Genomic DNA, 118918 nt, shown 5'->3' on the forward strand with positions numbered 1-118918 from the left:
GTTCTGTCACTCCACACCTTGTAACTACACACTTGTAATTGTCTCTCCATCTTCCTGGTAGGCTCCCTTCAGGTTCTGGCAGGCCACAATTAGATCACCCAAAAGCCTTCTCTTTTCCAGGCTGAAGAAACCCAGTTCTCTTGGATTTCCTCACAGGAGAGGAGCTCCATCCCTCTGATCATCTTGGTGGCCTCCTCTGGGCTACAGTAAACCAAAGTAGAAGTTCAAGCTCAAGCACAGCCTTGAGTTTAGAATGTAGATATACACTAAATGATTTCTTTTTGCTTCTTGTGTGTGTATGAAACACCCAGATTGTGCTGAAGTCAAGTGAATTGCATGAGCAGAAATGAGAGAAACCCTTAAATCAGACCCTCCCCAGGAACACTCACTGCACATGAAGTTAATGAGTGTGAGTAAAAGACACTCCAATACAGACTTATGGAGGAGATTCTGCCATGTTTGGTTTTTTTTGGGTTGTGGGTGGTATTTTTTTTGTTTGGTTGGTTTTTTTGTTTGTTTGTTTGTTTGCTTTTTGGTTTTGGTTTTTTTTTTTGTTATTGTTTGTTTGGGTTTTTTTTGTTTTTTTTTTTTTTTTGTGGAATTTAAACTGCTTTCCTCTTTGTAGGAAAAAGTAGTAAAAAGACAATTGTAAGATGGATTTAGTTACGCTGGGGATATGAACAGTAGACAAAATTATTAATGAGATAAATAAACTCTAGAAGTTTTCTCTGAAAGTTAGCAAATTGAACTGCAATTCCAAGACTCTGATACAAGGGAAAAAGAGGAACAAAGTATTTTGAACCATTTTGGATGACAGGTGGGTGAAATTGAGCTAGGAAAAACACCTGTGACAACGTTCAGTCATTAGTCACTTAGGAACCATGACTGCTGCATTCCAAAGGGATTGCAAAAGCAGCTGCTGGTGCTTTGCTGTGGTGAAGGTGAGACTGGCAGGTGCCAGTTTGGGATGTAGGCCACTCTGAGAGAGGTTCTGGTGGCTCGGTGAGCACCACTGTGGGCGTGCCTTGCAGAGGTAAAGCAGGTGGTTGCAGCCAAGACAGAAAAAGTGTTCTGAGACTTAATTACGTGTGTGAGCAGCAAGGAAGAAGAAAGGAAACAGTCAAATGCCAGTGGGAGCAATGTGTAACATCTGAGGCAATCACTGTAAGTACTGAACGCCTGAACTTAAGAACTGGTCGATGCGGTTTGTCACTGGGGCCGTGTGTGAAGACCGGGTAACATCAGAGGCTTGTGGCTCTTATGGTTTCCAAGGAATATGAATTAAGGAAAAGAGAAAAAGACCAACTGAAGTAGCTCTGGACAGCAATCAAAACCATTTGAGGTGATTCCCGGAACAAGCCTTGACAGCTGAACATCCTGGAAACTTCCAAGGGAAGGAAGAACCGCTGAATTACAATGTAAGTGGAGATGTGCTGTGCCAGGTGTACTGCTGCCCAGTGCGAAAAGCTTTAGTGTTTTGGGATAGGGCTAGCATGACTGTCATATTAATAAGTGCTCATAGTCTTTGTAATAGGAAAGCAAAGTTTCTCAAAAAGGTACAAAGAAGCCTGACTTGTAAAATCAACCTTAGAAACAGCTGCTGAAGCTTAACTTTTGATATTTCAGTTGGTTTTTCTTTCTCTGTAACTTAAAATTCAGACTAATTTATTTTTAAGTCTTTACTGAGTGCTAAAACATGATCAGTGGGGCTGCAGAATCTTAAGCAGATAATCCTCTTCAAAACTAATTTTATTACTCGTACATAATTTTATTACTCATACTCTTTTACCAAGTGATGGTACAAAATCAAAAAGAAATATATTTATAAACCCAAAAAGAAATATAGTCATGATTGTTAAAATAGACAAGCTTAAATTTTGTGCTGACAAAAAGTAATCAAGTTTATTAGTTTGTGAGTTCTTTTTGAAATAAAACTTTTGGGAAATACTAATATATGGAGCTAACTTAACAGGTAAACAGATACTTGTTTCTAGTGGGAATTCATAATTTTATTTGTCAGAGGGCATTTGAGATAATATTAGACCAAAAAAAAACCCTCTGAAACCAACCCACAGCTATTGGACAAACCCAGAAGGGATATTAACCCACTTGGAAGTTAAGTCATCAGGAAATGCTCCTTTTTCCTTCAGACAGCTTTTACGTCCCACCACGTTCCCCATTTCCTCATCCTTAAAGATAACTTATTCATGGCACACCTATTATCTTTGTAGGAAGCTCTTCTTGTCTTGGGATTCAAGAGCATGCATTTCCTCTGAGTAAATAATTTTGGTATCTCCTCCCATAATTACACCCACGTTGAGTAGGAACTCTGGCATTAGACAGACATATATTATGGGAACCAGTTAATTCGTTTGACAACTTTACAGGTATTAATAACAACTGCTAAGTACCTCTCCCTTCTCTCAAATTTCAGCTGATAGCACGAAAAGATTGCTGTGTTTTTTCTTTTTATGATTGATGTGACTTGGACATCCTTGAAGAACAAAGTAGAAGTTGTATGCAATTCTCATAAGCTGAGGGAATGGCAGGTGAGTTCTGCAAGTCATTTGCTTCCCTTCAGCAGATATTTACTCAGGGCTGTTTCCTCAGGATTCATGCCCTGTAGGTATCTGCTCAGATTTCTTATCTGAAGGTAATTTCATACTGTAATTTGTTCTTGCACTTCAAGTTTTCAAAGTTTTAATGTTGTTATTATTAAGACTTGTTTGAGAATATTTTTTGAGCTAAACAGAGGATATTGGGACAGGGAGGAGAAAAGAAATTTTCATTACATCAAAAGGCACCATTTTTTAAATACTTTGTCAGAGATGTGTTGTGCTTGGTATTAACAAAATTTGTGTAATCCATTCTAATGAAGCTGTGAGCATGGAACCTGTAGACAGGAATTCAAAGATACATTAAAACCTTACCAAAGGAAAATAGTAATTGAGAGCATCTCTGCTTGTTCAAGTTTAAAATGAAGATGATTATTGAGCTGGGCAATTGCAAAGCAGGGTTCTTTCTCATTTAATGCTGGAAAAAGCATTTACAAATCAGCTTTGCAGGGAGAGCAGCAGCTAACTGCAGCTTGCTGTTGTCCTGTATATTCATGCTAATAATTCTCCTTTTCAGCCCATCAATACTTTCTCACATTATCTCTTTGTTGTCTTAAACTACCAGAAAAAAAATTCTTCCTTGAATTTAAATATAACACTTTTTTTGCAAAATTAGTCTTACTTTTACCTCTTGTTCAAGGATTAGATGTAAATCGTAGTTTAATATGCAGCTGTATTGTCTCTGATCTGACTTAGTATTTCACTGATAAGCTCTGTGGTCTACACCTAGAAGCTTGTTTGAAGATCCCTACAATAATATTGCATAGGCATTAATCCATCCTTTCCATCCTATTCTTTTTGTTGTTGTTATTGTTTTCTTTTGATTTCCCTTTAAAATGGTGGTGGTCATGTGTCCCCATCCTGTCCCCACTCCCCCCACCCCCAACCTCATTGCACTTATGACACTGACCTTAATAAAAATGGCTTAGAAGAGCCTTCACCAAGGTACTTCCCCTGAGCATTTGTCAAAACTTGAAGCACAATGCTCCAGGTGTATTTTGTAAAGTCTCCCAGGGCAGGTAAAAACACAGAAGGTGCTTCTCAGCATTCCCAAAGACAGCGTAACTGCTCAGGTTTGAGCATGGCAAGGAAACAGGGAAGGGAAAACAATCTTTCAAGGGATATCATATTCATATTTGCTTGCCAACAAGGCAGTTTAGCATTTGAGGTGTCAGAAACCACTTTATGGGGTTTAAACCACAGACCATAATAACAGCATATGTGCAGGAGGTCACAATATCAGAGCACTCCAAGCATTCTGCAAGAATTCTTCTATGACATGAAGTTATTGCCTACTAGAAGAGGAACTCCAGTGGTCCAGCTGCCACTTTGAACAGAGCTAGATTCAGACAGATGGACTGATTCGTCAAAGGCTTCAGCATGTCCTCAAATACCTCTTGTTCATCCATATAAGACAGATGATCTCCCACTACGCATTTTTCCTTGCATCTAGGCCAAATGGCATCAGGATCTAAGCAGGAGAAGTAAGATATCCTAATTGCCATTCCTGTGACCCTAAAAATATGTATGTTGAAAACATAAAGGGGCTACAGGACACCTTCTTTGGTGCTGATTATGAAATGACACCAATTTGCCCCTGTAAATTTCTTTTTAAGTCCAGTGGTAAAAGAGCGTCCAACCCTGTAGAGGAAGTACATAAGTGCTCTGCATGAGGGCTCTTTAATAAAACCCACGGACAGATTTCCATTATTGACCAATAGACTTAATTTAATGGGGCATTTGCTTTTTGGTTGTACTTCCTCCCACAAAAGGTAATTGCTCTTAGTAACCTCATCACGCCACTAAACAGCAAATGACCTCATGCCAGTTGCTTCTTCATGACTTTTCTTGTGTTTTATAGACCTGACCCCAACACACATCAGCTGGCAGCCATCAGTGAATGCAGCCAACCACCACACGGACAGATATGCCAACACCGAGCTGACTGTGAGGCGAGGACAAGCCTTCAATATCACCCTGTACTTCAACAGACCGAGGCAGAATGGGGAGAGCCTAGGATTTGTCACTGAAATAGGTAACACTCCCATAGCTAATCCATGTGCTCATAGAATTGTAATCTTTACTCCTCGTAGTTCTCTCCTTATTTTGTTTAGACATATGATTTTTCTGCCTGTGTTTTTAGTGCTTCCCGCACCCCAGTGTGCTCAGTTTCAAGTGTGAGGTTAATGTTGAAACCACTCTCTGGAATGGAAACCAGTGACTCCTTCTTTCTGGCAGGGCCATCCCCCTCGGAGTCTCACCGCACAAGGGCAGCGTTCAACCTCTCTGAGGCGGGGGGCAGTGGCTGGAGTGCTGCCCAAGGACCCAGCGACTCTGGAGCCATGACCTTCACAATTTCCAGCCCAGCCAACGCTGTCATTGGGCGATACAACCTCACCCTCCGCGTCACCTCAGGGAACAAGATCTTCTCCAGATACCTGGGCCAGTTTGTGTTGCTCTTCAACCCCTGGTGCCCAGGTAGGTGCCAATGCCTTTGCTCTTGAACACAGCTGACCTTGTTGCTTTCCCACCTGCACAGAGCTGCTCCCTCAGGCTGTCTCTCTTTGTGTCGCCAGAGGCTGCAATCTCAGCTCTGTGATCAGAGGTCTGGTTTCACTACATTAAAAAAGCTGCTGCCACCCCCTTTGTACCCTAACACAATGTGCTATATGGGGTTATACCACAGCCTCTTCAGAACTAACAGATCACTTTTTCTGTAGACAAGGGCTTCTCTGGGCAAACTCTTCCAGGACATCACTGCCCTCTGGTAAAGAATTTCTTCCTAACAGCTAATCTGAATCTCTCCCTTTTTAGGTTATAACAGCTCCCCCTTGTCCTGTCACTCTCAGTCCATGTAAAGCGTTGCTCTCCCTCCTTTTTATAAGCCCCTTTAGGCACTGGAAGGCCACAATGAGCTCTTCCTGGAGCCTTCCCTTCCCCAGGATGAACACGCCCAGCTTTCCCAGCCTGGCTCCAGAGCAGAGGGCTCCAGACCTCAGAGCAGCTCTGTGGCCTCCTCTGGAGGCTCTAACGGCTCCACATCTTCCTTGTGCTGAGAAGCTCAGAACTGGATGCAGTGTTCCAGGTGTTGTCTCACAAAGGCAGAGTCAAGGGGGAGAATCCCCTCCCTCAACCTGCTGCCCACCCCTCTGTTGGTGCAGCCCAGGATGTGCTTGGCATTCTGGGTGACAAGCACACACTGCTGGCTCCTGTCCAGTTCCCATATTTTTCTTTTGGGTTGAAAATGGACACCTCTTGTTGCTCCAGCTTTTCTTGCATTTCTCCTGCAACATGCTGAGGCTGCAAATTTCTAACCTCATATTTTGCAACTATGCAATAGGCTAGAAACCTGGATTAGCCTGAAAACATGACACCCTGGTGTTAAGAGAACTCTTAGCCATCCCAGTGAGTAAACAGCTTATAAGAGAAAAGTAGCCACAATCATCCACTATTTTTTTCCATGACCATATGTTAGTCAAGAGCCAATAAGAAATGCGTCAATAGCCAAGATGAAAAAAGCTGCTAATTAGCTCAGCAAGTCCTGGAAGACAGAAATAATTATACAAATATGTTCAGGAAACTCAGACCATCTCTGCACAGACCTGAGGGGAAAAACCTGCCCAGAAATCCCTGAAAAATAATTTGTGTGTTACTTGTAATTGATGGAAACCACACTGCAGGGACAGCAATATGTGACAGCTCCTGGACTGGAACACCAGCGTGGCAGCGGTACTCAAGAGACCAAACTCTTCTCAGCTGAAAACAGAAAAATTAAGCTGTGCCCATTACAATTTTAAACTCATGTTTTTGTGGAAGAGTCCTCCAGATTTACCAGATGATGCCTTGGCTACTGACAGATAAAAGGGAGTATCCTTAATGCTGAATGAAGGATGCTGCTGAATAAGTTCTGCGGAGTGCAATAGCTCCCTGATCCTGAAAAACAGGAACAGATTCAGTTTGAGGGTATGTTACCACTATTGTGTCAGAGCAGAAGGGAAATGGGAAATTTATTTTCTTGGCAAAGGATAAATGGCAAATCTGGTCTGTAGATATGGTTCCAGGTGGGAGATTAGTCCTTAAGCTGAGGAATACAGAAATTAATTCATTAACTGGAATATCAATAAAGAATTACTTATAAGAAAACAGTCAGGACTAGAGATGAAAGAAAAAATGCTGGATTGGAGAAAAGCTACTAGAGAGTGAATCCTTAAGTGTCATCTGAAAAAACACTCAGATCAAGTAGTTCATCACTGACTTTGGCACAATGACATTAAACAGCATTGTCCATGCCCAGATGGGCTGGGACAACACACAGAAATAACTGACTGACCTTAGAGAGTGGAGAAGGTGAGAAGAAATAAGATATAATATTAGGAAATAAAAGACCACACCTCTAGGGAGAAATAACAACGATTTCAGTGACAGACTTATCACCTGGAAATCATGAAGAATGTGAAAGCCCTTATTAATCAAAGAAAAAGAATGAAAGTGAAATGGCCCTGAAAAAGAAAAATGCAATCTTAAGCTGTATAAGAGAAAACAGTTAGTCAGACTTAAATGTTAAAGTCATTGGATGAGATTACAAGAATTAAACCATGTTCAGTGAAGGGTTACTAGGATAAATTAATACATGAGAAATCTTCTGGACCAAAAAAAAAAGAAAAAAATCTAGTTTAGTAAGCTATAAAAGTTTATTGAGAGCACCTTAGGAAAAAGGTGCTCCTTATAAACCTTGGGAAAAAAAAAATATGTTCTTCAAGTGATTATACAAGGACATTTAGATTGCTCAGAATAATAAACTCACAGGGCTAGAAGGATCTTAGAAAGTCATCTCATCCCACACCAGGGCTCTAAGGCAGGTTCAGTTCAGCACTTAGGTCATTCCTGAGAGGTCTTGAATTCCTTCTCAATGACCAGCCATTAGGGAAGCTCCAGCACCTCCCCTGGCAATTCCCTCCAATAAATCACAAGCCTTTCTATTAAATCTTTATCCTATTAACTAACCAAATCTTTCTTGCTGTGACTTCAGTATTTAATTTCTCCTACATATGACAGACACCAAGAGTAGACTTTACTTCCCCCTGCCCCATCCTCTTCACAAGAATTTCTGGAATTTATTACAATGCTTGCCCCATTCCTTGCCCCCATTTGTTAATAATTCTGAGTTAATTCATACTTCAGATTTTCAGGAATGCTGAGCATTCTTATTGCTCCTCCCTCTTTTTCAAACTGGTCCACACCTTGAAGTGCAAACCTGAAACTGCACACAGGTCTCCATGTCCATGCTACCCCAAAACTTCAGGAATCAACAGTGATGATATTATTTTTGAAAAGTGTGGACAAAAACCACAAAAATAGATTTATATCATATGATACAATTTTTAAAATAAACTGCAATTTTTTTATTTGCAGGAAGGGAAGGATGGGAAGTTCCTATAGGAAGGTAAAGAAGTTGATTCAATAAAATAGAAAAGCTGATATTTTTGTATGTATTTCCTGCAATCCTGAACCTTTCAGAAAATATCTTTAAACATTATGGAATTAAAAGCATAGCTAAATAGATATTGCTACCTAAAGAGTAACTAAAACAACCTAAACCTCTGTGGGAAACAATGCTTTCATGGCAGCTAAATACTGTGCCATAAACTTGGAAAAACAATGAGGAAAAACGAGCGCCAAGTGAATGGCTGAGCAGCTTATCCTAATAACATTCCTGATAGGACTTTGGATCAGGCAAGCAAAGGTCTTCATTTAGAAATCTCAAAACAAGAAAATACATCTGGAAAAAAGAGAAAAATGTCATCTGTGCCATTCTTTTCAAATCTTTTTCAATCTGTTCCACTTCTAACTACCTTGAGAAGACAGAAAAATGTGGTGAACTAGCCTGGACTTTTGTCTGTCTTCCTCACAAAAACACAGAGTGCAGACAGGGGACATTTAGGTAATACACAAGGCTACACTAAAAGTAGGGGGAAAAGGTTAAGTAATAAAATATGGATCCTTCTTTTACCCCCCCTACCCCCCACCTTCCCTGGCCATATATAATAACAGACATTACCACTGAACTGCACCTGTTCATGGAGCTGTAACATTTCTATTTTGCAAGTAGAAGTTTTCTCCTTGCTAAATCAGGACAAAAATGTTTCTGAAAGGTTGCTGGTATTCTCAGCTTTAAGCCTGCCCAACTTGGTTTTCAGGTGATGATGTCTACATGTCCAATGAAAATGAGAGACAAGAATATGTTCTAAATGAAAATGGAATAATCTTTGTGGGCAATGCAAGGTACATTGAAGCAAGAGGGTGGTTTTATGGACAGGTAAGTCACAAGGAATTTGTTTGGACTCTCATTCTGTCTCCAATAGCATTTATTTTATCATTATTTTCTGTTTATATAATAACTGCACAAACCTGGGTAGCCTTACTTGTGGTTTGCTCACAGTGTGCCCCACTGTCCCTATCACTTTTGGGCTGGGATATCTCAGAAAGGGGGAACTGCAGTAAAATCTCCTTTAATTCTGCTTGTGAAACCATCAATTTTCTTTAAATTGTATCTTATCTGATCACAGTTTCAAGACCTCCTAAACATCTGCCTCACCATGCTTGATCTGAGCCTGTACTACCGTCAGGACCCAGCCATGGATGTGTCCCGAAGAGGAGATCCCAAATATGTGGGCCGAGTAATCAGCTCTATGGTAAGAAATGGACAGCTTAACCCCAGCCCCACACGAGTGAGCAGAAAGCACCACTGAGACTCAGCCATAAGCCACACAATGAGCTAAATACAGTGCACTGCAGACAATTCATTTTGTGCGTTCTGTCCACTGGCCTCCCTTTAGATCAATGGAAATGATAACGATAATGGAGTTCTCCTGGGGAAGTGGCAAGGAAGTTTCCACTCGCATGAGAACCCGTCCAGATGGGATGGCAGCGTGGTCATCCTCAAGAAATGGCGCCAGGACAACTACAGACCTGTTCAGTACGGCCAGTGCTGGGTTTTTGCAGGTGTGATGTGCACAGGTAAGCTGTCAGGATAGAGGGCTGGGGTGAAATGGAGGCATCTGGGAGCTCTGGTTTTATCAAAACTACAAAGCAATAATTTCTACCAAAGGAATAGTGCTGTGAAGACCACTAATGCTGAAGAATCACAAAATATTTAGACACTTTGTTTCTCAGATATTTGTAATCATTGAACTAAAGCTGTGTGGGTTCTGTTGCATTTCTTGCTTGTTTGTTTTTTTATGAAATGTATTTCAGTTTTGAGGTGCTTGGGGATTCCAACTCGTTTGGTTTCAAATTTTAACTCTGCCCATGACGTGGATAGAAACCTGAGTATCGATAAGTACTATGACAGCTCTGGAAGGAGTCTTAATATCAGCAAGGATTCCACATGGTAAATATAATTTCTTCCATCTCATCAGCAACAATAGAGAGGATTTAGGAGACCTAAAACATGAACACTAGTAGTACAAAAGCAATTGAGTAGGCAAAATGTAATACAACCATCTAAATTAATACTGCGGACATCCATTTGGAAAACAAACAAATAACATACTTTATGATTTTCTCCCTCCCTGCCCTGAGGTCTATACCTCAAAAGCAGGCAGTAAATCTGTCCTTTGAAAGAGGTACTGTAACTTGACACTTCATGTCTCAGTTTAGAGTTTAGATTTTTTTTTTTTTTTTAAATTCACTACTCCTCTCCAACTGGAAGTTTGCATGACTACTCTATATTATCGTTCTTTTTAGACATTGTTCTTTGTCTCCAGGGATTATCATGTGTGGAACGAAAGCTGGTTCATTCGCCCAGACCTGGGAAGGTCATACAATGGGTGGCAAGTTTTAGATGCAACTCCACAAGAACAAAGCAGAGGTAAGAGCCTAAGCTTTCAGCCTGACTTAAGAGTCCTTCTCCAAACTGAGCACAACTAATAAAGTTTACACAGTTTAACCTTTTTTTTGTTTGTTTTTTTTTTCTTTTTTTTTTTTTTTACATTTTAGGAATTTTTCAGTGTGGCCCTGCATCTGTCTTAGCCATCAAAGAAGGTGAAGTAGACCTGGATTATGACACCTTGTTTGTGTACTCAGAGGTGAACGCCGACTGCAACAGATGGATTGTGTACAACGATGGAACCAAGAAAAGAGTTTATTGTGATACTGAAATCATTGGCAGGTCCATCAGCACCAAAGCTGTGGGCAGCAATGGCCGTGTGGATGTCACTGCTAACTACAAATATCCAGAAGGTAGAGGAATTAGCACAAGTGATCTCCTGTTATTGCCTACTGAATCCTTGGTGCTGGGAAGCTGCAATGGATAACCTGCTTGGTTTAAACATCTCTCCCCTGCCTTCAGAAAATATTTCTGCCAGTGTGCTCAGATTGCTTTCTTAATACAATGGGTGTTATATTTCTGGGTTTGTGTATTCAGTAGCTTCCTTATTAAGGGACAATACAAAATATACTTTAGTCCCTTCCACATAAGCATAAAATTTAATGCATACACAAAACAGGGCTATAAAATACATTTTACTACCCAAGGCAAACAAACCCTCGGGGTTTCACTCCTCAGTGTTTTAGTGCAACCATATTTAATAGAGAGGCTGGCTGCCATCAGATTAGCAGAGTATCACTTAGCACATTACTGCATGTTCTGACCAGAGAAAAAGAAATCTCACTTTTAAACAAATACAAATGCATCATATTTCATTTTAGTGATTTATTCACCCTGTCATGGTATATCCCCTGTGAAAAACCTGAATGGAGGCTTAATGAAGACACAGGGAGCTTTTGGGTTTTGCATATTTTGAGTGATGCTGATAGCCTGTGTTGGTCTGAAAACCTTTACACAGAAGGAGTGCATTTGCAACAAAAGTAGAATTTTACTTCGTTCTCTGCTTCCACCAGGTTCTTCTGAGGAAAGACGAGTCTACAGAAAGGCCTTGGGTAAGATACTGGGAATAAGTGTCACGGAAGGACACACAGACTCTCCCGGGGGAAGATCTTCAGAGACAATGAGAAACCCTGGTATTGCTGGGAAATTCAAGCTGGCTGAACCTCCAGTTTTTGGCAAAGACATTAACCTGGTCCTGGTCCTCAGCAACCTCTCCTCTGACCGCAAGAGCATCAGGGTGGACATGAGTGCCTCCACCATCCTGTACACAAGGAGAGCAGTGGCAGAGATCCTGAAGGCAGCCACTTCTGTGGAGCTTGGTCCTAAACAAGGTAACTTTTAATGTCCCTAAGGAGCCAATAGAGCTCTGCTCCTAGCCACAGCAAGGCAACTGGAAGGAGGAAGCATCAGTATCACACCTGTATCAGCTTTGTAGTGCAGTCACTCATTGTTTATGAGAACATTTTACATTATTTTTTTCCCTCTGCAAATTTTCACTAGTTCAAGCATTAAGTGGATGTCTCATGAAATGTTACATAGAAGGCTACACTTATGTTATAGCTCCAGAAGCAGCACTATGTGTGTGTGCCATGGTTTCTATATGTATACATACATGCATGTGTGTGTGGTGATTATTACATAGGAACACATCTTACTCTTAACAAGTAAAAAAAGTCTGATGTGTGCCTTCTGGCACCCAACAGGCAACACATGAAAAGAAATCATCTAGGAAAAAGGTTAAAAGTTACAGTGAAACTCTGTCTCTCTTTTGAAGAGTAAAGACTATTTAAATTATTATAGAGATATTTTTCATCCCCAGGAGCAACAAAGATAAACATTTTTCCCATACACAGCAGAAAAGTTGTAGGACTACAGTGAGCAGCTGACCAGGTCACTTGAAAAGGATCTCTGTGAAACTTGACCCGAACTTTCTTCATGACTGAGGTAAAATAGAGAGGATTCTAGGAGGGAATAGATTAAAGTGGTTATTCCTCTAATCATAAGAAATACAAAGGGCCAGGAATCCAATGAAATGCAGATAAGCAGACTCCCTCAGTTTCAGGTCAAAATCCTCTATTCAAAACTGAAAGGGTCAAATGAGTTAAAGGAGACAAGGATCACCCAGAAGAGGGAAATACACAATGAGTCTCACAAGAAGGAAATATAAACAAACTCCACTGCCATCTTTTTTCTCTTCAGTAATTAATAAAACCCCTCACTATAACTCTTTTCTCTTTAGCTTGCTTTGAAAATGTAAAATGTAATGGTTCCTAAATATATGTCTGAATTCCAGGGAAGCATATCCGGGTGAAGATCCCTTATACTCATTATGGAAGATATCTGACCACTGACAAAAGGATCCAAGTTACTGCTTTGTGTAAAGTCATGCGCTCGCACGGGCTGAAGCTGCTGGTGGAGAAGACAATCATTTTAGAGGATACAAACATCATCATTAAGGTGAACAATTTTCTCCCTGATGTTCTGAACAGATGCTAAAAGGTCCTTCTGGAGCTCAGATATTATGATGAGAATCTGGGGATAAAGGTATTAAATTTAGGCCGCATTTCAGATGTTGTTCCAAAATTCTGCCTGCTTGAATTGAGAATGCCAGGATGTGAGAGGCCAGTTCTGAACCTTGGCCTGAATCTGCCCCGTTTTTTAGAACAGCTCTGTTACCTTCTTTTTTTCCCAGTCACAAGCCTTCTGTTCCACAGTACATGCATTCATTTCATGTATTGGCAAGTGCTTGTGTTGTCCTCAAAGAACTTTGCCAAAATACAGATTTAAACCCTTAATTCTAACCAGTGCTTATTGTTTTAGCACTTTAATCCTAATCAATAATATGCCAACAAAGCCATTCAGCAACCAAAAGATCAGACAGGTTTCATGGGACGTGTCTGTGTAGCCAGGGCTCTATTTCACTGAAATTATGCACAAAATATTGCAGACAGCTGGACAGCCCTATTGAGCTAAGCCCCATCCAGCTTCAAACACGAGGAAAGCTAATGTTTGTCAGCTAAATGACACTTGCAGCTCCACTGAATTCTGACTCAGGAAAGCATAAACCTGGGAATGATCAGGAACGTGTTTTGTCCTTCAGGTGCCCCAGAGGGTTGTGGTGAACAAAGCTGTGTCCCTGGAGATCTCCTACGCCAACCCCCTCCCGGAGCCCGTCAGCCGCTGCGTGCTGCTGGTCACTCTGATGAACCAACAGGTCAAGATCAAGTAAGTGCAAGCTGCTTCCAGTATCACCAACAGCACCTCTAATTCCTCAAACAGAAAGAAGAAAAAAAACACCCACACTTGATTCGTCTTTTTTATATTTTCTATCTCTGAAAACAAAAATGCCACCAAATATATATAGATATGATTCCTTAATTATGTGGTGTTTTTTCCACATAGAGTTTCTTTAACAACCCAAACCTGCTAACATTCTTTTTTCCTGGGAAAGCAAATGCACATTTGAAATTCTTTTGTCTCTCTGCAGCTTATTCTACAGTTTGGTGTTCTGTTTTTATTTTCATATATAATACCCTGATACTGCAAAAATAATTAGGCTAAAGCAAACAAGTCAGACACTCCCTTTGGTTCAGCCTAAACAAAACGTTGCTCTGTTCTCCTTTAAAGTAGGAAAAAACTTGCCTTTTCAAAACAAAAAAGCAAATTGTTCCTGTTTTGTATTTTCTTTTCCTCTGGACTCTGCTGCTTTATACATCAGCTCAGTGTTGACTAATAGTTTGTATTTCCTAAAGCTTCTTCTTTTGTAAAACAGCCTGACTTGCTTTGGCTGTGGAACAATTTGGACTTAATAATCCATAAAAAATAGGAAAACATTATTCCAGTAAAAGAGTAAGCCAATTTAGGCCAAAAGGAGATACAAACCAAAGCACAATGGTCATTAGAAAAATCATTATTGCCAAAATGGATATGAACCAAGCAGGCATTGGACAGAGCACTGATCTTTGCCATCAAAGTTTTTCTATTCTGAGTTTGTGCTGACTATCCAAATCTGCATCCAGCCCTAAGATGAAGCTGTGACATTGCACCTCTCTTTTCCATATTCCTCTTGAGAGTAAAGGAAGATGGTACTGTCCTTTCTCATTTCTTAGTCTACACATGGCCTCAAACCCTAAGTAATTTTCAAAACCCAAGGTCAGGTTCCAAGTAATTACAGTTCTGTTTCTTGGGAATCTCCTAAAAGACAATGCAAGCCTGAACTAATTTTTTTTTTTTCTTTTTTTCTATTCTTTTATTTTTCAGTTTGTCACGACTGGCACCGAGGGAGAGATCAAAAATTTATTTCGAGTTCACACCTCGGAGGGCTGGGCCCTTACAGCTGCAAGTAGACTTCTCTTGTGACAAATTTTCACATGTTAAGGGATTTGTAACAATTGCAGTAGCACCTGCATAATGTGATGGAATCAACCTTCCATTTCAGCATTAACACAGCAAGACACTCTCCTCTGTATAGGGACAGTGGTGACAGAAAGGAACTTTGCACGAAAACTGATGACCTCTTACATTGCAATAGAATCAAGTCTGCTTTCATGGTGCTTAACTATTTAGTCTCTAATTGTATTTCTCTTCCCTCCCACCCCCTGACAAAAGAAAAAAACTAAGCCCTTTCTTTGTAGAAATAGTTTCACTATTTTCAAATCTCATTCTGTCAATCTCCCAGTTTTGACTTTTCCCTCAAATAATTCATACAATCTCCTTTTGACCACATTCTAATTGTCAGCAATAAATAAAAATCATTCTCAACTGTATTGTTTTGTAATGATTTATACATTCTATGGGGGTATTACAAGAAATCACAAGACTGAGGAAAAGGGATCTTTTTCTTCATTTCACAAGCCCCACTAACCTAGAAGAGTGGAACATTTTCTCCATTGTTCACCTAATATCTGTATTTTTGACACCTATAGTTCCATGAATGGGGAGGAAAAGAGCCTAGGAAGGATGGCAAAAGTGATGCTTGGCAGTATTTGTGCAGCCTGTGGGCACAGGCTTGTCAGAGAGTAGAGAACACATGTACATATTCAAAACAGTAACTGAATTCTTATGCAGCCTGACAGAGTCCCAGGCACCACAAAGCATGGGCAGGGTTTTGCAATAGCGTGGCAGCCCAGCAACACAGGGTAAATAACTCCTCTTGCCCACCAGGGTAAGGTCACTGAGGACAAGGAACACGTTTGGCTTCAAACCCTCCCGTGGCTCACTCAGGGGCAGCCCTGGCCCCACACTTGTCGTGTCTGCAGACAGAAGCCTCTTTGTGGGTTCCCAGTCCCAGCATCTCCAGGTACCAGGTCTCCCCTGAAACCCACCTTTAAGTAGCTGTAAGGATTCCCTGCTCCTGCAGCCTCCCCAGGGCTGCTGGGACAGGTAATGACTGCCCAGGTGCAGGAGCTGCCAGGTCACCCTCAGAGCAGGATGTGGGGCAATCGTGGTGTGCAAACAGCTCTGCCAGGCCTGGAGAGTGGTATTTGCTGTGTGACTTACAAAAAGTTTAAAGCAGAATTAATAAGCCAAAAGAGAGCTGTCAGGAGTTATGGACATGGGCATTTTTGTCTGACAGTTGAGCATATTTCAGAGTCTGAGGGATCCAGATATAATCACAGATTTTTACAAAAAAAAAAAAAACCAAAAAAAAAAAAAAAAAAAAACAAAAACCAAAAAAACCAACACACACAAAAAAAAACATTAAAAGCTCCATTAGATTCCCTTTTTTAAAAATGTATTTTAACTGCAGGCCATTAATTTGCCTTTTTGGTTCCCAGCATTCTTGATATAAAAGTGGAAACAAAACAACAAACAGAACTGAAGAAAAGACACAAGGCAGAATGTAGAGGTAAGTAAAATAAGAGATCATCCCTTCTCCTGACACCCCTTGCTCCTCATTACAGTGCACTGGAAGTCCAGAGCAGTCTGCAACCTACTCTTGGGACAAATTGGCAGGGCATGTTTTCAGGTAAGCTGTCACACAGGATGAGGGTGGAAAGGGCAGGAGGGAGCTGCAGGAGCAGAGTGCCTGTAATTACAGTGGGCAGGGCTCACACCAGAAGAGCAGCTCTGCAGCTTCCTCCAGGGCCCAACCAACCTTGCCATGCCAAACAGCTACAGAGAAACGATGTGCATGTATGATGAACACCAGACTACAAAGAAAAATTATTAGAAGCAGAGGCAGCCATTAAACACTTCTCTTTACTTAACACAAGTCCCCAGTCACAGCTGGTGATCCCCCCAGTGCCCCCTCCCTGGGAAGGGGAGTGCTCTTACAGAAGAAATGCAGATTATAGGTAATCATGTCAGAAACAGGTAATGAGAAGGAAGCATTATTACAATAATGTTGTGGCAAAACCTGAACGAATTATATGCAGTTATGTGGAAGATCTTCAGATAGATGTCTTTGAAAAAAAGAAAAAATGGGGGGAAAAAACCTACTGGCAGGAACACTAATTACGATAAATCTACTTGGATTACTCCTTGTCCCACACAGCTGTGCTGTACCATACCAGGTATGTTCGTCTACACTTGCCCTCTGTACATACAGTCCCCAAAAACCTAAACTTACACAAACCAAAGCATCTAAAATTAAGTTGCTTTTGTCTACTTAAGGTAATATTTCCTTCATTAGACCCTATTTTGGACACTTTTCTCTGTAAAATGCCAGAATACTGATTATCATCTTTCCTCAGTCATTCACCAGTTTTACATAAGGATAATTGGATTCAAGACTGTGCAATTAAAGCAGTCATCAGTGGATGCTCACGTAGGATATCACTACAAAAACAGTAGCTACCAACCACAGGTCACACCCAGCTTGTATAAACTCCAGCCTATGTAGCCAAGTCCAGTCCTGAGCCTTCCATTACTGCTGCTGGTGGAAGAGGATTTAGAATGTTCTTGCACACTTTTGTAACCATAACCTGAGCTACGCACGAGTGTGGAAAAGAAGAAAGAATCCTTATGGCAGGTAAGTTCATCCAGCCTGATGGCTCCAGACATCCCTCTTCCAATCCAGATGAGCAATATTTGCTGAGAAAACAAGATAAATTACATCTAGCTGCTCTCTCAGGAACTTTGCTTTTTTTAGGTTAAGTGTATTTATTGGTTTTTCTACTAGAACTGATTTTCTTTTTTCTTCTATTATCATGGGTCTTGAACCATTTTTTTCCAGTAACACAGAAAAGTAGAGGAAGAAAATATTTTTCAATCATATCAATTAACTGCTCTATTCAGTGCTTTTGCAGACACCTAATTAAGTATTGGGTAGTGATTGGGGCATCAAACTGCTGCATGGAAACCCCAGGCTGCAAGATCAAATGGAGTCTGGCCTCAGCCAGGTCACTTGGGCTCCCAAGGGGGCCTCTGCCAGCCAGGTGCTGCTTGCCTGTCTGGGATTGCACTCGCTGTGCTCACTCTCATGCTGACTGTAAAGATCTCGAGTTAGACACATGCACCATGGAATTCTCACACAGAGACTCTACAGTTTAGCCTAAACATGTTTCCCTGTTAGAGCTTCAGATTTCAGTCAAAGGCAAAGAGAATTCTGTGTACACCATGATCAGCATCTCCAGCAGTGACCACCAGGCTGTTCCTTCTGAGCATGCTCCCAAAGTCTGTCCATTACAGGACGGACGCACAAACAAATTTTTGGCCAATTGTACACTGACAGAATTACAGAAAATAAGTTTTCCTCACAGGCACTGAAAGATGAAAAAGAAATTATAAGATTGAAATTGAAACTGGGGAGATCAAAACAAGGATAAATTTGAGATTCACGCGGACAAAAGACTGGCATCAAGCTTTACTGTGCTCTTGCCACAGATATGGAACTTTTCTTTCTGATCTCCTGCACATATTCTCTGGAAATGCCTGTGTAGCCATGAACTTCACAAGGCAAATCAAAGTATTGATGTAGTAAATTGTTAGAGCAAACCCATGCTAGCCACTGCCTTCTTTATCTTTCCTGCTTCTGCTCACTTCCCCTCTTCCTCTGATGGACATCTTGTCCTTGCCTGTGACATTCCACTCTGACAGTCTTTAGCAGCACTGTTTAGGTCCTTTAACATCAGAGCCTCACTAATATCATGGGTTGCCATTAAATCCTCTATGCATGACATTTTTATTTACAAATGTGCAAAATGCTCTCAGTTTCCTGCATCCCTGCACAGCTCAACACTTGGTGCTCCCTGCCCTGCAGAGCCTGGGCATTCGGGATACACATGGATAAAGTGCAGCAAGGCAAACTGACTCCTTTTCAAACCCTGACTCCCAAGTGCCCTTCAGAAACGCCTTCTAAGTCACCCTTAAATTAGAGGACTTGATATTAGGAATGATGCTTTCCATAGGTCCCGTTCAATTAAACATGTTTAGGGCAGGAAAATGAAGTGATGATGCAAGCAACATGCTTTCCAGACATTTCACACCATGTGACTCAAACATCACGCTCCTGCCAATGGAATTTTTGTCTCCAGGTGACATATCTGAAGCAAGACCCTTAACTCAAAACACTCACACACGCTTATGCACACAGACTACAGGAAAGTCACTTGCTCCAGGCCTTTACTGCCTGGACTATGCCTTGGAAATGCAAATTTCTTCCAAAAAGCTGAAAAATGAGGACAATTACACCTTATCAAGCCTTCATAGACTATAACTCCATGCTGCAAACACAGCAGAAAAACTGAAATCGCACCCTATTATTACAGTAGAATCCTATGGATTCTCTCAGACATGAGCCCCTTTCTTGGTTCAGTGAAATGATGGAAATGTTGCTTACAGCACCATTATTCTGCACAGGGTTAACAAGCTCTAGTCAGAGCAGGAGGTTTTCTTCACCTGAAACTCCTCTGGAATATCATACTGGGAAAGGCACTTTCCAAACACCTGTTTTCATAGGGGGAATCTGCATTTTCCTGCTATGTTCTTGTTTGTTGTTGTGGGAATTTTTTAATTTATCAAGGAAAAAGAAAGCTTGAAGCTTTTGTAATCTGAGCTTCAGTGTCCCATTTTCAACATTGGGCAACCTATCATGATACAATAGAGCAACCCATAGCACTGCCTCGAGATATGCCACTCCTCTGCTTGTAATCTTTTTCCAACAGAGTGTGAAATAACAACCAGCTTCCAGCTACAACACTGTAAATTAATTTAGATACAAGATACATGAGAAGATAACAAGCAAGTTCCATACTGAAGATACCAACCTCCTAGCCATCATTTGTCAGGCAGTGTTTCCAGAATCAGCCTTACATCTCCTGATGAGAGTTTTAATACTTCTTTCTGTAAATCTGTAAAACATTATGGGAACTAGATATGACCACAGAAAAAGAGCAGGAACATGAGGAATAGAACGGTCTCTTCAGACTTTAACAAAGTCTTATCTAAATACAGAAGATTTTGATTTTTTGTTTAAATCAAAGATGAATTCTCTGAATTTTGGATTTTGGAATGTTTTTTCTCTTTCTGAAAGAACCTTACAGAAAAGGGTTCATCTTTCAGCTGTTTGTCTAACTCCCTGGCCTGTTTTCAGTTTTTAATAACAATGGATTTTCCTTTGTTCCTATAGCACATAATGCCAGCTATATATAAATATAATAAAATTAGTACATTGGACACAATGAAAAGGTGTGCAAGTCTGAAGGAAAATGTTTTTAATTAGCATGTCTTGTGTCTTTCTAGCCCTAAAAATAGGAAAAGTCAACTGGCAATCCAAACTAAATAAAGCTGCACACCACACCTCTGATTACAGCAGCACAGAACTCATCTTGAGGAGAGGACAGCCCTTCAACATCTCTCTGAACCTCAAAACAACAGCACAATCTTGGGACAACCTCACCTTTATTGCAAGCACAGGTAATCTCCCCATGGCAGTCACCTCATACCCAGGTTATTCCAGCTCCAAAATACTTGTGCCTTACAGGTCTACATGGCACATCCTTGAAACATTAAGATTTGTCCTGTTTCACTCAGGAGTCCTTGTCCTTTTAGGCTCAGGAGTTCCAATGTTAAAGTTTGTCTCGTAAGGCAAGAGACAGTTAATAATTCAAAGGGAGGCAGGAGCCATCCTCATTTCAAAACCAAGGCTCTATCTCTGCTCCTAAGGACATCCCCAGAACACTGCATGTTATCCTCATAACACAGTTCACCCCTACCTCTCACAAACCACCATCCCCAGTTCATCCATTCCCTCTGGCAGGACCATCTCCAGCAGAATCCCAGCAGACCAAGGCCATATTTACCCTTTCTGAGGAGGGTGCCAGTGGCTGGAGTGCAACCCAAGAGCCCAGTGAGCCTCGCTGCCTGAACTTCACCATCCTCAGCCCAGCCGATGCCGTCATCGGACGATACAAACTCCAACTCCAGGTCCTTGCTGGGAACAAGGTCTCTTCCAAAGTCCTGGGCCAGTTTGTGCTGCTCTTCAATCCCTGGTGTCCAGGTATGCTCTGATGTATCACCTCCTTCAAATAACTCATTGTCTCAGCCAGGAGACCTGGGTGTCACAGTAAAGTCTGTACCCAACAGTCACAGCTACAGAAAGTTGGTCTTTTGCTTAACATCAAGGATCAGGCTTTTGTCCCTTCTTCAGTGTTGCAAGGCATCAAAGACCCAGACTCTTGCTTGTAGGATAAGAAATCAAAGGCAGTAAATATTCCAAATATTCATTCTAGAATTTTTTTTCCTCTGATTTTTGCATTCAGTTGTAAAACAAGTAACATGTACCAGTAAGACACATACTGTGCTTACTGAAGGGACAGGAACACAGTCAGTTCCCCTGAAAGGAATTTCATGCTTATTTTACTCAGTCTCTAAATGGCTACAGAGGTGTAGCAGGGAGTCCTAAGCCTGGATACATGGGCAGTCTCACCTGATCCCTAGAACTGCCCTCTATTTGAGATGTTCAGTTAGAGCAAAGCAATTTCCTTCCAGCCATCATGTCTCGTTCTGCTTGTAGATGATGATGTCTACATGGCTAATGAAAAGGAGCGGCAGGAGTATGTCCTGAACGACAGTGGAATCATATTTCAGGGAGTGGAGAAAGATATTCAAGAAGAAGCTTGGAACTATGGACAGGTAAACAGCATCACCTCTTCCAGAACTTTCAAAATAAGAGTAGTGGATAAATGGGGTCTTGAGGAGAAAAAGATCATTCTCTCATAGTATAAGAATTCAATATTCCTCACTTCAGATTTTCTTGCAAATATGTATCTCATTTATCATTACACTACAGAGAGCAGCATCAGGATCATTTCCCCTGTATGGCATGTGCTCATACAGAAATAAAAGAAACAAAGTATAATTTTAGTTTTCTTCTGCCTGTTACATAAACTGGTAACACTGTACTTGGTGGTGTTTTTTTTTTTTTGTGTGGTTTTTTTTGTTGTTGTTTTTTGGTTTTTGGTTTTTTTTGTTTGTTTGTTTTGTTTTGTTTTGTTTTGTTTTGTTTTGTTTTGTTTTTTTTGACCCTTGTAGAGAGCAAAGAAAGCCTCTGGGTACTGCAAAGCCAGTGCATGTAAATATTTATGCAATCTGTTCAGTAATGGGGCAGAAGACGCTAAAAGGATTCCCCAAATGTACTCAACTGAAACAACTTGTGCTGGAATTTTTGAAAAGCAGTTTAGCCCTCCAAGTGTAAGCACTGCAAGCACAGTCAGAACAACAGCCCATCTCCAGCCACCCAGCCATCCTGCAACTGCCCGTGCCAGCCAGAACCATCCCTGGCCACTTTGTGCCCTCCAGGTGCACCAGCATTTGCAGACAGCATTTCTATTGATCCTCCTGATCCCGTGGCTGCTTTTACACTGATAAATGAAACAAGGCCAGAGTTCCTTTCTGTCTCAGAGGTCAAGGGCCATCCTTGCCTGGCCACATCCATCCAGCCAAGCACTGGGCCATTCTCTGGGCCCAAGCAGTGTCTTGGTGACCCTAATCCACAATAATTATTTTTGTGGGTTTCTTTCAGTTCAGATCACCCGATAAGAGGTGGAGGCAGCCCATGAGAGTAAAGCTTTCATAACAGACAGGTGCCTGAAGGGGCACGGCAGGATGTGGGAGGGTGTGACCCCTGCTGAGCCCAACCCACAGTGGTCTTGTCTTTGCCACCAGGCCACATAATGTCCTTGTGAATGACAGTGGCCACAGCCTCACACTGTGCTCAGAGACATCTTTAAAATACTATGGAGAGTTGGAAGCTTAATGGTTTTCTTCTTGGCCCAATTTTCTTCAACAGTACAGAAAACTCCTCTATTTCCAACACCTTCCTCCCATGCTTGGAGAAGGAAACTAGGTGGGGAGTTTATCTTTAGGTTTTCTTATGAAATCAGACTTAATATATGGCTTGTTTTGATTCCAGTTTGAAGAAGACATCCTTGATATCTCTCTGGCTGTTCTGGACCGGAGCCTGAACCACCGTGAGGACCCAGCAATGGACGTCTCCAAGCGGAACAGCCCTGTCTATGTCAGCAGGGTTATCAGTGCCATGGTAAAGTGATCCAGCACTCACAGCTGGAAATGCACCTACCAACAAAACCCCAGCCCACACTCACACTTCAGCGTGAATTCCTCCATGTTTTACAGGCGTAGCCAAGCAACAAAATAGCTACAAAATAGGTAAAATGGAGATTGATTCTTCTTCTTGAGTCGTTTGCTCACGACTGAAGGAATGTTTCCAAGAACTTCTGAGGAACATTGAACCTCACATGTATTTTCCTGACAGATTTTCAGTCCATTAGATCTTTTCAGTAATTTGGAAAGCCTTTGTCTATTCTGAAATCACTTGCTAAGTTTTTCAAACACCAAGAGAAGCACAAAATATTTTGGAAAACTGATGCTGGTTCAGCTGCATTTTATGTCTGAATTTAGCATTCTTTACTTAAGGGATATTTGTTCAGTGAGGTTTTTAGCATTTCCTGCAACAAATAGTTACAACTCCTCAGCACACACCTATCCTCACAAACACATAAATGCACAACTAGGCAGTTGAAAAGTTTTCTGTTTTATAAATAATATATGCCTCACCACATTTCTTATCAGATTCCTCCTTTATAACTAATGTTTTTCAGCCTTTTGGACAGCACTCACTTTAGGCATTCTCAGCTTCAACATAAAGTAAATAACTCTACTCAGATGTACAAAATTACTATAACTACAAATAATTAAGGAAAAAAATATTTAAAATAACTTACTGTATCCTGTACCACTACACTTGATACTTAAACAGGGCTCTACAATAGATGTGTACAAATATATGCAACCACATCTAACAAGTCTGGGCAAGCTGTAAGTACTATCTGCACATATGCAACGAATGCACATTCAGAGAAAAGAAGGATTTCTCAAGGCTTCCATAAATCACTTGAGAATGTGAAGCAGCATGAATGCACAGTCTAGCAGAGTAATGACATACAAGGAGGTGAGATCAACGCATGAAACAGAGAAAACATAAACAGGTGTCAGTCAGTACATTTGGGACCACTTGTACTGAAAACAAGGCAGTTCTGAATCACCAGATTCTACAATCTGGTCTGGGTTTGGTCCAGTTGTGGCCTTTGAGCAGACAAAATTTATCTAAAATTCAAATATTCTGTCCCACCACCCCATCAACAGGAACAGTGCTACCCGCACAGGGTCACTTCTAACTATTTCCCTCTCTCTCTTTTCCTGTAAATACTTTAATTCTCTCATGAGAAGGACTCTTTCAGGTTAACAGCAACGATGAGAAGGGAGTAGTGGAAGGGAAGTGGAGTGGGAAGTTCCGCTCAGGAACAAACCCCCTGCGCTGGAGCGGGAGCGTGACCATCCTGCGGAGGTGGTACCGGGCCAGGTACAGACCCGTCCGCTACGGCCAGTGCTGGGTGTTTGCAGGAGTCACGTGCACAGGTACACTGGGAGAGGTGGAAATGACACCACAGAGGCAGCTCACCACGAGTTCTGCAGGCTGAACTTTGTGACAATTCTGTTCAAGCTGTTTCGACTTCGACAGGGAGAGTGAGGAGCCTCTGCTCTCCACGTGTGAAGGGTTAATCCTTCAGTTTTCAGGTGGAAATAATGCATGCCAGCTTTGTGGGTAAACACAAAGCTTTGTGAGTAAACAAAAACCAAAGGCGTTTTCCAGGCTGGGCTGGTGAAAAGAGCAAGGTTTCCTGTTTCAAAGCTAGGATTCAAAGAAAATCCATCTCTTAAGTCCATCTTTTCACACTGCCAGTTTTCTACTGCTGTATCTTACCTGCTGGGGACACAAGAGTAAGTCACAATTCTGAAGACCTGTAAAGGGATCTGCAAGTCAGGAAAATAATTTCATCCTAGCAGTATCCAGTCAGAGCTGCTCTGAGACATAAGAACCTCTTTGGGGAAAATACAAAGGAAAATTGAGAGGTCTATCTCCGTAAGTGGAAAAAGAAACAAGGAACAAACAGAGGGAAAATGGGAAAGAGAAGAGGATAAAGAATCAAAGATTAAAATAAATGGGTGAACCAAACTCTTATTAAAAAGGACATGACAGCTAAGAATGTCATGTCAGTGGAAGTGTCTTTTAAGCAATTTTGCACAATGACTGTGACTTGCATTATAGCTGGAGGGAAATTTCTGAGGGTTTGTTTCACCACTGAAAACATACACTAAACTGTGTGACCAAGAAAAAAACTTTCTATATGTCTGCAAAATAGGTTTACAGAGCTTTTATGGTATTCTATATTGCAGTACTGAGATGCTTGGGAATACCTACTCGTGTTATTACAAACTTCAACTCTGCCCATGACAAGAATCTAAATCTGAGTATTGATAAGTACATTGATGTGTCTGGAAACAACCTGCACTTGAGTGAAGACAGTGTGTGGTAAATATACATATCTCTTTAATATTTCTTCCACTATATTCCCCCCTAATTAAAATATCTGGAATCATGCTCCTGAAAAACCACCCCAACCTCATGCTCCCAGTGATACAAAACTCCACACCAGACCTTTGGCTTTTTGCTCAGGATTGTCCAATATTGAATTATTGACTCTGAATAGAAGTATTTTCCTTTTAATATTTCTTTTTCATAACATCCCAACATTTCTCAGAGGTATAACACAAAAAGCTGGCAAAAAAAAAAAAGGGGAAGGAGGTACTCATGTAAGGAGTACAGCAGCTGCTCTCTCCACAGAGTTTTCATTCACTCAATTAGGATTATTTCTTGCATTGTACAAATCTGATATTCTACATTCTACCTCCCTTGCAGGAATTTCCATGTCTGGAATGAAAGCTGGTTCATTAGAAGAGACCTCGGCTCTTTTTATGATGGATGGCAGGTTCTGGATGCAACGCCCCAGGAAAAAAGCAAAGGTAACATAGTTGTAAATATAAAAACCTATAGATAGTATTGCTCCTAAAGATTACCAGGAGTAAAAAATTGAAATTTGAAATTACCAAAAATTTCAGGACAATTCTCTTCTATATATTCCCTGTAGATGTAGCATTAATTCAGGTGCACAAGAAAGTGATAACCACATCAATCTCCAGTAAGGAGCTTTTCTGTCAGCTCTGGATTGCTGACCAGCATAACAATTCTTTCTTTTTAAATTTCAATTCTCTGCCTCCACAAAAGCCAGCACATCTTATGTTCACTTATCTCACCCTTGCTTGTCTTAGCTCCTCACATCACACAGTCCCATTCTTCACTACCAGGTTTAACAAATTCAGTTTCCTGGCTCTTCTCAATGCACACCCAGCACTGTTGATTCCCATCTCTTAGGTTTGACTGTACTTCTGACTCCTCTCCTTTCTCCTGACAGCTTTGCATGCAGCCTTGCAGCCTTTGGTGGGTGAGAACATTTCTCATGGCACACATCACCAGAAGCTTTAGCTCTCCCTACCAGCCCCCTCTGCAGCCCCACCTTCTGATACAAAGTGCATGTGGAATCTCTGGGCATGCTGTTACCACATTACACAGACATAAAAACACTGTACTTGACCCAAATGTGTCTTTGGAGTGTCTGCCTCTCCCTCTTGCTGTCAGCATGAGGATTTATGTTGTTTTACTTCTCCCAAATGTGTCTTTGGAGTGGCTGCCTCTCCCTCTTGCTGTCAGCATGAGGATTTATGTTGTTCAACTTCTCCCTCTCTAATACAGGCATCTATCAGTGTGGTCCTGCCTCCACCAGAGCCATTAAGGAAGGGGATGTGAACCTGGATTACGACAGCCCATTTGTGTTTGCAGCAGTGAATGCTGACTGTGTTACTTGGATTCGCTATAGCAAGAAAAGAAAAGAGAGAATTTATTCTGATACCAGGAAGATTGGAAAATTTATCAGCACCAAAGCAGTGGGCAGCAACTCCCGCGTGGATGTCACTGCTAATTACAAATATCCAGAAGGTAAATTCTTTACTACAATAGTTGTGCCACTGATGATCAGATGTGAAAAGAATTAAGGTCTTTGTTGGACTGAGTACTGACAATTTCTTTACGTCTAGAGCCAAGTAATTGTGAATCTTCAAAGTCTTAGGCTCCTTATCTGTTGATATTGATTCATTTCAATTCTCCAGCCATTCTGGAGAGGTGCTTTGGGAGAATTTCTGCAAAAGGGTTTTTTCACCCTTCTCAGTTTCAGAGGAGATGGCAACTGCCCCACCTTATGGGTAGAACTGAATCTCCCAGAATTATCTTTCTACTGCCCACAGCTTCTAAGAGGTGCCCATGAACAACTACCTGGAGCTGATGGGCAGGTTTTACTTTCCAGCCTTCATGGCCATGTACATTCATTTGCTTTTGTGCCAAAATTCACATTAGGGTTAGACCTCACTTTCTCCTCTTGAGTATCTTTGCCGTTCTCAGCTTCCCTAAATGTCTGAGATCAGCCATGGCTCCACTGCACTATACCCAGTACCTACATGAGATCTCTGAGCATGGTATCTTCCAATGCAGGATCCTTGAAAGAAAGGCAGGTGTACAAGAAAGCATTGAAGCTGCTTGGTGTGAGAAGACCTGGGAAAAGAAGCAAAATTCCAAGACCCAGAAGACGATTCTCAAGGGCACAGCCCGCTCAAACCCCCAGCATCTCAGGGAAGCTGCTCCTTGATGCACCTCCTGTGGTTGGCCAGGACATCCTCCTTACCTTGACACTCAGAAACTTGATCTCAGATTTTAAGACCATAAAGGTTAAACTGAAGGCTTCAGCCATTCTTTACACCAGAAAACCCAAGGCAGAGATTTTGCAGTTGCATAGGTCTGTTAAACTTGGATCTGAAGAAGGTAATTTTAATTTTATTACAGCTTTTATTACTGGACAAGACGTAGTTTTGGGTTGTGGTCAGATCACATGAAAATAAAGAATGGCTCATGAAGTGTATGACCTGCAAACAGTTGGAGGTCAAGGCTATTCAGGGGAAAAGAAACACACATATTTTCCCTGTCTTAAGCATTTACTTTCAGGCACTGACAAAAAGGAGACTGAGCAGGGTGACCTTTTGTCTAACCCAGCACAGCTACTGTTGGTGCTACATTATGACCTTTTTTGCTAACAGAGAACAACTAAGAGACATAGACTGGAGATTAGTGAGCTGCTGGTTCCCCACAAGCGAAGCAAAAGACAGATTAAAGGGGGAAAGACAAGCCTACAACCTTCACAGCAGCACAACAGCAACCACCAACTGCAGGAAGAGCTGTGCCACCTGCAGAGAGTGGTCTCTGCCCTGCTTTTAGAGGGACAGTGCTGAAAAGTGAGAGGCAGCACAGATGAACAGAACTACCCTCTCAAGCTAATACATAAAACGTTAGAACTCATTCCACAGTTCCAGAAGTAGAAGTCTTTTTCTCACTATACTGAGTTCCATTGCCTTCCTCACTGGCACAGAAACTCTGATTGTGCAAGGCAGAGGCTGAACAGCTGCGTTTGCAAGGGCATTAAACCAACCCACCTTCTGACCTCTGCCCTCTTTGCAAGGAAGGAACAATAAATCCCAGCTTCAGATAAATGAAAAAAGCAGCAGCAGGTATTGCCACATACATCCAGCCTCAGATCTGTCCAGGTACCAAACTATACCTGATCATTTAGTGCTTTATGTAAATGTAAGTAGAAGTCACCCATGAGCATCATTCCTGTCTGTTGGTGTCAACACTCACAAATGTGCAGCCCCAGGGTGATAAGAGTATTACTCCTTAAAACACAGGTATCTTACAGATAGCTGATACTCAGAAAAAAAGAAGAGGGGGAAATTTTGTTTCTGTTTGCATTATAGTGAAAGAGATTTCTTTCAAGATCTCCTACTCCCAGTACAAAAACTCTCTGGTGGATGACAGGAAGATCCTAGTGACTGCTGTGTGCCAGATCAAACAGGGAGCCTCACTTCTAGTTGAGAAGGATATTGTACTCCAGGATCCTTTTCTCACCATCAAGGTAAAAGATAGTCACCTCTGTGACCCTTGAGAGATGTGCTGAGAAGCAGCAACTGGAATTCCTACTCCACCTATTTCTCATGGGAAGGAGTGTGGGAAGTGAAATCATGTCTGAGGGTGATTGGATCTTGTTGCTGTAGTAATAGGCCATATGATACAAATGAAATGAAATACACTTAAAAAAGGAAAATCTTTCAATGGCAGAGCTTTGCTGGGATATTCTTGCCAGTGCTTGTTAATGTGGCACTGATAAAGTTCTCAGTGTTACAGTTACAAGGTAAGTTTACCTAAGGATGGACAGGCAGAATACAGACAAAGAAATCTCATCCATATTTAGACCTCCCCTTTTGTTAGAAAAGTATGATCAATATATTCCAGTTTATTTAGGAAGACTGGTTTTTACCAAAGACACCTTCACTGACCAGCTGATAATGCCTGGGGCTGTGAGTCTCTTTATTACCAATATTCAAAGAAAGTTCTTTAACTGTATCATGCTAAGTGTCACTTTTCACCTTCTGCAACACTTCCCAAGTGATTAATTAGAACTGGAGGCTTTCTCTTCTTTCCACTTTTAACTGACTTTTGACAAATGTTGTACAATGAATAAAAAGTGGTTCTTAGCCTACAGGAAAGATCCTGCACTATGTTTGCCCAGGGACAGTCCTGGCTTTGCATGGCCCATCACATCCACATAAACGAGCTGAACTGGTTTTGGACAGCAGATTTAAATGCTGCATAATTCATGGGATCAAATGCTATCTGCTCATCTTACTGTAAATAACATAGAGGGAATATGGTAATGTGCAGAGTCTTTCAAGGCCTCCAGACTAGATTAGTTGTCCCAACCCACTCTGTCAGTAGCATACAAGAAAAGCAAGGTCACACACAGGAGTAAAAAGTGTGGTTTTTTGCAGGTCTGGCAATTTCTGAATACCAAGTTCTAGTGAGACTTTTTACAAAATCTCTGTGTTGTGCCATGCAAATAACAGAGCCAGTTTATGTAAGGCAGGCACCTGGATTAAATTACTTCAATTCAGTGATTAAGTTTTAAGAAGCATTTATGTTTCTGTGATTGAAACTTCCCTATAAACATGGAGACAGTAACAGAGAAATGCAATTGGGCTGATGGACCTCTCAATCATGTTACCTAATATTAAATTATTTACAAATATATACCAGATATACCAATTCCACATTATCTCAGCCAAAATAAGGTAATGAATATGTTTATTTGCTAATTTGCATTCTTTTCCCTGAGACACCACAATTCACCTCTGTCTCACACCTCCCATGTTCTCCAATCCCAAACCTTTCATTTAGCCTAGTTAAAGCTAATTTAAGGTGCCTCCAGTAGTTCACCATATATGCCAATACTTGTATTCTCATTCTGTTCTCACTCTGATGAGTATCACGAGTATCATGTTATACATGAAACCTTGCACTGACCTAGTTATAAAAGGGACTAAATGGTGGATTCTACAGCAGTTTGCTGATTCTTAGCCACACTGAATGGCTCATTCAAGGCTGAACTCTGTTGTCCCAAACTGTTAGTGGCTCCTTCCTGCCCAGGTGACCCTAAGAGGGTAAGTGGTTTGCAATGGGAATGAAAGGAGCAAAGCATTATGGAGACATGAGACTGATGCTGTGGCTGAGCAGAATGTTTTCTCTCTGTAGGTCCTTGGTCCAGCTGTGGTACACAAGCCTGTCAATGTGGAGGTCACATTTACCAACCCTCTGTCTGATGAGGTGACAGACTGTGTCCTGAGAGCTGAAGGCAGTGGCCTGCTCAAAGAGCAACTCCGAATGCGGTACGTAAACACTTCTGGTTGGTCACTTGTTCATTTGGTGGGAAATCTGGGGTACCAGTGGGTATTTTTAAATGAGTCTGTCAAACTCATGACTTTCATCTGCACCAGCCCTGGACAAAATGCCACCATGTCAGTACTCTCCATACAGCAGATGGAGTTTTTTGCACCGCTTTTGCCAAGATTTGAATTACGGAATGCTCAGGGAGTGGAGAGATGGCATACAGTCTTAAATTTGGGTACTCAGAAGAATACATAGCAAGAAATTTTTGGCTGCTTTAACTTACAAATGCATTCTCTCTTTTAGTGTGGAAAGAATGGCCCCCATGGAGACTTCAACAGTGGAATTTGAAATCATTCCCTACAGGAGTGGCACCAGGCAGCTTCAGGTGGACTTGGTTTGCACCCGCTTTTCAGACATTAAGGGATTTGTGATGCTTCAGGTGGCTCCTGCTCAGTGATATAACCTGTACAACAGTTCAATTTTGCCTGTTTATGAGGCTGGTGCAGTGTTCATGCACTCTTATGACTGGAAGCACAGAAATGCAGATTACTCCGCGAAAATAAAGTGATGTAATATGAACGGAAACTAATAAAAAGGTACCAGAGAATATACTGCAAAGACAGTGTCACCTTTCTCATTCTCTAGCCTGTTTTATGGGCCTTCACACATACAATTACTAGTGGGAATCATTATATAATTAAACTTGAAGGAGAGGATCAAGTGTGATGGTTTCCAGCATGAGAGCCTGTAGCAATAACAGCTGGATTTCCAAGGAACCTAATTTAAAATCACTGGTTTTATAAGCTTCATGGAATGCAATTTAATTATCAAAGAATAATAAAATGGTTTGAGTTGGAAGGAGTCTTAGAGCTCATCTTGTTTCAGCTGCCTGCCGTGGGCAGGGACACCTTCCACTGTCCCAGGCTGCTCAGAGCCCCATCCAACCTGGCTTTGGACACTTCCAAGGATGGGGCAGCCACAGCTTCTCTGGGCAACCTGTGCCAGGCCCACACCACCCTCCCAGGGAAGAATTTCTTCCTAATATCCAATCTAAACCTACCCTCCTCCAGCTTAAGGCCAGTCCCTCATGTCCAATCCCCCTACACCCTTGTGAGAAGTCCCTCTCCAGCCTCCTTCTAAGCTCCTTTTAAGCACTGGAAGGAATTATAAGGTGTCCCTGAAACCTTCACTTCTCCAGGCTTACATCCACTAAATATGTTTTATTCAGTACTAGCCAAAGTGCTATCCAAGTAGCTGACATAATTAAATTCTAGAATTGAATTTATCATTTAATCTTATTGCTAGAATGAAAATACAGCAATAAGATATGGCAGCGATACAACAGAACTCTCTTCTTACGACTGGAAAAATGAGAAGCCACAAAAAGTAGAAAAGTAGGAAAAGGACATCAGAAAGATGTACGAAAACTCACAATTAACAGTCACTCTTCCTCACACCACAAAGCTGCTTAAAGCAGATCATCATTCATGAGGGAGGCATTGTGCCACCCATAGCTAAATCCCTAATGTGTCCAATCACTCCTTGCAAAGTTAACAAGCCAATATAGCAAAGATCTGAATGCTCCTAAGAGACAATTGGACTTTTTCCTCCTGCCAGTCAGTACTGTCCAGGAATGCAGGACATTCCCCCAGAATGTCCCATGCACACAAACTGACCCTGTGACACAGATTAAACTGAGGACTCATTTAAATATTTCTTTGATTTAAAGCCAACGAAATCTTCAAAACACGTAAAATCCCATTTTATTACATTAATTACAATATTTTGTCACCCACACATATACTTAGAGTGGATGTGGAAGCTTGGTAAAACTAGTCAGCCCAGAGAGACTGGAATGAAGGTTGAAAAGGACACATGCACACACACATACACAGGAATTCAGATTTCTCCAGGCAAAGGAGAGGAAAATAGGTAGCTTTGCACCTATCAATTAAGTCTTGCAGGATCTTGGAGAGTCAGGGTATACAATCCTCCATTAGCCTCAGAAAAGGCCTTGAGGTAGTGATGGTATTTCAGAAAATCTCATTAAATCTTACAAGAATGCAGACTGACATTACATTTAACACACAGTACAGCCAAAACATTCAAATTCCTGCAGTATTTGTTCTTAAACAAAATCCAGGCAATTATTTCAGACAGTGTTTGTCACACGAGCTTGGAATGACCTCATCCTAATTAACTACCTGTAAAGGAAGGCTGCAGTTCAAAGGGAAACCAGCGCTGTAGAGCCTGTGCCAAGTGCCAAGCTTTGCAACACTCGCTGGGTTTTCACAGTGTCAGCGTTTCCATCTGCCCTCAGCAACCACACCCAGCTCAGTTTGAGTGTCAAAATGCAGATCTGGCCAGTGCCATGCAGGAGAAACACATTCTTCCTGCATGAGACATGAGACAACTGTTCAATTATGCTAATGATTATTACAGAGAAAAACATGTAAGTGCCCGAGGAAGGATTTAAATTGCTTTTGTCAAACCTACAATCTTTACACAGCCCTTGGTCAGAAGTCAGTGGGAGTTGATGGAGTAAAATATGGCTAATTGTCAGTATTTTTCTTTATAAATATGCAGTTTAAATAAGAGCATGCCCAAGAGGCTGACCCAGCCAGCCCTCATTCCAGTCTGACTACTCCAAAAAAAATCCAGTGAGCACTCACTGATATGACACATTCACAACCATGAATTGGTCTTGAAACACACTGAAATCAGCCTCCAGGGTAGTGGATGTTTTCCCCCATCATTTGTTCTTCTAAGTCTCTAGATTCAGATAAAAAAAAAAAAATCAATCCCAAATAGCCAAAGTTGCTGGTTTCAAATCACATTGTTCTGCCACCAAAGCCTCACTGCTTTGCCTCTTGGTCTGTCACTCTCCTGCACTGAATGTGGAGGGCACTGCTCGCTGTAAAACGCAAAACCAAAGGCACAGCATAAGCTTTTCTGCTTGCTCTAAAGCAACAAGAAATTCCCCTCAAAATAAAAATTCCTATCTAATTCATGGGTATGCCACATCAAAGCTGGAAATGTGGACACAATAAAAGGGTGTATATAATTTTTGATCACTGCATTCAGAGGGAGACACAGTTATTAAAGATGCTCACAAAACACTTTAAGCTTCTATTTTTAAAGGTAGTAAAGTTTTTATGGATTTATGCTTGGACCTGTAAAACAAGTATCCCTACACACCACAAGATAATAAAGTAATATATCCAGGCAGGATGGACACTTTCAAGCATCTATGGATTACTTTTCCTCAAGATTTCTAGGAGCATGTCAGGAACGCAGTGGATAGAGAAGCACCAACTGAGTTTAAAAACAAAACCAGCTAAGTTTAACAAAAGCAAGTGCTGGATTCTACACCTGGGATGGGGCAGCTCTGGATGTAGGGACAGCCTGGGGACAGGGGGCCCATTCTCACCAGATGGAATGCCAGTACAAACACTCGAGTACTACGTGCAGAAGTCTCTTTTGGGTGCTAACCTTCTCCATGGGCTTTTTTAGCCCATTTTAGTGTCAAGGAAGACACAAAGGGATGATAAGTAGGTCCCTTTTCAGAGTTGAAGTGCAGGAAATCCTGTGCAGGAAATCCTACTTGCAGTTGCCAATTTGACCAAGAGATGGTACTGTGTGTATACACAGTCATTACAAGGCAGTGATGATGGGATAAATACCTCCTTGTATCTAAACCACTCTGATTTAGAGGTTCAAAACTCATAGTATACTGCAAAGGTGCATTTAAGAACATTGGTCATGCAAAGAAAGTCAGAAGTTTGAGCACAATCACTTGGTTTAAAATTTGCTTAGACTAAAAGAGCACAAATCAGCCATCACATACTGTGTTTAGCTCCTTATGTAAGAAACAAGTTCAAGACACATACAAAAATCACATATAATTAACATTGAGCAATGTATGCTGACAAAAAATACAGAATTTTCTGGAAGATCTTCCCAATATTCTTCTTAGTGTTCCCAATTTCTGCAAATCTGGTGACCTCCAGGCTTTGTAATAAAGGCAGAGCAGTCAAAGCTCACGTACAGCAGGAGCGTGGCCGTGTCACCAAGAAGGGAACGATATCCTGGGCTGCCTCAGGTAAAGAACTGCCAGCAGGTCAAGGGAGGTGGTTCCTGCCTTTATGCAGCACTGGTGAGGCCACACCTGGAGAGCTGTGCCAGAGCTGGGCTCATCACTACAAGAGGTGAGCTGCAACTCTTGGTGACCCTGCTTGAGCAGGAGCTTGGACAAGATGAACCTCTGAGGTCCCTCCCAGCCTCAAGCACTCTGCAATTACTCTGTGAAAGTGAATCTATACAATTAAAGCTATGCTGCAAAAGCCTAAAACTCAAGAGAGTTTGTTTCTAGCTTAAATGGTGCATATAAGCAAACAGTTGTAAAGTTTAATATAAAAATACTAAGAAAATCACCAAACTCACTGGACTATATTATGTAATCAACTTCTCAAATTATTTTTGAGTTTGTTGGAAATCATAAGTTTCTGCAAAACTACTGATGACTCACTCCAGAGTGAAAGCTGTTCATTTCTGATATCTTATTTCTTGTCTTTTGACCAATTATTATCAATCCAGAGATGTTCCTTTTATATTACAGCAACTTTAGGAATGTATTTAGTCCAAGTCTCCAGCACAGTATTTTTAAATAATCTGCATTAAGATACACAAATTTAGCTGTTTCTTTTAACACATTTTCTCATTTTTAAGTGTTTTCACTTTTCTGAATTAGGCACAAGAGCAACAGATGCACTGACTACATTTTTTAACTCCTTGAAGGGTTTAGGATCTAAGCAGCTTGGGGTCAATGCTGGAGAGCAGCTCTCCAACACTTACATTGGAAGTGCACTCTGTGCAGTGTTCAGAGCCATATTAAGATTTGCATTTCCTATTCTGGGGTCCTCGGTGCACAGCTCCTTGAAGGAATTGTCACTGGCTGTCTCTAAATGTTTCACATCCTGCTGTGGAACTTTACCTCATCTGTAGCCTGTCTTCAGTGTGGTCTGAGAGATAAAAGAGTCCTCAACATCTGCACACCAGATAAGCTGGAGAGGTGGCAACACCACGTCCCACCCTGTACAAAGAAATCAAGCAAACAACTTTGCAAGAGGACAGTTTTTAAGACAGCTGGAAGAAGGAGCCACTGCCCACCAGAGCAAGCAGAAGCTGAATATTTTCATGGTACCCAGAACCAGCCATGGGCCAAGGTAAGCAAAAATCACTTTTGTTAGTTCCAAGCATTTGCCAGCTGTGTGTCAGGAAGAGACAATTGGTCTTGCTCCAAGACAGTGTTCATGAGGCTTGTGGAAGAGCTGAGCTTGCAGGGCAGGAGCCAAGTGCTCTAAAGGCTTAGGGAGCTCAGTTTGCATGGCAGATTGCACAAAAAGGCACAGCAATCAAAAGCTGGTATTGATGCCTGAGAAGAGTCTGAGAAGCAGCAAGAAGCAGCTAAGGCAGACAGGTGAGGGTTTGGAAGCAAAGGTAAGTGAATCCTCAGCATAGGGAATGAGGGGGTGGGAGGAATTAAGGAGACTACACAACTGAAACAGAGAGATGACCAAGTGTTTGAGCTCCTGGAGCAGGGAAACAGTCCAGGTTCCAGGCAACCTTGAAGAAAGTGACAGTAAGATCCATGAAAAGTCATATGATGGAGAGGGAGCCACACTCCACATTACTCACTGTTCTACGAGACAGACAGAACAGACATCTTCATCACAGAGAAGAAAACAGATGAGGTCAGAGCTGGCTCCATAAGACCTGAACTGGTGCAGGGGTTTGAACTGGCTCAGCCATGATGGGATTTGAAAGCTGGACCAGAATCTTTCACTAAAAACATCACATGGAAAAAATTTATATGGGGAAAAGAGAAACAAAGCACACAATCCAGCAAGACTCCCCAACAAACACAGAAGGTACAACCACAATGGGAGAAGGTATCAATGCAGAGGACAAGACAGGACAAGACATTAGGAGAGAGCAGAGCAGTGAAATCTGCAAAGAGAGCAGTTATGGCTTTAGCACAGGAGCAATCAATTTAGATAGCAGAGAAATGCTCTGTGGATTTCAATTTTTTTTAGGCTGCAACAGAGGGAGAAGCACGGGTCAGCAAGGGGAGGTAGGTGACAGCATGTGTCACATAAGGGGAAACAGCTACAACCCACAGGGGCAAGGACCTTAGTGATGAGCTACAAGCCAGTGAGGTAAATAAGGATGGTCCCAAGGCTGAGATAAAACAGGGAGTAACTGAGTGCTTGAAATTGCGACCATTTTTTTTTTCTGTCTTCTGGTGCTGGACAGAAGCACATATGATGTGTATAAAGCCTTTGTAGGAGACAGGAGGAGGATCTTTCCTGTCTCCTGCATGGCATTGTCAACTGGTGTGGTACAAAGTAGGAAAACTGGTGTTTGACACAGCTGTGCACTTGAACCAGCAGCAATGTTTGCACCAGTGCAGTTAATGATGTCAGGTATAAGCAAAGGCAGCTCAACAGTCACTCAACACCAGAACAACCAAGCTCAGAGTGATGGTCCCTACCATTACTGGATAGAAAGTCTCAAAGGCAGGGAGAGAATATCTGAGTGGAGAAACACCTAATCAGCTGTTTGTGTGTCCCAGAATGTGGCTCAGGGCCTGACTGCAGGCAGCTCACAGCCCCAAACTCATTCTCTATCTTCTACAGGTCTGAGCATCCAAAAATGTGATTTCATGATCCCAGAGAATAACAAAAGCCACCACACAGAAGAAATCAGCACTAAAAGGCTCATAGTGAGGCGGGGGCAGCCATTCACCATCACTGTGAGCTTCTCAGTTCCAATACACAACTACCTGAAGCAGATGAAGAGGACCTTCCTCGTTGTACAGACAGGTAATGCCATTACAAACCTACCAGAGCTCTGCTCCTCCACCCACCTGAAGAACAGAGCTGGGGGTAAAAGCCATCTCCAGAGCTGGGCAGGGGTGCCAAATTTAAATGTGAGGCCAGTGAACTGTTTATGTAAGGCCAAGTAGAGTCTCCAGCTGCTGCAGGGTCACAACCAGATCCCTTCCAGAAGAGACAGTGCACACAATAACCAATACAGCTTCACTATTCCATGACTGCAAAATACTCATGAGATCTCTTCTGGCTTCTGGGGTCAGTAACATTCAAACCTGGTTGGCCTGTCACAGGTTTTTCTGTTAGAGTGTTTTCTAGTGAGACCCCTGAGAAAGGCAGCAGCTTTCAGCCCCAGCTTGTTTTACCATATTGTGAGCACTGGGCTGTGACTTTTGTTACAAGTCACTAAATTCCACAGGAACAGCAGGGCTGCACCATTCTGGCCATTCCTGGTTTCTACAAATCTATGGAAATCACATCTCACTTTCAAGCATGGAGACCTGAGTGCATTACTGACCTTAGCAATGTTCAGTGGGCATTAAGCTGCTAAAGGTCATGACCCTCTCACAAGGAGAGCTATGGCTCCAGAGATAGACAAGGTCCCTGCAGTCTGCACAGGTGAGGAATTAACACAATGTTTGGAATAAACACAACCAGATTTCTTTGTCTGCAGGACCACATTCTTCCAAAGCAGATGAAATCCAGGCTGAATTTCCCATCTCCAGCCTGGGAGACCAGAAGCAGTGGAGTGCAGCAGTGGAGGAACAGGACCCAAACTCCTGGACCCTGTGTGTGAACACACCTGCCAATGCCCCCATTGGCCAGTACACTCTGCTTTTACGTGCCTCCAAATCCCCTCAGCTCCTGGGCAACTTCACCCTCCTCTTTAATCCCTGGTGCCGAGGTAGGTGGTCAGAAACAGAAAGGCAGGCTGGGATCAGTCACTTCACAAAAACAACTTTGGAGCTGTGGCACTGCCTCCCTGGAGGGAGGCTGGGGCTGACTCACCCAGTGCTCCTTCCACTCTGCTCCTCACAGCACCTCAGGAGAGGGGTAGGGGCTCATAAAGCCCAAAGTTTCCTGCCTCAGCACTTCTGTCTCTTCCCTGGAGTACTCCACTGCAAGAACCCTGTCCTTCTGCTTAGAGAAAAATGTTTGATTAAGTGTTTCCTATAATAGAGATTTTAGGATGAGTCAAGATTGTAATTGGTCTGGTTAAGGCCATTGCATCTTTCTTAGTATTAGAACTTCCCAGCCAGGAGAGTAGAAGAGCCAGCAAGTGCAACAGCCTGGGTCCAGAGGAACTTTTCAGACAAGGAAACAGAGATGACAATGAAATTCTTCTTTCCTGTCTGATTCACAACCTGGGGTATTTTTCAGGGCAGAATGCCAGGGACTGCCAAACTGCAGTGGAATCTGCTGATTCATGAGAGAATCAAGTGCATCTGAGACCAGCAATGCTTTCTCCTGATGCTTTTTTCTCTAATCTAGATGATGAGGTGTTCTTGGCTAATGAGGCACAGCGACAGGAGTACATTTTAAACCAAGAGGGCATCATCTACCAGGGGACTGAAAATGCAATCCTAGCCCAACCCTGGGACTTCAGTCAGGTAAGCAAGAGGTCCAGTATGTCTGTGCTCTCTTCCAAGCAGAGGAAAGGTGCATATATCTGGTGTGTACAGGATGCTCTGATAAAAGAGTTCTATTCATCTCCATGTTCTCTGCACCCACTACCTCCTGTGCAGGAGAAAAGGGACCTGTGTATGAAGTCCTATAACCCAGCACATGTAATTTTAGCTTCCTTCTCAGACTGTCCTCTATAAAGGAATGCATTGATCTGTATCTGAGCTTTATGTGCTTTCCTTTCATCAACAGGTATAAAAGTATTTAACAGAGCTCAGTAATACTGCCTCTACATAACAGGCAAAGTGAGGACAAGAAGATCTTTCTGTTTGTCTACGGCCATCTGACAAAGCCAGTGATTATTTCACTTTCATGCCAGCAGATCATAAAAGTATCTCTGTGCCAACCTAGAGAGTGCTCCAGAAAAGCATCAATTTCCCTCAATCAGGGGACACACTATCATGCTGATACATTTCCCACCTTCAATAAAGTTGGAGGTCTGCCCTCAGCTCCCCCTGCAAATCTCTGCCTGGAGCCCTCCTTCACAGCCCACTTACCTAAAGCTACCTGCAGAAAGGGAGAAACAATCTGCACAGTCACAAACCCTTGTAGGGACTCAGAACAAAAAGTCATGGAAAATTTCCTGAAGTGATGTCTTCTTGTTTCAGTTTGAGGAGGATATGGTTGACATCTGCTTCATACTGCTGGCTCTAGGGGAGCACTTCCAAAGAGAAAAGGATCCTGCCCAACGCAAAAACCCTGTCCACGTCTGCCGAGCAGTTGCTGCCATGGTAAGGAGGGCAGAGAGCAGCCCTGACCTGAGCAGGGGGCACCTTCTCAACCCCAGGTCAGGCCAAACCACTGAGCAAAGAGGAAGCCTGTTCCAAACAACACCTCCTGCCCATCTCCAGCCTGTCCTGATACTCCCTCAGCAGACAAGTAGTGCTGCAGGAGGTTCTTAGCAGTGAAAGTGCACTTACTGAATAAATCTCAGAGCAGACTGCTGCCCCTGTTCTGCTCAGCCATGACCTTCATGCTTTGCACAAAAAAAAGTCCTCTTGGTTTCATCTGCTTTGGGAGTAGCTTCCACAAACAGGATCAGTGGACCTACCAAAGAGAGGCAATTCCTTAATACATCTTTCTCTCCTCCTTTTCTGCAGGTGAACTGCAATGAGTTTAGAAGCCTGACAGAATATGAGCCTGGGCAACATGATAATGGGACACCCCCTTCCAAGTGGCTGGGAAGCAACCCCATCCTCCAGCAGTGGATTGTGTCAAAATTCCAGCCCGTCCGCTACGGGAGGTGCTGGGTGTTTGCTGCAGTCCTGTGTTCAGGTACAGTGCTGCTACAACCTTTAATCTTCAGGTGAGAGGCAGATCTTTAGTTTCATCAACACTCAGCATCAATGCCTTCGAGATAAGAGCATCAGTACATCCATGCACATGAATGCACATGTGAAATCTCATTTCCTGAGGGAGGATTGCCTCTTGCAAAGTCCAAAGAGCAGACCTGGTGCCATTGCTGACAGGCATAGCACCAGAAGAGGCTCTACATGTATCAGCAGAGATACCCTTAGGGCAGGGTGCACAACTGATTCACAGCTCTCTCTTCTGCACAGTTCTGAGGTGCCTGGGAATTCCTACCAGGGTGGTCACTGGCTTTACATGGGCTCACAACACCAAGAGCAGCCTGAGTGTGGATGAGTACTATGATGAAGATGGGACACTGCTCACACAGGACAAGAGTGCTCGTGTCTGGTAAGAACACATGGCAGGGCCCAAGCAAGAATTTGAGACAATACTTGGATGTGGGAAATGAAACACGGGGGAAAGAGGTAAAACAGCTGCAAGGAGGTGACAGGAGACAGCTCAGCTGAGATCCTGTCTACAAGACCTGTTCTCGATAAACTGCTGCAACCCAAACTCTATTTCCAGAGCCCACAAAGGAAGAATGACAGCCCAGTCCAGCTGGAGAAACTCCACTTGTTTCTCCACACACAACTCTGCTCTTCTCAATATAAACTGAACTCTTTCAAGGGAGCATTAACCAGCTGTGGCTTGGCAAAAGCTTCACTGTACCTCAGGGCTCAGTCCCTTGATATAAGCTCATGGTGTTTCCTCTTGTAGGACCTTCCATGTTTGGAATGAATGCTGGATGGCTCGGACAGACTTGCTACCAGAGTACAGTGGGTGGCAGGCACTGGATGCCACCTGCCAGGAAAAAAGCAAAGGTAAGATACCAGAGATGGGCTTGAGCAAGAGCAGGGGGGAAGTGAAGCAGGGGCAAATAAAGCCGTTCAATATTCCTCCTTTCCCATTTTCCAGTGGAAAGATGCAAAAAGACAGGCATTCACTCACCCTGTTGACTTTAGGCACAAAATTGTCATTTATCTGTTTGGTTTGTGCAGTTCATGTAGCTCTATCACTGCTTCCTCATGGCCTCCTAAACTAGATACTTCACCAGTACAGGTCTAAACTAGGGATGGGTTTAGTTGGGAAAGCATCTGATTCCTAACTGGACCACATTTTCTCCTCAGGTCTGTCCTTCTGCGGGCCAGCCCCTGTTCATGCCATCAAGGAAGGGGACACACAAGTTGATTATGATGTCAGCTACTTCTTTGCTGCCATCAATGCCAAGTGTCATGTCTGGATACACAAAGCAGATGACACCCTCAAGCCAGCTTTTGGTGGCACGAAATACACTGGTAACAACATCAGCACCAAGAGCGTGGGCAGTGAGCGCTGTGAAGACATCACACAAAACTACAAGTACCCTGAAGGTATGGGACAGGCACGGGGCTGAGCACATTCCTTGTCACTATTACACATCAGGAGTAAAAGACTAGAGCAGAGCCAAACCAGAGCACCAGGGTCATCCACTTCTCACTACTTCCCTTTCTTCAGTGGCACTAGAACACCCGATTATCCCTGTCTACAGAGCCAAAGCAGAGGTCATCACCCAAACTTCACCCTGCTTAATGGCATTAAGGTGTCTGGAAGACCAGGTGTTTGTTCACCAAGCACTTTCATGTCTGGAATACCTTTTCTGATTTCTGTTATCTCTACACTCTGTACATCCACCTCCCATTACCTCTGTAATATAAATACGAATAGATATCTTTCAGACTCCAGCTTTCTGAAAAGGACTGTTGTGCTCTCAGATACTGCCTAAATCTCTCCCTCAACAATCTTCGGAATCTGAGTGCTGTTTCCCTGGCTCAACCATACCACCCCATCTTAACCTGTGGCTTGTTGTCTCCATGGCTGCAGGAGACAACTGCAGCTTTTCTACACATGAGAACATGGAACTGTGCCTTAGCTACAGCAACAAAAAAGCAGCTGCCTCCTCTACTCTGAGAGATGCTAGCACCAAGGTGTTTTAAAAACTATGACAACTATTCCCAAGTAGAATCTGTCAGGCACATCCAGTGAGTATCCTGACAGCTGAAGCTGTCAAACTGATCCAACCAGAAGCACAGAAAGATATCTCTCTATGCTCTTAGAAACAGTTATCTACAGTACTACCAGGAGAAATCAATGTCATTCTCCTGCTGCTTCTCACTAGTAAACAGGAAAGAGTACCAAAGTATGAGCTTCCCTTTTTTTTTTTGTGACAGGTTCTCTCCAGGAAAAAAAAGTACTTGATAAAGCCTACAGAAATATGAAGGAACTTGAGACAACCAGCAGCAGCACACAGTTTATCTTCATTCCTACTGCTCTGGAAGAGCCAGTCAACCTTTTCATCCACTTCCAGTCAAGTAGTTCTTTGCAACTGGGACAAGATATTACATTTTCCATTGAAGTGTTTAACAACAGTGATAGAGAAAAGGCTACTCATTTGGTAGCTGGGATCCAGGCTCTGCATTATAATGGTGTGCCCATTGCCCAACTTTGGAAGGAAGAGTTTCATTTTAACCTCCACAGCAATTCAGGTAAGGACTCTCCTGGGTGCATGGCTAGAAAAGTCCTCTAGTGCTCTCATTTCAGAAAAATTCTCCTAGCCCTAGGTTTACAAAAGGTTGGCTGAATAGTTGATTCTAGATTATTTCCCAGAGAGATGGTGGAGTCTCCCTAATGGGAGATAGTCCAGAATCAACTGGACACAATCCTGTGCCATGTGCCCTGGGATGACCCTGCTTGGGCAGGGAGGTTGGACCAGATGATCCATTATTATCCATTCCAACCTCACCCATTCTGTGAAATAAAACACTTTGACAACATCACCTTAGAGATTTTCAATCTGCAAATCCACTTGGGGTCGCTTAAGCATTTAAATGCTGCAGCATTTAGTACAATGTTGGGCACTGAACACTCCTAGGTGTCATCCAGGAAAAGACCAGACTGCACTCATCACCTGTTATTTCACCACTCTGTTCCAGTCAATAACCTGCAGGTCTCTGTGCCTTACATATGGTTTGGAAAAGAGCTGGGAGAGAACCACCTGCTCAGGCTGACTGCTGTGCTGAGAGACGAGGACTCCTCCTACATGTACCTGGCACAGGAAGAAATCAGCCTTTGTGATTCCCCTCTCACCATTGAGGTAAGATTGGACTGTCATTCTGCCACTGCAGTAGGGAGAAAACCACTTTTGTAGTCATAAGCAGCAAAACAATTCTGTTGGGTTCAGGGGCTTTCTGAGAAACCAGAGCGGAAGAAATTAAGCTGAACTTTGCCTCTTCTGGCAAACAGCAGCTCAGGCACTGAAAAAAAAAAATCACACCTCTCCCTTTAATCATAGAAGAATGTATCTTCTCTCAGTTTCAGCTCATTTGCTTCTTTCAACAGTTCCCAGAAAACATGGTCCAGTATGAGCCAAGCACAGCAAAGATCAGCCTCCAGAACCCCCTCATGGAACCCCTGGAGCAGTGTGTGATAGCAGTTGCAGGGCGAGGGCTCATTTACAGGCAAAGGAATTACAGGTAAGTGCAAACTGACTGATTCAAGAGCAGCAAATGGAAAAAGAGACACAATACTAGCAAGAGAAACCCTTGCACAGGAAAGGTTGTCCCAAAAATAACCAGGCAAGAACATGGCAGGAAGACATCACTATGGCATGAAAGCCCCAAGCATCCCATCCTTTATTTACAGAAAACACAGATGATTTTCACACTGAAAAGGAGAAAAGCCAGCTAAGAGAACTTTAAACAGATGTGTAATACCTAAGTTGAAGCCAATATGGCATCTATGAAAGCTTCAACATCCAAGGCATAGACAGCAAAATGAAAATCTCCTGCCAACAAAAAGGATAACCAGAGAAATGCCCCAAGACTTAGTCAGAAACACACATAAAATAAGACAAAGTTAGAAGTCACTGAAATGAGCTATGAAATTTAGAAATTATTTGCTCTTGAGAAATCAATTACTTTCTAGTGAGCAACTTGAACATCCTTAGGTGGAGTAAAACTGTACTGTTTATGACATCTTTCCATCAAACAATAGAGACAGTGGTGTCTTCCCCTTCTCTACTGAAGAACCAGGCAAATGTGACTTAGCCAAGAGCCACCAAAGGGGCATGCTCCCCCTCACATGACATTTGTCTCAAGAAGCTGCAGTAGGACAAAGTCTCCTTAGATGCCTCCATGGAGACTTTCAACTCTACTGTTAGATGACAATTTCACTGTGGTAGTTCACGTAACTGCCAGCTTTCTTCTATTTCTTTTTTTCCTTTCCTTTTTGGCACCACATTCCTGTCTAGCTAATGCATATCCCAGACACAGGAAACTAAAAACACAAAGAGGGGTGATTCCTGTATAATCCCTTCTCTCCTTTCAGGGTGGGCTCTGTGCAAGCTAAAAGCACTCAAGAGCTGCAAATCCCATTCACCCCCACTCGAGCAGGGTCCAGAAGACTCACTGCACGTCTTACCTGCCTCCAGCTCCAGAACCTGAAGAGCTACAGAACTATCAACATTGCAGCTGCCTGAGGCCCAACTCAGAACAGGTCCTTACAAAAGGCAAGCACAGATGTTAACAGTTTAATAAAAGTCATATTTAAAACCATGTCCGATTTTGATTATTTGCACAAACTCAACTCTCTCCCATCTGCCAGCACGTCCACTCTCCAGTTTTGGAAGCTGAACCTCACTGTGACAAAGATGGGCTGAACGCTGAAGTAGATATTGCAGTTCGCACCACACCTTGTGCTGAGCCCACCAGTGCTGAAGTCTTTAGCCCTACCTGTGATAGAGTAAAAGGTATCCTGGAACCTTAAAGTGATGACAGATGTAGCATGTCTCTAGGGATATATATAGGGGGACATCTCCCCCTGTAGATCCTTGACATTGGTAAGGTAGTAAACAATATTTTCTGCTGCTTTCTGAGAAAATAAAAAAGAGAAAGCTCGCTCACTGCTCTGTAAGGTTAGACAGGAAATAGCAGCAGTGCAGCATGATTTATAATTATTCACTGGGCTGCTTGCAAAAGAAGCAAGACCCTTTCACTCTGTATATACCCTTTGCCCTCTGAAGACAGATAAAAGCAACTAATGTAAATCTAGCAATATTTTATTTTTCTCTGAACCCCACAGTAGTTGTAATGTGTGAAGAATGGGGCATGTTAAGAAGCAGCACTGCATCACTCTAAGAATCCAAGCAAAATGACACCTTCTGCCATGGCAAAGGGCAACTTCCTGGAGAATTTCTTCCAAGTAGCAGTGAAGTTCTCTCCTACATTGTTCTCATCATTTTCCAAACAGCTGAAGAACAGCAAAGTTCACTGGAAATGCAGATGCCAGACCCAGTGGCAGCAACATTCGTAGGCACAGAAGAGTTAAAGTTGACCCTGTGTGAAGTTCTTGACTTTGTTCATGTTGTGATCCACTGCACCAGTTAGAAACTGCACCCAGCCTTCCTCTGATGGTGGACATACATGGCTTGTCCTGCAAAAGTGGAGGAAATTCATTAGGGAAGCCTCCCGGGGTGTTATGCATCCAGGCAACACAGGGGTATTGTGAAGCTCTGAATAACCACAGCAGTAAAAAGGGGTGCTCTAGCCCCAGAGGGCTTTGAGCAAGGAAGAACCCACACTCATGTCTGCAGTCCCAACCCCAAAACAAGGGAACCTAGCATCTTTTTCTTACTCCCATCCCTTTGTGATTAGATAACATCATCATTGTTCCAAAATGCCAGCATCTACTGTCTAGAAATGAGTCATCTTTGACACGAGGCAGAAAGGTATCAACCTTCACAGCAGGGAACACACAAAACTTGCTCATACTCACTTTGCAATCTCTAAGACTTTCTTTAATACTGAGGCCAACTTAGCAGCCTAGAAAGAAACAAAAGGGAAATGAGGTGAGCCAAATGTGAGGAAAAGGAGGGTCTGAAGAGTACTGGTAAATAAAGAGGACTATAGGGATGCACAAAAGCCAAGAATGAATAAAACTGCCATGGATCCTGATGCAGAATGAAGTTATCCATCACTGCCATGCTGGAAGTGCCTCCCAACCTACTCCTGGCTGTGACAGGTAAAAAAAAAAAACCTGGCTGTTTTTTAAAGCATACATTAAATGCCTTTTTTTAAAAAAAGACAAGCCTATTAGAAACCAGTAATTGATACTAAAGTACTAAGTTACAAGTGATTGATTTTAATGCAATTTGATATTAAGTAATATTTTTTTATTCCAAAAAAATCAAGCCACTGGCAAAAGGCATGAAACCAGGAATAAGAATAAAAGAAATCCCAGATACGAGGAGATTTGTACTTGATTTATGATGCAAAGGAAGTTTCAAAGTTCAGTCAGGTTGCCAGAGCGTTGCCCAGTCAAGTTTTGAGTGTTGCCAAACATGTAGACTCCACTGCTTCTCCAAGCAGCTTGTTTCAGTGCTTAAATACACTCACTGTAAGAGTTTTTCCTTTCATAGATAACATTATTTGAGCAAGACTGCACTACCCAAGGAAAGAAGTACATGTGCAGTACCTAGGCAGCCTTAGACTCACTTTCCTGAGGTTCTGTCACTAGAAATCTCTATGGATTATAGTTCAAAGCTGAAGTTTTAAGTGGCCATGCTCTTCCCTGAAGAGGTACAGATGAAGAATGTGTTTCCACAAGAAGGAAGTTAAGTGTACAAGAACAAAGGGCACTCTTCATCCCTAAGAAATTATTACTGAGGCAGTTACTAGCACCCATCTCTCCCTGAAGTCACATAACCCCTCCAATCTGATTTCTTCCCATTCCCTGCAGCCAGGCCACTGTCCCACAGGCAGATACTCAGATACTGAGGTATCAGTACTGCAGATACTCACGTTAAGTCGCACAGCCAACGGGTTCACAGGTGGGTACATGCTTAGTGCCAGCTCATCAACACTACAACAGGAAAGAGGGGAGCAAAGAAGAAATGTTCTGATAGCACAACTCGCAGATCCTAGTCAAAGCCTGCATCCATCCTGAATGCAAGTCAGGAACAACAGTGAGATGTCAGTTGTACCTACAGGATGCTTCCCACTGCCTTCTCTGTCACCTGAGTGTTCCCCTCACCGTGGAGTGAGATGTGGTCACAGCTCCACCCCCTATGCTTCTCTCCTGACCTACACAACTCTCAACAGCTTAAGAGCCTTCTCACCACATCTGTGTCCACCACCGGCTCACAGCTCCAGTATCACAGAGGTTCTTCCTACTCCTCACTCAAGACCTCAAAGAAAGACCAAGACTGCTCCAGAGGGAAAAGCAGCATGGGGAGAACCCTGCTTACCTTGGGCTGATCTCATTAGCAATGTCTGCCACGTCATCCAGCTGTGCAATGTGCTCTGGAGAATCAGCTTTGCCATGGGCCTTCACTGCAGCCAAGACCTTCTTCAGGCAAGCTTTAGAAGCCTTCATCAATCCCATGCAGGAGCTGAGCAGCTGCCGGTCAGCCTCTGACCAATACGTGTCTCTGTTGCCCCGAAAGCCCAGCTCTTCATCTTCCATGATGTCCCCATAGGGATCCTGCCCTTCCACCAGTGCCTGAGAACACAGAGGCACTGAAAACCCAGAGCCTAACATCAATTCCAGCGATACTCAGGAGGAAAGGGAAAGCATAATCTAGACATCACATAAATAATTAATGGAGAAATCCCAGTTGGCTAATCCCAAAATGGCTGGATTAAGAAAAACTAATCCACCACTCTAACAGTGCAAACAGCAAGAACCTGGTGAATTCTTACATGATCCTAAATTGTCTCCCCCGTCCCCAATTCAGGACATGGCTTTACAAAAATCTTATACAAAGTAAACCAGGCTTGAGAATAAAAACTCATTAAAATCCACGCATAAAACAATAATTTATGTCACATCGGAACAAATTTATATTAAAGCCTGTATGTAAAATAATTCCTGTGTTCCATCACTGAACCACCATAGAGGGTGGTTGGGCACTGGAACAGGCTCCCCAGAGAAGTGGTCACAGCCTCAAACCTGCCAGAGTTCAAGAAGCATTTGGACAACTCTCAGGCATGTGGTGGGATTGTTTAGGTTGTCCTGTGCAGGGCCAGGAGCTGTACTTGATGATCCTTGTGTATCCCTTCCAATTCAGAATATTCTATGAATCCACCACTGCAGGTTCCTCTAAGGCTTAGGGGCCTCCTTACATGTTCCATCTCCTCCACAGCATCCTTGACCACACCTAGACATGCAGCCAGAGCCGACACAACTGCTGCCTGGTTATCTGCAAAAGCAAAAGGACAAAAACTGGCACCTCACTGTTTCCAGTCATTTTGCAACAACCGCCATCTAGGCTTGCAATCACTGTAGGATCAAACTTCTTGCAGAGCTCAGAGCTGCACTGTTGTCAGGCAAAGAATCTGACCTGGTTTCCAAGCTTATACATTCCAAAACCAGTCAGGTTTTTGAGTTATTCTGCATTCAGCCTTCATTGTACCAGGTGGAATGCCCTTACAAAAGCTATTGATATTCCAAGACAGTAAGTCCTAGTGCTGTTGCTCTGCATTTACAGCACTCACCTCTTGGCAGGTTAGACACTTGCTCACAGGCCTCCCACACACCTCCAGTTGATATTAGCTGTTCCTGAGACAAGCTGAAATGAAACAAAACAAAACCCTCAAGGTTAGAGTCAATAACAGCACTGTGCTAGACTGTGGTTAAATTTTCTGCATCAAAGATGACAAACACCACCAAAAGTTCTGCTGCAAAGATGTCACCAACCAGCTTGTCACTAATATGGCATGTCTGGGTAAAGGCCTTGCTGCTTCCTAATGAGTATATTTGCAACTTTTTCTTGCCTTTTTTCCCCAAAAATTATCAAAAAATCACAGAACCGTGCAATTGAAAATTACAACCTCTCCACTGGGGCATTGAGAATTGTGTCTGTGAGTTGGATCATCCCTTCCACTACTTCAGTGGTAGCATCTCGAACCATCTTCCGAAGAGTAGTACCTGGTTGAGATTGAGAAAGAGCAAGAAAGTTGGCACAAAGTCAGCACTGACAGAAAATAAGTGCTGAAGATGAACACACAGACTGCTCTGTTTGTGTGGATACACTGTAGAAATGAAGTTACAAGTATTTTGAAGAAAGGAAAATGTTTCCCAGTTCCAAAAGAACTCCGGACAAGGATTTCAACACTTCATAAATTTCAGTGCTCAATCAACTACACAACGTCCTACATTATCACTCATGTTTTCCATCACACAGATGGAAAACTGCAGCAGCAGACAGACACTCATAAACATGTTCAAAGTCTACAGAGCAGCAGATAATGGGATACCATGCTAATGAAAACTTGCTGATTCCGGAACTCATTAGCTCTGAAACACTCAGTTTTTCTATACAGTGGTGGTGAAAGAACCATCATCCTATACAGCAGTGACTGCCTTGCTGTCATTATCCCACCTTGGCCCTTGGGTAGCCAGTAATACACTGTGGCAACTGCAAGGATGGCATTTTGGACATCCTCACTCAGCTTCCGGCAATTCTGAAAATGGAGAGGCAAAAGGATCACCCATGAGTAACACACATCTGCACCACATTTAGAAATCCTCACAAGCAATCACTGGCTTTCAGACTGCTCTGAGAAAAGGGAAGAATAGCAATGGCCAGTCTGCTTGAGAAACAAATACAGCACGAGAAGAAGGCACCACAAGCAAGCTGTATGCAGCTCAACCTGCCTCATGATTTAGTAACAAAACACCCCTGGTGTGGTGGTCATGCATCAGAGAAGAAAAAGTATCTTAGATCATTATTCTGAACTGAAGGTCTTTTTTTCTCTCTCCTCCAAATACTTGTATGGTAAACTTCTCTCAGCTGATAGCAAAAATATTGCATATTCTTTGTTAAACCTAAGGTCTGTATTCTCCAATCACCTGACTCTATCAGCAACGAGCTGTAGCTGTGAAAGAATATACAAACATTTTTATTTAGTATATCTCCCTACCTTAGAGAAATTTGTTCTCTGGGCAGTTCTTGGATTCTATCAATATACTCTACAGTACACAGCCCATTTAGTCAAATGAATCAAGAAATACCTGAAGCTTGCAAACACACTGCAGTTTCATAGTCTTTCAAGGCTTTCTCTCACCTCTGCAGAAGGTAGTGGAGGCCTTGAGAATGCCAGACTCAGCTTTGTAGCCTCTTGTGATGTTACTTGGAATGTCTGACCTAAAAAAATCCAATAGGAGCAAAAGAAGAGAAAGTAACTCAGGTAAAAGATAAAAGAACAGAGCAGCTTGATGAGCAGCACCTCTGATCCTACTACTTGCTTACCATTACACCCAAGCCATACAAACACATAAACTAAACCCCACCACAAAGAAAAATTCCCTGGTGCATTTGTGCCATGCATATTGCTTGTATCCTGTGTCTGCTTTTTCTCACTTGGCTGGTAGTGATAGCCAGAAGCGCAATCTGCATCCTGGTTCATGACCTCTTCACCAGGATGTGCCAGGAGGCTTTAACAGAGACCTTTATAAATCCTGTATGAACAGTTCAAAATATCGGCCTTTGCTTTGCCACACCTTGGAGTGCTTGGTGACCAGAGTTAGAGTGGTCAGGCACTGGAATAGGTTGGCCTCGCAGGCGGTGGAGTCACTAACCCTGGGGACGTTTAGCAGGCTGGACCTGGCCCTGACGTGGTTTAGGGTTTACAGAGACAGCGCTGGGTTAACGGTTGGACTTGATGATCCTAAAGATCTCTCTTCCAGCCTCGCCCATTCCGTGACTCCGTGAGTGGAGGGCACGCCCCACGGCTGGAGACCTGCCGGGGACAGCAGCCCCGCCGCGGGCCGGCCCCGCGGGTACCCGGCCCCGGCCCCACCGAATCCCGGCCCGGCCGCTCCCCGCCCGTACCTAGCGCGTCCCAGAAGCGCGGCAGCTCGAACGGCTCTCGGCCCTCGCCCGGCTCTCCCTCTGCAACGGCACAGACACAGCTCAGCCCACGGGGAGCCGGCCCGGCTCGGCCCGACCCCCGCCTGGCCCCGGCCCCGGCCCGCACCTCGCAGCCGCGCCAGCACCGCCCGCAGCGCCCCGCGCACGTCCCGCAGCGGCTCCCGCGCCTCCATCGCTGCGGGGCGGCCCCGGAGCGGCCCGCGCGTCACGTCCGCTCCGGGAGCGGCTGGAGCGGCCCCGCCCACAGGGACAGCCCCGCCCCAGAGGGACAGCCCCGCCCAGAGACAGCCCCACCCACAGACAGCCCCACCCAGAGACAGCCCCACCCAGAGACAGCCCCGCCCAGAGACAGCCCCACCCACAGAGACAGCCCCACCCAGAGACAGCCCCACCCAGAGACAGCCCCACCCAGAGATAGCCCCACCCACAGACAGCCCCACCCAGAGACAGCCCCGCCCACAGAGACAGCCCCACCCAGAGACAGCCCCGCCCACAGAGACAGCCCCACCCACAGACAGCCCCACCCAGAGACAGCCCCACCCACAGACAGCCCCACCCAGAGACAGCCCCACCCAGAGACAGCCCCACCCACAGACAGCCCCGCCCAGAGACAGCCCCACCCACAGACAGCCCCACCCAGAGACAGCCCCACCCAGAGACAGCACAGCCCAGTTCGCTGTGATACACACTTTATTAGTGAGCAAGCAAACGGGGAAAGCAGCGGGGCTGTGCCCCTGTGTGCGTGTCTGTGGTAAGCAGCGAGGCTCACACCACTCTACATCAGCCGGCGGAGGTCCTCGAAGTTGAGCATGTTGTTGGCCACATCGGACCAGGCCGCGTGGGTTGCCCCGTCCATCTCCGGGGCCAGGCTGTTGCTGCTCTCCAGAGTGTGGTTTGTTCCGCCGATGACTTCATGGCACTCAGGGCACGTACTCCTCTGCATTGCCCCCCCACACTCCCCAATTACATAGATATGGCCATTTTTGCACTTGAACCAGTGGCCACGGGGACAGCCAATAGCACTGACAATCTGCACCCTCTCAGCCTCAGAAATCCCCAGCCCTGCTGCAGGCAAGCTAGCATTGATCTTCTTCAGGTGAGCATTCACTGCAGCCTCATCCTCCTCTGTGAATTTCTTTGTCCCTTCCAGGATCTCACGTGCACTGTTAATCTCTGCTGCAATGTCTGTGGACATCACCCTACTTGCTTTGCACCTTGCCAAGAGGCTCAGCAAATAAGTCAGTCTCTGGATCTCAGACTGCAGGTCAGTGAGCTCCTGTCCTGTAAAACTGACACGCTGCCTATCCAACCATTTCTGCACTTCTGCCAGCCTCTTTATCAGCCCCTGCTTTTCATTCTCATCAATTTTGTTCATAGAATTAGTTAGTTCTGCTACACGTTTGTAGAAATTAAGCAGGTTCTCAATTAATCCGATACACTTTGCTGAGAGAGCAGAAGATTTTAGTTTATTTTCCAGCATGGCATACTTAGACGGTAGATTATGCTTCAGAAAAACATCCCGCGCCAGTGCAGCCTGCAGTCTCCGTCTGTTAGACTGAATTTCCTCTGTCGGGCCTTGGATTTTCTTTTTCACCCGTTCTATCTCCTCCACCTGCCTTTTCACACTGCTGCCATATCTCAGATTCTTTCTGATGGGTGTCTGACACAAAGGGCATACCTTCAGCTTGACGACATCATCATCTTCATCCATATAGTGGTCAAGGCCTACCGACTCGAAGACATGGCCACAGTCTTCAAGCTGTACAAATCGAGCATCTGGGTCATCCTCAAAGCCAAAAAAGATCTGAGTGAGTTCCTCATGGTCACAAACAAGGCACTTCTTTGGGCAGGGCTCTCCACAAAATCCAACACAGGGATGACCACAGCGAAGCATCTTAGCACAGGGAACGTTGCAGCGAGGCCTGTTGCACGGCTCAGAGCAAAGTTTGGTACACTGGTAGTGCTGGCACTGCCACTCACATGGCTCAGCACAAGGAACACAGCTTTCCCAACATTTCTTTTTGCACTTGCTGTGAATACAATAGTTCTGACATTCCTTCTGACAAGGAGGACATTCTGTAGTACAAGGCTCTTGACACTTGTGGGAACAGATCAAGACACGCTTGCATGGGTTGGCACATGCCTTATGAAATCTTCCTCCAAAGCAAGCATGACAGGAACCTGAACATACATGACCACATGCCAGTGTGACAGAACACTTACTCTCACATTCCACACTGTACTCACCAGTCATCATCCTCCTCATCCTAGTCATCCAGCAAGAAACTTCCTTCTTGTGGCCACATTTCAGTGTGGCAGTAACATTTTCAGAACACCACATTGTGCATTTCTTCCCACAGGAACTCTTGCATGCGTGTCCACAGTTTAACTTCTTCTGGCAAGGTTCTTGGCACTCTAATTCCCATGCTGGAATATGGCATGCCACCATCTGTATGTGGCCACACTTAGAAATCCTTCTCTCTACCTGCACCATACATTTTCCACAGGGTTCATAACATGACTTTGGGCAGTGGTGCCCATCTGCACAAAGTACCTTTTGACAAGGCTTCAGGCACTGGTACTCTTTGTGCTCCGGGTCATATGGGTGACATGCCCTTGTGCAAGCATGCCCACAATTCAACCTAAACTCACAGGGAAGAGTACAGCCTCCCTCCGGGACGCTGTTGAAGTCTTCACCTGTAGATACCTTTGTCTTGGTTCCAGGGTGATTTTGACAGCAAAGCTCCAATGACTGGCCAATGTGACCGTTCTTCTCAAGGGTTTCAATGATCTTGCTCCAGAGAGGAACCTTGCCAAGCATTCTCATGTTTCCAATACAATAGAGGCCTTTCTTAGCTCTGGATAATGCCACACATATCCGATTAGGGATCTGCAAGAACCCAGGTCTCCCCTCTTTGTTGCTCCGCACCAATGACAGCAGAATAATATCATTCTCCTCTCCCTGGTATTTATCTACCACATGAACCTTCACACCTTCAAAGATCTTCGCTGGCATGAGCTTACGCAGACAGAAGAACTGTCCAGTGTAAGTAGTGAGAATGGTGATCTGAGAAGGTTCATAGCCCTGACACAAGAAGTATTTGCACAGCTCCACTACAAAGTGGGCCTCATGTGGGTTCTGGTGGCTTTTCCCTTCCTGGATCTCTTGTTCAGGAACCTCATGTTCCACAAAGAAGACATTAGTTGAGACACCCTGAAACAAGAGGAAGGATGTCAGAGAGAGAATTCTAGTTTCTGTCACTCCAGCCTGTTTCCATGCTCCTGATTATCCACTGACAGGAGGACTTTTTAGGAGCTGACTACAGTATGCAGTTACTGTGTACTTAGGTAATTTCCTCTTAGATTTCCATAGGTTATTAATCAAATTCCCATTTCAGCTTATTGGTAATATTTTAGTATCCTAATGTGAAATCAGTTTCTGATTTTATTCCCTATCTTTCCAGAGATGTTTTTACTGTACATTTCCAGGTTATAGCAAAGAAAACATGAAGTGTAACTTCTCAAACCATACTCATGGTGCGAACAATGTCTTGTTTTGGCCCTGTGAGAAAAAGATACTAAGTTACCAGTGCACAGGGCTGAGCACTTGCCTAAAATATGCCTCCTCTGTTGCTGCAATAAAAACAAAGCAGCAAGGAAGATTTCTTCTTCAACAGAAAAAACTAGGAATGCTAGGACTCCAGTAGTCACCAACTCATGATGTGTAGAGTTGACTGCTCACCTGTTCAAAACCTCTATTTGCCCTGAGTTTGTAGGAGCTTTTATGTTTTACCTATTAACTGGAATTATTCTACCTGTAAGAAATTATTTTTCTGCCTGCCAAAACCCAGAGACTGATTTTAACAGGAAAGAACAGCTTTTGTAGATCAAATAGATCTCTGGTTTTCCAAGGTATCCATAATGGCAAAGTGTCCAGTGGAGTAGAATTTAATTCAGTCATCACCTACGTTGGTTATTGTACTAGCTGGAAAGATTCAATTTTGATGCCTTTTGGTATCTCAAGTTTGTTTTAAGGCCAGATAGAACCACAAGATTCTCTAGAATAGATTCTTGTAGGAGAATTGGGGTAAAATTTTGTAGTCTCCCAAGTTGTTGTGTCTTTTAGGTGGTATTTTTCTTCTCTGTTGGGTTTTGATTAGCTGGATTTTGGAGGGGGTTTATTTGGGTTCCTAATTTAGTTAACTAAATTGTCTTCTTCAAAGACTTGATCTGAATTTCAAGACACCAAAAGAGGATCTGCCACTTTCCCAGATAGCTTATTCTAATAATTAAATCTTCACTATTAATTTTCTCTTGTCTGACTTCAGCATTATGCTAGTTTTCAGAATGCTTCCTTCATCCAGTTAAAGAACTTATAACTAATTAGTACTGGGTTTTTTTATGAAGACAGATTTACATAGGCTAAGGTTCTGTAATGCTACTGCTGCAACTCCCTCCAATCTTTCTCAGGGTATTCAGTGGCTGGTGTTTCAGAGATCCAAGGCCATCCATGTAAAAGTGTAAGCTTGGTTCAGACTTCTGGGAAAATAGTTCAGTTGTGACAGAGTGCTGTGAGCGAGGTGCAGAAAAAGGCTATGCAAGATATGCAAGGGAAGATTACAGAGAGATGATTGCTAATAGTTCAAAGATGCAAGAAAAGCACCAACATGGAGATACATGAAGCCTCATTTCCTCATTTCATTGAGGAAATACAGATCAGAAAATAGGGAGTGAGTGTTAAGATGGAAACTCAGTACCATTAAGGAAGAAGCAAAGACTGACACTGACTGATACCCAAGGCAAGCACTCTAATAACTTACTGAATTATGGCTGTTTATTGTGCATGTTAGATAATAAGTGATGACTTTATACTTGTAAGCGGCATAGATTTCCTTTGCAGATGTTGTTTATTGGTAAAATGCCCAAATGGAGAAACCAAGGAAAAAGGGTTCTAGTAATCCTGTCACCTATTTTATGTTGGAGTTTCAATATTATCCATTAAGTCTTTCATTTAAGATTTCTTCCTAGCTTTCACAATCCTACAATTCGTTTGTTCCCCCTTTCATTTTTTACTGTTCTTTTAAGCCATTGGTATTGGATCTATTTCCACTGTCCACCATCACTAATACCAGAAGAACTACAAATTACTTACATAATTCTATATTGCACAATTCCTTGATTCAGGCATAAATTTCAATAACTGAATTTGACCTAAGAATTTGAAATCCTTGATCACTGTAGTTTACAGAAACTCATTTAGCCTGTAACAGGGGGCCAAAAGCAACCACTTGGATTGCTGAAAACTCACTTTTATATTCTCATATTCCAGGACAGAGGGATGGTTCTCCAGCTTCTGGTATATATGAGGACTGATAAGTTGGGCAATTTCAGGGCGCATGCGGTGCTGAAACACAAAACAGTTTTATTAGTCTTGAGAAAGGAGCATCATATTTCCCTGTCAATATTCTTTTGCTCCACTGTACAGACAGTGGCTGAATACAAGACAAGGGTGACTTTCCAATAAGACACAAGAAGGGAGCACTTCCCAATCCCTGCTCTCCCTCACCCTGTTGCTGACACCACTGACTACTGCAGGAGTGATAGCAGCAGAGCATCTTCAAGAAAACCTCTTGATAAGGTTGTTGCACAATAATGCTGGCTTCAGTGCAAATCTAAGCACCCTTATAGATAACAAAAGCCAGCATTTCACCCTAACTACTAAACGAGCTCTTTCATGTGCCTTTAATACATGACTACTGGTGGTAGAATTAACTTCCACAGGCACCAAGATAGATGACTATAGCAATTTAGCAGGAAGCATCCTGAGAAGAACTGTGCTGTCTCACTCTGCAAAGTTGTGGAAGTTTCAGTTGCCACAATAAACCGTGCTCTTCACACAAAAACATGAGAACCACAGTGCTGTGGACAGTATCACTAAATAACTGAAAATATGCTGGAACTCTGTATCAGTTTGACAGCTCCTACCACTCTTTTCAGAAGTTAGATAGTACATTCTTTTCTTTTAGGCTGCTCTTAATGTAGAAATATAAACTTAAGTGTATTACAAACTTAAAACAACCTAAATACAAATGCCATTAAGTTTTTTATAGCTCTTTCTTACTTGGTACTTCAGACAGACAAAGGGGAAATCCACTTTGATCAGACGTTCAAAGAGAGAGACTTCAAGGTTGAAGTTCTTGGCCAGGTCATATACATTTGCACTAGGCTGCAACTGAAAGAGAAGGGATAGGTGGTTTTGGCACTTTTCCTATGTGTAAGTAGGATTTTTCACTCTCATTTTCTGTGGCTGGTTGCCCTCTGAAAGGCCAGAGACTGGATTCTCGCAGGAGTGCTAAACATCAAAGCTAGATACAGTCACAATCAAAGCTCATGTAAAATTGCATCAGTTAAAGTAAAACACCAGTCCCACAGGAGCTCCACTCTAAAACTACAGGAGACAGGACCTGAGGTATCTGTGGAAGCCTTGGCAATTTTCCCACACAGCGTTTGGTTAGACAGTTCTTGTTCATTAACCCAGCAGACAGAGACGTTAGTCATGGAAGTTACCTGCTGGTGATCTCCAATGAGGATGAGGTGCTGGCATTCTCTACTCAGAGTAGTAATGGTGTGAGCCTCAAGCACCTCTGCTGCCTCTTCTACAATGACAATTCGCGGCTCTATGTACTGCAAGATCTTTCGGTATTTTGCAGCGCCTGAGCAAAGACAGAAGATAAACCTTAGGATATAACTGCATTCAAGCAGTAAGGCAAGATTTTCACAGAGGGGAGTAGGCTCTGTCTCAGAAAAATTGTGGTTCTTCTCAAGATTCCCCATTTCAACACTCAGTTTTTTGAATTTTAAAACAGCACCATACCAGGGATGGCTTCTATATGAAGAATTATTAAGGAAGGCAGGTGGGGATTAGTCCTATGACTGACTTGGTCCTTTTTTCAATGCTCTCTTCGGACAGAAGGTACACTCAATACATTGTTCTACATGCATAAATAAGCCTCAATTGTCTCTCCAAAGGGACATACTACAATGACTTTGAGACTACCATCTCCAGAAGGTGCTGTGGGAATAGCAATTACAGGTATTATCTGTGCCTTACTAAGTCACAAGTGGTGCAGTTCCATTAGAAGAATGCTACTCGAGAGAGGGGGAGTGCAGAACAGCAGAGAAGCTGCTCATGCCACTAATTAACAACTCTCACAACAGCCCCATTTGCAAAGGGAGTCACAGATTAAAAAGGTTCTAGACTAATGCAGAGCCTGACCCAGGCTGTGAAGCAACACATGATACTAATCTTTCAGCAAAACGGTTCTTTAAACATGATTACAAGCAATACAATACTGATTTGCTTCCCAACTGCTCTGCACCTGTAGTTGTCATCCCCACAATTCTGGCGTTACTGAGAATGAGGAGATCTTGCTCCAGCTTCAGTTTTTCCAGTCTTTTTGCTGCTGCCTGATACTGCTCTTCATACTCCCGAATGTTCTCTTTAATAAAATCCTGGTAAGTCTGCAGCCAAAGCCTGGGAAGAAAGCACCATTATCACACACTGCAAGGAAAATGGGATGGTGATCCACAGTTTCTGAGTGGCTTCAGTTCAAAACTTCCACCATGCCTTTTGGGAAACAGATTATTACCATCTGTACTTAGTCCTGAACAAGTACAAATGCAGGGCATGGCATTGCTTCCCATGCAGTACAAGGAAGGTAAGAACAAGAATGTTCAAACAAGGAGCTGAACAGGTACAGACAGAAACATCATGGCTTGACACAGTCGGTAAACTGGAATGATCCTAGGAAACACCTGCCTGACAAGCCCTGCAAAATAGCTTTGTCACCTGTAAAGCCTCCAGCGGGAGTTCAGGTCAAGTTGCCACACATCCTGAACGGCATTGGCCTCTAGCTCTGTCATTGTGTTCACTTTACGGAGTTCAACCTTCATCTTCTGCATAATTTTTCTCCTTTGGCCACGAGTTACCTGCAAAAAAAACCCCAAAAACCAGTGCCCAATAAGCAGTTACAGCACAAAGATTCTTTTTTGTTAGCATCCCCATGTTATTCTTTACACAGTCGTGCTAATGCATGCATTTACCTCCCATTGCGCGGTCTCCTGCCATGGCTGAGCTGCTCCTTCTTCCTGGTCCAGCTTCAGAGCCAACATGGCAAAGGCTAGTTCATGAACAGCACTGTCATCTTCCTTCTCCCTCCTCCAAGGGTATGCTATCTTTTCATCCTCAATCACTCTCTCAGCTTCAATCAGGTCAGCCATCTCTGGGATCGCCAAAAGCTCCTCTTCTTCCTGCTGACCACCTCTTCTTCCTGCTTCATCTTCCCTCTCCTCCTCTTCTTCCTGCTGACCACCTGTGAGAGTCACCAGTCACATGAAGTAAGCCACAGCCACTCTGCCAGTGCAGCAGTCAGATCACTACATTGAAATTAGGGTTAATCTTCTTTCCATTCCCTCACAGTATCACACATCATTCAGTGCCTGTTAAGTAGCAGTGTCTCTTTTCTGGCACATATACACTGCTTAGGTGAACACAATTGTAGAAAATGTGTGTGGGGTGGGTGTCTTTTTGGTGTTTCTTTTTTTTTGTTTTGTTTGTTTTACCTGCATTTTCAGCCCATATATTCTCTGCAGAATTCTGCTTGAAGGCAGATACACCAAGTCCCAGCCACTCCAGAATCAGTGAGTGTCGTGAACCAATGTAGTACAACTCAGGGTTCTCCTAATACAGGGAAAGTGAAATCAGCCCGGCCTATTGCACTTCAGAGTCTTAGGATGATACCAAAGCAGCACCATACAGCAGTTGCAACTAGGACAAGTTCCCCCAAGACACCCTCCACAACAAGAAAGTCCAAGCAGCCACAGATCTTCAGAAAGGGTACCCCTCCTCGCTTCAGTTTAAGAGGCTGTCCTTTGGGTACTTGCATTTTTATGCTGCTAAAGATCACTTAGAATCTCTGCAGTTTAAAGGAGCAAAATTCAAAGCCCGTGCTTGCCCTGCCTGTCTAGACTACTGTCATTTGGCACAGCTTGCTGTTCACTCCCTTACTTTCCCAGTAATCAAATGAATCTAAAAAGATGTATGCTAGGGGAACCTCAGGCCCATTAGCAGAAAGGATGGTAAGCATGCACTGGGATTGCTTGACTCAGAAGAAAGGGACCTCTCTTACCAGAGCCTTTCTCAGGCTGGCCCAGTGCTGGGGCGCCATGTGCGGTTTCAAGTAGCGCTCATGCAGAACTCCGTAGGTCGTGCACTCCAACCGCTTCGCTCCTTCATGGAGACCCTCCTCAGCCTCTTTCATCTCTCTCATTATCTACTCAAAACAAAGAGAAAGGAGGCAGTGTCACATTCAGAGAAACAAAGTTCACTAACAGCACGACAAAAAACTGACAGAAGAATTAAGAGGCCAAATTCAGTGTAAAACAAGGTGAAAGGGCAGGTGAGGGGAGGTTTATTGTCTCCTCCAATGCACAGGCAACCCAGTCCCAGCACCTCCCAGGAGGTCTGCACATACATATTCATAGTCTCTGAAGTCATCATCTAGGAAGTCATATCTGTTGGCATGCTTCCTCAGGTCCTTCAAATTGAATCTGTGCAGAGCTGCGCTGGTACTCCTGCCCCCAATACGCACTATCCCATCTAATACAAATGGGAATATTCCTGTGAATAAAAAAGAAATATTAGAACTAAAGGGCCAAGCTCATTTTTCATGAGTAGGACAAGAGGTAGGAAAAATACCCTTTGACTGCAAATCCTACAGTGGTTTGCGCTGAGTGAAGTTTGAGAATTTGTGGATGCACTATCGCTTGAAGTGTTCAAGGCCAGGCTGGACAGAGCTTGGAGCAACCTGGTCTAGTGGAAGGTATCCCTGTCCACGGCAGGTGGGTTGGAACTAGATGATCTCTAAGGTGTTTCCAACCCAAACCATTCTATGATTCTATGACTATACCACCATCCTGCTTGCAGGTACTCTTACCTTCTAAGAACTGATCCAGTGCATGGTTAGTGTAGCAGACTATGAGGATGGGACGCTTCTGGTAAGTGCTTTGCCACACATGATCATTAGTCAAGAGAGCCTGAACAATCTTCAAACCCACGTAAGTCTTCCCTGCAAGACAAACTCAGAATCAGAAAAGGGTAATCTGCCCTCTATGAGTGCTTTGAAACATAGAAATCATCAAAAATACATATAAGACTTCTTTCTAGGCTGCCAATCTGGTCAGTATGGAGAGAACTGACCCCAGTTCAGGGGGAACTAGCTTACAAAATGTAGACAAAGTAGCATGACACTGACATTCTGGCCTGTAGCTGAGCAAGGCCACGGTCTGCAAGAATGTTGGATAACACACCAGACCTGGACACAGGGTTTTCTCTCCCACTGCATCCCCCAGCCTACTCTGATACTGGCATCATAGATGACATTTGCTTGCACATGAAACATCCACATACTATTGGAATACAAGCACTGGTGCTTGTTAAATTCCGGTACAATTTAGAACAATTACAGTTCATCTTGTAATACTTTATTCACACAATGGCTCATGGCTGAATGTTCCTGAAGCCCTAACATGCCGTGAAGACAAGTAAGAGAGTGCTGCACAGCAAGAAGGACAAAGTTCTCAAAGGCCATTGTAAACTTCTTCCCCCAATATACAAGCACAGCCAACAGTGCAGTTGGTGTCTACTTGCATCTAGGTGGGCAAAGATCAGACGTGGCTATTTGAGGATATTTAACTGTCTCCACAGCTCACACTTAACTGGGTGACTCAAGCATCAATTATCCACAGGACTAAAGCTTTGGAGACAATACAGCTGGCTTTCTCTGAAGTTAATCTCCCTAGATGGGGAAATCAACTTCTTAAATTACAGAGCCTTTAAGCAAATATGTCTCACCAGTGCCAGGAGGTCCTTGAATGATAGCCAGCTCCTTGGTGAGTGCAAGATTCAGTGCCTGAATCTGAGACTCATCTAATTTCAAAGCTTCCATTGAAAGCCATTCATTGGGATCTAGAATGCAGACACTTTTCAAGATATCAGGGCACTTCTCTTTACGTGAAGTCTTCATCAAAGGTGCAAGGTTGTAGGCAGTATCCCGTGTCAGGTATGCCGGCTCCTTCACCTGTGCATCACATTCCACAATGTACTTCTGGAATGGGATATCTTCTTCCTGCACTTCCTGCAACCCTTCTAACACATGCCGATAGGCCTCAAAATAGGCAGTTGTCTCTACCATGAGGAAAGAGTCTGAGGGCTGAAACTCTCCCAGCAGTGGTTGGTTCTCTGCATCGAAACACAGCTCCACAATCCCGTTGACAAGTTCTGCAGCATTACGATTAGAAACAGTGGCAAAAAGGAATGTTTCAAAGTGATCTTGGGACATGCAGACAAGGGATCCATATAGCAATCGTTTAGAATTCTGCCACTGTACAAAACGCAGTGGTTTTGTGTCAAACTGGACCTTGTAAGCAATACCAGTTGGGGTACAAGATGGGGCAATAATCCGTGCATCAAAGTAGATCCTGATATCATCAAATTTTTTCTTTCTCAAATTTCTGTCCTGGAGGTTCTGCAAAACCTCCATGATACCTTCCCTTAAAGGCCTTACAAAGTCTTCTCTCAGAAGTCGGAAGTGGGTGTCAAGATAAATACTGGTGCTTTCGTATTTTCCAAAAACTAAATTGGGACGTAGAAAAGGTTTCTCATTACCGTGTATCTCATCATATGTCGGATAAATGCTCATGAAACGATAGCTTTGTTCTTGCCCATCTTGAGGCTGCATAAATGTACACTTATCAGCCCTCAGTGTGCCTTCACGTCTCTTCTCCTGCAGATGCTGCATGAGCATCTGGACTTTATTGAGATTCTTTTCTGTCTCTTCTGTGATGTTCACACCAAAAGTTTTCAGGGCATCTATGGATGCTGTCAAGACTGTCAAGAGAATGGAGACTTTCTGCACAGCACTGGCTGGGAAAGTACTTATCAGGTGCTGGAGAAGTAAAATGATGTTGCTGATATGCTCAGGGTACCCATGGCGTACAGAAGGAACTACTTCTGTTACCATGTCAGACACATACTGTGGCAGACAGATCTTGAGAAAGTTGGACTCCTTCACAACTCCAAGAATGTGTTGGACACTCTGTCTGTCCATTTGGGAACTGCACGCTTTCCGAAGCACTTGGCAAATGAGCTGAACGAAATTGTGGTTCATGGTTGTCTGGGAAAGAAGTTCCTTCAACCCCGAACTGGAAGCAAGTGTGGTGACAACTTCTGAGGGGTCTTTCTTGAGAAGACTTTCAAGGAATTTATAGCCAATCCTTCTGGCTTGCTGAGGCTGCTCACTGTGGTGGGCACCACCTGGGGTAGCATTCTGGTAGAAATGAGGATTCTCCCGAGGCTGCATCCTCCATGTGCTACCTTCCTTTTCCCAACCACTCCTCAGCCCTCTCCCTCTAGCTCCTCCTTGAACTTGTCCACCTTGATACTTCCTTCCCCTGCCTCCATTTTCTTGCTCATTCCAGGGTCCTCTGATCCTCTCACGGGCTGGTCCAAGCTGACACCTTCTTCCTCTAAATGCATTTTCTTGCTCATTCCAGGACCCTCTGCCCCTCTCATGTGTTTGCCCACCTTGATACCTCATTCTCCTCCCCTCATTCTCCTCTTTAGTCCAGAATCCTGTGGCTTCACTGTTGGCCTGTTCACCTTGGATTCTTGAATTCTTCTTACTTGACTGAGGAACCTTTGAAATCCAACCACCAAACCCCTCTTCTCTTTGCCCATGCAGAGGGGTATAATTACTGTCTTGGAGGTTTTCCCCTAACTTAGGTGCCTGGCCTGGTACATTATTTGTTCTATTTCTGCCTCTTCCTGTAAAGACGCTGTCCAAACGAAGTGCATGCCCTTTAAAAAGCAGGAAAAAAAGACACTCCTTAATTATAAATCAACCAAATTAACATGCCTCCCAACAAAGATGAATGAGCATATTGACCTGATAGTCAGCATATTTTGAACATTTGACATCAAGTTAAAAAATTATTACATTTGCACACAGATTTTCAAATTGGTGTCTCATTTGTACCCTTCTATGCAACTGCTAAAGAGAGTGCCATGCTTAGAGTTCACTTGAGCTACGAAGACACTAAAAAAACAAAACCTCTTTCCACAGAACTGAAAGCAGAAGGTGAAAGACTAAGTTTTCATCACAGGACAACATTTCCTCGGGAGTTAATCATCAGTGAAAAGATAGAGGACACCACAGCTGACTTGAACTGTACATAGCACGCACAAAACATGGAGCCTCTGTGGAAGTCCAGCCTCTCGGAGTAGCAGGAAGAACAGCCCATAGGGGCTTTGTCAGACTCCCCACAGGGCACTGAGGGAAAAATTGACTGCTAACAGGAACAAATAGCAAGAGGCTGTTGCAACACATCGTCACATCGTGGCCCCAAAGAGACTCCAAGGGCAAATAAGGAAGTGTTAAAAGTCAGCCTTGAGAGAAAATTTCGCTGTACACAGGCAGGGGAGTAGCGGATCCCCCTGGACCAGCACCACCCCATCACCACACCCAGCCCTCCTGCCCTGCAATCCCCGGGGGACCCTCACCTCTCGCTCCACCTCGGAGTTGTCGGGCGTGGGGCTCCTGCCCAGGACCCTCCATCGCCCGGCCGGGGACTGCTCCGGGTCTGCTCCAGCTCTCCGGGGCGAGGGCAGCGCTGGGCGCTGGGGACCGTGGCGCTCCTGCGGCCGAACACGGGCGATGCTGCGCTGCGCTGCCCGCACAGCCCGGGAGCCGCCGCGTCTGCCCCGGCACACACCAGCGCTCCCCCTTCCAATTCCCCGCAAAGTTTCACTTTCCAGTTCCCCGCAAGTCCCGCCCGGTGGGCAGAGCCCCCGCCCCTCGCCAGCGGCGGGCAGCGCCCCCGAAACGGAGCTTGTCTTTCTCTCTCCGGCTCCCGCGGCAAGGGGAAGCGAAGAGAAGGGGAAGCGAATTGAAGGAGTGGGGAACCGCAAAGGATGGAAAACACACCGCACCGCCACCTGTCCGGCCCCGGCACGGCTGCTTTCGGTTTCCTTTCCCGATGTTGCGGGGCGGAGGCAGCCGCGGCTCTGCCCACCCGCCCGGGCCCGGCCCCCGGCCCGGCCCAGCGCACGCGTGTCCCGCGGGGTTCCGGCTCGCGGCCATGGCCACGCTGGAGAGCCTGGGCCTGGTGGGCACCATCGCCGAGGGGGACGTGGTGCCCGTGGACTCGGAATCTGGCGACTCCGAGGATGAGGAGGTGGGGCCGGGCAGGCGGGGAGGCGCGGGCCGGGCGGTGCGGCGGGGCCGGGCCGCGGTCCTTGCTCACGGCTGTTACCGCAGGAGCTGCCGCGGGCGCCGGGCCCCAGGCGGCGGGGACCCTCCCGCGGGGACTTCAGCGCCGAGTTCGTGTTCGGGGAGGCGGAGGCCGGCGGGGAGGACGCCTGGACGGCGGCGCTGCGGCAGCTCCGCGGCAAGGTGAGGCCTGAGGCCGGGATGGAGCTGCGGTGCCAGAGGCCACAGCGCCCACTGCTCTCCTGGGCTCCTCTTACAGCTCTCCTGTTGTGATTTTCTGCCTAGAAAGCAGCTACGACGCTGGATGAGAAGATTGAGAAAGTGAGACAGAAAAGGAAGCTGCAGGTCAGGGTTTTTCTCATTGCTGAAAAGACTGGTATGTGCTTGGCCATTCCCTCAGCCACGGTGCTCTGGCTGCAGCTCATCACTTCGGCTCGGCTTGCTGCCACATGTGATGAGTTGCTGAATGGATGAGGTTGCAGAATTATTGGTGATTAAAGTTATGCAAAACCATGGATTTGTGAATGGGCTCATAATAAAAAACACAGACTCACAAAGGATTGAAGTTTCTTTTTCATCCTTTTAAAAACATTTTCATAGAATTTTATTTTCTTTTTTTAGGAAAGGGAAGCTAAACAAGCAAAAGTGAAAGATGAGGATGCAGAGGCTGAAGATGATCAAACCAAAAAGGAGCATGAGGATTGCAGTAGGGATGAAGAAGATGTGGAGTCTGAGTATTCACTGGATGATGAAAGTATCTTCACAAAAGCAGGTATCAGCAGTACACACAGAGACGGCTGTGAATCTGACACAGAGTTGGCTCACTGGAGAAAAGTCTGAAGTGAAGCCTTGCTGGGAGTGGGCAAGGAGCACCTTTTATATTTTGTTTGCCTTCTGCAACATTCCTTCTGATTTTAATCAAGTTTATTTTGAATGATAGCCATAATTGATCTCATCCTGGAACAAGGATATTTACTCATCAATTTTACCCCATTACATGTCTCTACTTGTTTCTGAGGCTTCTCCCTCAATATCTGAATTGAGAGCAAAGAGTATGAGATTATAAGGTGAAAATAGTTCATCTTGTTTTGGGTTTAGCTGTGCTTCCTAATTCCTGTCACATTTCTCTTTCTCTGCAGATAAGGTCAAAGTGAAGGAAAAGAAGAAATCAAAAAAGGGAGAAGTGGTAAGTGTTAAAAATGAGTCAAATTCCTCCAGAATTTCTTATTGAGGAATTTGCTTTGGTTAACAAATCGTAGCTCAAAAACCAGCCCAGAGCCCTTTGATAACATATTGTGTTGCTGTATGTGTTGTTCCAGTTTTGTTGTTGTTCCTGTTTCTAGGAAGCAGAGAGCTTTTTTGAAGATGCCTCTCAGTATGATGATAACTTGTCATTCCAGGACATGAATCTTTCACGACCTTTGCTGAAGGTATTTACCTAGCTGATCTATTACATGTTACTCTGAGAATGTTGTACAGCCTCCCTGCCACCAATTAGAACTGTCAAATTTCTCATTGCTTTGCAGCCTCTCTAACAAATCATTTGGGAGGTAGTGTGATAGTCCTTTAGAAGCTGTTATTATAGATTAATGGAAGCTATTCTTTGATTGTGTCAATCAAAGATTGAATGTGTTAGCACCATCTTGAGCAAGACTCGTCACAGAGTGGTTGGAAGGGACTTTGGAGATCATGTTGTCCAACTCCTGCTCAAGAAGGGCCACCTAGAGTTGCTGCTTAGGAATGTGTCCAGATGGCTTTGAATATCTCCAGAGCTGGAGACTGCAACCTCTGTGGGCCCCTTGTGCTGGTGCTTGGTCACCCTTGAGGTGAAAAAGTGGTTCTTGGTGTTTAGAGGGAACTAAACACATACATCACCATGTTCCAGTTTGTGCCCATTGCGTCTGTCTGTGGGCACCACTGAACAGAGCCTGGCTCCATCCTCTTTCCACCCTCCCCTCAGGTATTTATTGACATTGACAAGTTTCCCCCTGAGCCCTCTCCAGGCTCAGCAGTCCCAGCTCTGTCAGCCATTCCCCAGATGTGAGGTGCCCTTCATAATCTTCGTAGCCTGTTGCTTGTCTCTCTGCAGTATGTCTGTGTGTCTTGTAGTGATGAGCCCAGCTCTGGGCACAGCACTCCAGGTGTGGCCATACCAGGGACAGAGTTTAATTGCTCTCCCTCCTTTGTAGGCAATCACAGCTCTTGGCTTCAAGCAACCAACCCCGATTCAGAAGGCTTGTATCCCAGTGGGTCTTCTGGGAAAAGATATTTGTGCTTGTGCTGCCACTGGGACAGGTAGGGGTTGAGCAGAGCACTAGCTCTGAGAATTAGCTATTCACAATAATTGGTAACCCTTCTTAATTTTTTGTTTTTCAGGTAAAACAGCTGCCTTCATCTTGCCTGTCCTTGAGCGCCTGATTTACAAACCTCGTCAGGCTCCAATAACACGTGTACTGGTTCTGGTGCCAACACGAGAACTGGGTATTCAGGTGCACTCTGTCACAAAACAGCTGGCACAGTTCAGCAGTGTCACAACTTGCCTGGCAGTAGGTGAGTGTTAAGTCATTTATGTGAACTGTACAGCTCATTGTAAACCACTATACAGAACTGGGAATTCTGTGTTGTAAAACTGGAGGCTGTATGGTTATTATGCTTCTAGTAGATATATTGCAGTTTAAAATCTTGCTTTCCAGGGTTGTGCAGTACTTGTGTACCTGCTTCTGAGAAAGAAAATATGGGGTCATTTCTGTTTTTGAATGTAGTTTTATTATTCCTCAGGCAGTTTGCATCCCTGTACTCTGCAGCAGTGTGCTTGTGGGGTCAGCAGTCTGTATTCCCTCTCTTTAGGTGGCCTGGATGTGAAGACCCAGGAAGCTGCTCTGCGCTCAGGGCCAGACATTCTTATTGCCACTCCTGGGCGACTGATTGATCATCTCCACAACTGCCCTTCTTTCCACCTGAGCAGCGTTGAGGTGCTGATTTTGGATGAAGCAGACAGGTAGGGTAAGCAGGACAGCAATGAAAAACATGAGTTCTCTGTTTTCCTTTCTCCAGGCTATCGCTATCAGGCTGTCCTTGTTCTGCCTTATGTGATGTTTCTTGGCCAGGCCCAAGTGAAGCTGCCTTACCTTGCTCTTTTTCTCCTGTGTAGGATGCTGGATGAATACTTTGAGGAACAGATGAAGGAAATAATCAGGTTGTGTTCCCACCACCGTCAGACAATGCTTTTCTCTGCCACAATGACTGAGGAGGTAAGACAAGCTGCTGAGAAACATACCAAGGCAGGAAGTTGAATGGGAATTTGTCAGGTCTTTTTACCAGAAATCATGTGGATGTTTTTTCTTAACCTGTTTTTGTAGGTGAAAGATTTGGCTTCCGTTTCCCTGAAAAATCCCGTCCGAATTTTCGTGAACAGCAACACAGATGTTGCACCTTTCCTGCGGCAGGAATTTATCCGGATCAGACCCAACCGGGAGGGGGACCGGGAGGCCATTGTAACAGGTTAGTGATGAGCCAAGGCAAGCTGGAATCAGTGAGTCACTATGGAGCAGGCTTCTGAGAGGACTTTCTTTTAGCTCTGCTGACACGAACCTTCCAAGATCATGTGATGCTTTTCACCCAGACCAAGAAGCAAGCTCACCGCATGCACATCCTGCTGGGACTGATGGGCCTGCGGGTTGGGGAGCTTCATGGGAACCTCTCTCAGACACAGCGGCTGGAATCACTCAGGTATTAGCAGGCTTATTTAGCAAGCCTAGGCTAAAAAGAAGTTCCCAGCTGGAAGTTTAGGGTGGAAGTAGATGACTACATTCATTGCTAATGCATTTGCTCTCTCTGCTCAGGCGCTTTAAGGATGAGCAGATTGATATCCTGGTAGCTACAGATGTGGCTGCACGTGGACTTGATATTGAAGGTGTTAAAACTGTGAGTATTTGAAATGCTGAGCTTTTTAATGAGGCATTTCATGTTGATTCCCTACTAGCGCTGTTTCTGTTATAGGTAATCAATTTTACCATGCCTAACACCATCAAACACTATGTCCACCGTGTGGGTCGGACAGCCAGGGCAGGCAAGGCTGGTCGTTCAGTTTCACTTGTGGGTGAGGAAGAGCGCAAGATGCTGAAGGAGATTGTCAAGACTGCTAAAACACCAGTGAAAGCCAGAATCCTCCCCCAAGGTATGTGGTACCTTTACTGAGGTAAAGAGCTGGAGAGAATACACAGGGAATATCGTGGTACAGAGGGACACTAAAGGAGGTGCTGAAAAACAAGATGGACTTCCCATGAGCTGCCTCTCATATGGTATTGTTTTTAGATGTCATATTGAAATTTCGGGAGAAGATTGAGAATCTAGAGAAAGATATCTATGCAGTTCTCTGCTTGGAGCGTGAGGAACGTGAGATGCAGCAGTCAGAGGCCCAGGTAAGCAATTTTTTTAGTATCTGGTGTGATACAGTCCATTATGAGGTTACCCTAGGTGTACTTAACCTGCCTATTTTAGAAAAGGAAGAGAGGAGTAATTTTTAGCTACCATGAGCTCACATCTTGCCCGAATTATCACAGATCAACAAGGCAAAGAAGCAGCTGGAGACTGGAAAAAAAGAGACTGGGAGTGAGAGTTTGGAGCGGAGCTGGTTCCAGACCCGTGAGGAGAGGAAGAAAGAGAAATGTGAGTCATGACACCGTTGCCATGGTCAGTCCTATAGCCACAGCTGGCCTGTGCTCTGTGCTTTAAGAGATTCTTTATTCTGTTTTTCTTTCTTTTTCCAGTGGCTAAAGCCCTACAGGAATTTGACCTAGCATTACGAGGGAAAAAGAAAAGGAAGAAATTTGTACAGGACACACAGAAAAAAGCCCAAATGACAGTGAGTTCATTTGTGGACAAGTGGGACCTTGGGCAGACTATCATAGTTTTCCCTTAGCAAAACTTCACATCACCAAAACTTGTATTTTAACACTTTTCAGCCAGAGGAAAGGTCACAGTTTGAGATCTTGAAATCTCAAATGTATGCTGAGCGGCTGGCAAAGAGGAATCGCCGAGCAAAGAGAGCCAGAGCCTTGCCAGAAGAGGAACCAGCAGCAGCACCAGCAGGTAGAGACTTTTGTTTTACAGATAACTTACTTTATGTCACTTACTTTTACTAGAAATAGATACATTATTCTAGTTTGTATAGAGAGAGGCAGTGATCTTTGAAGGAATGACCACAAGTGCTGGCCCAGGGTCCATATTTTTAGTGTTTTGCCTCATGCTTAGGCTAATTGTTGTGTTCAGGAGTACTGTGATGATGCCGTGGCCTTCTGTTTACAACCAGTGTTCTTATTATTTGTTAGGTCCCAAGAAGAAGAAAAAAGTGTCTGTGTTTGATGAAGAGCTGACCAACACAAGCAGGAAGGCTCTGAAGCAGTACCGTGCCGGGTAAGGTCTGCGGTCTACGTTAGTGCAGACTGCAGTAATGAGAATTTGTTTGCATCTCTGTACTTCCTCAGGGGTAGTGATATTGGGGATAGAGGTTCTGAAATTGGGGCAGGGTTCTTTTGAGAAGTGCCTGTCCTGCTGATAAAATTCTGTGACATGTCTGACCTCTCCTCCCTCCCCTCTCTCTCAAAAGCCCATCATTTGAAGATCGAAAACGCTTGGGTATTGCCCAGCGCAGGAAAGGAGGAAATTTCAAATCCAAGTCCAGGTATAGTTCCCTTTACTTTCTTGTTCAAGTTTTGGGGATTTTTCTTTGCTTTCTTCTTCCTCTTGTCATTGTTGGAAGGCCCTTTCTAAAAGGTGTGCAGTACCCTCTTATTGCAGGTCTGATGCTGGGGGTAATCAAGGATAGTGCCTTTAATAACACAGTTTCCTAGGCTTCTACTTGGGAGACCATTTTGCCTAGAAAATGCTCAGTGCTGCTCCTCATCTGTCATTGCAAGTTGGGCTCATTGAGTAATATCATTTCTATTACCTTCTCTTGCAGGTATAAGAGAAAGTGAAGTAAGAACTGTTACCAAATGGGTAATCGCAGACACACTGTACAGGCCCTCGATTTTGTAGTACTGCAAGGAGACAACCTCAGTAAAATTGAAGTTTTTCTTCAAGTTGTGGAATAGCTCTGGGATGTTTGTCAGTTACCTGGTTGAAGACTGTGAAATCATGTGTAGCAACCCATGAAATAAAGGATTATTTTTCTTGTAAGATGTTGACTCTGTTTTATGGATGGCTAGAACAACTGAGAGCTGGAATATGTTACATCTTTCTAGTTCATGTACATAATAACTTTAAGGCAAAGACTGAATGAAGTTTTGCTCATATACTTCTGTGATCTCAAATAATTAAGAGCTGAAAAAATACTCTTGTGGTTTAGAACCTATTTCTATAATAGGAAAAGAAGTTTTTCAAACTACCTGTCACAAAGATGTTTTCTTTAATTTTTTACCATCTCCACTCTCCCAATCTGTTCTTTTTCCATCAGCCATGTTAAATTTCATTGCTATACTATAATTCCTATAAACAAAACAACTGTTAATTTCTATCTATACAAATTAAGCTTTTTTTCTTCAAGCCTGCTCTCCTGGGATGACCAGTGTGGAGCAGTAAAAAGCAATGGCTGCACCCTTGACACAAACAGACCAGTACAACAGTGACTCCTCCTAGTAGGTTTCCCAGCTTTATTAAAAAGGACAAACATTACCAGCAGTAGATATAAAATATATATAGCAAAGGTCTGAGGTGATACTGCTCAGTGTATCCCCTTCCTTCTTCTCCCTGTTCAGAGGTACATCACAGAACTCTCATGGCCTTGGGGGGCGCATGCCAGGTGGAGGGGGTCCTGGGAATAAAGGAAAGAGTTGAAGAGAAAAGCAACACTAAACTGAAAAGACATTTCCCCCATGCTCAAAGTAGCCATAGGACCCCTTTTTGGCACCAAAGAACTTATATGACAACTAGCAGAGCTAGGGAGACACGGAAATGCATCACCCTTCAAACATTATATTACAGCTTCTCAGAGCCCCGTGGCAGATGGGATAACCTCTGCTCACCTCTCATTCCTGGGGGTGGTGGTCTCATGCCTGGGGGGGGCATTCCCATCGGAGCCCCTCGGCCAGGTGGCATTCCCATGGGGGGGCCCATTGGTGGTCTCATGCCTGGAGGAGGTCCCATCATTCCTTTAGCCAGAGAAAAAAACAATCATGTAAATCCAGAAATCCAGCTGAATATTCAAGGCACTAGCTGGGTATCAGGATATCTCCCACAATACCAGATTTTCATCAGATTACCAATTTTGCAACAAAACATGAGCTCTACAGAGTAATTCCTACCTGGAGGAGGGGCTCCTCTGCTCATGGGTGGGGGAGGACCCCCACGCCCTGGTGTGTACTGAGTTGGGGCTCCTGCTATGCTGGCAGTGGCTGCTGCAGCAGCAGCTGCAACTGTTCCACGACCCTGGGGTGTCATCACCTGTAGACAAAACAAATAGACTCAGAAAAAACAGCACCTGCTTTATCATAGTAACTAAAAAGTAACATTGAAATTCCCCTTCAGAAAATTACACCAGTCTTCTCTTAACTTACCAAATAACACTACAACCTGTAATACAATTCAATGGATACCACTTGAATTATGTGTGAAAAGCTGCACTTTTCAACCCTCTTCTCCTGTCATACAGGACAATACCTAGAGAGATCTAATACCAAAAAAAGCCTTGCTAGACTCAAACTTGGTGAAACTAAGATTACAGTTCTTCCACTACACCAATTTCTTGCATCGCGCTGGTACCAAAAAATAAAAGCCACATGGGTCACAGTATCTCACCTGTTGGGATGGTCCTCCCACTCCTCTGACAGGGCCAGCTAATCCTGCAGGAGCTTGTGGCATGGGAGTACCAGCTGGTACTCCCCTCCCTGCTGCTCTCCCAACGCCAGGTCCTCCAGCAGCTCCAGCGAGGGGTACCCGGGCAATTCCAGTCTGAAAACACAACCCCCAAAAAGAAAGATTTATCAGAAGTCCTCAGAGCCTAGAGATGCCCACAGCCTTCCTTTGTCTAACGAAATGTCCAAGCCCACAAAGGAATTAGAGCTTCCTGCAGTGAAGTTTGTTGGACCTAGGCACAACAGCATTTGTAAGTCTACAACAATACAATAGTAGCGCTCCCCTAAGAAGCAAAGAAGCAAATCCATCAGATTTCCCTTCTTTTTTCCTTAGCTCTCTGCTCATTCTTACATCCTTTGGAGGTGGTCCTTCAACCGTCATGGACACCAGGTTTTCCCCTCGCAGCAACACAAGACCAAGGACTCGTTTCTCTTCCCGCTCTGGCTGTTTTGAATTTTTAGGTCTGGGGAGAAAAACAAATGGCAAAACAGAAGGAAAAACAGAATGAATGAATGAATGCTGCTCTTTGAGCTTACAACAGAATATATGACCTCCAGAGATGAGCACGTTTTTATATGCCTCAAACTAAATACACAGAGAAATCTAAATTGCTACAAATGGCATCACATATGTTGGTTATTAGGAAAGAAGTGAAACAAAGGGTCCTATAAGCTTTGGCAGTTTGGGGATTTGACAAAAGAGACTAAACCCATGGCTGTTTTTGCAGGAGCCGCCAGCACACGCTGTCCCACCGCTGTCCCGGCTCTCACCCCGAGCCCCCCACGCTGGGGAGCCGGGCTGGGGGCACCCCCCACCGCTCACTTGATCTTGCGGAACTCGTCGCAGTCGCAGAGGATGAGGTTCATGTGCTTATCGAAGGCCTTGAACGTGCCGATGAAGACGCGGCCATCCTGCAGGATGCACCGCATGCGGTAGTCGATGTGCTGCAGCATCTTGCTGCTCTTTCCCACCGTCTGAAAGAGAGCGCCGCGTTACCCGCGGCCCGGCCCGGCCCGGCCCGGCCCGGCGCGGAGCTCGCTGCACCGCCGGCCCCCCGCCCCGCGGGCCCGCCCGGCTCACCATGGTTGCGGCTTTCGGTGCTCCCCCCGCCGCCGCCGCTGCTCCCGCCGCGCTCCCTCGCTCCCCGCACCCCGCCCGCCCCGGCGGAAGCTGCTACGCGCGGCCTCCGCGACTTCCGCCCGCGCTGCGCGGGCCCCGCCCGTTCCGGCGCGCCGCGGCCGCGCTTCCCGGGGCGGGGCGCGCCCGGGGGCGGGGGCTGCGCAGAGCTCCGCGGCCCCGCGCTCGCTGTCGGGGCGGAGGGAGCCGAGCGCGGCCGCGGCGCCGCCGCAGAGCCCCGCGCCAGCCCGAGCGGCTGCCCTGCATGAGCTCCTGCGCGCCGGGCCCCCGGCGCTCGCAGCCGCTCCCGGAGGCGGGGCACCGTGGGCACGGGGAACTGACGTGAGCCCCGCCGCGGCGGCCCCGGAGGCGAGGAGGGGCGCAGGGACGAGGGACGCTCGGTTAGCGGCATTGGCTCGGCTGCCGAGGGGGTGCGGCGGGGCGGGCGGGTCGGGTGTCCGCGGTGCCCGCGGTCTCCATGGCAGCGCGGCGGGCGCATGACGCGCCCAGGGGCGGTGCCAGCGCCGGCAGCGCCTCGGCGGGGCCGCGGGAGCGCGGAGCGGCCGCGGTGGGGCCGGGGGAGCGCGGGCGAGCGAGGGCGTGGGCAGGGATAGGGATGAGGAGAAGGACGGGGAGCGCTGCCGTCGGCGGAGCGCCTCGGGTCTGCTGCCTCCCTGGGCGGGCCGCGGCGCCGCGCCCACCGCCCTCCCTGCCGGCGGCCCTGGCTCCGGCCTGGCTCCTCCGCCCGCCCCCGGAGCGGAGCAGCTCCCGGTGCCGCGCTCCCGGAGCATCGCCCCCGCTGCCCCGGAGGGGCCGCGCCCGCGCGGGGCAGCCACCGAGAGGGGCGAGGCCGGTGCTCCCTCGGGAGCCGAGGTACAGCGCGGACAGTGCTTAGCAGAAAAATTACTGTTTAATGCCTTTAACTGGGTTTTAAGCCAAGCTTCAGGGGTTGTCGCCTGGCTGGCGGCTTTGAAGTCACTTGACGGATTAAACATAATAAAGCAGTTCTCTTTTTGCTTGTTGCTATCAGTTTCTGTCTTTGCCAAGAGATGGTCTCTGCAGTACTGTGTTGAAATGTGCCCTTAGGTGTAGTGCTTTACAGCCAAGATGCAGCCATGGAAGGCCTTTGGAGGAATGCAGGATGCCAGAGGCAGGGAATCTGAGCCATTTGCTTCTCTGGTTTATCTAGAGAGGGATGTTTCTCATTGCTTGGTGTGTGAGGTAACAAAACTGCATAGCCTTCAGGTTGGACTCAACTAGCTCCTACCCTTTCATGCTACTTGGCCAAGGAATGTCTTCTCTGCCCACCTGTCCCATTAGTCCCTCTGCCAATGTCACTTCCAACTTTAGCTTGGCCAGTTGGTACCATCTGGGGACTTGCTGAGGACTGCTGAGGGTGTTTTGTCGCATCTACAGGTTTCAGAAGCTGCAGCTATTTGCTTGTTGACTGGGGGATTCTACCAGGCAGCTTTTCTTTTTCAGAGAATGTTCTTTCATCCTCCTCATTTTCATTCTGTGTGCAGCACACTTTGTTCTCTATCTGTAATGAAAAGAAGATTGAGTTTGTGAATAGGGAAATTCTGCTTAAAATACTGTAGTTGTTTGAGCTTGCAGCTTCTCAGAAGTCTTTTGAATAGTGCGTTTTTAGTGGCTCTGCTGATTTTTCCTTGCCCTGCAGCTACCCCTGCACCACTGCTTTATATGACAGATCTCACTCTGCAGAAGAAGACCAAATTAATTTTTGATGATTTTAGCTTGGCTTCTGTCTCTCTGTAGAAACTGTGAGAAATTGTTTACACATGGTTGAGAAGAATGTGCTGTGAGAGCATGCACATAAGTGACTGACTGATAAACACAATTACGCAACATCATGGTCTGTACTTCTTCACAAGAGCTTCTCAACAATTTTATCAGCTCTATCACTGTTGCACTGCAAAATATCCATTGTACAACCAAACATCTTGACAACCCTCTTGTCTGCAGATGCACAGTGAAATCTTTTCAAAGCATGCTTTGGCAGACAACCTTATGTTAAGAGGCTGACCTGAAGTACCCTTTGTATTCATGGTCCAGTCATGCTCTTCTGGAAAGCTGCTTCTACTGAACTATCGATCTGTGTTGGTCCTTCAAAGCATTGTTTGACCAAGACTGTTCTAAAAAGTTTCCTACCTTTTTAAATTTTTAATTCCTGCTTCTCTGGGTTCTCCTGAGCCAAGTCACTTTGGTGTTCAGATCTCTGCCTTGGTAGAGATACCTGTGATGTCTGTTCTGTGGTGCTGCTGTGCAAAACCAAAAAAATACCTTGAAGATATTTTTCAGAGTCTTGAATCTCTGATTCTTTCCCTGTGTATTTGCCGTGCCTTGAATACTGATTGGAATAGGGAGCATGGTTGCCAGTCTTTGAGTGGGTGCTCATTTATGGAAGAAATTTGGGGCAGAAATAAGTGTTAAATATCGTGGTGAGCTACTTTGCATTTGTATACAGCTGAGAGCTTTTTTTTGGAGATACCAAAGTAGTACAATACAACTTGGTTCATCCCTGGTTTAGGTGGTGAGGATATCAGAGGAGCTGCAGGTAGAGTGGATGACCTCTTGGTGCTGTATGCCTCTGCAGTACTTTTCTGAGGATGAAACAGGATATTTATTTGGTTATTAAGGACATGATTTAGTGGCTGACTTGGCAGTGTTATGTTTATGGTTGGACTTCACAACCTAAAGGGTATTTTCCAACCTAAATGTTCTATGATTTCTGCAGGATTTCCCCTGTATCAGCATTTCTGTTTTAATGGGCACTTCCCCTCTCTGAATGAGGCGTGTTCTTTGGGTGGGAAAAGACAAGTTAGAGATTTGTAAAGGCTTCTAGAAACAGAAATATGCTTTGTTTTGGCATATAAAGTGCTGTATTTCCTTGTACTTTTCAGTAGCAACTTGCCACTTGCAATACAAATAAAAGACTATGACTGTACTGCAAGAGGCTGAAGGGAAAAGTGGTAATTAGATGCTAACTACTCATGCATAATTACTCATGGGTAAATTAGTTTTAAAAGTTGCAAATTCAGTTCTTAATACTCAGGGACTAATCTTTGAGCCTTGTCTCTTCACTGTGTATTTGTTGTGTCTTGAACATTGAGTAGATTTAGATGTTTTCTGGTTGTGACTTGGCTTGCTCGTGGGAGAGGTAATTACCTGTTCAGTTATTACAGGCTGGGTACTGGGGATGTTGAGGGTGTGCTTCTGCACAGGACTGATGTTTCTCAGGCTTTCAGTTTAGGCCACCATAGCCTTTAATTGCTGGAGAGCAGTGAGTGGAAATCACACACCATTTGGGAGCTGCCTGTCTGTTTCTAGATTTAATAGATGGAAACCTGCAGGTCTGGGGTTGTCATACAAATTGGGCTCTTTGGGGAGTACTGGTTGGATACTGGTAATTGCCCTGATTTGGTGCCCTGAGTCTGCTGCTTTTCTAGGGTCAGTTAATGTCTGCTGCTTATCTGAAAGGCTGGAGATGTTACTTTGAACCTAACTTGACTGGCACTTTTCTGCATGAGGTGTGTTTAGTCTTACAGTCATTTTAATGAGTTTTAAGAAAATACAAGCCACTTGTGGTATTGGTGCTCAAACAGAAAGAGAAGGCCAAGAGAACTGATTTGTAGCCATCTCTGTGAATTGGGATAGGCTTTTCAGAATATAATGAAATTCTGAATCTGGCTTGCCAGATACTTCCCAGTTGGTGGGTGATAGTAGAGTGGACCAAGTCTGGCTGTCATAGGAGTGCAGGAGGTCATGTAGTCAAATTTTTGGGCAAAAACCACTGTGTCTGACAACTGACTGGGACCAAACCCTGAACACAAGCTTATGCTCTGAAAGGCAGATAAAGAAGTGAAAGGTAGACTTCCAGAGCAAATGCTGTTACCTTATTTTCTGTGATGGATGCTCATGTTTTGGATTTATGCTATTACAGGAAGGGAATAGGATAAAGCTAGCTTTGCCTAAGAGCTTGTTTGGGTACCCTGAGTGGATCAGGTTATCTAAGAAATTTGGATGGGGATGAGTAAACCCCAGCCTGTGGGAGGGAGGCTACCTGGACAGTCTGTTCCTGCTCTCACCTACAGACAGCAGCTGAGCTTAGGGAGCTGCTACTGTAGTAGTCCTGCAGCCTGAGCTCCCAGTACAGACAGTGGGTGGTAGATGGGGCTTTGCTGATCAGTGACTCTCCTTCTTGTGAGTGCCCCAACAAGCTCTCAGCAGTATTTCTCAGGTGATGAAGCTGGGCATGCAATTTCACAACATGCTGTTTGTGTGAGGCCTTGATCTCTGCTAATACTGGGTGTTTTGTCCCTGTCAGGCCCAGAAAACCGTAAGGCTTTTCTGGTGTTTCAAAGGTTTTCTTAGGTGTTTCAAAGCTTGGTGTAGATCCAGTGTAGCAAGTGAAACAGTTTTCAGAGAAGATGCTCACTGTCCTTTCTCTTAACAGGTGTGGAGGTGTATGCTGTTGTAAGGGCACCTGGAGGAGTCTGGAGCAATGCCACCACCTTCAGACATTGTGAAAGTGGCTGTTGAGTGGCCAGGTGCCAATGCCCAGCTGCTGGAAATAGATCAGGTGAGACCTGGTAACCAGATGGGGGAGGAAAAGCACCCCAGCATTGATACTAGAATGTGGGAAGCATAGAAATGGGCAGTATTCCTTTCTGATTGAGAGGAACACGGCTACTGAGGACTCTCTTTCTGTTCTAGAAAAGGCCTCTTGCATCCATCATCAAGGAGGTCTGTGATGGGTGAGTAGTTCTCTGGGAATCCTTGTGGAGAAAGTCTGTCCTGCTGACAAATCTTGCTGGGTTACTGTGGAAGTCTGCTGCTTGTTAATGTGCTGCTAGCACAGTCCATGCTGCCTGCTGCTGGTTTTGGTCATGGAATAGGCTGGGGTTTAAATTGTGAAGAAAAGGCTCTGCTGGAAAATCGGGGCCTTCCATTTTTATTCCAATTCTAAGTGTGTGCATTTGTATGCCTTAGGGTCAGTTTCTCTGAGGATTGGCCCATCCTGCTGTTCTTGAAGTGCAGGCCTGTTCAGGTGCTCCACAGAGTTGATTTAGAGTAGGCTTAAGTCCCACATTGTCCTCAAGAGGAGTTTTCTCCCCTCTTTGGGAGACCTAATTTCCCCTTCTAAAGCTTTGCTTGAAAGTTCTTTTGCAACTTCCTGGGTTCAAGCTCCATTTCCTAATTGACAGCCAGAAGAAAGAGGACAGAGGTGCTTAATGTATCCTTCTTCTTCCTTCCAGGTGGTCTTTGCCAAACCCAGAGTACTACACACTGCGTTATGCTGATGGTCCTCAGCTGTACATCACAGAGCAGGTCAGTGTGAGAGGCAGCAGTTTGCTGATACCCTGGGTGAGAGTCCAAAATGTCTTGGACTACAGTCATGGAACAATACTGGCACTAACCCTTGAGGAGCAGCATCTCTGCTGTCAGAGACATTCAGACTCAAATGGTGCCATTCAACAGAGGAGCTTTGCTCTGCTCCCTTTGCATGCCTGTAGGTGTGGGGACTCAGGCACTCAAATTCAGTACCCTCAGCAGGGTTGTGTGACATTACTGTGCATACAGATGTGCACTGGAGATCCAGCTGGGTTATTTCCCCCCACACTTTTCCGCAGTTTAAGTTTGGGTTTTCTTTCCAGACTCGCTGTGACATCAAGAATGGAACTATCCTACAGCTGGCAGTCTCCCCGGTAAATGCTTCCTCACCTCCCTGTTTCTCAGTAACTCTCCATGGTGGTGAGCTGTTTCTTACCTCTTGGCTTTTCTTTCTCCTTCTCCCCCAATTGCAGGGGGGGTACCTTTGTTGTGGGCCCTTCCATGCAGTGAGGCACGCACTCTTTGTTTTCCATCCTGCCTGTGGTGTATATCTTTCCTTTGGATGCTCTGCCCTTTTATAGGACTTCCTGTCCATAAATCCAGTCTGCAGTTTTAATGCATCTCCTGGATTAGGATGCAGTGAGACACCTGACAAATTCATGCTCAATATGAGTGCACATAGCATGGTCAGTTAGAAAGCAACAGTTCCAGTGACTGAATGATAAAAATTTAAATAGAGACGCATTTGATGAAGAGGAGGTTGTTCTTGCTGAATTATTGCTATTGTGCCCTCAAAAGTCATCTTTTGCAGCTTTCTTTTTATTTAAATTCTTAAACCTTTTTTTGTGCAAGTGTCTTGGCATAGAGCTGAGGGTGAGTAGGACTGGGAGAAGATACTTGGGCAGAAGGGAATTAAGAGGATATCAGTGATCTGTGTCTGAGAAATCTTACAGAATGTCTTGTGAATGCACAAAATGAGATCATGCTTCTCTTTGAATCTATGAGACTTTTTATCAATATTGTATTTCTTTAATGGTGTTGCTCCATATTTCTATACCCACCTCCACTCACCTCAGCGAGGAGAAAAACAGGCATTTGCTCTAACATGCAAAACAGCATTTTACTCACCTCCTGCTTGGCTGTAACTGTTGCTGAGAGAAGCCTTTTTTTAGTCTGTCTTAGACTTGCTGACTGCAGCTACTGAATGTGACTTTGCTGCTATCTCTACCCTGGCTCTGCTCTCCCTGCCCACCCATGGGCTTCTGACAGAATGCTGATGCTGGCAGGACTCAGCCTGCAGGTGCCTGGTCTGTAACTGGCACCATCCCTCTTTCCTGCCAGTCCAGGGCAGCTCGCCAGCTGATGGAGAGGATCCAGTCACACAGCATGGAAGCCCGGCTGGATGCCATGAAGGAACTGGCAAAACTTTCAGCAGATGTCACCTTTGCCACAGAGTTCATCAACATGGAAGGGATTACAGTGCTGACGCGGCTTGTGGAGAGTGGGACCAAGCTTCTATCCCAGTAAGTTTCCTTTATTCTAGGACTCTGGGAGAAGGCCTCAAATAAGGGACTTATTTTGCTTGCTGAAGTGGCATTAAGCAACTAACCTTATAGCAAATACTGGTCTGTGGAGACAAAGTCTTTCCAGTCATTGCTAAACCTCACGAGGCAGAAGAGGAGACAGTCATGATTGGCTCTGGAGGTTTTCTCAAGCACAGTCACAGTGAACTATGGTACAAATAATTCAGGTGGATTTTCTGTTGCAGTTGTTATATTGCATTGAAAGTAGTTTTAAAGTCTTGATGACTTACTGTAATAACATTTATAGTTCTTCTTATATATTAGCAGCTAATACATTTTTGGCGCTTTTTGCAATCTTTCCCTCAGTCTCTTTTATCTTTCTGTCTTGTGGTTATGTATTAAATTTTCCACAATTCATGCTGTGCCTTCATTTTATTTCAAGTCAGGTCCCAATATTTAGAGGACAATTAACTTCCCTTAGTTATTTTTTCTGATGTGAAAATGTGTTTGCTCCTTTGAGTAGCCAAGTACTGATCCTGGTGATTGTGAGTCTCTGGTGGCAGGACTAGGGACTTACTGCTGCTAATTTTAATTTGTGCTTGTAACCAGGAAAAATAAAATATCTTTCTACAAAACAGTAAAATTATCTGCGTGAATGCATGCACTTTATTGCTCCCCCAGGTGCCAAACTGTGTTATTAGGAGAATGTGGTGACATTTTTCTCTCATCCAGCTTGAACAGGCTTTTTTTCTTGCCAACAGATCTTTTATAACTGAATTCTTCAATTTCTCAGTTATAGTGAGATGTTGGCTTTCACCCTGACTGCCTTCTTGGAGCTCATGGACCACGGTATTGTCTCCTGGGACATGGTCTCCATAACCTTCATCAAACAGGTGAGTTTGGGTGGAGGGGGTTGCCTGGATATTATTTCTTTTCATGCTTTAGTGCATCTTCCAGGAAGGCCAAAAGACTCTGAGAAGCTGAGTACTGTCTGAGAGCACAGTGCACCCCCCCTTCTGATCCCTGGCTCACTCAGCACAAGGTGTCCTGGCTGGCAGCAGCTGACCTGCTGCTTGATGTCTTTTCAGATTGCAGGGTACGTGAGTCAGCCCATGGTGGACGTGTCCATCCTGCAGCGCTCCCTGGCCATCCTGGAGAGCATGGTGCTCAACAGCCAGACTCTGTACCAGAAGATTGCAGAGGAGATCACTGTGGGGCAGCTCATTTCCCACCTGCAAGTGTGAGTGTCCACCCAGCAGTGGTGGGATTTATACCAATTTTATGATTATTCGTTTATTTAAAAATACATCCTCTTACATTTGGAACACTTAAAGATTATATTTTTTTTAAGCATTACCAATATGACAACTTACTTGAACTTTTAAGATTGCTAATGGATTTTTTTAAAAAGTAGATCCTAGAAAAATATGTTCTGTGTTCTGGAAGAACTTGGGCACATGAGTGTTGAACAAAGATATTTAGCTTTAAATAACTGTCCAAGTGCGTTCAGTGCTAAGACCAAACCTGCGTTTCACTAGAACAACTTTCCAAAGGTTTTGCATCCAGCTGTCTGTCACTTTTACCCCTCTTTAAATTGTCTCCACTAGAATCTAAGAGCTCATCATCTTCTGGGTTTTGTCCTGCATACTAAGGAAGAAAACAATTGCTTTTCTTGCTTGAAGGGATTAAAAATTCCCTTCATTTCCTTCCTCTCTTTCCAAACAAACTGGCAAATTAATATCTGTCTCTTAGGGCTGTTTGTCTAGGTCAATTCTACTCTTCATTATAAAAAAGCTGCATGTAGTTGTTAGAGCTTTGCACAGGTTAGGTTTTTTCTCAAGCCTTTTAATTCTGAACGTATGGAAAAGCACTCTTTGTGGATGTGATTGATGCTCTTTAATCAGTGAACAGTAGTTTAACCAAATTATACTGCAAACAAAGTAGTGCATCAATGTCACTGTGTGCTTGGAATGCTTATACATTTGAATTTGGTTAACAGAAAAGCTAAACAAGTTCTCCTGAACACTCCAGCATCTTTATTCTGCAAAGAATATATGTTCTTTCAGCTTCATGATTTCTGGTTTAGTCAAACACAGATTTGCTCCTAACATTGAACACACTTGTGCAGATTTTTAAGCAAATTATCTTTGTTCAAGACATCAACTTGTGTGCTTAAGTGCTTCCAGAACACAAATGGTCACTTAAGAAAGCATTCATGCAGGGAATATTTTGGAAAGGGAGGTGGAGGGTGAGTCAGGCTTTGCTGGTGGTTTTCTTGGCAAGGCCATCAGGAGGGAACAGTTCATAACAGAGGATATGTTCTGGAAGAACATGACCATGGAAACAAGTCCAAAGGAGATGAGTTAGAAGAGGAGAAACTAACCTAAAAATTGTTCTGCTTTGTCAAAAAAAGCAAGCAGTGTGGTGAAAAGAGCAAGAAACCCTGAAAAGGAGAGGAAAAGTGAATGACAGACTTCAGAGACCTGTGCAGCTCGGAGGCCCAAGGAAAACCTAGGATGGTGCATGGAGATTTGCATGTTTGAAGTACAGCAGATTGACCAAAATGAAAAAGATTTGGAAGGGAGCAATAGAAGAAAGAATATGGTTGTTATCCAAACATATGTCAAAGTGAGGAAAATAGGTATTTAAGCTAAAAGAAGTATTGGCTTTAGATCTTTTATAAAAAGATCTTTTATTTCTACATGCATAGTTAAATAAATAAAAAATATGTTTAAAAAAGTATATTCATGCACACATATTCATTTAGGTGATACAGTGGACTTCTGTTCATGAGAAGAGCTTGATGCAGGAGTGCACTGGGTCAGGCTGAGATGGAGTTCACTTCCCCAGGGCAGCCCTCACAGAGCTGTGCTGTGCTCTGAGAGCTGAAAAGGTGTTGATAAAGAACTCAATGTTCTGGCTGCTGCTGAGCAGTGCTCCAGCATCAGAACTCTCTCTCCAATGTTTCCTCCCCTCATCCACTACCCTTGGGGCTGGGCAAGGTCTTGGGAGGGGCAGCTGACCCAAACTGACCATATGACATCTGCTCAACAGTAAAAGCTAAGAGAAGGGAGGGATGAGGGTTGTCTGCTATGACATTTGTCTTCCAAAGCAACTGAAGTCTGTGCTGAAGCCCTGCTTCCCAGGAAGTGGGTGGACATCACCTGCTAAAGGGAAGTAGAGAATAAATCTTTTGTTTTCCTTTGCTTCCATGCACAGCCTTTTTGCTTATGCTTTATTAAGCTGCCTTTATATCAAGTTTTTCCCATCCTGTTTTCTCCCCTGCCTTGTCCTGCTGAGGGAGGGAGGGATAGAGTGGCTTGGCAACCAAAGTCTACCCCCCCAGGAAGAGTTGTAGTATTGCAGGAAACAAACTTGCATTTGACAGAATATCAGGAGGAGGACAGAAGAATATCATTGGCATTTAGAAGCTTCGTTTTGTGCTGTTTTGAACATGGCAAGTGTAACCACATGCTCTGTGTAAGCTAGGAAGGGGCTAAGCACCTGAAAAAGTTCTGCAGTGAAGCATTTAGTTCCATTGGCTTTTGATGGCTTCCATTGGCATAGGGGAGAAAAATAACTTGCTCCATACCAGTTTCAGGCTGTATCCATGTAGCAGACTGTACCATAACCAGATTTTACAGAGATAGTTGCAGCATTGGAAATAAACTGTGCTGGTACTGGGCTGCAGTCTGTTCTATCTACTGGATAATGGACCTATCAGTCAGAAATCTGTTAGGTTTTTGCAAATCTTTTGAAGAGTTGGACATCATAAGCATAGGTTCCATGAGTCCTGCTTATCTGTTGAAAATGCAAGACAGCTGTAGTCAGTGTTCTCATGGTGCAGGTAAAACAACAAGCTGTAATGTTCTGTACTACCTGTTGCCTTAAAAGCCTCCCTTTTTTCTTTCTGCAGCTCTAACCAAGAGATTCAGACATATGCCATTGCCTTGATCAATGCCCTCTTCCTGAAGGCACCTGAGGACAAGAGACAGGTTTGTTCTTGCCTTTTGACTTTAAACCTGAGTGATGGTTGCTTCCTGGCTGTTTATGCCTCAGAAATCATATTGTCTGGGCAAGGTAGACCTCAGACCTTGCCAAGAACTTAAGTGGCTGTTTCAGTATGGCAACAGAGGAGAAAAAGTACCATCCCATTAATAATGTGTCCTGGAGCACACATCTATATTTAGGACATGCTCAGAAAGGATTCTGAAAGACCTTCAGAGACAGGAAGTAATCCTGCAGACAGCATGGGAAGTTTTTTTAAGTTAATTGTGTATGGGAGAGGTAGGCTGGCTAGACTCCTTGGGGCTGTATGTACTTAATAAAGAAACACCCACCTCCCTCTCCCCCAAAAAGTGACCTTTCTTAAGTCATAGAGGGATATTCCTGCTGGCAAACATGAGAAATGAAACACTGCCCTGCTCTGAGGAAACTCCCAAGATCTCAGCTACCTGCAAGACGTGCATATGTGTGTATTGTGTAGCTTTGCTGTGTTAAGCCTTTCTTCTCTAGTGCCCTGTTTGTGCCTTATTCCTGGACTCCAAGCTAAATCCTGTCTGCTTCTCTTTGTGCCTTTTTTTGCTTTCTGCCAGCAGGACAAGCTGCTTAACCCACTAGACCTGCCCATCACTGTAAGTAACTCAAGCCTGGGGGCTGGTCATGTAGGGGACCTGTAGGCATGTTAGCTTTTCTCTAGCTGTGCCTCCTTGTGTCCCAGGGATGATGCCCACAGCCTCAGAGAGTGGATGAACCTAGGGAGAAGGGCGGGAGGACTCCTGGGGATGCACTCAGACTGTGGAGGGGAGAAGGATCAGTAGCAGGAGAAACCCTGAATGGCACACAAGGTCATACAGATGGTCATAAAAGGAAACTGATACTGCAGGACTGATCAGGTGAACCAACTGTAAAACTGGAACAAGGCCTTTAGCAATCTGAATCTCCTTAAACTTACTGCAGCATGAGTTTATAGCCCAAATCTCACTTGTGTTAATGACAGATTCATATCCAGCTGCATCCTTCTAAAGATAGAGCTGTGAAGAGCAGTCATGAAACTTGATGCTGACTGAGGGCTAGAGCATAAATTCTGCCTAATTTGTGACTTCTCCCTTATGGTAATTGTAGTGTAAGAATGTTTTTTTGCCCTGTGCTAACTCCAAGGAAATCACCATTCTTGTTAATAGCTTGATTTGGAACCTTCTGTATTGAGATACTGGTAGGTTTTTTGGTTTTCTGCATGGCACAGAGAATGTTCCACTTTTTTTCAAGGATGCAGCACCTTCAGAATGGAAACTGCCATCTCAATAAATGTTACATAATTTCTAAAATTAATGGATATGCTTAATACATGAAAATAAGAAAAATCATATTCCTCTGTTGGTAATTCAGCAAAGACAGTAGACTTCATAGCAAACAAAATTCCAAGGGATTTTTCATGTTTTTCCCCTCCCTTGAATACAGTCCAAATAACCACAAAGAGCCATGGAGTTGTCTAAGGGATTTGGAGTGTCTTCCATATGAATAGAGCCTGAGAGATTTGGGACTGCTCAGCCTTAAGAAGAGAAGACTCAGGGAGGTCTTACGTGTTTAAATATCTGATGGAAGGGAATAAAAAAGAGGGAGCCTGACTCCTCTCAGTTGTGCCTACTGACAGCACAAGAGGCAGTGGGCCCTGCTTAAAACCCAGGAAATTCCACATGAAACGTGCACACCCACACGACATAAATATGAGAATGGTCAAACACTGGAACAGGTTACCCAGAGAGATTGAGTCTCCATCAATGGAGATACTAAAAACCTGACTGGACACAGTCCTGGGTAACCAAATCAGTCTGATATTGCTTGAACCAGTAGAGTTGGACTCTACTGGTCAAGACATCTAGAGTGTAGAGTCAAGACATCCCTTTCAGCATAAATCATTCTGTGTTTCTATGACCATCAAGCAGCAGAGTGGGCCTTACTGGACTCTCAGCAGAGCATAGATCCCTTAGCAGTGGTTTGACTGTATGTGTGCTCATGCTTCTTTTGCTGTTTAGAATTGTTTGATTGTCTTTGTCCTTCCCACTTTTTATCTGCTTCAGTCACCTGTTAACTCCATCCCACGTACAATCTAATTCCTTCAGAGAAAGGATTCTTTGTGTCACATGCATGAGCAAATCCTAACAACAGAGCCTTGTCCTATTCTCAGTACTACATCTCACAAATAGTAGTAGAAAATAATGACTCAGAGGGCAGCGTGTTCTCTCTGAAAGCACCTCCTACTTCATCTAGAGGCTCCTTAGATACCTTCCACTCAAGCACTGACTCACTTTGGTTGTAAGATGAGTGCTGCTGAACTTGCAGCCATTACGTCTTGGCTGTCAGTCATTCTCTTGGTTCAGGAGGTTTCTGTCTAGATCAAAAGTGGTAATAGGAACTCTGAACAAGGTTAATGCACACATTTTACCAGACTTCTTGCTCTGTCAAGAGTGATGTTGATATGAGCAGCTGGAAAGTCTTGGATTACTCAGAATGTACAGCTGATTGAGTGCAATTGTCTGAGACTCCACATCTGCTCCCAATTCTCAATCTGCACTGCACAGGAATGTGAAGAGAGATCTCAGACTGTCAGTTCTTTTGGACTTCTTCCAGATGATAAAATGCCCAACGCATTTTTCTTACCCAAAAGATTTTGCTTATGGCAGCAAATTAATGCTATTCACCTTGACATTAGCACTTGTGCCATTCTTCTAGCAGGGGTGATGAGGTCACTGGTATGTTACAAAGTGCGTCTTCACAATTCACAGAGAAAGTACAGGTTAGGTTTTTGCAGATGCATGTGTAACTGTTGCTGGAACTGAAGACATCTTGCATCTGCTGTGACTGTTTGTCATCATGACTTGATGTTTGGGAAGCCCTCCTCATCTAGAGAAGGAAGCCATGCAGTCAAGAGGGAAACTGGAAGCTTTCCTCTAAGCATGAAAATTATTAGCCTGTATTTTTGTAAATTGAAATACTTCTGCAAATTGTCCTCAAGCTGATTTGTGATCATCTCTTTAGAAACTGGACAAAGGAAATAAATTTCAGAGGGAGAGTTTTTGAGAGGGAGGAGACCTGAGTCCTGCATCCCATAGCTCTTGTTATCTTGGGTGTTTACCTTGGTATAAGAAGCTGTGAAATGCTAATTGGAGGAAGCTCCTGTGGATGGCAGATTTTTCCTGGGCAATGCACAATATGCTCCCTGCTGCCATATCTCCTAATAGTGAAGTACCATTTGATGTCCAGCATTAAGCTAAATTTGCTTCTGTGCTTTGACTCTGCTAGTGGCTTTCTCCACACTAGTGATGTTCTGTAGTGAAGCCATCTATGAGTTGTGGTGAGATGCTATGCTAAATTGATGGTCTGTAGAAAAGCACTTTGTTGTGTGCCAGTGCTATCTCCAATTCATAGGCTTCTTCCATTTTCTCCTTTCTGCACAGTGTGGGCTTTTTGTTTATATTTCACTCATGTTATTTCGTCTTTAAATTCCACAACAGGAAATGGCTAATGCATTTGCCCAGAAGCACCTGAGGTCTATAATCCTAAACGTAAGTATATCTGGAATGACAAAGTGCTTCCTAATGTCCTCTCAATGGAGGTTTCACTTACGCATAGTGTAAATTCTACTGCCCTCAGGGCACTTGCAGAAAAGTGACTCTTTCAAAGGTAAAACTTATTCAAAAGGGAGTTACCAGGATGCTGCTTTCTGCTCTTGCCGAGCATTATAATTATGCTTCTGGTGGAATATGAAGGTTAAACAACTGAATTTTCATATAGAGAGATGCACGGGGGCAGTCTGGCATATGCCTAGGGCTAATACCTCAGCTTTTATTTGCATTCTCTTAATTTCTACCCTCTCCTTTATTTTGCAGCATGTGATCAGAGGAAACCGCCCCATTAAAACAGAAATGGCACATCAGCTCTACGTCCTGCAGGTCCTGACCTTTAATCTCCTGGAAGAGAGAATGATGACCAAGATGGATCCCAATGATCAGGTCACTATTAGAGCTGACTAAGATCTCATAGAATAGCATGTACAAGGGGCCGTATTCCTGAGCTCCCTAGTGCTATGGAATTTGCAGTGGATGGTACATAAAGTTTCAGACTTGCCCTTCACATTGTCAACCTTGAGATTAGGGTATGCTCATGACCATCCTACTGCATTCTGTGGGACTTTGAGATGTAAGTGGGCACTGGAAGTCATATACTCCTTTCTTTACCAGTGTGATGCCAGCTGTCAAACTGGTTATTTACCTCTATGGCAGGCACATCATTTTATCCATTTGCTTGCAGTGTAGGAGGAAAACTGGGCATTTTTAAGGTGTCTGTTACTCTGCTGTATTACAGTTTTTAAGAAGTGCCACAGTATTACCTGAATGCCTAGAAATTGCCTGTAACTAAACTTGCAGTTAAAGAAAAATGCAAACAAATATTTCGAATTACCCACTGTACTGAAGCTTGCCATTTTGAAATGGGTTGCCTCTGTGCATAGTGTTAATGACCTTTGGCATCTGTGTTCATTGTGTGGAAATACTGTAGTGATTGATCACATCACCATTTCCCTGCCTTCTGTCCTTCAGGCACAGAGAGACATCATATTTGAGTTGAGAAGAATTGCATTTGATGCAGAGTCTGACAGCAACACCGTCCCTGGCAGCGGAACAGAGAAACGCAAAGCCATGTACACCAAGGACTACAAGATGCTGGGATTCACTGTATGCATCTCGACTGTAAACCTTGTCAAGGCAATCTGAGCAATCTCCATAGGAGCTGTGGGGAAATAAGGAACAGAAATAGCTGTTTCCTTTACCTTACTTTGGTATCTGAGTTCAGAGATTCAATTACATTCACACTCCTGGGGAAGATCGTTATGAACTTGTTGATGGGTTAAATGCAAGGGTTCATTAGGCATTCTCTGGAGGTATTTCCTTACCGTATGCACCTGTGCTATGAAGAACTTGGAACCAGCCTCTCCTCTAGAAAGTTCAGATAGCATTGTCAGCAGGTCTTCAGGGTTACCTCTTGGATAGATGTGAGGGAGTGCTTGATGGACAGGTGGTTTAAAATTCATTTGGAAAAGGTTCTCACACAATTCCTTTGAGCTAATTCATTTGGGTTCTTTCTACACACTCTTTTCACAGAATCACATCAATCCAGCTATGGATTTTACACAGACTCCTCCTGGGATGCTGGCATTGGACAACATGCTTTACTTGGCCAAATTTCATCAGGATACCTATATCAGGGTATGTGAAGCTGCTGATTTTTACAGATGCCAACACCTTAGCAGCTCTTCTTAGTGTGTGTGGCATCCTGTTCTTGTAGATTGTTCTGGAGAACAGCAGCCGAGAAGATAAACATGAGTGTCCCTTTGGGCGCAGTGCCATTGAGCTCACCAGGATGCTTTGTGAGATCCTGCAAGTTGGGGAACTCCGTAAGTGCCATTTATTACCCAGCTTTGCAGGCTGCTGGGCTGATGCTTCTAGAAACTGATATTCACAAGCATTTGTACCTTGATCTCACTTCTGCCATGTAAGGAAAGGGCAAGCTTGGAGTTAGCACAGTTGATGTCTGAGTGATAATACCATTATCAAAATAAAGTAATTTTGGTGTGTGCACTCTGGTTCTCCTGAAAAACTGATACAAGCAGAAAGCTTCAACTTCCCAGAGCTTCAGGAGGGCGCTGTATAAAAAAAATAGTCTTGAAACCATCATGAACTTGGGAAAAGTTTGTTAGCTCTGACAGTTTCAAAACAGCATTGTGAGAAAATTAACCACTGTAAGAAGTTCCACCAGAGGAAGGTGGGAAACACTGCAAGCAGTTATTTTAGGGGACCAGGATGAAAGGGGCATGAGTCATAGAGGTTTGCATGGCGAAGTGTGGGGAGAATTGCTGTTGTCAATAAACTATAGGGTGACAAAGTATTGAACTGTCTTAATCTCTTGGAGTAAGTACTGTTGCACACCATCAGTTGTCTGTCACTGTAGTGGACTTTAGTTACTCCTAGTACTTTTTGTCCAATATGCTCACATGGCTGTGGTTTGTTTCTTTCTGAAGCCAACGAAGGCCGGAATGACTATCACCCCATGTTTTTCACCCATGACCGTGCATTTGAGGAGCTGTTTGCCATCTGTATCCAGCTGTTGAACAAGACCTGGAAAGAAATGAGGGCGACAGCAGAAGATTTTAATAAGGTCAGGGTGGAGAAGAGATATTTTTATAAAATCTTTTGCTGATCAGCACATGTTCACTCAGCCTGTACATTTGGTTAAGGAGTAGGGCGCAGAAGCCTGATACTCCTGGCCCTGGTTATACCATGTCAGTTCTTTGCTGCCACTGGGCTGTGCCCTGATACCCTGCTGCCAACAAGAAAGTGACTTGTTTTTCTTCCTGTCCCACCTCTTTAGGTTATGCAGGTTGTTAGGGAACAGATCACAAGGGCTCTGCCCTCGAAACCAAACTCCTTGGACCAGTTCAAGAGCAAACTGCGCAGCCTGAGCTATTCTGAGATTCTGCGGCTACGCCAGTCTGAGAGAATGAGCCAAGATGACTTCCAGTCTCCACCTATTGTGTACGTGCCTAACAAAAACAGTTGCCTTCTATCCATGCCATTATCTCCATTTTCTGCTTACTCTTCTATATTTGATTGCCAGGGAGCTGAGAGAGAAAATCCAGCCTGAGATCTTGGAACTGATAAAGCAGCAGCGCCTGAACAGGCTTTGTGAGGGAAGTAGCTTTAGGAAAATTGGAAATCGCAGAAGACAAGGTAAGGTGACAGTGTCTACTGTATTTTTTCATGTGAAGAGCTGTAGCAAATAAGATCTAATTAATTAATCTGTCAGCAGGCATGTTGCCAGAAAGAAAAGCTGGTTACTTGGCTGTCCATTTCAGCTAGTAGTTTGGAATGGCCCAAAGTGCATTTCTAAGAATACAGCTATCCCCTCATGAATAAGAAGCTGTGCTGAGGAACTGGGCGAGCAGATGGATTGGGTGGAGAGGCTGTAACATAGTGGCTGTGAGACCTTATGTGAATGATCTTGCTCAGCTTACTCTACTTGTGTGTGTTCCAGAAAGATTCTGGTATTGTCGCCTGGCTCTGAATCACAAGGTGCTACATTATGGAGACCTGGAAGATAATGCCCAGGGGGAAGTGACCTTTGAATCTTTACAAGAAAAAAGTAAGTCCTGATTACAGGCTGTGCACTCTTCTGTGCTCTGCTGTCTAGAGGCTGAATATAATCCTAGATAAAGATGAAAGACACAAGGCTGAAGCCTTGACTAAGGGGATACCAACTTTTGGTCCTTGCCCAAATTCTTCAAAACTTGGAATTACTTGATAGTTCTTTTTTAAAAGCCAGCTGCAGGGATGTCTCACGGGCAATGTGTTTTGAAAAACTGCACTAACGAGCTAAAAAACCAAACAGTGTTCAGTTGCAAAGACAAAAAAAAGTTATGTATTTTTCTGGTTAGAATTGCCTGTTTGGGAGTTTTACTTTTTCCTTGTTAGTTCCAGTTGCAGACATCAAAGCCATTGTCACAGGGAAGGATTGTCCACACATGAAGGAGAAAAGTGCACTGAAACAGAATAAGGCAAGTGCTCCCTTTTCACAGTCATTAATATCTAATGCTGTAGTGTTTGAGATTGGAAACGAACAACAGGAGTGAATGATCTCCCCCACTGCAGGTGTGTTGTGTATAACCCCATCTCCTGTCTGAGCCCTTTCCTCGTGTTCCTTTGTGACTGTGAGCTGTAAGCATGATCGTGCTGTAGTCTCTTCAGAATTGCTCACCATACCAGTATGAGAGAGTGTACTGAGCTGCAGCAAGGCAGCTCTCTTGGGGTGGCAGACAGAAGGTGCTGTAATGTTCTGTTCAGTTGGTGAGTGAAAGATTCTTCTCCATTTAGGAAGTGTTAGAATTGGCCTTCTCCATATTGTACGATCCCGATGAGACCTTGAACTTCATTGCACCTAATAAATATGAGGTAAGAAGCGTAGTGGTTAAGCAGTAGAATATATAGCAATTAACTTCAGAGGTTAAGAAGGATCAGTTGCTTCTCATTAGAGACTCGAGCAGGCTGTCACTCACCAGGTTCATTCCTAGAATATGTTGCTGATGCTTAGTATGAACCATCTTTTTTTTCCCCTTAGTTATCCATTTCATTTAAAAAGAAAAAAAAATCCCACACTAATTTCCCCTAGTCTGGACTGCTACTTTTTTTCCTCCTATGATGCCTAGAATAGGTTTACTTTTTTCATTTGTTATGCCACAGTAGAAACTCTTGTCCTTCTAGTACAACCATGGGCTCACACTTTCCTCTAGGCTTTTAACATCTATTGGAAGTGGGCACTGTGTTAGAGCTGGGGGTGGGATTTTTTTCTCTATATATTAACTCACTCCAGCGTTTCCTGTCTTGAAGTTCTCCAATTTTTGCATGGACAGAAAGATTCGACATAAGGTATCATTTATGCCTGAGTCGTGAATGACCCCTTCTTTTCCACAGTACTGTATCTGGATTGATGGGCTTAATGCTCTCTTGGGGAAGGACATGTCCAGTGAGCTGACCAAGAGTGACCTGGACACGCTGCTGAGCATGGAAATGAAGCTGAGGCTCCTGGACTTGGAGAACATCCAGATCCCCGAAGCGCCGCCGCCGATCCCCAAGGAGCCGAGCAGCTACGACTTCGTGTACCACTACGGCTGAGGGCCCCGCGCTGCCGCCGGCGCCCGCACCGAGCCCGCCGGGCCGTGCGGCCGGGGCCGCCGCTTGCTGCCGTGCCGCGGGCTCGGGCCGGGGGCCCCGGCGCCGCCCGCCTTTTGTATCGGTTCCAATAATAACCAGTAGCGCTCCTCGCCGCCGCCGCCTCCGCCTCTTTCCGCCCTGCGCGGAGCGTCACCGCTGCGCGCCCGCCCCGCTCCGCCACCGTCGCTCGTTCCCCCGCCCCGCCGGGCAACGTCACCGGCGGCCCCGCTTTCCCCCGCCGCCACGGCCCGCTCAGCATCGCGGCCCCCCCGTCCCGCCCTGCCCTGCCCTGCCGCGGCCCCGTCGCCGGCATCCCCCCGTCCCCATCCCCGGTGCCTCCTGCTCCTCGCTGCCCCGGCGCGCTGCCGGGCGCATGGCGGCGGGGCCGTGCGGCGCGGCCCTGGGGCGGGCGGCGCTGGCGGCGCCGCTGGTGCTGCTCTACTACGGCTTCTCCATCGGCATCACCTTCTACAACAAGTGGCTCATGAAGGTGCGGGGTGGCGGGGCGGTGCGGGGTGGCGGCGGCGGAGGGCGGCGGCGGTGACAGCGGCTGTCGGTCCCGCAGAGCTTCCCGTTCCCGCTGTTGGTCACGCTGCTGCACCTGCTGCTCATCTTCGCTCTGGCGGCGCTCGCCCGTGCCCTGGCGCGCTGCCGCTCCGGGCGGCCGCGGGCAGCGCTGTCCTGGGCCGACTGCCTCCGCCGGGCCGCCCCCGCAGGTACGGCCGGGCACGGGAGGGGACGGGAGCGGGCCACGAGTCTGGGACACAACAATATGTGAAAGACATTGAGGTGTTGGAGAGCATCCAGAGGAGAGCCACGAGGATGGTGATGGGAGTGGAGGGGAAGCCTTATGAGGAGCGGCTGAGGTCACTTGGTGTGTTCAGCTTGGAGAAGTAGAGACTTAGGGGAGATCTTATTGTGGTCTTCAGAGTCTTCACGAGAGGAAGCAGAGGGGCAGGCACTGATTTCATCACTCTGGTAACCGGTGACAGGATCCAAGAAAACATAAGAAGCTGAATCGGGGGAGGTTTAGGTTGGAGATTAGAAAAAGGTTTTCACACAGAGGGTAGTTGAGCACTAGAACAGGCTCCCCAGAGGGGTGGTCATGGAACCAAGACTGACAGAGTCCAAGAAGTAATTGGACAATGCTTTCGGGCACAGGGTGGGATTCTTGGGGTGTCCTGTGCAGGGCCAGGAGTTGGACTCACTGAAGGGAGTGGTGAGGTCCCTTCCAACTCAGCATATTCAGTGTCTCTGTGAGGCTGCTCAGGGGTGCCCGTGGCACTCTGGCCGCTTCCAGAGCCACTTGTCTGCCTGGTGTGGTCGGGGCCAATCCCCTGGGACAGGGTGAGCGAGGGGGTGCAGCCATCGCTCCAGCCCCCGTGTTTCCCTACCAGGTGTAGAGCAGGTGTAGATACTACTTAAAGCTTCAGCCTGAGACATACCACATTGCTCATTACAAAGATAGGTAAGAATAGGGAGAGGCCACACAGAATTAATCTTTCTGAAGGAGTCACTGGCACAGAGAACCTTCTGCAATCCCTTGAATAAGTTGTGTTTGCAAGTAACATTTTCTCTTTAACGTTAGTATCAAGCCATGCGTTTCATCTTTCTCAAGGTGGAGCTTGGTAGAGAATTCATCATTCATGGCACACAGAACTACCTGAGACCAAGGAGTGAAGCTCCTACTCGGAGCACAGAACTGTAACTACTGCAGTTCTTTGGCTGTGTGTTGTGTTGGCTCCCACAGAACAGCATCTGGTCTATGATCTCTGGCAAGGTTTGCAGTACCTTACATAACATGCCCCATGGTTTCTTGAAAAAAGCTTTCTCCACATCTGCAGCAATTTTACCTTCCAGCATGGCCTGCCCTTGGATCAGTAACACTGTTTCCTGTGGTAGGAAACTTACATAGAAGGGAGAATAGACTGTACCACAAGCTGCACCAAGGTTAAGGCTGTGTGGTGATAATTGTTGCTTCTTCAGGTTTCTTGCAGTGGCCCTCAGACTTACAAGTTATCATGTCCTGATACATTCAAGAAAGACTTTATGCAAATCTGCAATCACTTTCAGTCACAGGGAGAGCAAGAGTTATTTCTGGCTTTTTTGTAATGCATGTTGAGTGAGTGCAATGCTGAGCCCAACTTGAGTCACAGGGAACAGGACAGAAACATGAAGAGCTGAGAATATCTGAGTTACGTTGGTTCTGAAGAACTAACTTGAGGAAAGCGTGTTTTTTCCCCTGGGTCTGCTCTGCTGTCCATGTTTGTGGCCATGAAGCAGGGTTTTGTGGTGGGTTTGTTTAATGTCACAGAGGACTGTTAACTTCAGGACTTTTTCATTGATTCTTTAGCTCTGTCAACTTCCTTGGATATTGGGCTGAGTAACTGGAGCTTCCTGTATGTCACTGTCTCCCTGTGAGTACAAACACCACGTTCCTTGGGAGCCTCTGGTGGGGTTTGGAGAGTGCTTTGCCAGGGTGTGTTTCTTGAACAGGTGTTTGGTTAGAGGGGTCAGCATGCAGGGTCTGTGTCAGCTTGCTGGTAGCACTGTAGAAATGGCTGATGGTTCCTAATAGTATCTTGATGGGAAGAACTACATTCAAGGAGTCTGACACTGTATTTTGGTCCTTACAGCTACACAATGACCAAATCCTCTGCCATTCTCTTCATCCTGCTTTTTTCACTGCTGTTCAAGCTAGAGGAAATGGTAAGAGTCCCACACAATGCTTTAGGGAGGGAGGTCAGACCCAAGGACATAGGCAGTGCGTGTACAAGAAACATGTAAGCAGAGGAATGATGCAGTTCTGTGGGTGAATCTGAAAGGAAGGAGGTGCCTGTCTCTGTTGTGTTTGCTCTCCTGCAGAGAGTGACGTTGCTGCTGGTGGTTCTGCTCATCGCTGGGGGACTCTTCATGTTCACCTACAAGTCCACACAGTTCAATGCACAGGGGTTTGTGTTGGTGCTCTGTGCCTCTTTCCTGGGGGGCATTCGCTGGACTCTCACACAGATACTGATGCAGAAGGCTGAACTGGGTATGTGGGGTGTTAGGAGGGGGTGGTGGTGCTGGTAACAGGGAGGGGAATAAGGAGAGGTGATAGCCCTTGCTGCAGAAACAAAACATCTCATGGAAGGTGTTTGAAACCTTGGGCACGGGATATCTGTTGGTGGGTAATGAAGGTGGCTTGGTGTCTGCAGCAGCACAGGTGTGGGCATCACAAATAAGGTGTATGTCTAGGAATGGTGCTAATAAAGGCTCTGGGACCTGTGTTATTCCCTGTTTTGTTGCTGCCTGCTCTGTTATTGGTTCTCCTCTTTCAGGGCTCCAGAATCCCATTGATATCATGTTTCACCTGCAGCCGCTCATGTTCCTGGGGCTCTTCCCACTCTTTGCGGTGTTTGAGGGTGCGTGAGTTCATTAGAGAAAGCAGGGATAGCTTTATAGAGTGGTTGGGAGATTGCTTACCAGTTTGTTGTTCGAGATCATTCACTTAGATAAGTGAACAACTATGAACTCTGCAAAGTAGTTTGAGACCTGGATTTATCTTATGCTGGCAGGACATTAAAGAGTGCATAGAAATAGTAGCCTGCCACACTTGTGGAAGTAAGGGCTGTGAAGAACTGGCTCCACATCCTCCTCATACTGGAATGTGAGCAGCCCACCCCATCAATCTTATTAAGAGGAATCCTGGGAGCTGGGAATGGTATTCTGCTACTCATTGTCTTGTTCCTAGGCCTTCCTTTGTCCATATCAGAGAAGCTCTTCCGTTTCCATGAAGCAGGAATGCTGTTCTCTCTGGTAGGGAAGCTGTTCTTGGGTGGAATTCTTGCCTTTGGTCTAGGCTTTTCTGAGTTCCTCTTGGTTTCCAGAACATCTAGCCTCACCCTTTCCATTGCTGGCATTTTTAAGGTAAGGCATGGTTCCTGTGCTAATACTAGAAGGCAAGTACTGAGTCATCCCTATTGGGCTTTATGTGGTGGGAGCTTGCTTAGATCCTTAGAAATTATAGCTTGTTACTTTTGTTCTCCTTGCACAGGAGCTTGATGCTTCACCTTTTAGTATCTGCAGTGAAGTCTCTTGGCCTCTGACAGCAAAGGGCCAGAGAGTAATGGCTGTTCTATAAAAAATACCATTATTGATCAAACTTTGTTGGAATGTGGGCTAGACTAAAACATAGACATTGCTCTCATGAGCAGCACATGGTGTGGAAGAGAGGAGGGGTAAGAAGGGCAAGCACTTGCATCAAACCTGCATATGACCAAACCACTGGTTTGAGCTATCTCTGTAGCCTAGTTTGCACATCCTCCCCTTCCCAGAGGAGTCCAGCACACATACCTTTGAGCTGAACTGTGATATTTGAAATCTCTCTGATCCAGAAGTTGTAAGATTCCTCTGTAGCTGAGCTGTGCAGTCAGATGACTTAAAATCCCACATCCTGGTTTGACAGGTTGTTTGTTTCTAGAAACTGTTTTTAGAACTCTGTGTGCATGAAAGAATGTGCTGATAGAAATTTAGCAGCCTGACATCTTGATCTAGGCTTCAGCTGTAAAATGTCTCATGCATATCTCTTCAGGTCCTGCCCTGCCACTTGTCATGTTTTTTTGTTTCCACAGGAAATCTGCATTTTATTCCTGGCCACACATTTACTGGGAGACCGCCTCAGCCTCTTGAACTGGCTGGGCTTTGCTGTCTGCCTGTTAGGAATCTCCCTCCACGTTGTTCTCAAAGCCATGAATTCCAAAGGTGATTGTTTTAAATCCCTTTCTCTTTCTTTGTAGGCTTTCTCATTGCTTCACTAGGAGCTGTGTCTAGTTCCAGCTCCTTGACACTGCCAGGTTTGGTGGGAACTCCAGCAAGTTTGTCACTAAAGGGGCTGTCTGCATGCAGGTGACAAAGCACTGGAGCCACACAAAGAGGCCAGCTCTGACCCTGACCTGCAGCTGCTGCTGCGCCACCCCGAACATGGTGAGGAAGAGGAAGAGGTTGTTGAAACCCCACAACAGCACTGATTGAACAAGAAGCACAAAGCCACCTGCTCTGTTCTTACCAAACCTGCCTGACAGCTATCCAGGAGGAAGGTCCAAAAGTCTCTGTGACCACCCACAGCGGAGCCAGGGCCCAGTGAGAGAATTCTGCTGTTTTACTACAGTGTGAATCTGTAGATGCTGCACAAGAAAAGGCAATATCCCTTTCACAGGACCTTGGAAGACAAGCCCTGCTTCAGTGGGTGCAGAATAGTGAGTTGAGACAGGGAAAAGCTGTAAAAAGTCCATTAGGAGATCCTGAAGGTTGTTTACTGAGAATGTAGACCATGAGCTGTAGAATGAACATGGGCATGTCTGGACTGCAGGCTGAGTGGTTCAGGGATGATTTTACTGCTGGTTAGCTTTTGACTTCAAAGGAGAAGGTAGATACACCTTCCCTTTTTTTTTTTTTTTTTTTTTTATGTTTCTGCAAATTAGGAATTCCCATCCTGATGGAATCATCCCTAGAGTTGTCCCAGTGAGGACCTTTTGTGCCTGGGGACTTCCATGTTCTGTGTGCATAGTAAGGAGAGAATTAAATGCTGGTATTTGGGACCAGTTGAAAATGATGAACATTTCCAGATGATGTAGGTTGGAGGGAAGACAGGGATGCAAGAATACTTCTGGTGCTACAGGCCAAGAGGAGAATGAGCAGTGTCACAGGAGATCTAATTTGAGCAATAAGCTTATCAAAAACTATGTGGGATTTTGAGGGGGGGATTTTTTGGTTTTTAAATAAACTTTTCTGATTTGCATTTGTCTGTACATTCTGTACCTATGCTTCATCAAGCAGAGGTCATTGTCTTCTCAACTCCTTTTTCCCTTTAGTCCTCCACTGACCTTGCTACTGCATGCCCATAAGGCCTCTCACACAAAACACTTGCCCAGCTATCACTGATCTCTAGAATTAGGGAGATGTTCTGCAGCCTTTCATATTTATTCCAGCCAAGAGAACTTACTGACTGCTCTGCCTTAATGCACCATGTCCTAAGAAGACTTCTAGTATTGTGGCTTTTGGTAAGAATCTTACCTCTTTGCCCCATTTGATTGGATCAGGTAGTGCTGCAGTCCAGGAAGGGGGAATAGCAGGATTTCAGATGTCATTTTCGTTGCTGCTAAGCCTCAAGTGGTGTTGGGCAGGTGGCTGTTTTTTTTTGCTTGGCAGAATTTCCACATATTTCAAAGTTTTATTCAGTGCTAGCTTTTGTAGTTTTTAGAGTAGAAATAACTTGACAGAGTTTCCCAAAGGGATAACAGTACAATCTTTCTCCTGGCAGGAGCTGGGTATTAAAGTGAACTTCCCATATTCTGTTGGAGAGCCTGAGCCATTTTGACTAAACAGTCTCTCTGTTGATCTTGCTTCTTAGTTTTCAGATATGAAGTCTTTCTTGATGACTTTAATCAAGAGCATGTCCTGTAAAAAACTGGTTCTGAAGAAAACTTTAGTTATTAGTGATCATCTTTGATCATGTTCTGCTAACTGGCTTCATAGCAGACAGCAGGTGGTGCAGCTTCCTCATGTAAAGCTACTGAACCAGCACGTCCACACCAGGCTGGTAGACCAAGGGATTTTGTGCATCAAGTAGAATGTCTGGAGCTGAGAATGACTTGGTCTGGCCCTAGCTGTACTTTCCAATAACTGGGACTTGTGATACTTCCAGCAGGATTCACCCTGTTTACCCTGCCAATAGCTGTGAGCTCTGAGCCCCAAATACTCTGTACTTGATGTGGGGCAGTGGCACTTTCTGCACGTGAACTGTGTTCAACAGTATCACAGCTGCTCCTTCATTTCACCTTCCACTCACCTGCAACTGAACCTTGGGAATCCTTCTGCTGTGTAACTCCCAGACTGAGATTTCATGTCCCTGTAAATCCAAGGTAAAGGCAATTTCATTCTCAGCCCAGAAGTTGCACCAGATATGGTGCTTGAAGATGAAATCCAATTGTGCTTGTGACCTGTAGAACCATGGAGTCTGTTGCTTCCAGCCTTGTTTCCTTTTTAAGACAGAAGTGATGCCCTAGAACTCCAGCTCTGTCTTGGAGCTCCTGGAACATGGCAGAGTTGTGGGCAAGCTTGGGAGGGGTGGGGTGGGACTGGGCTGGTGTAGGGCAGTGCAGCAGAGTGTTAAAGCAGCACCACAGCTCTGCTGAACACTGTCCACCTTGCTTGAATGGGCACTAATATTTAAAAAAAAAAAGGAGAAAGAACCTTTGCCTACCCTCTCATATAAGAAAAAATCCTACTGTGCATTGAAAATGCTGGAAATGGAAAAAGACACAAAGATGAAGGACTTGGAGGAGGGAACCAGGAGTGCTGCAGCAATGGCACAAAATAAATGAGAATGCACAATCCTGTGGTGAGTGTTGAAGTACAGACTGTAGGCATGAAGAAGTAAAATGGGAGATTGGAGTCTACTGAGGAGGGAGGATGGACGTATGGACAGGATGGAAGTGGAAGCTGGGAGCACCAGTAGATCCTGTTTGCCTCTGGAAATAGCCCTGGGTGGCTTTGCAGTGCTTTGGCCAGAGGTAGTTAAGGCCTCTTGGTGTTGCTGAAGCTGTCTGAGGCTTGGATTGATGCAGTGGGCTTGGGCTGGGAAACCCTGGGAGCACCCAGCCGTGTGTGCAGGCACAGAGCCTTGTCTCCTGCCTTTAGGAGGTCTCCTGCTGCCACAGTGTGGTCCCTGTGGCTGAGAGGAGTGATGCAGCTCGCTGCTTGTGCAGACCATTTTCTGACAAACCTCAAGCCAGGGGCCACTTTAGGGGACAGGGGAAGTAGTTTTCAGTACAGACAAACATTGTGTGGCACAGTTTGGCTCTGCCCCCTTCCTCAAAGGAAGTGTGTGAAGGCTGAATGTCCTGGAAGCGCTCTGGAGCAGGGCAGTGCCAGGGACACGTGTGCTGCAGCAGCACAGGGGGATGAGCCCTTTTGTGGGGAGGGCTCGGGGTGTGTTTGTGCTGCCCAGGCCTCCCCTGTCTGTGCCAACCCCTCACCAACAGAGCCACCCTGGCAAGGGAGGGCTGCCATTGAATATTGATGGTGTTTGAACTCATTAAGCAGCGGAAGCAAAGCTGAATGAGTCTCAGAAGTGCTGCACTCCTTCCTCAAACTCTGTTCCTGCCTGTAAGACCAGGTGTTTACATGTGTGATGATTCTGCCTCCCCACACATCCCCCTGGGAGACCTTTATTGAAGAACAGATGCTTGGCTTCCTGCTAAAATTTCAATACTGTAAACATCCTGAGGGCAGGGAGAAAGTGTCCCTGCAGACCCCCCTGCACTCCTCTGGTCCTCTGCCCAGCAAACAAGGTATGTAACACCAGTGGGCTTGCAGTGGGGAAGCAAGCCTGTCTCCAAAACACACAGGAGCAGCAAGGCAGAGCAGCAACATGGGGTCTGGTGCCAGCAGTCAGGATGCCTCAGGATGTGCTTCATTTCTCATTTCAGATGAACATCTCTGTAGTATTAATTACATGGTTTGTGGTTGGTGCCTTGTGAGGTGGGGAAGGGGGAGCTCAGGGTGTAGATGGGAGGAATGCTGGTTACTGCCAGCCTGGGGCTTTAAAGGGCTCACATTCTTCTGCAGTCTGCAGTGGTAAAAAATTGCCTCTGACTCTGATACCCCTGCTGCTGCACTGAGGCTCTCTTGGTTTTTCTCCTTGCTGGGGTATGCAGATTTTGATGTTCACAGCCTTGGATCTCTGCAGGGTTTTTCTGGGAATTGCACTTTCCATTGTCCTCTTGCTGTCATTGGCACAGTACACCTGCACCAGCCCCCTTCCTCACTGCCACATCACGCCCTGGAAGGGAAGGAATGGGGGAGGCTTTGAGCAGAGAGGTGGGGGAAGAGCAGCTGGGCAAGAGAAATGTAGAAATGGCAGAAGACAAAGAATATGAATGGTTGGAGATCACCACCACAGCGTGGTTCAGGTTGGAAGGGACATTGGAGGTCATCTTGCCCAAGCCCTTGCTCAAGCAGAGCCAGCCAGAGCTGCTGCCCAGGAATGTGTCCCAATGGCTTTAAATTCTCCAAGGATGGAGACTCCAGAACCTTTCCGAGCACCCTGTGCCAGTGTTCAGTCACCCTCAGGGGAAAAGGTGGTTCCTGGTGTTCAGAGGGAACCTCCTGTTCCAGTTTGTGCACGTTGTGTCTGTCTCTGGGCACCACTGAACAGAGCCTGGCTCCATCCTCTTTCCACCCTCCCCTCAGGTATTTATTGACATTGACAAGTTTCCCCCTGAGCCTTCTCCAGGCTCAGCAGTCCCAGCTCTGTCAGCCATTCCCCAGATGTGAGGGGCTCCCAGGCCCTTCATTATCTTCATGGCCCCTTGGTGGCCTCCAGCATGTCCATGTGCCTTGTAGTGATGAGCCCAGCTCTGGCACAGCACTGCAGGTGTGGCCTCACCAGTGCTGCATAAAGGCAGGAACCACCTCCCTTGACCTGCTGGCAGTTCTTTACCTGAGGCAGCCCAGGATATCATTCCCTTCTTGGTGACAAGGGCTGTTCACTCAGGTGAAGATGCAGGTGTGCAGCTAGAGGGCAAGAACCTGCCCAGTCTAACACTGCCAGAGGTTTGCTGGGACAGAGAGCTGTCCTATAACACCTACAGTGACATAAGTAGCCCTTCCATCTCATTTTGTGCTCTCCAGCCTTGCAGAGCTGTGTAATTGCTGTATCTATCAGTGCTCCTTGCATTAACAGGCAGTAATTGACACCTGTGTTAAGGAGCCTGGTTTCAATTACTGCTGAATGCAGCCCAAACTCCAGAGCTGGGAGATTACAGGGGGGAGGAGCTGTAGTGCTCACGTTTACGCTCTGTTTTTCCACCAGGTGCTCCTCTTTCTCCAGGGATGAAGCTTTTTTTCCGTTTCTTGCTTGTGCCTTGAATCTGCAAAGCTGCCAGCAAAGGCTGCCTGGGAGGTGTGGGGCTGTGCCTCAGGAGCACAGAGACCAGCTCTGTTCTTCTTCATCTGGATGTTTCTTACAGAAGCCTCTGCTACAAATCCTGCACTGAATGGTGGGGTTGCAAGGTGTGGGAGGAAATCAGTCCTTGTAGGTGGTGGCGTTTCCCCAGCCCCATGCAGCAGCAATCCTGGGGGCTTTCTCATTCCCTGGCCTGAGCTACACCTCTCTCTGGTCTCCAGTGCATCAGCACTCCCCTGTGTGCTGGGCCCTGCCCCCTCCTGCTGCCATTCATCATTTCTGATCCAATAAATTACAGCGCCGTAAAAATGCACGGGGAATTGTTTTCTGTGTTATAGAGCCATGAGCCCTTAAATTTCCATTTGTTCAGTGGTTGATGAATGGACAGTTGTGGCTGGTGCTGGAGCCATGTGGAGTGGTGGGAGAGCTCTGACTACAGTCAGGGCTCCCTCCTGCAGCCTCAGCACCAGAGACCTCATTGGTTATGAGGCAATATCTGAATGGGGCTCCCCTTCCCAGCAAAACTGCTCAGTTCATAGCTGGGGTCAAGGGAGGGGTTTGGAGGGCCTAAGTCAGAACATTCAGGCTTTGCTCCTACCCTGTGGTGGGAGTTTTATCATGTCTGGGAGGGATGCCAGGGTAAAAAGCTGTGCTGTAGAAGCAGGACTGGGAGTCTGGGGCCCATCACTCCCTGAAGGACTGGTTCAGATAGTGGGTAGGAGCCTGATATCAGGAAATGGAGATAAATGGAGAAACTTGGCACAGTGTGAGGGCAATGGGACAAGGAAGAGGACTGGGATAGTTGGTACAAATGCAGGTGTGGCTACAGGCATATGGGGAAAGGCTGTGCTGGCATCCAAGGAATGGTGTGACTTAGTGGCTTCCCAGTGACAGAAGTTCTGCTTGATGCTGGAGGTCAGCATCTGTGCTGCTGTTGTCTTTCTACTCTCCAGTAACCTGGAGGCTGCACCTGGATCACAGTGCTTAAACTGTGAAAATGGCATGTGAGGGGCATGGCCACCCTGCATAGTTTGCATCCCTTTTTCTCTAAGTGGCTATTCTCCTCCAAATGTGGTTTTAAGTCAGTCTTGCAGCACTTTGGACCTGTCTAATGGTTTTGACACCGGATGTAAACTTAGCTGCATGACTCGTGCCGCAGCTGAGTCTGAGTCCTGCCTTAAGCAATAATAAATTCCTGATCTAAGCTGCTCTGCCTGCACTGCTGATGCATGTCATGTTCTTCTCTTCCCTGTCTCTTCAGACTGCAGGCCACTGGGAAGAGCCTGGGAGAGGCCTCCAGCTCTGTGCTCCTGCTCCAGTGGTACAGCACAGCAGTCATTTCACTGCCCTGTGATCCAGCACTTGCATAAGTGACAGGAGAAGGCACAGAAGGAGTTAATCAGTGCTAGAAAAATTGGTATTTAATCCATTGCTGTCCCTTCTAGCTAACCTAGATGTGAAAATGCCTCCCTGTTGGAAACAGCACCTCTCAAAAATGGAAATGCAGGATGGCTGGGGATTAGGGTGCCTATCACTGGAAATGGGTTTCTTATCATCTCTCTGAGCTGAATTGGTGGGACAGCCTCTGAAAATTGAATTGCCTTCCCCGTTTTGGTCTCTGCCATTGCATCCCTCCTGTGCTCCAGCTTTGCACCCACCTTCCCAGCCTCTGGCCTGCCCTGTCCCCATGCTCAGCAGAGCAGGGGCTGCCTCTGAGGGGCTCTGTGGCTGTGGAGAGGGACTGTCCCAGCTGCAAGGTGGGCAGGACTGGCTACATCTGGGAAGATTCACCCTTTGGATTCTCAAGGCCAGGAGGATGTAGTCCCTCTTTCCAGGCTTCCCTCTGACCTTGCAAGGGCAGTGGTGGCCTGGCAGAGCCTGGTTTAGGTCAGCCTGAGGAAAGGTGTGAAATGATCAGAGGACATCGGGCTCTGCTGGAAATAAGAGCTGCTGCTGAGGAGCTGGGTCCAGGATGGGTGAGAGGCAGAGAAGATGAGGGAGCTTTAAGAGATCCAGGAGGGACCACGTGGAACACATCAGAGCAGGAATGAGTGTGATTTTGAGACTGTGGGCAGCCTGAGCCCTGGTCTGTGCCATGCCAAGAGGAGGCATCTCTCCCACTAGCACTCAGGCTCTGTTCTGGGATGGCCAAGGAGGCTCCTCCAGTTCCTCCCCAGTCTCTGCACACCACAAGCACCAGCCAGCCTGTCCCCAGCTCTGTCCCCACAAAACCTCGGGGGCTCAGTGCTCCTCTGGCCCATGATGGGTGAGGCTGAAAGCTGATCAAACCCTTTCTCGTGGTGCAATCTGCAGGCCCCAGCCCAGGTGTGCCCAGCTGTGCCAGCGATGATGTCCAGGCACAGTGCAGGGACTCCTTAAAAGGTTTTTTTTTCCGGTGTTTGGTTTTACTGAGCTGTATTTTACCATAGGTTGCCAGTGCCTAATTTCATCCTTGTCTCTGTCATAGTATGTTTGGGGTTTTTTTGAGGAATTTCCCATCCTCTGTTAGAATTAAATGTGAGCCATAGTCACAAGAGCTGCTGAGTGTCCACCTCTCTATGGCTTTTCAATTCACCAACTTGCAATCATGCTGCTCCAACACACAGTTGGTGCCCTTGATTCTTTGTCTGCCAGAACACATTGAGTTTGAAAGTAAAAATTATTTTGAACTAATTGGGGGATTTTTTTTTTACTCTAACACAGCTACCGTCCATAGTTAATAGAATCTGAAGCAGATCTCTGTCTCAGAACAGCCCCTCTGCACTGAGCTGGAACACATAAAGTAATGCTGCCTGTCAGGGCAAAGCACTAACCGTGGGCCTGGCTCCTTTTGGAAGAAAAGGCTGTGCTCAGGTTGCAGAGTCTTGCTGTCTGCCCTGAGAAAGAGGAGAAGTCCTCTCTTCTTGCTAAGGTGCTGTTCTCACCCTCTGCTGAAGGACTGACTCAAATTGCTGACAAATAATGGAGAAAAGGTTACCTTTAATCATAGAAGTGCCTCCTTTTATGCTGAGGGACAACTGTGGTCAGGTGTAGCATCGTGAGAGGGGTGGGGAGCCTTTATCTCTGCAGCAGAGGAAGTCATGGCCGAAGGCTTTGAGCTATTTGAGGGCCCTGTTCCAGAGCCCCTTCCTGGAGTGGAATGCAGGTTTGCTTGTTGGTCCCTAGCTGCACCCACCCCTGTGTGGGAGAACACGTGTGACACAGGCTCAGCCTGCAGTGTGGCCTGAAAAGGAGGGACAGGGATGGGGGCAGACCAGTGGCAGCCACGGGTCTTAATGCAATTTTGCAAAGTTTCCTTGTTGCCAGCCCCACATGCACTGGAATGGGCTGCCCAGGGAAGTGATGGAGTCACCATCCCTGGAAGCATTCAGGAAGTGACTCAATGTGGCACTTAGGGTATGGTTTGGTTGATATGGTGGGTTTTGGTCAAAGGTTGGTGTTGATGATGTTGGAGGTTTTTTCCAACCTTAGTGATTGTATGATTCTGTACTTCTTCACAGCCTCTGCCCTGCCCCAGGGCCTGTCCCTGGGGAATGGACCCATGGAGTTATCCCAGGTGGATTTTGCAAGGGGGTTGTTTCCACCTGCACTCAGTGGGGGCCAGCACAGAGCTGTGGCACCTGTCAATGTGAAGTGTCACCAGCTGGGCACAGGTGCCCTATGGGGCCATCACAGGCTCCTGGTCATGAGTGGTCATGTTTTTAACAGTTTGTCCAAAGCAACTTACTATTTCATTTTGGGTTAAAACTGATAAATCAAGGTGACTTTGGGGAGAGAAATAATTCCTTTTGCAGGATTTGCATAATCCTGGCTGGTGATATGATAATGGTGTTTGTTAAAGACAGAACACAATGAATTAATACTGTTAAGTTGCTGCTGCAAAATGCAAAGCAGGTAATTTACAGTGGGTGCAAGCAGGAGTGTGAGTACAGCAGCCTTGGCAGTGGAAGCATCAAGCCCAAAAGGCTCCTTGCCTCAGGTCCAGCCAGGGCCTGGCACAGAGTCAGCAACAGGCACCCCCTGCACTCTTCTTGGCCCTGGCTAAACGCTGTGCTTGGCTTCCCCAGGGGAGGATTTCCTCTCTCAGTCCCTTTTCCCACTGTCTCTGTGAGACTGGGACCTGCTTTGTCTCCTGGATCATTCTGGAGGTCCACCCATGCAGGGCCACTTCCTGCTGGAGGAGGGACAAGGGAGCTGAGGGTGACAGATGTCATGCTGGTTCTGAAGGGCTCTCTGGGCACAGAGATGCCCTGGTGAGGAGATGGGCTGTGGCACGGGCCTTGATGCCATCTTGGGCACCCCCAGGAGGCTCTGGAGGCCGCTCATTCCTCCCACAGCACAGGTGGAGTCCCTGGGGTGGGTACAGCAGCCTGGGGACCTGCCAGCTCTGGCCTCAGCCCCCAGCTCCCACCTTGCTCAGCTGAAGGAATGGTGCTGCAGGCTGAGTGAGGATGAAGAGCTGGTGTGAGGCAGAGGTGGAGGGAGGTGTTTGGGAAAGGTGCATGGGTGTCTCGCTCATTCCCTGGGCCGGCGCTGCACTTCCAAAGCCATCCTTCCTGCCAGACCCCACTGGAATCCTAATGCACTGTTTATCTCTGCAGCTCCACAGCTCTGTGAGAGGGAGATGCTGTGCAGGAGTCAGAGCAGGATTTCAAGCTAATTGGATTCTGTGTCTCCGTGGCTTCCCGTGTAGGCAGGCGACTGGGATTAGTGCAGTGTTTCTGAGGAATAGAGGAGAGCAAGGATGACCTGCACAGGGATTTCCTCCTGCACAGCTTCTGCTGCTACCTTCAGGAAAGGACTGAGCAGGAAAGGTTTTGAACAGGCCATCTAGGTGAAAGGGCCCAAAGCAGCATGTCCCCACCATCCAAATTGCTTCTGTTCTTCCTAAACCTTTGAGCACGGTGCAGTTCCCGTCCCAGAGAAGGAAACAGCTCGAATACCTCCTGAGCCTGAGCCAGCCTGACATGGGATTGGTCTCTCTTGCTGACTCCTTGTCAGGGAACCAGAAATGGAAATCCAAGAACCAGTGGCTCCTGTGCTTCACCACCCACCTGCCTGGCTTTGCTTCCCTTTCCCTCCCCACTTCCATGCCCAGGCCTGGCTGCTGGCTGGGAGCAGAGCACATTTGAACCTTCTCCCGTGCTGCTTGCTGTGTTTCAGAGCCTGTCGGGGCAGGCGCAGGATGCAGCTCATTAGCACAGATTCGTTCCTGTATAAACATTTCATTCCTTTAATTGCACGGCAGTCACGCCGCCGGCAGCAGCGGGAGCGGCCCCGATTGCACCAGGTGGGACACGGGGCTGGGCACTCCCACCCTTGTGACACACACCCCGGTGCCCACGGGCAGAAATCTGAGCTGTGCAACGGTCTGGATGAGTTGTGGCCCCAGGCACTGTCTTATGGGATTACAGCAGGTCTGTGGGGTTATAGAATCACAGAATCCTGAAATGGCTTGGGTTGGAAAGGATCTTAAAGATGATTTTGTTCCAACAGCCTGTCATGGGCAGGGACACCTTCCACTGTCCCAGGTTGCTCCAAGCCCTGTCCACCCTGGCTTTGAACACTCCCAGGGATGGGGCAGTCACAGCTTCCCTGGACATCCTGTGCCAGGGCCTCCCACCCTCACAGGGAACAATTTCTTCCTAATATCCCATCTAACCCTGCTCCCTGTCACTGGAAAGCCATTTGCCTTTATTCTGTCACTTCATACCCTTCTACAATGTTCTTTTCATCTCTCTTAGAGCCCCTTTAGCCCCTGGAAGGGGCTCTAGGGCTTCCTCAGAAACTTCTCTTGTCCAGGCTGAACAACATCAGCTCTCAGGCTGTTTCCAGAGCAGAGGTGCTCAACATCTCACTGGCCACAGTTCTGTGGTAGGACTGGAGTATTTTCCTTGCTGTGCAGAGGAAGGGCAGAGGCCCAGAGGTGCCCAGCCCCTGGCTTTACAGGCAGTGTAGCAGAACATTGAATGAGCCCCTGTGTCAGCAGCTGTGCACCCCAAAAGCTGCTGGGATGCTGGGTGTCCTTGTCTCTGCTGTGCCAAGGGACAGCCCTTGGGCACCTGGGCAGTGGGATGGAGCCATGCAGGATGCTGAGGGTGGAGAGAGGGCCTGAGCCTTTGTGAGTGCCAGGGAGGGGTTCCCCAAGGAGATCTAGGATGTGGCTGGTTCCTGCCCTTTGCCACTTACTCCCTGTGGCACTACCAAAATGCTGCCATCTCCCAAAAGCTTCCTGGCAATCCCTTTCTGGCAATGGAGCACCCATTGTGCTCCACTGGGTCAGGCACTGGTGTAGGAGGCTGCACCCAGTCAACAGTGCCTGCTGGGCTCTGAATGCAGGGGTGGCAGGGACTTGCAGACCTGCTGCTGCAGCTCATGGTCTCTTCTCCCACATCCTCATTCAAATGTTAATTTTATGGATGCCTATATAAATCTTGTGGCTTTCCCCTATCCACAGGCTACATAGATTTCATCTTGTTGAGAGGTGACACTTCTGGCCTTTGGTACCAGGCAATCAGTTTAATATTCTGAGAGTAGTAAAAAACATGGGACCATATTAACTCACCATTACTCTGCTGCTCCTTCCTGTAACTCTTTCTGTGCCATCTGAAATGCCAGGATGATGAATAGGTGCCTCAGCTGCTGGCAGAGCCACAGGCATGGGAGAGCACCAGCCAGAGCCAGCCTTCTAGCTGGAACAGCTGCATGGTGTCCAAATTGTGAGCTGCTATTCTCTGCTTGCCAAGAAGACAGAGGCTTGTGCCCACCGCTTTGTTAGAGCTGGCAGTCTGGAGAATTGCTTGTACCTTACCTTTGAGGCCCTTCCATGTGTTCTGAGCAGGGGACACCTGCAAGTCTGCCAGCCACCCAGCACATTGATTTGCCAGGCTGAAAGGAAAAGGCATCCCTCTGCTCACTGTGAGGCAGCCTTGCTGCTGACCAGCCTGGAAAAACATGTTTGGGTCATTCCATCAATGTAAAGGTTAAATGTTTAACTGCAGCTATTGAAAACAAAGCAACAGCAGCAACAACAACAGCAGCAGAGGAGCTGGATGTCAATGTTATCAATGTCTGGAATTAAGATCTGCATCTCAGCACCTACCAGGTACAGTGCACTGAGGTCCTGTCTGGGCCCTGCCCTGTGTTGAGTGTTGCCTCTCAGCACTTGGCAGAGCAGCCCGTAGGTGACAACAGTTCGGCCCCCATTCACCCCAGCTGACAGCTTTGCAAAATGGATTTTTAGACTCTTATTTTTGCCTGGGAATTTTGAAGAAGCACCTGATGTGCTCTCTTTGCTGATAAAGAGGGCTTCTTTATGTTGTATCCTTACTTTCAGCCACTCAACCTCTGTGAGTATGCCAGTGAGAGTTACTTGAATACAGGTCCTTTGTTAAGTAAATATGGACCTGGAGGTGTCATTGTTTTCCTACCCTGCATATCTCCCATTTCAGTAAACCAGTAGATTTCTCATGTATTTAACTCTTGTTGTTTTACAAAAAAACAGTTTCTATTTTAGCATTGCAGAGCAGGTTGTCATTTAGAAAACGTGGCTCACAGCTTTCATGGCTCCATTACAAGTTGCAATATGCATATTTGTAAAACTAAAACCTCATCATGACACAATATATCCAAGAATCCCATAATCCCGAATTGCCTCTTCCTGTCACATTTGTGGCATGTCACAGCAACTGTCCTGCTGCCAGGCTGTTGTCTCTGGAGTCTGGGCTCGCCCTTTGTAGTCACATGCCTGGCAAACCTGCAGAGACCAAGGCAGACACCAGGAGACACGGGCAGAGGTCCTGCTCCATGTGTACTCCTCCCTGTGCTTCCTCTCTCTCTCTGTGCCTGTTCTTGTCACTCTGTCTCCCCAGGATTGATGTTCTTCCAAGCTCTTGCTGGCACAGTCACCCTGTGATGGGCCCCTTTTGGGCTTGAGCTGTGATCCACTGCAATCCACAACCAGCTGGCCCTGCTGACCAGCAGACTGATCCTCTGGGGGACTTGATCCACAGGCTGGGTGGGAGCAGCTCTGTGACTCTGCTGGCTCCTGAATGGAGCCCTGGTGGGATGCCCTGGCTCCACGTGCTGCTGTGCATCAGCCCAGCCACAGGCTGCAGCCAAATGAGGCTGCTCTGGGGTGCAGGGGCCCAGTGAGATCTTTACTGGGCTGTCACCTGAGGAACAGCAGCAGATGGATGTGGAAAGCCTTTAAATTCAGCACATGATCAATACTAAACTGATCTTCTGGAGTCTCTTATAAGATTACCCCAGCCTCATGCATCCAATTGCAAAAAAATCACTCAGCACACTAGGGAGATGTGAGAAACGCTGCAGCCCCCATTTAGAATGCATAGAGCTAGAGTAAGTGACTTCACAATTGTTTATTGTAGTAAATAATTCATCCACTTTACATTTGGTTTTGTTGCTACCCCCGTGCCCCTGCCTCAGCTCCTTTCTCTTAATCCTAAAATTCCCATGGTGGGTCGTTTCTTTGGTCATGATTCCCAAACACACACAAACACAAATCTGTCTCAGTCCAACTTTTCCTGACTGCCATACCAGGGAGAGCAGTGCTGAGGGAGGGACAATCCTGGTTCACTGCTCAGCTCAGCCCATGCCCAAGCCTGGCTTTGCTGCCTTGGTTTCTGCCCCAGTTCTGCTTTCACACGATGCCAATGTGCAGAACTGTTTGGAATACATTAACATTGCTAATAGTGTTTTTCTACTAATTAATAATGACATTTGAACAAACTAACACAAATTATCAGCTGGCCGAGTGTGGAGCGAGGGTTGCAGCTGAGACAGAGCGGTGGTGAAGGGGTGGGTGCTGCTCTGGAGTGAGACCTGGCTGGAGTGAGACCCCCCCGGCACCTGTCTGGAAGCCCTGGGCTTGGGTCCCTGCAGGCCTCTGGGCTGGGGTGCCTGCAGGGCTCTGCCCATCCTGATCACACACTTGCCAGGGTGGATTCTGGTGGGCTTGCTGAGCCTGACAGCTCCTGTGTCAGTGCAGGTTGTTTCAGCTGCTAAGAACAGATTAATGAGAGTCCCTGCCATGGGATGAAGCTTTTTGAGTCCTGTCAGCTGAGACAAGACTGTTATACACATCTCTGAAGCCCTTGGCAGCATGCTACCTCCTGCTTCTGGATAGTTTTGTCAAAAAGACCACGTACAAATTGGCATGTGTCTCTTTGAATTGAAAATTGTCTAGAAGAGTGTTAGGAAGAGCATCACACCAGCGTGCTCCAGGCAGTTGTTCCTGGCTACTCTGGAGACACAACACAGGAGAACCCTTGGGACAAATTTTGCTCCTCCCTGTGGAAACCATCTTGACTGTCTGTGCCTTGGAGCCCTGCAGACACCGTCCTGGGAGTGCTCTCATTTGTACAGGTGGGTGCTGAGGCTCTGATCCCACCTCTGGTTCTGTCCACCCATGATCACTATGGAGGGCTGGAGAGTTGAGATCATGGTGGCAGTGGTCTGACCTGAACTGATCCATCTTCAGGTATGAATCCTCCTTTACAAGCATTGCCCAGGCATCTCCACTGTCTCTTTTAACACTTCATCCAGCCAGGCAGCAGGTGACCTTTTGCAGTAAAATGATCCCAGCATCCATATGGTATTTTGCATGCTGTCCTCTTGGGATCTGTAAGTAGAGGCCAAGTCAGTGTTGTTCTCATCCACTGCTTTCAGAGGTGCCAGTGAGGTTTCGCCATCTGGGATACAGTCACTGCTCTGGGTGATTTTTTTCTCCAGGACAGAATCCCTGAAATACCTCAGGGTAATTTCTTGATGTGCCCCCTTGGAGCCCTTCCTGGGACCTGGCTGGAGCACCTCAGGCATGAGCTGCTTTTCCAGTTTGTGATTCCTGCTGCTCCTTGCACCAGACTCTGACTGCACAGAGGTTGTTACCCCTGCTCAAGGTGTCAGTCCAAGGCCCCCAGTGCCTCGGGCATGCAGAGCATTACATTCCCAGCAGCTCAGGTAGGCACCTGCACAGGGTGGGTGAAGTCCCCAGGAGTGACCTCTGAGCTGTGGAAAGGGTTCTCCACCTGACCTTTGCCTAAGGTTGTCCATTATGTTCCATCAGGAAAGCCTGATTCCTAACCTGGAATTGTAACCAGGGTGGGTGGTAAGGAGGTGTGTGCACAGCCCTGCCAGACCCTCAGCTCCCTGCAGGCTGCCAGCAAGTGAAGGGGGGTGGAGGAGCACAAGGTGGGTGTTCAGCATCTTCTGCTGTCCCTGGGCCAGTCCCTGGAGCAGAGCACTCTGGATACCCCTGCAGGTGGCAGCTGGTGGCCCTCAGCACCTCTGGAGCCATTCTTAAGGCTGTGAGCTTGTTTCCATTAAAGGTGTGTGCCTTGGCTCAAGCCCACGTGCTTCCCATGGGTTTTGGCAGGCTGTGCCCATGGGGCTGGCTGCTGACAGTCCTCCCGTGCCAGCAGACAGCAGCTGGGCCTGGGGCTGCACTCGGCCGCGTCAGGCTGAGCTGACAGGCCTGGTGTGAAACAAGATGAATGGGCTGAAGTTGGTGAAAATTATTCTAATTTATAATCTGCTGCTTTGTGGAGCTCCCCAATTAATTCTTTCTAGATACATAAGTAGGCCACATGTTTGCTTTGCTTCAAATGTAATAAACATTACACTCTGTCCCCTGCTTTTGGTGCTGGTTCCTGTCAGAGCATTAGTCCCTGTAGCTAATTCCTCACACCTGTCTCTGGGGCTCCTGGGACCTGGACTGAGCACAGGGCGGAAACGCCAGGCTCCAGGAAACTTGTGGCATGGAGAGATAAATTGCTGATCAAAGGGCTAGTGCACAGTGCCTCTGAATATTTAGTTGTAGGCAAGGCAGCCCAGCCCACTCGGGAGAGGGCTTTGTTCCTGACAGCACAGCGAGCACCAGGGCGGGATGGGGTGCTGGGATCTGTGCAGCCCCAGGCACAAAGAGCTGGGGAAGAGTGGGGCCCATGGGGTGCAGTGTCTGTGGGGAGCTGCTCTTCACAGCTCTGCTGGGGTCTGGATGTCAGCACGGGGCTGCTGCAGCACCGAGGCACCAGCCCCAGGCAGGACCATCAGCCTCTCTGGCTGGTGCAGAAGTGACCCCTGCACCCACCCTCGGGGAAGGGGACTGATGTTCCTGCCCTCCCCGGTGCTGCAGAGCAGGAGCTGAGCACAGCCATGGCTGTGGAGTCAGACCAGGAGCTGCAGCCTCGTGGCTCAGAAATCCTGGAAAAGCCAGGAAGAGGTGGGGAGGTTGCAGCAAATAGGAACCAATGGTTCCAGAATGTCCCTGGGATATTCACAGCCCTAAAGTGCCAGGGTACCCAAGGAAAGGCCCATACTGCCTCTGCAGCCAAGGACAGTATAAACCAAAGGTTTGGGCACTGCTGGTCCAGGCAGTGCTAGTCCTGCTGTCAGGAGGAAACAGAGGTGATGGGCAGTTCCTTGTTCCTTCTGTGCATGTAAAAATAGAACCAAATTTACAATGCCTTGCTGATCCCTGTCACCTCCTTCCCTATGTGCAGGGGATGGAGGCTGATTCTGGATTTGCTGATAACAAGGGTGCAGACAGATTTGCAGGAGCAAAAGCCAAGTGCTGGATGTTGGGCTTTATTTTCTGTTTTGATTGTCACATGACTGATCACAGACATCACTCTCTGCCTTGATTTCTGCCTCCTCTCCTGGTACCATCATTATGATCTCTTCACCTACCTAACAAGTCAAGCCCACCTCACAGGCCTCAGGTGTGAAAGTGAGTTGAAAAGCCCAGGTTTTATCATTGCCATCACATCCATCCTCCACCTAAAATCCAAGAATTTCCAGCGCTGAGGCAGCAAGCTGTGATGCAGAAGCATACACGAAGTTTTACTGAACTAGAAGTGACCCCGCTGTTTGTCCTATTGCCAGTGGTTTCCATGGTCCCAGAGAATCTGGAGACTTTTCCCAAGCCTTTCTCTCCCTTCCACACACAGAAAACATCCTCCATCCTTGCCTACTTTCCCCCAGGCTGTTCAGCACCCTGGCCTTGCTTTGGTGCTGTGTTCTTTCCACAGGTGAAGCAGGGTAGAGCTGCTTGGCTTGCTGAGATGCCTTTGGTGGAGGGTGAATGAATGAATGGGGGCTGGTGCCTGCTGGTGAAGGTGCCCACTTCCACCTGGTTTGATACAGTGATGTCTTCTTGCTTGCTGTGCAGAAGAGTGGGGGCAGATTACTTTGTTTGCACCATCTGCAGAGGAAAGAGAATTTTAAAAATAAGTTTAGAGTGTAGTTGAATAGTGGGTTGCAGCATTCCTGCCACAAGCAATACCTTGTTCTTTTCTGTCACCTGGCTCTACCCCTCACATCCACAGCTTCTCTGCTGGCATCCAAGTGCAAGAAAGCAGCTGCCTGGCCTTTAGCTCCTGTCCTGCCCTGGATGGTCCAGAGCCAGCAACTCCATGTCCTTCAGTAAGTTTTGGGACAGGGACCAATTCCTTGAGCCCTGCTTGGGAAGAGGTGCTGGCTTTGCACTCTGAGCCCCAGCACTTTGTTCTGTGAGTGCCACAGGCACAAGGAGCCTGGCTCAGGATGTGCCAAGTGTCTGAGCACACCGAGGGGATGCACCTCCCACCTACCCTTCACCGTGGGGGTGAGCATTCGCTCTGCACTCCCTGGGGATGTTCCAGCAGGAGAAGCTGTGCTGGGGGCTCTTAAGGGCAGAGATGCCAGCCTGGCCTTGGGGCACGTGGTCCCCCCTGTTTCCTGCAGTGCCAGACACGGGCACTTGTGTGCCCTGTGCAGGCCTGCCAGGGAGGGAAGCCAAGCAGCCGCTGTTATCAGACTCACACAGACCTTTCCCATCTGGCTGCTCTTCTGAGGAGTGATCCAGACTCTCTGCAGGGGCCGGCAGCCAAAGCAGGAGGTGCAGCTGATCTGCTTGCAGGGTCTCAGGCTGCCTCCTCCAGTCCAGGCTGGTGCAGCCCCTGCAGCACCTGCAGCCCCTTTTCTCACCTCAGTTATGCAGGTGGAGCTGACAGGGAGTCCTGAGATTTGAGTCGGCTCAGGCAGCTTGAGATGTGTGGCAAAAGGCCGGAGACACAAAGCTCAGTCTGGGTCTGGGTCCTGGTCTGAGTCCAGAGCACAGAGGATGGAGAGCTAGTGTGCAGTGAGTGACAAGAGGATGCACAAGATCCTTGAGACTCTAAAACCACCAGTTCTCTCAACTGCTGTGAGGGCCAGTCCTCTCTGAGTCCTCCCCCCAGCCCTGCTGAGGTCTCCAGGGCCAGAGATCTCCTGGCAGACATGGTCTGTGTCAGCACTGGTGCCCTTTGTCCTCCCCACAGCCATTTGCAGTGTGCCACTGGCAGCACATGGAGGTGAAGGGAGAGCTGCCCACCAGCCGGGGTGGAGCTCAGAATGAACACCTTCCCTGGTGCTGGAAAGCTCTGTGTCTGCAGAGCCACTGAGGCCGAGCCAGGACATTGTCATCTCCCCTGTGTCTCCCAAAGCTATCCCCCCAGCTTCTGGGAAGGGCTGAGCTAAGTGGGTGTCCACCACCCTGTTGTCAGACCCTCTTGCAGAGCTGTGGGGCTTGGACTGGCTGTGCTGGGGAGGTTGAGCTGGGCTGCAGCCGTGCCACTGCCTGCAGACGCTCCTGCAGGACACAGGAATGCAGCAATCCCTGGAGTGCCTGCAGCTTGCTCAGTCCCTGGCAGATGGGGAGGGGTGCTGGCTCCTGGGGGGCTGTTCCAGGACACGTTTGCAGGCCTGAGATGGGAGTGTTTCTCCCTGATGGATGCAGTTTGGTTCAGAGGTGATGGAGCACTTGCTGCAGGAGCAGACCAAAGCTGGTGGGCAAAGGGGCAGCCAGGCTGGTGAAGCAAAACATTTAAAATGTTTTTAATTCCAGCTCTCTGCAGCCCATGCCTTGCCAGGGGCTGCTCTCTGTTTTCAGTTAACATGGTAACTGCATCAGGACCAAGTAAACAAGCTTTCCAAGTATGCTGCAGGAGCCAAGGCAGCTCTGGGCATCTTGGTCATGTCCCTGGGGGCAGTGCTGCTGAGTGTTGCTCACGCTGTGACACAGCTGCTCCCATACCTTGACTTTGGGGATCCTCAGCACCTTCTCTCAGGAGACTGAGCCAGGGGTCTGGCTGTGGAGAGGGAGAGGGCATCCCCCAAATCATCCTTGGAGAGCAGGACTCTGCTCTCAGTCTGGGCTGGACACTCCAGCAGGGTTCTGCATGTGTTTCCTGCTCTTTTCTCCTTCCATCTTCACCACAGACACAGGACGAAGCATCGTGAGGAGTTAGAAGAGGTAACAGAGCAGAGAACTCAGAACCACCAAGCCCTGTCTTTCATGGCACCCCACTACTCAGAGAGCTGTGAGTGCCAGACCCTCAGCTTCCCTATCCTGGCCTGGCTCCTCTCCTGAATATATTTTTACATTTTGTGACTCTCAGAGGTTTTTAAATTTAATGGGTTCCTCTTTTTTCCTTCCTCCTTCTTATCACCTGAGCTGGATCCTCTCTGAGCTGCTG

General features: G+C 45.8%; 9 protein-coding genes and 1 long non-coding RNA gene across 16 annotated transcripts; 6 read left to right on the forward strand and 4 right to left on the reverse strand.

Moving 5' to 3' along the window:
• Positions 1 to 2476: 2476 nt before the first annotated feature.
• On the forward strand, positions 2477 to 15269 carry LOC128815764 (protein-glutamine gamma-glutamyltransferase 6-like). Its single transcript, XM_053992769.1, has 13 exons — positions 2477 to 2549; positions 4477 to 4650; positions 4854 to 5093; positions 8813 to 8931; positions 9182 to 9307; positions 9452 to 9632; positions 9870 to 10005; positions 10382 to 10485; positions 10614 to 10856; positions 11517 to 11834; positions 12797 to 12960; positions 13604 to 13728; positions 14764 to 15269. The coding sequence occupies exons 1-13, from the start codon at positions 2543 to 2545 to the stop codon at positions 14912 to 14914; spliced, it is 2088 nt and encodes a 695-aa protein (XP_053848744.1). The 5' UTR covers positions 2477 to 2542; the 3' UTR covers positions 14915 to 15269.
• A 4899-nt stretch (positions 15270 to 20168) lies between these two features.
• Positions 20169 to 31145, forward strand: LOC128815852 (protein-glutamine gamma-glutamyltransferase 6-like). The gene is made up of 12 exons (XM_053992921.1): positions 20169 to 20361; positions 20705 to 20944; positions 21461 to 21579; positions 22859 to 22987; positions 24207 to 24384; positions 25204 to 25339; positions 25727 to 25830; positions 26618 to 26860; positions 27410 to 27736; positions 28723 to 28880; positions 30554 to 30687; positions 30992 to 31145. The coding sequence occupies exons 1-12, from the start codon at positions 20169 to 20171 to the stop codon at positions 31143 to 31145; spliced, it is 2115 nt and encodes a 704-aa protein (XP_053848896.1).
• Positions 31146 to 33498: 2353 nt separating this feature from the next.
• On the reverse strand, positions 33499 to 41735 carry LOC128815784 (uncharacterized). The gene is made up of 3 exons (XR_008439716.1): positions 41563 to 41735; positions 35682 to 35780; positions 33499 to 33602 (listed from the first exon to the last, which is right to left on the reverse strand). It is a non-coding gene; the product is annotated as an uncharacterized LOC128815784 (long non-coding RNA).
• On the forward strand, positions 35773 to 45203 carry EPB42 (erythrocyte membrane protein band 4.2). The gene is made up of 13 exons (XM_053992796.1): positions 35773 to 35913; positions 37387 to 37572; positions 38255 to 38485; positions 39073 to 39191; positions 39873 to 39995; positions 40365 to 40539; positions 40824 to 40962; positions 41332 to 41435; positions 41742 to 41984; positions 42822 to 43136; positions 43584 to 43744; positions 43990 to 44123; positions 44977 to 45203. Exons 1-13 carry the CDS (start codon positions 35904 to 35906, stop codon positions 45125 to 45127), a joined length of 2091 nt encoding a protein of 696 aa, XP_053848771.1. The 5' UTR covers positions 35773 to 35903; the 3' UTR covers positions 45128 to 45203.
• CCNDBP1 (cyclin D1 binding protein 1) lies at positions 44241 to 51747 on the reverse strand. The gene is made up of 11 exons (XM_053992797.1): positions 51627 to 51747; positions 51482 to 51541; positions 50715 to 50794; positions 50030 to 50111; positions 49479 to 49575; positions 49143 to 49216; positions 48771 to 48847; positions 47894 to 48147; positions 47448 to 47508; positions 46423 to 46469; positions 44241 to 46080 (listed from the first exon to the last, which is right to left on the reverse strand). The coding sequence occupies exons 1-11, from the start codon at positions 51691 to 51693 to the stop codon at positions 45972 to 45974; spliced, it is 1008 nt and encodes a 335-aa protein (XP_053848772.1). The 5' UTR covers positions 51694 to 51747; the 3' UTR covers positions 44241 to 45971.
• A 445-nt stretch (positions 51748 to 52192) lies between these two features.
• ZNFX1 (zinc finger NFX1-type containing 1) lies at positions 52193 to 65257 on the reverse strand. Its single transcript, XM_053992846.1, has 13 exons — positions 65139 to 65257; positions 62433 to 64436; positions 61516 to 61647; positions 61054 to 61199; positions 60709 to 60852; positions 60143 to 60260; positions 59624 to 59892; positions 59370 to 59509; positions 58900 to 59054; positions 58088 to 58233; positions 57642 to 57752; positions 56829 to 56924; positions 52193 to 54734 (listed from the first exon to the last, which is right to left on the reverse strand). Exons 1-13 carry the CDS (start codon positions 65191 to 65193, stop codon positions 52296 to 52298), a joined length of 5955 nt encoding a protein of 1984 aa, XP_053848821.1. The 5' UTR covers positions 65194 to 65257; the 3' UTR covers positions 52193 to 52295.
• A 296-nt stretch (positions 65258 to 65553) lies between these two features.
• On the forward strand, positions 65554 to 72027 carry DDX27 (DEAD-box helicase 27). The gene is made up of 21 exons (XM_053992847.1): positions 65554 to 65812; positions 65896 to 66030; positions 66133 to 66192; positions 66469 to 66619; positions 66987 to 67033; positions 67191 to 67277; positions 68037 to 68142; positions 68224 to 68397; positions 68695 to 68845; positions 68999 to 69098; positions 69207 to 69348; positions 69423 to 69576; positions 69690 to 69771; positions 69847 to 70024; positions 70162 to 70268; positions 70410 to 70515; positions 70617 to 70711; positions 70812 to 70938; positions 71178 to 71262; positions 71456 to 71530; positions 71810 to 72027. The coding sequence occupies exons 1-21, from the start codon at positions 65615 to 65617 to the stop codon at positions 71823 to 71825; spliced, it is 2376 nt and encodes a 791-aa protein (XP_053848822.1). The 5' UTR covers positions 65554 to 65614; the 3' UTR covers positions 71826 to 72027.
• Positions 72028 to 72477: 450 nt separating this feature from the next.
• On the reverse strand, positions 72478 to 74877 carry SNRPB (small nuclear ribonucleoprotein polypeptides B and B1). Its single transcript, XM_053992887.1, has 7 exons — positions 74782 to 74877; positions 74524 to 74675; positions 74053 to 74164; positions 73645 to 73797; positions 73152 to 73290; positions 72873 to 72998; positions 72478 to 72661 (listed from the first exon to the last, which is right to left on the reverse strand). The coding sequence occupies exons 1-7, from the start codon at positions 74782 to 74784 to the stop codon at positions 72624 to 72626; spliced, it is 723 nt and encodes a 240-aa protein (XP_053848862.1). The 5' UTR covers positions 74785 to 74877; the 3' UTR covers positions 72478 to 72623.
• Positions 74878 to 74997: 120 nt separating this feature from the next.
• Positions 74998 to 94563, forward strand: ELMO2 (engulfment and cell motility 2). Of its 5 annotated transcripts, none has more exons than XM_053993073.1 (22): positions 74998 to 75218; positions 79292 to 79417; positions 79552 to 79592; positions 80094 to 80166; positions 80493 to 80543; positions 81511 to 81692; positions 82486 to 82585; positions 82781 to 82932; positions 85609 to 85687; positions 86288 to 86326; positions 89207 to 89257; positions 89582 to 89704; positions 90290 to 90424; positions 90851 to 90955; positions 91035 to 91143; positions 91768 to 91904; positions 92118 to 92281; positions 92364 to 92476; positions 92781 to 92888; positions 93218 to 93304; positions 93621 to 93694; positions 94214 to 94563. In XM_053993073.1, the coding sequence occupies exons 2-22, from the start codon at positions 79340 to 79342 to the stop codon at positions 94412 to 94414; spliced, it is 2202 nt and encodes a 733-aa protein (XP_053849048.1). In that variant the 5' UTR covers positions 74998 to 75218; positions 79292 to 79339; the 3' UTR covers positions 94415 to 94563. The 5 variants fall into 5 exon arrangements, with proteins under 5 accessions (XP_053849048.1, XP_053849051.1, XP_053849049.1 ...); XM_053993076.1 differs by having other exon boundaries at positions 86291 to 86326; XM_053993074.1 differs by having other exon boundaries at positions 74998 to 75186.
• A 113-nt stretch (positions 94564 to 94676) lies between these two features.
• On the forward strand, positions 94677 to 100232 carry SLC35C2 (solute carrier family 35 member C2). 3 transcript variants are annotated; one of them, XM_053993121.1, is made up of 9 exons: positions 94677 to 94943; positions 95019 to 95169; positions 96807 to 96870; positions 97090 to 97162; positions 97319 to 97487; positions 97774 to 97857; positions 98187 to 98362; positions 99067 to 99196; positions 99341 to 100232. In XM_053993121.1, the coding sequence occupies exons 1-9, from the start codon at positions 94827 to 94829 to the stop codon at positions 99460 to 99462; spliced, it is 1086 nt and encodes a 361-aa protein (XP_053849096.1). In that variant the 5' UTR covers positions 94677 to 94826; the 3' UTR covers positions 99463 to 100232. The 3 variants fall into 3 exon arrangements, with proteins under 3 accessions (XP_053849096.1, XP_053849098.1, XP_053849097.1); XM_053993123.1 differs by having other exon boundaries at positions 98187 to 98251; XM_053993122.1 differs by lacking the exon at positions 97774 to 97857.
• Positions 100233 to 118918: the final 18686 nt, after the last annotated feature.

The sequence above is a fragment of the Vidua macroura genome, chromosome 17, assembly GCF_024509145.1.
Source record: "Vidua macroura isolate BioBank_ID:100142 chromosome 17, ASM2450914v1, whole genome shotgun sequence".
Lineage (NCBI taxonomy): Eukaryota > Metazoa > Chordata > Aves > Passeriformes > Viduidae > Vidua > Vidua macroura.

Coding starts and splice junctions, on each gene's coding strand:
- DDX27 (XM_053992847.1), top strand. CDS start 65,615: ATGTTGCGGGGCGGAGGCAGCCGCGGCTCTGCCCACCCGCCCGGGCCC. Junction 67,034..67,190: donor AATCAAAAAAGGGAGAAGTG/GTAAGTGTTAAA, acceptor TCCTGTTTCTAG/GAAGCAGAGAGCTTTTTTGA. Junction 70,025..70,161: donor AGCCAGAATCCTCCCCCAAG/GTATGTGGTACC, acceptor TATTGTTTTTAG/ATGTCATATTGAAATTTCGG.
- EPB42 (XM_053992796.1), top strand. Junction 38,486..39,072: donor CTTTAATCCCTGGTGCCGAG/GTAGGTGGTCAG, acceptor TCTCTAATCTAG/ATGATGAGGTGTTCTTGGCT. Junction 41,985..42,821: donor AAACTACAAGTACCCTGAAG/GTATGGGACAGG, acceptor TTTTTGTGACAG/GTTCTCTCCAGGAAAAAAAA.
- SLC35C2 (XM_053993121.1), top strand. CDS start 94,827: ATGGCGGCGGGGCCGTGCGGCGCGGCCCTGGGGCGGGCGGCGCTGGCG. Junction 97,858..98,186: donor ACTCTTTGCGGTGTTTGAGG/GTGCGTGAGTTC, acceptor TCTTGTTCCTAG/GCCTTCCTTTGTCCATATCA. Junction 98,363..99,066: donor CCATTGCTGGCATTTTTAAG/GTAAGGCATGGT, acceptor TTGTTTCCACAG/GAAATCTGCATTTTATTCCT.
- ZNFX1 (XM_053992846.1), bottom strand. CDS start 65,193: ATGGAGGGTCCTGGGCAGGAGCCCCACGCCCGACAACTCCGAGGTGGA. Junction 58,234..58,899: donor TGTGGGGATGACAACTACAG/GTGCAGAGCAGT, acceptor GTCTTTGCTCAG/GCGCTGCAAAATACCGAAAG. Junction 54,735..56,828: donor TGGAATATGAGAATATAAAA/GTGAGTTTTCAG, acceptor CTCTTGTTTCAG/GGTGTCTCAACTAATGTCTT.
- ELMO2 (XM_053993073.1), top strand. CDS start 79,340: ATGCCACCACCTTCAGACATTGTGAAAGTGGCTGTTGAGTGGCCAGGT. Junction 79,418..79,551: donor AGCTGCTGGAAATAGATCAG/GTGAGACCTGGT, acceptor TTTCTGTTCTAG/AAAAGGCCTCTTGCATCCAT. Junction 89,258..89,581: donor TGAGGTCTATAATCCTAAAC/GTAAGTATATCT, acceptor TTTATTTTGCAG/CATGTGATCAGAGGAAACCG.
- LOC128815764 (XM_053992769.1), top strand. Junction 9,633..9,869: donor TGCAGGTGTGATGTGCACAG/GTAAGCTGTCAG, acceptor AATGTATTTCAG/TTTTGAGGTGCTTGGGGATT. Junction 13,729..14,763: donor AACCAACAGGTCAAGATCAA/GTAAGTGCAAGC, acceptor TTTATTTTTCAG/TTTGTCACGACTGGCACCGA.
- CCNDBP1 (XM_053992797.1), bottom strand. CDS start 51,693: ATGGAGGCGCGGGAGCCGCTGCGGGACGTGCGCGGGGCGCTGCGGGCG. Junction 49,576..50,029: donor CTGGCTACCCAAGGGCCAAG/GTGGGATAATGA, acceptor AATCTCAACCAG/GTACTACTCTTCGGAAGATG. Junction 49,217..49,478: donor CTCAATGCCCCAGTGGAGAG/GTTGTAATTTTC, acceptor GTTTCATTTCAG/CTTGTCTCAGGAACAGCTAA.
- SNRPB (XM_053992887.1), bottom strand. Junction 73,798..74,052: donor AAGGACCACCTCCAAAGGAT/GTAAGAATGAGC, acceptor TTGTGTTTTCAG/ACTGGAATTGCCCGGGTACC. Junction 72,662..72,872: donor ACCACCCCCAGGAATGAGAG/GTGAGCAGAGGT, acceptor CTTTATTCCCAG/GACCCCCTCCACCTGGCATG.
- LOC128815852 (XM_053992921.1), top strand. CDS start 20,169: ATGTCTTGTGTCTTTCTAGCCCTAAAAATAGGAAAAGTCAACTGGCAA. Junction 25,340..25,726: donor TTGAGTGAAGACAGTGTGTG/GTAAATATACAT, acceptor CCTCCCTTGCAG/GAATTTCCATGTCTGGAATG. Junction 27,737..28,722: donor TAAACTTGGATCTGAAGAAG/GTAATTTTAATT, acceptor TTTGCATTATAG/TGAAAGAGATTTCTTTCAAG.